Source organism: Anoplopoma fimbria, chromosome 1 (assembly GCF_027596085.1).
Source record: "Anoplopoma fimbria isolate UVic2021 breed Golden Eagle Sablefish chromosome 1, Afim_UVic_2022, whole genome shotgun sequence".
NCBI lineage: Eukaryota > Metazoa > Chordata > Actinopteri > Perciformes > Anoplopomatidae > Anoplopoma > Anoplopoma fimbria.
Window position 1 is genome coordinate 17,345,728 of NC_072449.1, and position 121,896 is coordinate 17,467,623.

The window sequence follows — 121,896 nt, forward strand, 5'->3', positions numbered from 1 at the left end:
TAGTTGCTTAAATCTAGAAGCACAGCGACATCACTATCACAATACCAGCCAAACAAAAAACAGCAAAGGATCTGACAGGTTCTAACCAAGTCAGACTTTTTGTCAGGCAAAACCGCACATGAGCGCACATACAATTTCTGCAACAATCCCTCCTTACACAAGAAACATATGTGCACAACTACAGCAAGTAGGGTAGGTTGCCACATTTCCGGGTGTCAGCAATTGGAACTGAGTATTTACCAATAACAACTACTAAAATTCCATCCTTTTGGAACATGGTGCATTAGTTTACGTGAGAATAATGAGTTTTGGAAGATAGAATGAGATCAAAAGCTTCTCTTTCAGTTCACCGCAGGTTAACTTTAAGATATCACAGTGTCGAGAAGATGATGACAAAACAACACAGCTTCATGAGGCTGCTGCATGATATAAACAATGAGAAAATCTGAGCGAAAGTACACCTAGACAAGGAAAATTATGAATTTTCAATCAGCCAAAAACAGCTCCAAAGAGATTGTAAGAAAAACAGATGTAAGTACTCACTAACCATTTACTGGAAAAGCACAGGCAATTAAGGAGACAATCAAGTTACTGTAGCAACAGATGGCCTACTCAGTGTCAAGTCATTGATTCTGAGAGACATCGTGACTCAGGTAAAGTTTCTTTAATCAATGCCACAGGGGGGGATTTAAGACCTGTGCAGCTCTTCAAAATTGATTTACTGGTTTTGTCTTCTTCTTCCTGTTTATTTATATGCGTGTGTTCTTTTTGTGCTTGTGTGTGTGTGTGTACTCGGATGATGTGCATAGGTACAAGACGGTGCTGGGTGAGAGCATACAGACTGACACCCTGTTTGCTAGCTGTTCCTTACGTGGCCTGGAAGAGGCGTTGTTCTGTCAGAGTGGACAGGAGGGGGCAGCACCAGCAGCACAAACAGGGACCAGCAGTATCTGCAATACTTCAGGTACCTGGGATGCTTACTGGGAACGCAATGAACCCTTGAGAGACGTGGATGAAGTGGCTATTCCTGTTCTGAGCGTGTGCGCTCAGGACGACCCAGTCCGCGGCGACGCCCAATCCACGGTGCCCTTGGAACTCTTTGAGACAAACCCACATTTTTTCCTCCTCCTAACTGACCGTGGAAGTCACTGTGGTTTCTCCACCCAGCCCAAGGAGAACGCTGCTGGTGCATTTGGTGCAGCGAGTCCTGCGGCTGCACCGAACAGTGGGATGGAGAGCCGTTGGACCAACTGGAGCCACAGAGCTCTGCTAGAATTCTTCAGGGCGACCACAGACTTCTTTGCTGCAGAAGAGAGGGCAAAGCAGCTCGCTGCCAGGAGGAGGGGGCTGGGTGGAGGAGCGGGAGGGAGGGCTTTCCGCCACCGCAGCGTCAGTACATGTAAACGAGTGCCAGCGTGTTCCCATAATATCCATGCCATTTACAACTGGCAGAGGTCCTATACACGATGAGTGAGCTTAATGGAAGTTAATGGACTTCACTGATGCCTTCTGATATGGTTTAGATTTGGGATGTGAAGGACTTGGGTCACTCTGCAACTAAGCGTTAAGATATCCCAAACTATAAAAGTGCCGATGTTGTGAAGTACTGAGGTCATGGAGTGTGTGTCCTTCTCACACACTTGATGTTAGCCGTAAAACACACAGACCACGACAGGCCACAAGCTACATGCAGTTGTTATGTTTAACTGCTGAACAGTTGTCACTAAACTGTTAAGACGTGCGGCTATATATTTTTCTACAGACTGATACAAATCTCTTCACTGCCAGCCTGGTATTCAGTCACACATACATTTATTGATTCATCAATTCATCCGCCTCACACTTTACACCGTTTACACAGGATTTTTGAAACCCTGACATTTACTGTAGTATCTTAAAGTTATTATTTGTAGCACTGAAAGGATATTAATTGGAGCGCAAAAGTGTTGAAAGTCTTGTGCATAGAGTAAAAAGGTGAAGGAAAAATCCTGTAAAAGTCTTAAATGAATTTGAACATGTCAGATGAGTTTAAAGAACTAATCCAGTGGTATGTTACACATTAAAAAGAGTTTACTGTTCATATTATTGAAATTTCTTTTCTGTATTGGGAAATGTCCTTTGATGCCCAGAATAGAGGAACTTATGTGTGACTGGCACCCAGTTAACTTTTAAGAGGAAAATCTTTGTCATGAGGTTGTGATATTTTCATGAGCCGAGTGGCTGGAAGCGCTTTGTGAGTTTTCCTGTCTCATCGCTCGGGTTTCCCCCGGTCTCTCAGAATCTGAAGAGTATGGAGCTGTGATGGTGGGTTGTTTCGCACGAAGATATAGCTTCTAAGACTTTGCAGCATAAGGATGTTTGGAACACTTCTCAAGTCCCTGTAAATGGTGCTATTTAGGTTCATTTTACTGCATTAAGCTAATAATTATACAAATTAAAAAAATGCAAAGTATTAAATATTGCATTGAAAGTGTTTTGAGAAGAAACGCTTCAGATAGCAGCTCAGCAGTTAATAAGCAAGCCAAGATTCAGAGTAGTAGAAAGCATAAGGACATAAAATTACCAAGTACTGTTTGTCAACTGACTTTTGTCTTCTGTTGTGTTTTAAACATGCATTATGCCAGTTAAAATATAATAAATGAACCAAAATGACAAACTTGGGACTTACAGTTTGCAATATGCCCTGAAAAATAGCATTTATCTTTCCCCTGCAGGTAAGTCAATTTATAATTAACACCAGCATGATGCATAATATATCCTGTTATCCATTTCCCATTATTTTGGCTCGATAGTGTAGTTGGGATCTGGGGTCTTGTCAAAACTCCACTGAGTAAATGCTAACAGACACTCCCAATTATAGCACAGTCCCCTCAGCCATTCACATATAGGGTGTGTGTGTGTGTGTGTGTGTGTCCCCTCACTGAGCCTTATCCACTCAGACAGCTGGAACACAGCAGTGTACACACAGAAACACACACAAAATGTGTGCCGACACATTGTCAACACGCATCCTCACTATCTCTCACACACACACACACACACACACACACACACACACACACACACACACACACACACACACACACACACACACACACACACAAAAACACCCACAGACATTAAAACACACAGACATGCAAACAAGCTGTCGCTTACATGCATGATATTCTTATACAGGCTCATTATCTACAGGGAGATTCACAGCCCACAACTCATGGTAATGACACTGTTTGTAACTGGAAACAATCAAGTCATTATCAGTATTGCAGGGTACTTTTCCTGTCCACATTTTCAGTCTTGGGGTGAAACAGACATCTTGTTGTTCTTAAATGAATTATCAGGTTTTCTCTTTAAAGAGGCAAAATGGGAATCAAAGGCCTTTCATTGCATGCATCCAGTTATGGAGTTTGACCTGATGTAATGGAGCAGAAACAGGACTAAACAAGTCTGAAAAAAGGTTTAAATGTTGCATAGATGCACACATGAGTGTATGTGTGTGTAACAAAATATACTATAGGCAGACTAGAAAAGATGTACAAAAGATGGATGGAAATCTGTTTTATTATTATTTAACTGATCATGCACATTTTACAGTTTACAGATTACAGCAGTATATTAGTGTGCTTTATAATGCATTTCATAATCAAATATTGATAGATAGGCATAAATAGTGTGCTGTTGACAAGTGGTGTTTGTGCTTGTCATTGAGGATAGATCTTATCACTGGTGTCATACTGTGTCTGTTAATATCAGACAAACCAACATGTTTATCCAACATTTATCACAGTACTAGTTGGTGCATTTTGTACAAAAGTATCTTCATGATTTAATGAAATAAACCAATCTCTTGGTCATTCATGGAGTTTTAGCATGGGTTTGAGACTAGATGTTGGAACATTATTCAACTCTTATTTTGAAATTACCAGAACAAGCAGTTCACTTCAAGGACCTTTAAGAAAGGCAAGTCTGCGTTTTTTTATTACTGGAAAAGAATCTGGCCAGCACATGCTGAAAAAGAGCTTACGTGACAGAAGGGGTACCATGCAAAAACGTGCTTATTCAACCTGTCCTATCTTATTGTTGACATTAAAACTCATTATTTATGACCAGAAGTAGACACGATTTCTGTTGCAATAAACGCTGGCTTTCATTGGCCTCTAGCAAATCAAGCCATTACGATTGAATTGCCCTTTCCCACTTTGCTTATTCAATTCAGACCCAATAGTCTGCCTCAGTGATCAGAGACTGATTTAATTAAAATGATTGATATTTAATTAAGAAAGAGCTTGACATTCCAATTACTTTGATTACACTAAACCACAGGTTCTCTAAAATAAAGCTTATGCTCTGTTTGGCATGTACTGAAGTGGGACCAACTAGAAGAAAACAGGTTTGTATCATCTCATGAATGCACAATGGCTGCATTATAACACAACAAATGATTTGCATTCAGTTGTGAGTTCAGCAACGTTCAGATTTAGATTTGGAAACTTATTCAGTAAACTGCCGGACAGAGAGAATACAACATTAAATACTTCACGTGTGTGTTAAAGCAAGACTATCATTTTTTTAAAGAAAACATAATCCATTGTGCATCTTACAAATGAAAAGCTGAGTTCATAAGCAATTTTATTGACTACTTGTCAGTTCAGTACACTTAGGGGTTTTGCCGAAACAACCATATTGGTATGGCATGCTCAGGTGTCCTAAAACTTGCATTCTCTCTCCTGTCCAGCAGGAGGCGACTCCTCGTGTTGCAGAAAGAAGTACTTGCGTTACCGCTACACATCACATGTACACATTAAGCATTTAGTCTTATCCCAGAATTGCCATATATTGCCACGATCAAGCAAAAGGCTTGTTTTGAAAGAAAAAGTTTGATATTTTGGGAAATACGTTTAATGGATTTTTGGGTGAAAGTTAGATTAGGTGTTAAAATGTCAATTTGTGGTTCTATTATGTGTGACTGCGTTTTTTTAGCTGGGTCCACTAACAGTATCCATGATGATATAGGCTTTATGCTAAGCTAAGCTAACCGTCTCCTGGCTCCTAGAACTGCATACAAGAACCACATCCTCAGAAGTGTCTGGATTCCTTTGTTTCCTCCACAACTTAAAAAGATCGGATAGCTGGTGTGGTTAAAGCTTTTACCTGTCTGTTACAAAGAAAATAGCAGGAATGCCTGAGATTATGTAACGTCACTTTAGAGACATTTTAGCTCAGAGCATTACGTTATCAGAGATTCTCTAGAGCCAAAAAAACTAAATGTGATCAGAGAGAAGCAAACAAGCAGCAGGCCAGCAGAAATACAAAACCGAGGTTTGGGTCACTGACACTCTAATTGTACTTGGTCTGGATAGTGATCAACCAAGTGAGAATGTGTTGGATCAACAAGTGTTTTGGTATTTCTCTAGGTAAGCATCTAAAAGAGTTATACTGTATACAAGCATTGATTACAGTAAATGACTTCTTGTCTTCCTTGGTGTTTACATATGTGCACAACTTAAATAAAACACCGGAGATAGTGTTGTGGACAGACAAGATAGAGATAAACCCTCCCCCTCTTTCTTACTGAAGCTTTTACTGTATTTCCTTAAGTGTGCTATATCACTCTTCTCTGTTTATTGTATCTCAGGTTCCCATGTTAGTGTGCTAAGACATTTGATAAACTGTGGTACATATATGTTCAAATTGCTGGATTTACTTTGTGGCATGTTGGCTCAATAGTTCAGCACCAATACTTGACGATGCTCATTGACAATTTAAAAAAGGGAGTTGGCATTGACCATTAACACAGGAAAAAATGGAATAAATGGAACTCAAATAGTGCAGCATTTTACTTTTAAACCATCACCAGCTTCTCAATTCAGGGGATATTTACTCTTCAACTACATACAGTAAGAAGCCGTTGGCATTAAACAATCTGTTATGAAATATAAGCTGTGAATTATATACAATACACCTGCAGCTTAATGCAGTGTTTGCTATAGCACAACACCATCATGTTATATTAAATTAGGTTGCACAGCCTGAGACTGCTATCCCCGGCCTGAAAAAACCCAATAAGCTGCTCAGAACTCCAGTTATATCAGAAAACTCTCAGCTTTAATAGCTCTTATTATAGGAGGAAAAGTGTATGCTATTTCTATTTTATGTAACATTATATAAATAATATCTCTTCCTGTTGGGATTTATATTTGGGTTTTGGTCAGGCATTAATCATTAGTCTTTGGTATCTTTAATTTTTTTCATTTAGTTCTCTTAAAAGAGTAGATAAGTCCAGCTAAGGAAAAAGAACAACCAACACAATTGGAAATGTCCCACAGAAAATTACTTTGACCAGAGCTCCATCTTGTGGACATTGTGGGGGAAAGTTCCAATAGCAGGTTTGTGTGTTCAATTCACATTAAATCGTAATCCTTATTTAAAAAATGCATAATGAGATTTCCTTTGTGACCAAAATAACTATTTTTTTTATTTTTTGTCCAAATTGGGATTTAATTTGATATATTGTTTCAGAATTTAAGTGTAGTTTATGTACAGTATTACAAGGAGTATACTATTGTGGCATGACAGGGTCCAACAGAAGCTACAGTAATATTATTTTTAAAACAGGGTATTCATTATTTGTTTATTTAGCCATTTTCATGACAGAGAATGTTAATGTAGAAAAAGTTTAAACAGTGTGAGGACATAAAACCACTGCAGTGTTCTGATCACATCATTATTCAGTGCAGCTTAACGTCCACAACACTTCAAACACTCTCTGCATCCCTGTGACCTGTTTCCACAATGATGTCTTTATCAAGATCACTCGACCTACTTGCCCATCCAAACTATCCAACCATGTCATTTGAGGTTGCCATGGAGACCACCTGTTCTGCTGGTAGCCAGCAGATGGCGACATCAACAAAGTCTCTGCCTTTAAATGTTCAGACTTCTCCAGGTGCTGACTCTGCTCAGACGGACACAATGACGCAGCTATCTCTGCTTTTGGCTCGGAAACTGTCTGTATATTTAGCACCTTGTTTAAAATTAGAGCTCAGCACATGGGGAATATATTAAGCTGGCAGTTTAAATAGATATCTGCAGAGTCACACAAATTGGACTGAGCACACATGCTGTGTGTCCATAAATACTGTGTGCATGTAGTGGAATATAAAAGCATTTGACCTAGTTTTGAATTTGTTGCATTTTCAATATTTATCTTCATTTGTGCTTTTGATCATCTGACATCTGAAATTCTGCATTCATGAAATGTGTGACAAAGGTTACTTCATGACACATGATCCATACTGAAGACATGTGAACAAACTGAGCATTCATGAAGCACTGATAAGTTATAACTACTTGCATTGATACAAGCCACTTAACTAAATTGATTGCAGATAGATACAGTTTATTTGCCTACTGTTACATGACTCCATTGTCATTCTTTCCACTCTACAGATGGGTAAGGAGCAAACTTGCCAAAGCTAAAAAAAAACGACAATACTTAGAACAAATAAGACAGCGAACAGAAGAACCTGTTACTAAGGAGTTCTTCAATCTGAGCTCTAAAACTTTACACATTGTGGTCTTCCTCATCCTCTTTTTGCGAGTTGTTAACAAACTTTCTGTTTTCTTCTATGTTCAGTATTTCTTCTATTATAATTTTCAGAACCGTTAAGGACATGTGTTAGCATTAACAACTCACGTGAACAGTGTACCTTGGTGCTCATTGGCATGTTTCTGCACCATGTGGATGAAGTCTAAAGCCTCTGTGTGGGTGTTCACCTTGGATTGCAGCCAGTCTGATAGTGGCATTGTATCCTGCTTAACGTTTATTTAAATCTTGCAACTCATTAGCAATAAAATGTATTTAAATAAACTTAAATACAAGCTTGTGTTAAATAGTGTTTGTGCAGTTAATGATTACAGAAATGAATGTCAACAAATTATTTATCTGAAAGACAATAAAGACTATTTGACATAGATTACTCATCTTGGGTATGCTTTTGGTCCATAAATCAAGAGATCATTTATGGCCTGATCACTGACAATGAGCCACATGTGGCATGTGCATGTAAAAAAGGAAAACCAAGATTTGGTCAATAAGAATCTAAAAAGCTCCATAAAACAAAAACGCAAATAATGCGTTTCCATGATTTAGTAATTGTGGGAGGAATAATGTCTGATAAACAGCAACATAATCAAGTATACGTTTTTCAAACTCTGCAATAATGCCGCAAAATAAGTAACTAATATGAGTGTAACCTACTCTGAGACGTAACTGTGGCTAATTAAAGAAGTGTACAGCACTTTGATTGTTAAATCAAAGTACAATGTAGATGTTGAACAAGTGCATTCAAAAATGAGTGTCTGTGCTGTGTGTGCCACACTTCAAAAGGGGAAGGTTGGTAGGCTTTCAGTTTTAGTAGATTTAGTAGATTAAATGTTAGTGTAAATCTGATTTGATCATCTGGTTAATTCCATGGTTAACAGAAAGTGTGAGGAAACATTTTCTCCAGCAATAAACACAAAGCAAATGTCAAAGTTGTCAAATGACCTATAGATTAAAGATTTTTATTTACATTGTAATAATTAGAATGGCTCTAATCACTTGTTAAGTGTTACATTTCATAGTTACAATAAAAAATACTCTTACTCTTAGAAGGTTTTTCCCCATTTATAAATACACATATTCTAACAATGCCAAACATTTATTTAAGCATCTGCAAAAGTGAAAAAAAGAAAATAAAGTTCAGCCAACATGCTGAAAACTGTTTTCAGTAATCCTGACTGCCATTCCACAATTCACACCACAAGTGACGTACAAGTATCTTGGACTCAGGCTGAAAGTATTTGTGGCTAGCCTGCAGCAAATTCCTTAACTGTCACATTACATGGGTTTTACAGGGTGTGGCCATTCTCTGCTGGCAAGGAGCAATTTAGTTTAGCGTATCCACCAGCTAATATGTGCTAGTTTCATTCTTGTTGGGCCTGAAAGGGACAAGAGAGACACTAGCGAGGAAAACAAGGGTGAGAAAGGGTTATGACAAAGACAGTCATACTGTCATCACTGTGCGAGTGTGTGCATCTTGTTCTGCACATGTTGCATGTGTATGCATGTTCTTTTCTCTGTACGATGAGGTTGCTGGTGGGTAACCACCTCTCCTTCAGGCTAAATTAGAGACGGTTAGCACTAGAAGAGCTAATTCAACATGACAGTTAGCCTGGTCTGTCTCTGTACACAATCCAACTAAAATCAAAGAATCCCTCATGACAAGAGCATAGGCAAAGAGCCACCGGCAAGCTGGGTCAATCATTTTTTATTATGAATTACATTACATTACATTACAGTCATTTAGCAGACGCTTTTATTTTATATGAATCAGCTTGAACAAGACAAGGAAATAAAACAAAGTGGCTTTTGTGACATATTTGATTACTGAAATATATGCCATATGCAGTCACTGAAACTGTGGCCAGTTCCTATAGCTTTTCATCTTAGTATACTCAAAGGAACTAAACTAAGCAGAATTGAGCCATATTATAACTGTGTACCTGTGGCCCAGTTGAAGGTGAGCACCACTCCAATTCGACCAGAGTTTAAACGCCTCTGATTTTCTTTCATTTGTATGATCACCCTTATTCTCTCTGCCTGCAATGCGATCTTGTTTTTGCTCTTTCTCCGTCTCTCTCCCTGTGCAACCCATGGAGTCTTGTGCAAGGCAGCGTGCTGTATGACAGAGCAGCAGTAGATGAGGGCCAGAGAGCAGCAGGTGGGCTACCGGGGCGCAGCAGTGCTCATCTTCCCCCCCCTCATCTGCAGCACAACAGTCCTGTGCAGTATGACCCATACAGTACTTTAATCTCCAGAGGACTCAGTCTCTCTTTCTTTCTCTGTCTCCCTCATTTTGTGTCTCCTAGATACAGACAGACAGAAAAACACACATGTCTGACAGTGCAGCAGGGAGGGCAGGGCCTTTGTCCCGGGCAGCCAGTTTATTCTTGTTCTGCTGTGTTTTATAGTACAGGCTTACATAAGCAAACAGCCACTGAGCAGCTGCTTTCAAAATGGACTCCAGGATGCGCTCTTTTCAACATGCACAAGCAACTACATACTTAATGGCACACATATACTGCATCTATCGCAGGTTGTTCATATACTGTACGAACAAAGACTAAAGTTCTTAGACTTTTTCTTGCATTTAACGCTGTCATATCAATGTGCGTGATAGGAAGGCGTCACCAGAGGATGTTTCCTTGCCCTTGATGCCTGTCTGGGCTAGACGTCTCTGACGAGGGCCCCAGATGGGGACCGAAGGGGAGGTGGGAAGGAGAGACAGAGACGGGGAGTGAGGGAGAAATGGAGAGGAAAATGTAGGAGTAGACGTGGGAAATTGAAGTGGAAAGAGAGTAGAAGCAAGGTGGGGAGTTAAAAGTAGAAATGGAGGCACGGGGAAGGAATGAGATGAAAAAGGAGTAGAGAAAAGCACATGGAAGAAAGACAGTAGGAAATAAAAGGATGGATTGAAAGAGAGTAAGTATAAGGGTGTGTGTGTGTGTGTGTGTGTGTGTGTGTGTGTGTGTGTGTGTGTGTGTGTGTGTGTGTGTGTGTGTGTGTGTGTGTGCGCACGTGCTGAGCAAGCCTTCCTGGAAAAATACCAGCTTCCTTAACTGATGTCTGTATCACAGTCCATGTGGATGTTCTGCTGCACACCCACCCACCACCACCACCACCACACCCTTGTGGTGGCACCCGGCCCTTCTCTTCTGCTCCGGGTCTTTCATTCCTCTCATTCCTCTTCTCCCTCCAGGTCCCTTCGTTTCTTTCAAGCTACAGACGTTAGTTTAAGAAACTAGCATGGCTTCAAGATGTCACTCTGCTTAATTTGCATTTATTGGCTCTGATTGTGAACTATTAGTGTACTTGGGAATTGAGCAGTCTGTACCTGAGACGTACAGAAAGTTCAATTTGATCACTTTTGAGAGCTTTAAATATATTAATGTTTATGTCCACAGAGACAAAACAGGACTACTTGAGCTGATAAAACAGAGATGTTTGAACTTTAATTAAAGCTATAAATGAAACAAAAAACGTATAGAATAGAAGGTTTGAAATTAAACAAAAAACAACCCAGAGTTGGATTTCCTTCATTAAGCTTCAGCAAATGCTTCTATAACCTTTTAAAACTTTACATTCAACCTTAACTTGGACAGTAAGAAGATCTGATTAAATTCAAACACTGCATTTGAGAAGTAAAAAACACTATTTTCTGTTTAGTGAGAGAGAGACACAAGTCATAGACTGATATTGAGGTTTGTAGAAAACAAGAATAAAAGAGATGGTTTTGTGCACTGATTGGAACCGGTTGTTCAAGCTAGTGAATAACTTCTATTTATAGAAGCAGGAAGCTAACTTCTGATGAGTCACTGCTACTTCCTATAAAAACTAACTGCAGGCCCAGTGCAATTCCCAGTCTAATTACCCACATACTGTACGAAAGCACAAGACTGAGAGACAAAATAAATAAACAATATCAAAATCAGAATTAGACTTACGGGAGGCCTTTGTATGTCGAGTTATGGAGAACAGCTTTGAGTGTTAGGTTGCCTCAGTATGCCCGAGTCTCTAAATGTATAGAGTATTTAAAGTTTTAGAATATCATTGGGTGCACACTAACATGATACACGGGAATTGAGTGGAAGCGTCAACTGAAAACATTAAGTTGGTTACATAAAGCTGAACAAGACCTGATGAGATCTGTGTTGATGAGAGCATACAGCTATTTCCTGAAGGCAGTATGAACTAGTGAAAACCAAATTGTACTAGTATATCAAACACGCAGAAGTACCATTACAAAGGAATCGTTTGTTCATTTGTGGTATAGCACTAGGAATAATAAGTCAGTCCACTGGTTTGTTTAGTACCACTCTTCTCGGAATGAGCGAGGCTGAGGGAAAGACATTTCTCAGCACGGAGACCACTCGACCCTCAGCTGCTGAGGGTAAACTGATCAGTCAGGAATATTCACACGATTCAGAGGCACTCGTGTGGAGGAAGTTTTAGCGAAACAAACACTTAAATAGGACACCTGTGGGGACTTAATCAGCTTACTCTAATGCAGAGTCAGACAGGTTAATGTGGCAGGAAACCAGAACGGGCTTCACCTCACTCGAGCTCAGTCTCCTACTGTAATACTGTCTGATGGCTCACTGTAAGAACTGACTTTTACAGATACAATGCAGAGTGCAACCTGCTGCATCTATTGTATGTCGACGGGATCTATTTTCTCTACTGAAGCCATAACAAGCTTATGTTGTGTATGAAAACACTATAGTGACACTTCAAACAAAACCTCAGAAAACTGGACAAACAGCCAAGTAAACTATCACATTCGTTGTTGCATTATATTCATTATGGTAACTACTTGAAAACTTTAATCAATTACTAATGAAAAAATAATCCAGTCCAGTTGATGGCTGCGTAATCGAATGAGGCGTAACCTTGCATCCCTTTACGTGATTTTGATATTCTTACAAAACTTATCCCTCTCCAAATCATCAAAATGTTTTGAACCCATGTTTTCTTGAGAGATGAAAAAGCCTCATTACCCAGGCTCTGAATCTTCATGGAATAATACAGAGACTCCTCATGACCTATCCCATAGCTCATTAGTACTTAATCTAATAACTCTGCAGCTTTATGAGCTGGTGTACTACATCCAAAGATCCCTGATAGCAAATGGCGAAGTTGCAGATATTTTTGAACAATGGAGACCAGGGAATTCCAAATTGTTGTACAAAGTCCTCAAAAGATTGTAATATTACATTGTGATATATATCCCCCAATGTAACAATGTCCCTTTCCAGCCAATCCTTCCAACAAAAAGATGAGTAAAAAAACTTTCGAGTTACCAGGCGCATTTCTCCCGTTTCTGGAGAGGCTAGTACCGCAATCATGTCATGTCATTCAAAACGTTAAGTATGAAACAGCCAAGTCGGGGGAAAAATTATTGGGGATTCATGACTACTATAATGTCTCCCACTTGGTGAAAACAACAATGGAAGTGTCAACAATACTGGATCAAAATAGCCGCCACAATCACTGGCAGCGGTGTTGGTTTTATTAAAGAAAACTAAATTAAACTTGACTAAATATGTTCGTCAATAACCTTTTTTCAGTGACTAAGATGAAGACAAGAGGCTACTGAGGTCATTTAACTCTAACTGGGACTATATCAACATGCAATATGGTTTATGAAAAAATATGTAGTTAAAAAAAATCCACAAAATATTATATATTTTTTTCAATTAAGCAATTTTTTCTCCTATGGGAAGCGTGCCGTATCAGGGGGCTGCAGCAAACAATAAATCAGGAGGCCTTACTTAAGTTAAAGTTTGCAGTGACAACAACAGGGTTTGAGAGAAAGAAAATATAATTTGAATTGACTAAACTATAATAAAAATATCTTTGACAGAGATAATAATAAAGTATCCAGACTTTTAATTAACAAATACTTACCTAAAAATGTCACGCTAGTTACATCTTAATGAAACATTAACTAACACTAACTCAGTCGATTCCTTAATTTAGGAGTTTTACAAAGTTCATCCCTGCTTCACTGATCCATTACACACACAAATCTGCTAATTTAGGCTATTTGAAAATGGTGTGATAAGGCTAACAGGTGGTGAACCTCCCACATAAACACATCCAAGTCAGAACAACAGGAGGTTTTTCTGTTCTTCACATCTAGCTGACATTTTGTGAATGCAGCATAACCACCTCCCCACACCTCCCACTCCTGACTAGCTAATGCTACTGCAGCAGTCTGTCCTCTGAATGCACAGACAAGAAATTGATATCCACCCTCCATTAAACACCCGGTAAACAGAAAACAAGTTGACCCTTAAATTGTCGAAATAACGGAGCATTGCTGGAACTGTAATGTAAGTACGAAATTTCTAATTGTAATCTCTATTAATGGCCATAGTACTCATTAATGAAAAAAAGATGCTAAGAAGTAATGCGTACATGTACAACACTGATTATTAGCTAGCAGTTAGAGGAAAAACACACAAATGTTCCTGCCAAAGCATCAAGCCATAACACTGTATCTGTCTGGTATACCATAAAAAGGCAAACATTTTCCATGACCACCCCTGTTATGTAATTTGTCCGAGTAAAAGCTACTGCTCCGCCACCAGCTATTCCCTGCTTGTGTCATTCACTCTGTCTGGGTGCATGTCTGGGCACGTCGCAGAAAGGCCTGACCCACCCAAGTCTGGATACGACTGTCTAGATGACTGCTTTCCTGACGGGAGTGAAGGGGTAGAGAGGGGCTTGGGCTGCAGGAGGGACATGGTGGAAAGAGGAGACGGAGGGAGGCAGGGATCTCGAGAGGAAGGGAAAATGTGGGTCAATACAGTCAAAGCCCTGTCACATGTTCCAGTCAGCTGGAATCTGGCCTCCAGTCCAAACCAGAATGTTATGTAAGAGGTTATTGATCTGTGAGAGTGCATGTTGGAAAACGGAGAGCCGGTCGGGGCTGAGGCATCTTGCTGGTGTGTCCTACTGCAATACTGTCACATGGTGTCACGGCATGGAAAGCAGACATGTCAGAGTATCGCTGGAGGTACCTACTGACCCGCACAAACTGACCCAATGAGTATGAGAATTTTAGGTGAAACGAAAGATTTAGAAGATATTAATATCTATCCTGCTGGTGTGAAAAAGAAAAGCCCTGGCTTGAGAGCGGCCTGTCGGTTCTGATAGCCATAGCTTGTCACTAACACGTATACTCTCAAAGTCTCCCTATCGCGTTGATGTCATCCCTTTCACGGGCAACTGTCCTGCCAGCCCGTCTCATTCTATTAGCTTCAACAGTCACATCGTTTTTTGTTTTTTTACTTTTTAGTAAGAGAGAGGTGCATTTATTTTACTATCATCATTAGTTGTTCCAAGCATCCGACATAAAGGGTGTTTGGAATGAATGGAGGTTGGATCAGACAGTCTCAGGATAATGTGTTCCTTTTCCACCAGCAAGGCTAATCATATCGGTAAGTAGGCCTTGGCCCTGCATGTGGCAACCAAGATAAACCTTATGGAAATGCTGTTCTCCGGGAATTCTGGCATGAGTGCACATTGCCATGGCCTCCTTACATGCAGAGGGATCAGAGTTCCCAGTCTGCTGTGGGGAATTGAGGGTAATTAGTATAGGAGAATGTATAACAGGCAAAAGTAACTCTTTAAACAGAAAAATAATCTGCAAAAGCAACAGTTCAGAGGTTAATGCCAGCTGTGACTATGCATGAAAACACCCCTCTCTTTGTAGTTCAGTTACATGAACGAGCTTGGTTGACATCACAGCCGCAACGAGCTTATGAAACAGCTGGATGTGGATCACATGAATCAATGAGGAAACACCCTTTTCTGGCTCGAGCTATGAAGAAAGTAGGTGACTTCATAAAGGGTTCAGGGTTCAAGTGAGAACATTTCCTGGAACAAACAAACTCAACGTGGAGAGGTGACGGAGACCAAGGGCAGTGGTTACAGTTCACTGACTGCAGAAGAGTACAACAAGCACAGAAAGGAGAGCACGAGGAGGACAGCACTTTGGACCAATGTCTAATCTACTGGGAACAGAATTGTTCCTTTGTATGCAGTTGCCATAGTGTTACGCAAACGGTCTATACATTCACCTTGTAGAACGAATAGAAATATATAGTGGCATATAAATATTTAGTCACTGACATGTTTCAGCAGAACTACATCTTAAACTCACCTTTGCCCTAAATTCTCACTTGTTGCGAATTTGTATAGCTGACAATTATGAACAGAATGTGCTGAACCCTTGTAAAGTGTGTTCCACAAAGTTACACATTTATGGCTTGTGTGCTTGATTGAGAACAGCTTGGATGTTTTGTTATTTTTATTGTTAGCATGAATAAGAAATTAAAATTCCATTAAGGCAATTGGGTCTAACACTGGCATTTATTTACATGATATCATTCTGTTTTGTGTCAGTTATCAGGATACCGCAATTGTGTCATCTGGTTGACAAAAAGTCAAAGAATTAACTACATTTAAATTCGATAAGGGTGTCTCTAAAATCTGTTTATAATCTTTTTGCGAATTTCAAGTGACGTTTGCAACAAAAGGAGGCTATAAAGTTATAGTTTAACATTTCGGGAAATATGCACATTTCTTACCATACCCTTATACTGTATATGTATTTTCAATGTTAAGCTACAGCCAGAAGCCTGTTAGCTTAGCTTAGCATAAAGACAGTAAACAGCTACACTAACCGTTTCCCGGCTTCATATCGAACAGATAGATAGCAGTAGTATTAATATTTTCATCTAACCCTCTGCAAGAGAGAGAAAGTTTATTTCTGATCTTTTTAGGACATGAAGGTGTGAACTACGTCTTTAAGAGGCCCCTTCTCCTCTTGCAGTGTTAGCTGGGCTGCTGGAGATGGCTGCCGTAGCTGAATTACTGCTAGCCACAGTATATATATATACATATATATATAGCCCAGTCTTGTCATAGAAGCGTGCTGTGCTATGCTGACTGTTGCAGGCCTGACCACAACAATACTCAGGAGTATACTTCTCCTGTGGCCTAATGGAAGTTTCCACTGCTGCTCACAGACCCGACTTCTTTACAATACTGCTCAGTGTTACAGTAAAGAGAGGAAGAAGGAGCGGCGCCTGGCCAGATCATAATGTGGGTCATCCAATCTATAACAGAGCTGAAAGGGCCAACTCATTATCATCAGCAAATCTGTGTACCAGTGTGAGGATGACTCTGCCAGTCATACTGTTAGAAACAGATCATAATAAGGGGAGGGTGGAATAGATTCTTAATTTGAGAGATGATTAACATCGGCTGAGACAACACTTATTAAATCATTATAGTTGAGAGAATTTAGATGTTACTGGAGGTGAATCCTCCTATAACAAACATACCTATATTCCATGACCAACACCTAGATTCACAGTGTCCTTGAGTGAAACAAGCTGGGTGTTTCCTTCTAATGGACTTTGCACAGCATTTACAGACAACTCTGCAGAACAACCTGGTCCACATACTTTTGTGATCTGCACAAGAGGGAGGGAGTGAACACTTGGCCTGATTTTTAAAGTGCATTTTTCAGCTTCCTTCGGAGGGTTGCGAGCCGGTACGCTGGCCCTTTAAATCGCTGCAAAGTGTCATCTCACACGCACCCAACTTTGCTGAGTCATTGGGTTCAGACTGCTTTTGTAACCTCCACCCAGCAGGGCTTCTCATTGGCTTCGGTCTCCACACAGCACTCCACGTGGTTGGCTGCCAGCACTACTAATCAGTTTCTTTTCACCAGAGGCATTTCTTAAAGTGACAGAGGTGCTCCCCTTTCTCCCTTGTGACTGATGTCTAACTGACAGTCCGAGAGGACCAGACCCAAGAAGCCTGTAGAGGTTTAATTGTGGGGAAGACAGAGGCTGAATGGGAGACAACTGTAAAGAAAAGAATAAACAGGATGGGTGTTGGGGCTCTGGGTCAGATGGACACTTAAGGTGGTAAAATTAGAGAGTGAGGAAGAGTCAGCATTCTTGAGTAAAGACAGTGATAGAAGTATAGGTGTATGTGAGATCTCTGACATCTAACAGGCTATGAAGGAGGAGCACAGTGCAAAGTGCACCGTGTACACAGTGTACTACTAATCGAAGGGTCCCAAATTAACACAGTATAAATACAAACAGAGCCGCTAGCTGACTCTCAGTCTTGTTTCCATACACTGCCGAAGAATTCCAACAGCTCACATACACGTTCAATAATTAAAATAAACAATTAAATGAATTAGCCAAATAGACCATGATACAGTTACCTGCTGGTCTCAGTTTACTTCACTTACAAAAAATACAAATGCTACCTTAGTTCTTTACTAAAACCTCTTTATGATTGAGCTGCACTTTTTATGGACCATATTACCTTGATCCTGAATGGCCAGGATGGTTTGGGTAATATCCTCTGCAGTCTTGAACCCTCTGACTTATAGCTTCAGGCCCTCAATTTCATCTGGGTGAGTCGGTCTCGCTCACTCGGAGCACAAAGCCCCCCACCTGTTGTAGTGTGTGACTGTGCAATGTGTTCTCTCTGTTTGGCTGTGGAGAGCCATTACCTGCCTTGAACTGTTTCCAGATTGCTCCTTGCAAGGCAGAGGTTGTATGTCAGCCTATTCTGCAATTGAGGAAGGGGCAGAAAGTAGGAGAGAAAGAAGTGGAGCATGTATTGAAGTGAGCCATTTATATAGATGGAAAATGTTTGGCTCTAACTAACAAGTTGTGCTGGTGCACTTAAATCACAGCATTGTTCTGGATCTGTGCTTTGTGGTAATGAGAGACACAGGAAGTGGCAGCATTATGTTTCCACTGAGAGACTCAAACACGTCATAACTGAGGAAAGCGTGACACATCTTTTCTAAAGGAAGAATGCTGCTCTCTCCATTGCTGCAATATGATAACGCTGATTCACTCAGGCTAATTTTGAAAGATACCAGTGGAGTTATGCTACCTTGAGGATTAATAGTCTTACATTCATCAGAAGCTCTAAAGATGCCGTTCAAACAGCTTATCCACGCACCACAGTATTGATGATCTTTTACTAATTCAAACATTATTAACACACTCTTGATGCGGTCTGCATTTCAAATACTGATGTAGAGATGATGATACACACAAGTTAGCGAATGTGTTAGGGGTTTTAGTTACCAAGAGATAGAGAGAGGCCCACAGAGTAAATTAAGTGTTAAGTATGCAATATCAATAACAATGCAATGTAGTCTTTAATTAAGTTTTGACTGATGTTGCAGCTCAAATAATAAATCGTACATTTGTGCACTGTCATACTGATTCCTTAATCAATGAATGATCCCACGGGCTGTGAAAGGTGAGACACCACAGTTGAAGAAAAGTGAAATGTCTTATCCAAGTACAAAAAGATTTTAGATGTTGAAATGGATATTTGAGGCCAAAGTCATCAAGCTCAACAATTACAATGTGCTTCCGAAACACCAACATTCAGTAGATTCATGTGGCAACACCATCTTAAATGTCCTATCCAAAGAATCAAACCACCTTTCAATATAATGCTATCCAAAACAACAACAGTTCAAACTAAGGTCACCAATATTCATACTCATAAGTGAGTTCAGAAAAGACAGCAGTCTTCTTGGAAAGTGATCATTTAAAAAGCAAATTAAAGAAAAGTAGTCAAAGCATTTACTTTCACCAAACATTGACTTAGAACATCACTGAAATTATAACAGCCTCTATTAATGACGTGTAATTACTTAACTAAGTAATTACACGTCAGTATGATGCTTGTGTTCCATTTGTGTTGTCCCACCTTAGAATTTAAAGCAATCAAAGTCCTTACTGGTTTGTTTCCATTTATCCTGCTCAAATTACTTTTCATCTGGGGCCAGAGAGATATTTTGTGGTTAGTCCTTTGCAGGAAATATAATCTGATCATTTCCAGTGGTGCACACCGACCTGATGGGCAGGGTGCACTAAGAATCCACGGTGTGGATTAGACCCATGCAATAATACTGAGGCGAGGAAGGATTGGTTTCTTGAGCGATGTGTGCCTGTGGCGCATTCCTGCCCAGCTTTGTGAATGCATCAACATAAATTGAGGCGAGGAATAAAAGCTGTGTCACTGTGCTGAGGTAGCATTGTGTTACTGCCTGTTTAAAGTGTAACAACAAATGGGTTGACAGGTTGTTGCCTCTGATCTGCGTAACTTCTCTGCTCTGTACCTCAGCCAAAACATTGTCTGATATGGTGCTGTATAAATTGCATTGTTTCGATTCTCTTCTGAAGTGAATATATACATTTATAGTTAGTTCCTGGACATGTGCATGCTCATACAAGTAAACATGCACACATTACCCATGTGCTCATGCTGTATGAGGACATGTATATAGATCCATCTAATGATCCTCAAGCTTGAAATCCATGCTAATATGCGACAGTATGCGTGTGACATGCATATCCACTACATTAAAAAGCCATGAGAAAATTCCCTCAAGATCTGGTTCTTCTCATGCAGGCACTGCAGGGGCTTGAAAAGAGTTCAGGTGTCTTCAATTATGCAGCACTGGGCACTGCTGGTCAGAATCAAAGACTCCATACTCTTTGCTGTTCATGTCTGCATGTCACATTCAGTCCCCAAACTCTGTAGCTACTACATCCAGTCAGTCGCATGGCCAATCTTCTCAACAAAGCTCTCATCATGTAAATTACATCATGTGCATTTCATTTGAACTTGAATCCTCAAGAGAGAGTTACTTCCACAGCTGGCACACAAATGTTTCTCTTTTTTTCACAGATTTGCAAGGGAAAATGTAGCACATTCCACTCTATTTTCAAAATGTGGAAATGTAGTGGCTTCAACAAGCAAGCCTCCCATTTAGGTTTCCATCCACAAGAAGTGGAATCACTTATTTGTTAGTAGAAGCCAATCCTTACTCCACTCCAAACCACAGGAAAGCTTTGTTTGCTTAAAAAAGGAGCAAAGTGCGCTGAAAAAAAACCGCTAAGAAGTTTTGATTGTTTGGGTAATAATATAGTAGTCCATTTATAGAGCACTTTTTTTAAGCAGAAAGTGCTTTCCAGTGTTATAAAAATGAAAGACAATGATAGGATAAGCAGCAGCTTATATGCAGCATTAAAGGAATTAGGTTTTAAGATTAGAATTAAAAGCTGAGACAGTGTTAGCCGACCAGATTGTAAATGGAGAGCTGTTTCAGAGGAGAGGAGCCAGTGTTGCAAGGGCTCGAACAGTTAGTTTTTTACCTTGGAACAGTTAAAACACCCAAACTGGAAGACCTGAGGGCCTCTAAAGACAATTACGTTTGTTTATATACTGCAGCACCAGGACAAGGCTTTTTATGTGAACTTGACTCATAACTATTGGAAAATGGACAAATCAGGCATTTGCTTAAACAAAATAGAATTGTGGGACTTTTTCCTTTTCTGTATTTAGTGTCTAACGATAGATAGTGCCACATATTGTACATATAGTAAATCCCTCTGAAGCTAATTTTTTAATTTTGGGCTATACAAATAACATGTGACATATCATTTGGTGGATCACACAAGCTGAATTTAACAGTTATTAGCAGTGTTGACAGGTGACCTCATTATAATTTTTATAGTTAAGACATTTTGTTATACCAACTATTTATAATTCAATCAATACCAATACAGTATATTCCATTTCATCTGTAGCCTGCTAGTGTAGAAAAGTTCCCAACACTTCACACATAACACTTCCCAACACCTAATAGGTCAGAGGATAAAACGCCTCCCATGGGCGGATGTAATCCCATTGGTCACTATTTCTAGCGCCCGCCTTATTCCTAACATAGGAATAAAGCGGCGCTGTCATTGGTCGATGCACCTGATCGTCATCGTGCGTACACAGTGGGCGTCAGCGCTGGGTTTTCCGGTCCGCACCTGATTGGCCGATTGTAGATGGAGACGTCACTGCTCTACCAGCTGATCGGAGTGAGAAGCCGGTTTGAAGAGAGGAGTTGGACCGGAGAGAGAGACCGGGGAGGGAGACCCGAGGAGCAGCGAGCAGCACGGGGTGGGACCGGCTAACCGGATACTCAGATTGGACCGTTTTACATTTCTTTTTTTTAAAAAAAAAAGGGGTTTTAAAAAGGTTAACACAGGAGTGCACGAGACACTCACATCAGACAGCCTGTGTAGGGGGAACTTGCGGGCTTCGCATCTCGTCGAAACCACTGGAACTGTCAGAAAAAAAAATTGATTGAGAGTTAAGGTGTGGCTGAGGGTTTTCTTTAAGGCGTCTGCACTGAGAAATGTAACAAACCCGACTGTTTCTCTACTCGAGAGTCCAGTCAGGGCTGCTGCTCCTCTATCTACCAAAGGCTTTATAGATTCTGTTCAGTCATTTTCATTCTAGGATAGATATTACATAACAAATGTAATGCCATCTTGATGTGCGCACCTTTTGGCTCACATCTCTCGCAGTAACCTAGATGAATTGGACTATTACGCAGTTAAGAAAGTAAGTCGAGTATTTAGTTGTGGTTTTTTTTGTTTTTTTTTACTGCTTGGCAGGTCGATTTGGTTGCATGAGTGAAATGTAACGGACGTGGCAACTTTACAGCAGGCAGCCCTGCTGAATGCCACAGGCAAACTGGGCGTGGGGGAAACGGTCCGATCACAGCCGAACACTCCGATAAATCTCATCCAAGCGCCGCACAAATTGCGCATATTTGACATAGTATAACCGCAATGACAAGTGCAACGGTGGAGCCGCTGGATTTACCTAAACCAAAGTAAGTGCGACTGTCATATTCATTTTGCAAACTTTTTTTTTTTTTTTTTAGCGGAGGTGACATTTAAAAGGGGCCACAAGGGAGGGCGTGCTACGGTGTTATAGCAAAGACAATTGAACATGTTTTTTTATTATCATTCTATTATTATAGATAGTGGCAATCTAAACAGAAGAATGATTTGGCAGTAAAGGGTTGTGGGTCGGTCTGTCGAGGCCTATTTCAAATATGGTTTTTTTTCTGTACGTGTCCATGATACAGCGCATTTACATTGTTATAATAGGCTGAGGCGGGTGTGTCTTTACCGGGGCACACGGTTGTAGCGTTGAATGAATGTGAATCCAGCAGGGGAAGGAGTTGGGTCTATATTCCTACAGTAGTCTGCTCTACTTGTCAAAGAATACCGAGCAGTCATTTCTTCACTCTTGCGATGCGTTTACGCCACAATAACTCAAAAGTCATAATTGAGTGCACGGGCAGCCTGACCCCCGCATAGTCTAATTAAGATAAGCTTTAAGTCGAGAGGAAAGCAGATAGAGTGAATTCCTCAAGGCCCCACCCTTTGTAGCGCAACATGGATGTGGAGAGTTGCACCCACCACCTCCTCCTCCTCCTCCTCCTCCTCCTCCTCCTCTTCCCCTCCTCGTCATTCATTTCCCCTTTCAAGCTTGTCTTATGCTGTTTTTCTTTCCCCCCCCCCACACACACATCCCAGTCTCTCCCGGGTGCCTACAGAAGATCTTCATGTCTTTTCATCAACTTTACATCATGGCATCAGGATCTACCTCCAGGAATCTACAGAGGTGTTAATTGTTGGAGGTAAGGCGTGGTTGTGTTTGAGTCAACCTGTGGAATGCTTACAGCGCTTTTGTAACTGTACAAAGCAAAAAAAAAAGGTAGAACTATTTGTCCACTTTGCCAATGACAACCAAGAAGTGTATTCTTGTGACATATTGTAGTTTTTTTTTATACCTCAATGCCTTTTTCATTTTGCCTGTTTTGTTTTTCATTTTGTCTTTTTTTTGTTTTACTGGCACCCTGTTTATTTTGCTGTGGTTATCAACCTGTTGCAAGTTTATACTGTCGATGCACTCCGTCCCCCATTTTGTTTTACTTCTACTGACAGGGATTATGTAATTTTATAGTCAGTGTTCAAGGCCCTCGAACATTTGCTTACGCAATCTCAGTTTAAGGATTTCAAAGTTGAGGAAGACAATGGGTTAAAATATTGAAATAAAATATAAGCTCAGGTTTCAAAGCTCAAATTCTCTGGTGGAAAACTGCATTGAGTCTGGTAATGATTCAGTAAAGGTCTGGCTGCTCAGCTGCTACTCCCCGTCTTCCATTTCTGTTAAGCAACCAGTGGCCTTTTCCACTTGCATCCCATCTACGTCAGCCAAATGACAGCTCAGACCGTGTTGTCTCTGATCTTTGGTGACAAGAGATCAGAGATGGACAACCTGACCTTGGGTAAATCAGGGTCATTTCTGTTGGCCGATGACTTGCCTTTTTTTCCCCCTAGGTTGTAGTTATGTAGTTGAAGTCAAATGCAAAAGTATTGTCATTTTGTCCCTTCTTTCCTCCTCCCATTCTACATGATGAATCAAAGAAAAATGCACTTTTTTAGACCAGAGATGCTCTGGAAATGCTTGTTAGTTGTACAGGACTCACTTCCGCATCCCCCACTGCCTTCCCTTTTTCCCCCCAAGAGTGCCCGGCCTGCTTTAATTATCCCCCTCTTTGGGTATGAACAGTGAATTATACATGATGCTGCAGGCCGGTCAGAGTACGGACCACGGGACACATCTGGATTATCAGGATGCCACCATATGAATGCCCAGGCCCTGGGCTGTATTTAAGAGAATTAACCTTGGGGGGGTTATAATGTCTGAGTCCCAGCACATGTCTCAACCATACAGGAAGCACTGAGTTGGGACTGGTTTCACATTTAAGAGTGTGAAAATATATTTACAACGTGGTTACAATTACGCATCATGAGTGTTAAAATACTGGAATACAAATAGGATATGAAACTGCTGTTGTAGTTAGAAGAGTCCAAGTGAACTAGTTGAAATACAGTCCACGTTAGAAGTTCACGTCAACGTCACGTAAAAAAAAAAAAAAGGAACTGAATCTGCAGCCTCAGTAACTGCATTCTTGCAATTCAGGGTTAATTACTGTTAATTTGTGAAGAATTGAATGACTTTATAAAGTCAGTTGCTGTTCAGGTGACACCATTATTCACCATTACAGATATCCTGCTGCTAGGGACTGTACAGCATAGTGTACCGCTCTGTACCGTTACGGAGATGCTCTCTCTCTCTCTCTCTCTCTCTCTCTCTCTCTTTCTCCCCTTTTCCATCTTGTTGGAGTGTTTGCTTTGTCTGGGCTCTGCTTGTTTAGCCACAATGAATTAACTTATGTATGTGAGGATGTATGTGTGTGGTAATGGTAAGCCAGCGCAGCCGTTATCTCTACATGGCTAGATGTGACTAATACGGCCGTCCAGCAGTGATTTCCATTTTGCCACTCCCCAGGCTCAGACACAGAAAGGCCATGTAAGAGGGGAGAAATATTGGTATCTGACTCTTGTGCCAACAGTTTTGTGTCCTCTTCCCTATAAGCTAAAGTCAAATGTCAAGTTATCCTGAAAGTCGCTAGCTTGAGTGCACTCGAATGCAAAATGTTTAATTTTGAGTATCTTTCATATTTTATGCAAATGTATGTATATGTGTGGGTCGGCAAATTTGGAAGGGTTTAGTCAGACAAAAACAGGCCTTTGACTTAACTTTCCAAGAAACGCAGAGAGAGACCTGGAACACATTTACTCCGCCAGAGTTACTGACATTGATCAGAACCATACCATGTAAAGATGTCATTTGATGAGTCACTCCTCCTCTGCTAACTTTAGCTTACGGATGACCAATCCATCAAATGACTTGGTGCAAGTGAGCTGGACTGAACATTGATCATTATTGATGGACAATCAAAGAGGGGAGGATCTGCGGTGAAAATGCGGTATATAGCTGCAGTGAGGTTGCACGTTTTCATGGCCACGCCCAGACAGCCTTAGGGAGCTAACTTAGCTAAGGCAAATCTTTCTCCACCGCTTGGGATGAATGTAGAATGGTTGGTTGGATATCTAAATGTTGCTTCTAACATCCGTACACAGTTGAAAGAGGTTAACGACTATATAAATTGTAAGTGGGTTAAAAGGGTGTGTGTCTGCGTCTGGTTAGGACAGATGAAGCTCCGTGGCAGGTGTTGCCGTGCCATTTGAAGGTGCGTGTATGGTATCGTCTGATGGAGAGACAGATGTATTCTCTGTGCTTGCATGTGCACACATGCACAGGACAATGATGTATGGCTGTGTGCAGCATGGCAAAGTCTGAGATATATATATATATATATATATATACGTTATATATATATGCGGATGCGGCGCTGACAATATTGCAACTGTGTCGCAGATTATATTGTAACTGCCTCAAATGGAGAGAGATGCCACCACTCCTCAAAAGGACTGTGTGGGATTTACCAGCCCCATACTCATATGTACAACACATGTTGCACTATGTGTGCCTGCCCACTCGAAAAGTTCTCTCCACCAACAAAAACGTAAAATTGCATACACACACACACATAGAGCCAGAGGTAGTAGCCGAAGGGAACAGATATACAGTGAGAAAGGAAGGTAAATGAAACACCATGGTAGGCTCAAGTTTGATCTATAGTTCTTAGCTTTAGTTCTGTCTTCACACAGACTAGACTTAAGCAGTGTTAAGATTATTTTAGGCTGAAGCAATGCTGTAGCACGCTCAGCTTTGGGGCTGGTCTCTGCAGGGCCAGTGGTGGAGCAGTGGGCCTCTCGGCAGACCGGCTGGAATGTGGACCATATGTAGCAGGCATCCCAGGAATGTAACTCAGCCTTGCTGAACTGACCAACCTAAAGACTCTGAGGGGAGCCGAGCAGGATGAGAAGGAGAGGAAGGGTTAAAGTGAAGGGAGAGCAAGGAGGATGATATTAAAAAGGGAGGAAATGGATCACATGCAGGAAAATGAAAGCTCAGAAGGGGGTGGAGACGGGGAGTGAAGTGATAGAAAGGGACAATGCATGGGCTATAAGGAGAGAAAGTATTAAAGACAGGAAGATATGTGTATACTCCAAAGACTCTAAGACAAATCACTCTTGTGGTTTCCGTTTACTAGACCAAGTCGTCTTCATCAGGATAACGCAGACATAAAGATCTGAGGTGAGTAGAATACTGGGTCTTTAGTGTGAACTACTCTGGTGTTATCAGTATACTTAAAACTACACTTGTGTAGCGCCATCTTGTACTGTTGTTATACTTGCCATGATCTCTTTCTGTGTGTGGTATACTGATGAAAAATGAGCTTCAGTTGATTGATTAAAATGAATATGCAACAATTCTGACCAGTTTTGGGGGAGTTTAAGTTACTTATATGAGCAAAAAAGTCATATTTTCTGGCAATAGGCTTTTTTCTGATTTTTATATCATTTTGAATTTAATGTTTTAGACGGTTAGTATTGAAAAATTAGACAATTAAAACTTGTGATAGGTATTTCTTACTTTTATTTCAAAGTTTGTAGAATTAAAAATAATTGACAGATAAATCAGAAAACAGCTGATGCAATTGTTAAGAGTTTATGCCCTTTCAATAATCTAGGTGTGCCTCATTTACTCTGACTAAAGAAAGAAACAAAGGAGGATAAAAAATATTAACTTTGGTATCCTAACCCATTTATTCAGTAATAAAGCTGCTGGGTACTAACGTTATGTCGTATCTAATGCAATCCAGGATATTCAATAGGGGGTGGCTTCTGTGGATGAAATGTGGTCACAGTGTTCTTCCAGCTCACTAACTTCGGGGTGAATGTCTCTGTCTCGTCTCTGTTAGCTTAGCACACTGTGCTCTCAGGCCATCTGGGTACAGCTGGGGCCAGAGCGGCAGGAAACACACTCACTCACAGATACACACACTTATACAAACATTTCATTTCAGTCCAACATACCCCGGCCATGTCCCCTATACACACACACACACGCACACACACACACACACACACACACACACACACACGCACACCCTGTTCAGTGGAGTGTGATTAGCCTGTGGTTGAAAGGCAGTTGACCTCCACCTGTCACGGCTTTTCCTTGGCCAACCAAACTGTCATCAGCTTATCATTTCATCTAGTGTCGGCACAAATGACGAAAAGTTCCTAAACCTCTTCAATCTAATTAGAAATTTAGCTCATAAAACTAGGACCCAATAAACCAAACTAGGATCCCTATGTCGTCACATTAGCATGGTAAGCCTTTATGCTATCTCAACCTGACCGCCAGATGGTTTGTTAGAAGCCGTCATAGGAAACTGTTTGGAAAAGGGCAGGCACTCAAACTCTTGCCGAAGCCAGTCGGAAGAAGAGCGACAATGTATTATCCAATCGAAGAAAGCCTTCAGTGCGGTTCTTTGCTCTCATTTCAGTGAAGAAATACTCTTAAGTTTTGATATAACTGATGCTATTGCTGCATCTACACTTACCTCTTTAGGAGCCGCCATTGTTGCTTAGAACTAACTAACTAACCTTACGTTTAGTCTCACTGGACGCTGATTGGTCCATGCTCTGGCTCACCGGACACAAACGCATAAATTAAATCATGACATGATGGATATTCCTGTGATGTGTGATCCGGCGATTCTCACATCATTTCGAAACATTGCGAGAATCCAGCTGCTGTGCATAGTAAGCGTGCACCGAATCGTGAACGATGTTCGGAATGATTACACAAACAACTTTAGCCCTAACTGGGACACCATTATGTTTCATGTGGTAATAAAATCACAAGTGACTGGGAAAAAGCAATATTTCTATCTCTAAATCGGACTACGCAACTTAACACTTTGGCAAGTAGTCAACCAGTGGTTTTCATTATTAAATATAAACTTTAGTGAAGAAAATGACTGGTCATCAAATGAGATGGAGGATGGGTGGGATGAAGAGATGATACAGAGGAGGTTCTCGGGATTCGTACCATGCATTGGAAGCTGCCACTTCGTATTCATTTGCCCTGCAGGCAATTCCTGTCTCTCTGCACACTAACTAAACTGCTAGTTAGAGGAGGAGCATGACAAAGGACATATCATACAGAAATAGAGAGAGAGGGAGGGAGGAAGGGAGGATGAATTTGCAGGGACTATAGGGGCATTTAGCCAGAGCAAAGGATGGACACAAACAGATACATAGAGAGAAACAATGTTCTCTTTGAGACACTTCTTCCCAGTGGTAGGAAGGGAGATGACGGCCGGAGGAAGCACACAAATCTTTTCTTTATGTTGGTCATCTATACCCAGTGTTCACACCCCTACTTCCATCCCTCCGTTTCTATAACTCACTGTCTCTGGAGCTGTTCCGTTTTATTTTCCATGGGATAATTTTTTCTCTCCCTCTCTCTATCTCTTCTCTCTCTCTCTCTCTCTCTCTCTCTCTCTCTGTGTGTGCGTGCATAGAACATTTGACACTTGGCGTCCTTCACAGGGAGCCTGCTTCGAACACGCACACACCCTCAGTTTGAGAGTCATGCTGCGTCATTGTCTCATCCATGCATGGTGGGAACGCCACAACTAGGTTTTCTGATTATCACTTCATGAAATCATTGGGGCAGATACCACCCGCCTCTATACCTACAAACACACACCATACTGTTCCCATGCATTCCTGGCTCCAGATGCTGGGTAAAAAAATCCTGTTGGATGCGATGCAAGGCTTTACTTGAAGGGACATTCCCGCTTTCTCTTTCCCACCTGCTGACTTCCTGTTCCAGTTCCTTAACTTCCTTAAGCAAATACCATCATGCACTAGCTGCAAAATCAAACACTTGGGGCAATTATGGCCAAGGCATAATTGTTGTCAGGGTTGTTGCATTTAAATGTGCATTTTAGAGCAAAAAAAGCTTTGTTTAGATTCTGTCTTTCTCTGCATTCCTCTCCTTCACCCCTAACCCTCCAGCTTCTCCCCCAAATCAAAAGAAAGCCTCTTATTACAGCACTAGCATTACTGTAGGTGTCCTAGCAGGTGAACAGCTGAACTAGAAAAAAACCTCCTTTGAGGAACACATTAGTATTTTATGGGGCTTTTGTTCTCGTTTAAAGAATGCCTTATTGAAGCTCCTGTCTTCTACCACTGTAAATTATTCTACCAATGCCAACTGTAACTGGTTTAGTTTTTAATCATTAATTCATATCCAGACAAACAGCAGCTGCAGGCACAAATAGAGATTATACAGTATAGATGCACAGGGCTCATGCACATCCATGTGCAGTAACAAACACACACTCCCTTATTTGTCAGCAGCGTCAAGTGGCATTTCATAATTCACATGACATGAGTCCGTGAGTGTTGTGAGAAAAACAGGGCGTGGACCTTTTTCACACACGTGGACACACACACACACACACACACACACACACACACACACACACCCTTTCAGCCCCCCCATCTCCCAGTGTATGCATACATTTGCTCGCACGCATACAGTAACTCATGCATGTGCTCACACGCTCCCAATGATCCGTTACAGTTACTTCCAGCTCGCCTCCCCAATCTCACTCATTTTGAGAAGCAGGCAGTGTGCTAGCGTTAGCATGCATCTCTAGCAGCATTGCCCTTCAGCAATGTTTGCTCATGTGTTTGTGTGTATGTATAGGTCTCCTGAAATTCACACCCTTCCTTCCCATTCAAGGCTGTAGGAGGAAATATATTGATCCACTCTTGACTTGAAAGCAATTTGTCCTGGCCTGGGTGAAGGGTTATGGGGGTTGGGTGTGCACATATGATCTATTGCCGAACGGTTGAGATTGGGAAAATAGCACACTGTACTATTTGTGTAAAAGTGCACATACTGACGTGCACGACCGGGATGCAAATGTATACCATTTAAATAATCATATTTGTTTCCAATAGTTGAAATAAACATAATTCAAACATTTAATGTGGCCATTAAGAACAGAATCTTTGTTACTGACACAGGATAAAATATGGACGAAGAGAAACTAAAAGTTATCAGAAGCAGAGGACTTCAGATATTAATCAGAATCTTTGTTACAATGGACGGACAAAATCAGAGTTAATGTATTATTATTTTTCTGTTATAATAGCAATCAGCTTGATTGATATGCTGGTGTGAACTTATCACTCTGGGGTTTGCCTTAAAGTTGCTATAATAAAGCTAACATTAGCTGTTCTGCCAAGCTTGAGGCTTTCAAGGGAAAAAATAGTTTGGATTGTTGCAATACCAAAAAAGATGAGGGCAGGGTGATGCTGATTATTAAACAAATATTGTTGATGCCTCTCTTGAGGAGAGATACGATGCTTCTCAGAATCTGTTGCAAAGCTCTCCCCCTCATAGCATCACAAGCACATATTTAAGATTATCCTGCCCATATAAAAAATACCGTATGGTGTACTCAACTGTGGTATAAACAATTAGCTTACTTTAAAACCATCCCACTAGAATTGTACAAATCTCACAATACAGACTGGATGCATTTTTCAGGGAAGTTTGGATAAGAAATGGAATTCCTAGACTGATTCAAGGGGCTTCCCATTCTTTTGTGTTTGCCAAGTCATTCCCTGCATGGCCCATTGGGACATAAAGTTGATCCATTCTCCATCCTCTGTGGGGTTTTTTTAAATCATACTTAGACATCAGTTAAATATACTGACAGAGATCATTACAGCTCAAGCTAAACTGACAGCCGTCCCACCAAATGATTTAGGTTGCACTGGAAACAAATGAGGGTGTTTCCCTTCCCCCAGAGGGAGCGTTCTCTGTGTGAAGTCAAATCACTCTCTTCATGAGGGTTTGTTGGTACTTGGCTGTTTTGCAAAGTGTCAGCAGCTTGTAGTTTTTTTTTTATTTTATTTTTTTTAAGTCTCGCAGTGACTTTGCATTTTAGAGCACTTTGGTTGCAGTTTTACTTTTGTCAAACCTCACTTCTGTTTTGACGTTTGCCGTCATACAAACCTCAAGCTAACCACCACCTCTTCAGTTTCACCACTAAACACACCTATTGACCTAGTTTTTATCAAATTACAAGTGTGTGCCCAAGAGCTTTGTCTTTGCATTCGGAGCTTAAGAAATATTTAGTCCATCTTTCATAAGCAGTCACTGTCCTGCCTCAGGAAAAGCTCAAAACACCTGAAATATAAACCCGGTTGTTTCTCTGTGCATGTTTAATTAAGAACAATGACTCAATCCCGGGGCCTTGCTCTCCTCCATTTAAGTTATCGCTTTCACACTGCCAACTGTGCTTGAATCACTCATACACAAGTACACAGTGTACTTCTTGTGTGTTTGCGTATTTGTGCGTACACACACCATGAGGAGCCATTTTCAGCCTGTTGCTTAGACTGGCTGTAATTGTCCTGGGAATCATCAGCTCTGTGTAATAAATCTCTCCTCTGGAACACGGTGTTCTCCACTCTGGGATGGCCTCTGTGTGCGTGTCGTGTGCATGCTTAACATATCGTGAGCAGAGAAAGAACATAGTTAAGGAATAATAGGGGTTGAAAATTACATTAATCCTCTTGTGCCTGTCACAACAAGCACGAGAGGTTCCTTTTTTATGCTATTTAAAGGAACAATCAAAGCATGAGATTGGTGTATAATGAGGATGTGAATTTATTTCATAAAGTTCCTTTTTTTGTTTTGAACCTTTTGGTGCCAATTCTGGTCTTTCCTTTAATTTGCCCTTTAGCCTTGCATGTCCAGACGGTATAGAGACAGATTTTCTGACTTATTTTAAACACAGAAGCATTTAATGTTCCAGAGAAAGCTACGGTGGCAGCATGTGAAAATGATTTCAGATTGCATCAGGCTAACTATGTTATACAATTAACACGTTATATACAAAAGTAGGGATATGTTGATAACTAGGGAATGACAAAAGGTGTCAAAATGTTCTTTTTCCATCCTACTGCAGAGGAAAAGTGCAGTGTGTTTTGTGTGTGTGTGTGTGTGTGTGTGTGTGTGTGTGTGTGTGTGTGTGTGTGTGTGTTCAGTTGAAAGTACTGCCCTGTAGAAGGTTACCTTTCTAGCTTATGCTACAACTTAACTTCCTCGGTGTACAACAGATATTTATGCTATTTTGGGGTTAGCAAGCAATTCGATTAGAACTATTTATGCTTCTGTCGCTGCAAATCTTGTTTTGGAGCTGAACGGACAAGTTGCCAGATTGTTATATTTGGCCACAGAGAGGCTTGCTGTTTCATAATTTTGCCACATTGGGGTTATGACATGGTCAACATTTTGTTTTATTGTCCCAGTGCTGATCTCTGACCTGGTTAGTGTTGGCTTTTCTCTTTCTCTCATCTTTTTCTGTCTCATCTTATTCTTTTTTATCGGTTTACTTCTCTCTCTCTCTCTCCCTCTCTCTCTCTCCCTCTCTTGCTTGCCATAAAACTTCAACTTTCAGTTTAAATACAATCTGTTGAGCATGTGAAGAAACCTATCTCCTCATCGCTAACAAAGGCCAACAGATATCAGGTGCCTCTTTACAAATTTACTGAGTGAGTACAAAAGAAGAAACCTTTGCCCTGGATCTCATCTCCAATATTACACACCCACAATGGATCCCTCTGGATTCAGGACAAGATCAGAGCCCACTGCCCATTCAGAACTTTTGTGGAAGAGAACCATTTGGTCACATCGAGCAAATATGTGTGTGTGTGTGTGTGTGTGTGTGTGTGTGTGTGTGTGTGTGTGTGTGTGTGTGTGTGTGTGTGTGTGTGTGTGTGTGTGTGTGTGTGTGTGTGTGTGTGTCTGCAGACCAGAGCTTTCCACTGTTGCTCGGAGCAGCGTGGGGTTCACTGAGTTTCCAGGGGTTGCTGGGTTCGCGGTGCTGCTGAGAGCTAGTTTGCCCAAACTCCTGTCCTTGAACTGTGTTAGAATATGCTGCTAGGGAAAGGCTTTTCAGACTGACTGACTGCAATAGTTGAAGTCAGGCCAGCTGAATGGAAGCCAGGCGAGACAAATCCTAGGCTACTTGCAAGTATTACACAGTGGCCAGAGGAAAGGGGATGTTAAAGTGGAACATCACACAAAGGGTTTTCTTGTCACTTTTAATTTCGAACACTCGATTAGGCCATGGTTAAACTTTCAAAACTATTTCATAGCAGAGAAGATGATGGCCCAAAATGGCCCTGTGTAGTTTCTCTTAAGGGCTTCATCCTTCGACAGAAATGTCTTAAACTGACATTCATCTGGATGGAAAATTCATGGGGTTTTCTCAAAGTGAATTAACAAAATACTTGACATGTTGGTGAAGCGGTCACACACCCAAAGGACTGGAAGTGTCTGAACAACAAGTAAAAAAATTCCTTCACTCAGCCCAGAATGCCTGCTGTAAACTGAACTGCCCCACAGGACAAGAGCTGTTTTCTATCAGAAGTTCCAGGCTGTAACCAGAGGCCAAGCTATCTAGCTAGCAAAATACTTCTGTATTCAATTATAGCTAAAGCAGAGAGAATGCTAAAACAGTAGGCTGGCATGTCTGATGCAGGCTTGCTCCATGCCGCTACACACAAGCAGCTTGTTTGATTAGGCATGCATGCACATTTAAACACGCCGTAAACTGCAGTATTCACAACTAAGGACAAAAGAATGTTATAAAAGTTTTCCTCTCTGGTATTTTTGTCCCTTCCTCCTCACCTCTCTCCCACAACAAGTTCCCTTTAAAGCCAGGAAGACGGTGTGTGTGTGTGTGTGTGTGTGTGTGTGTGTGTGTGTGTGTGTGTGTGTGTGTGTGTGTGTGTGTGTGTGTGTGTGTGTGTGTGTGTGTGTGTGTGTGTGTGTGTGTGTGTGTGTGCCAGTGTGCCAAGCATCAACCATCATGGCCAATAGCTGAAGCCAATGTGGAAGCGCCTTAAGATGGAGTACAAGTAATGGTTGCTAGATGCTGTCTCCACAAAAATCTCCATCTGCATTGAATTCAATTGAAAAGGTCCCAAATTATTTTCTCTGGAAATATAAAGTCATTTTTATTTTTTTTTGTCAGAAGAAGTTAGAAGTTATGCCTTCAACAGCTCACTAATTGGTTCCTTGGTGGAGATTTCAAGAATTAGCGCTTCATTAAGGAGCCATTACAAATTTATCAGGAGTTTGTTTAGGTGTGTTTATTATTAATTGACAGGTGTCTCATCCTATTAGCTTCAGTTACAGTCCCAGATGCCAGCAAACAGCAAATTGAAATTGAAGCCTTAAAAATGTTACTTTTGGTATTGTTCCTCAGGTGTTGGGTGCATAAGTGGATGTCGGGTATATGGTGCTCGTTGGCAGACCTACAGCAGTTCTTCACTGGCAAGCTTTATGTCCTCATCTACCAGCTAAAGCTGCCAGCTGAAGAACTGTTGTGGTCGGCCCTTTCCTGCATTGAAGACCCGTCAATCCCCTAGAGTGACATGAGGAAAGTGACCCAATCAAATCCAGCCTCTTACAGTCATGTAACTGCATGGAAACCCAGTTACTTATGCGGCACGTTCATGTGTTGAGATTCATACCATGACACCTGCCGTATCATGTAACAACAGCATTGCATCATGGGACAGTAGGCTCTTCTCTGTCATTTTGGGTTAGATTTCATGATAGCTGTGCAGTTTGGTGTTTCTTTCTAATGATACGTTATGATAATGCTGTTGTACAGTGTTGGCACGATTGTACGTTTCCCCTGGCTTGCATCATCCCTCAAAAAACACAAACATTTTAGCTGAGCATCAGCTGTCACATTCAGCATTTTTTTTCCTCGTTTCAGATTTGTAATACAACTCCTCGTTGAAATTTAAAAGGAAATGCAAACATCTGAAAGGGATTTAAATTTATCTTGAAGATAACTTCTTCAGTATTGAAATACAAACCTCCAAGTTAAGAAGCTGTCCACAAATGCTGGTAGCTCAATAGATCAGTAATCACAATCGAAGCTAACAAAGGTAATAAAGCTGTAAAACATTGTCTATATTAACACTGTATTAAAATTCCTTATTGATAGGGGGTGACAATGGATATTAGTCATGCCCTTTATTTGTTTGCTTTATGAATAATGAGAAGGAAAAAAAATATATCACTTCACTAAGAAATGAATAAACAGACAGCTGAAATCTTCTATAATCAACATGCCTGTGCTATTATTATTAAAATTATTATATTATGTTCATCGCTTTTAATATTGTTTTCATTACTCCTTTTTTATTCTTATTATAGCTGTTGTGGTTAGAATTTTTGTTGTTGCCGTCTCTCCCTGTATGTCTTTCTCTTTGTCAACCCAACCTCTGGAGGCAGATGGCTGCCCACTCAGCTCCTGGTTCTTCCAAAGGTTTGTACCCCTTAAAAGGGAGGTTTCTTTCTTTCCACTGCCGCCCCAGTGCTTACTCATTGGAGAATGTTGCACAGTCCAGACCTGCTCTACATAAAAAGCGTATCCAGATTACTTCAGTTATGATTTTACGCTGTATAAGTGAATTGAGTAACAACCCTGAGTGTCATGCAGAGCAGCGTGCATATAAACTGACAGACAGACATCTTGCCTTTGACCCTCGGCAGTCGTAAAGCGAACTTCAAAAGAGAGGGCAATGCCCAGAGCAGGATATGAGAGCGAACGTGTCCCTGTAAAAGCTACCAGCCAGAGACGAACAGAGGAAAGGAATGTTTCGAGGCCTTAACAAAACCAGATGCCCCAGCTTACTCTCCCTCGCACACATGCTCTCTGTTGCCTTCACTTACTCCTCAAGCTCTTACTCAACACTGCACGTGTAAGCAAGAACTGTGCGGACTCCCTCCTCATCCTGCCTGAAGTACATCGTCTTCTTTATCGACTACCTTAACGTGGTCTGGCTCCTTACTCTCTGTCTGTGTCCCAATCTCCTTATCTTCTTGTCTTCTCTTTTTTTTCCCTCTCTATCTTTATGCTTGGCAGACCTCCCCCCCCCACACACACACACATACAATCCTCCTTCACTCCAGTGACACACACATCCTGTACATCCTCTTCAGGAAGCACTGCCAGTACCTGCATTAATGCGCCACCAGTGCACCAGGGTCACGCCTTGACCTTGCGTAAGTTAGTTTTAGGCCAGTGATTCGCCTTCCTGATCCGCTCCCAGGGAATCTGCCTGTGAGTGCATTAAGAGATTGTGAAAGGACGGAATGCACCTGCAGTTAAAAGAATCCATCTGACCCTACAGGATGGGACCATTTAGCTCTCCGGTAGTACATATTTGAAGTCACGTGTGTGTGTGTGTGCGTACGTGCGCGTGTGTGTGTGCATCCACCCCTCTCTTCCTCCCTCTCTCCCACCCAGATGTGCCAGTAGACCTGGGTGAACTGTACCTGTGCCAGCTGCTGTGCCAGCTGTGAAGTGTGAGCAAACAGCACAGCAGCGTAGAAAGAGATGAACAGACAGCTGCTGCAAACGGGGAGACGGAGGAGCATCATCAAAGGAGCACCGAGTCAACCTTCACGCCATCAATCATAATATATTTATTATTTGGCTTAGTTATTTTACAGCATAGAATTTATCATTAAGTAAACAGCATTAAAATTAAATTTAAGGCGGTATTATTTGTACTATGCAGCAGTCACATTAAATGTCTTATAAGTACAAGAATTGTATGTTTTGTCCTCATCAATTTTAAGCTTTTGTGACTTCTCACATTAACTTTTGATCAATAAAACAACTCATTGTGAGCCATTAACACATCATTAGGGTCCTCGATCACTCTACAAAAACTCTACATTAATGTGAGAGAAGACATGAGACAAAATGTTTACGTTATCTTACATTATTACAGTTTGCCAACATTACAGTTTTTCATTTTTTGATATAGCCATAACATTTTTCTCAACCGTAATTGTAACTGTTTCACAAGTCTATTTCATGTCTGCAAAAGGAAGTAACTCATCCAAAACATATAATGCGTGCCCAGTTATTATGTCAATAAATTGGCCAATGCCACAAAAATGAAAAGTTGTTTTTGTCATCATGTGATTCATACTGGCTACAATGTTAAGATGTTTTTGCATCATTGTGTAATTGTCAATAATGTACAATACTGTAGTACAGAACATATATGAAAGTAATTGTTCAGAGATTTGAACTCTTGGTTTTTGCCAAAGCGAATGAGATAATTGTAATTTGAATATTATACTCCTCTTGCATTGGACTATGGGAGCTGAACTACAGCACATAACAGCTCCAGGCTAATGGACTTAGCTAGCACACTTCCTGTTGGAGCCATACATTGTACAGCCTAAGGGAACATAAAGAATAATCTTCTTAAGATATGAGCCTCTCTGTAAGCAGTAATTGCAAGCCCTTACTCAAGCAATTTACTGTATGTGAAGATGAAATACTGACAGGTACTTTTCCATAACGTGATATTGTATTGAATTTAGCTGCTCAGTGATGATGTCATGATCATTTTGGTCAAGCTGAATTTATTTCAAAACCTGCACAGATACCATACAAACACAGTGTTCTGATCGATTTCAATAGCAGGTTAATATTAACGATGGCTCGTTTAGGTGACACAGAAAGCTATATCACTGAGGTATTCATATTGAGACTTCCATGGAATGAAGCCCTAATTATTGTCATTGATTACAGCTGTGCTTTTCATGCTATGACATGTTAAAAAAAATGTCACACATGCAGTCTTTTGATCAACATCAGGCTGAGGGTTGGTTAGTGCACCAACAGCTCAGCAGGCTATAATCTGTTTTAGCTGTTGAGGTTCTGCTTGAGCTCAGTGAGTGATAAATAAGAACTTTTTTCGCATCAGTAAAGACAAAAGTAAATAATTCTAAAAATAAGTAGCCTACTGAAAGACAATCAATCTTTATTTCTTCAATAGATTGTTGTTCATTTTAGATGTTTATGACAGCATTATAGCCAAAGCAACTCCAAAGCCAAAGTGGGAATTCCACATATATTTCAGTGTTACTGAAGTCAGTTTGGTCTTTATTTCTAAAAACATAAACTTTAAATGTCAGAAGGGCCATCAGAAGCCAAAAGTCTGAGCTTTGCATGAATGCATAAGATTGACCGGGACAGTTTCCCATCCAGGGATAGGGTTACCAGTGCCCTTTGGAATATGTAATACCAGTCACATCTTTGAACAACATGTATAGTCATCAGGCCATTGACTTTGACCCCTAGCTGTTGGTAGATTAACATCATCTGTTCAATTTCCTCCGACCCTCACGGAGAAAGTCACAGAGGCTTCCTGCAGTCCTTTCAAGAAGATAAATCTATCTGCTCTGTCTGTCTGCTGTAGAGATATTCTCCATCAGGACATCTTCATGAGATGGGATCTATGTTCCTTATCACTTCCTGTCTCATAGTGGTGCTTTCAATTTAATGGCTAATGGAGTGATAGGAAGTCAGAGAACAAAGCGCTAATGGACAAGTTACACATATCCTAGATTTTTTAAATAAGTCACAAGGGTGGGTGTGCAGCGATGGATACATTGTATATGAGTAGTGGGTAGTTTGTATTCTCTGGTGTATTGCCTGTTGCACAGCCCTATTTCACCTCTTAAGTCAAAGCAGGAAGAAGCTCCATGGCCAGGTCTGAAGAGGTTTACAACCTCTCCTAAATTCTTCCCTGTGGGTGAAATCGTGTGAAAGCTGCTTAGGCAGATTATCCCTGCCTTGACGGCAGCTGGCAGCGAGATCTTTGGGAGTGCACCTGACTCAATACTGGTGACGCAACAGCAGCCTTCTTCACTGCGTGCTCCCACAATCCTCCATGACCTTTAGCCCTGGAGGGAAAAGTGCATCTTGTGGCCTAAAGCGGGCAGGAAGTAAACCAGCAGATCACACACACACACACACACACACACACACACACACACACACACACACACACACACACACACACACACACACACACACACACACACACACACACACACACACACACACACACACACACACACACACACACACACGGTCTGATTACAAACGAAATTTAGCAAGATAATCAATTAATTTGTTGAGGAATGTGTTTTAGATTGCGTAATCCATGTTAAACTTTACATTTTAATGAACCCATGTTTTTAATATTTAGAAATTTTGTATTATTAAATAACACAATTGGACCAATTAATAGTTTTCGTATTTAGTTCTGGCTTATTGACAACATTCTAATACATGAATTTGTCAGGGATAAGATTATGTTTTGCTGGACTGCTTTCCACCACCACCCTTGTGTAAAATCCAATAATCCAATCTATACATTTTTTCTTTTAAAGCCTAAACAATGCCCAAAAAGTAAACTATAATATAAAAGATAACAGGTGTGACAAACTTTACAACGAAGGTGAATTCTATAAAGGGAATAGACTGTCCAGCTCCAGCTGTCTGCCAGCTTCCAGGTATAAGCATATTATCAATGTTGACCCAACTGTACTGTATTTTGTCCATAATGTAGTATGTTATAAGATATGAAAAATCTTTATTTATCTATGACAGCTGCTTTAGGCCATTTTAAATCTGGGGAAGTTAATTTTGTCCATGTGTGCTCAAATTTGTCAGGCTGTCAAGCTGGTAATTTAAACTTAAATTAGGTCCAGGTACAAGTAGAAGAACTGTCTCCTGAGTTTATTCTAATGAGATCCCAGGTGCACCGTCACATCATGAAAACACAATGCTCCAATAAAATCCATATCCTATCATACTCAGATAATGAGGCAAGTTTTATTACAAATGAATAATTCACACAGGGGCCTTAGCTAGGTGGAACCCAAGAAGAAAATATCAGCAGCAGATAGTTGGCTGAATGGTGGAATATTTTTGTTTTCAGCTGATACATGTAAACTATGGTGCTTGGAGCTTCTGGAATACTGTCCATTCTTGAAAAACTACAATTTCAGGGGCCATTACACAACCACAAAGCTAAATATATGAAACGTCACTGTCTAGACGACAGCTGTGGTCTTTGATTTGAAAATAAAGGAAAGAAATGTAGTAAAAATAGAGAAATGCAAAGATGAATCACTGTCTCATTATTGCCAGGCAAGAGAAGTACACAATAGAAGATACATAACTGGCATATAAGTCGTAAGTCAACTTGTATGTAGCATGTAAGTCGCTTTGGATAAAAGCGTCTGCTAAATGAGTGTAATGTAATGTAATGTAATGTAATAATGCATATATTTATGGAGTCCAGGTTCCAACTGCTAAACTTTTTGCAGACTTTTAATGCATGAATTTTGTCATTTTTAGGACCTTTTAATATGTTAAGGACAAAAGTATGCCAGGGTCCAAAAGTACAAGTGACACAGGCGTCCAAAGAAATTTGCAAATCCATAATGGTAATCATTTTAAAACTATTATAATGGATCAGTTCACTATTTATATACACAAATACAGCAGAAAGGTGTATGAAATGGGCTGTAATACAGCCTATTTATGTGTGCAAGTTATTTTAATTGAAAGTATATGTATGCACTTATACATCACAGAAAATGTGAGTAATTCATAAGAATGACGTTATATTCTACAGGCAAAAATGAAATGGTTTGTGAAAGCCCCACATTAGTGCTTTTTCAGTTTGTCTCCATGTGATGTAAGAATCCAGATGCAAAAAGTGCAAATACTTTAAAAATAACCACACTGATTTAATATGATTAATCACTTTATGAATGATGTCAGCAACTCACTCGTGAGAGTTGAAGAGTAATTGTAGAAATGTCACCAGCTGAAATGTGGTGAGTTCTGGCTTTTCTCATCCTGTCTTTCTTCGTGGTTGTACAGTATTATTTTAAATGTAGGGAATCAATCAACGTGGTCTTCTGTTTTGTCTCATTCAGCTGATTTATGGTGGACTACACGGCTTTGATATATTAACAATGAATAAAGCAATATATTGAAACGGTCAATAACTGTCCGAGCTTTTTGTCATATTTAACTGTGCAATAGATATGATCATAAATCATATGAGGACCTAGAGCACATTACTGGGAACCATTTCAGCAAAAAATGCTGAGCCTTCACATCAACTAAAGGCAAAGTAATGATTTTTCATCAATGTTTTGAATGTGGAAACAAGTGAAAATCCAATCAAAGGCGAGAAAAAAAAGTTACATTGAGCAGAGTTTGGATTTGCACCAAAGACCTCATACTTAAACCTGCATATCTAATATAGGAGTTGTCTTATTCTATATCAAAGATGAAAATGTAATTCATTATGCCACAAAAATGTTTAAAATCAGAGTAGTCAGGGATTGAGAGCTTTTACAAAGTAGCCTACACCCACCACTGACTACGCTGCTTAAACCAGAACACATCCCATCTCCAAAGGGCCGCTCTACCCGTGGTGTGTTCTACACATTGCAGCTGATACTTGGCCGGCACCGAGCTCCTAAAATAGACGGCAGTTCTAGATAGGTGGGCTGGGAGGGCGAAAGAGAGAGAAAGTGAAAGAAAGTGTGAGAGTGGATAGATAGTAACAAAAGGAAAGAGGACTGGTATTGTGTGTCTGCAATCTGCTGCATTCACTCCTAATTCACATGCAGTGGAAATGAGGCACGTGTGTGTCCGTGTGTGTGTTTGTGTGGTGACGTCAGTAAAAGGTGCTCTTGACAGTCTGGTGTTCTTCCGTCAAGGCTTATTATGTAATTCATTGGAAAGCCTGACAAGTAGTGGCCAGACAATCTTGTTAATTGGCTGTGACGGGAACTAACACAGACTGGAACATTTAGAGATCACAGAATTTTACAATATAAGGCAGTTAAAACACAACCACTGAAATAAGTTCACCTTGAGTCCAGGTAATAAAGCAGAGCACAGAGGCCCATACATGTCTATATGTTTTAGTGGGCTGTAGAGAGTGGAGGCTTACCCAACAGAGTTATAAATAACTGGACGGCAGGCACATTAAGACGGTTTTGTCTGGGTGGAGGGCGCTCAGAGTTCAATGTAACCTGACAACTTAATCCCGTGTAAGAGAGAGAGAAGCAGGGCCGTCTAGGATTTCCAAGCTACTGTTACTTATTAGCACTTAGGGAGGAACGGCATACAGCAAACATAGGTTCTTGTTTGGATACAGTGCAGCCTATTACATATAAGTGCATACCAAACAAACACACATTGTTCTGCTATACTTTTCCACTCACCCAAATACAATGTTTTTTTTTCACTTTTACAAAACTTCACACAGTCTCATTGGGGAAAGCTGAGCAAAACTGTGAGGAACGGATCGTCACTAAAATGAGAATAGCTGGTCCATCTTAAAAGGTCAGTCCACCTAAAGTGAGCGTAGGCCAAATCTGTCAGTACCTTTGGGGCTAACCCCCTTCAGTCAATGGCAAGCAAGACAAAGGAATTTGGGTCTTGAGGAGTTGTAGCATTTATTCACGACAAATAGTCTAAACTGTACACACACTTCACTGCAAAGTCCAAAGCTAAAACGTTACAGTGTTATTCTTTAAAGGGGTTCGCTACATGTATAAGACATTTAAGTAAAAAGATCTTTAAAAAAAGAACACAAAAAAATCCACAATGGTTAGGCCCGGCAGCTTGGAGAACAAGATACATTTCCCTGCAGGACAATAAAGTGTATCTTATCTTCTCAATACACTGACGGCAACCTTGACAACAACAATGAGTCTCCGTTAGCCTCCAGTCTGAAGTCAAGGAGAACACTCATTCTTTATAAATCCTGCTGGCAATTGCTGCAAGCTCAATAAACAGATATTTTTTGACCAAAATTTCTCCCATTTTTCCAGGAAATTTAAATTGTCCAAGAAGTGTGGACCTGCAGTCATTTTTTAATAGAAATCCTGCACAAACAGCACAACAGAAAACAATGTGGACTAAACAATCTAACTCGACCAACACCAAAACTCTATTTTACCTCTGTTTTGCACATCTTTAGATACCATTTCACATTCCAAAACAATGAATATTTGATATAAAAATTCAAATTCACTATAAATATCTACATCTAATAAAAAAACAATGTTCCATGAACTCCTAATAGGGACACTGATTGCCTATTTTCATTCCTTGATGACTTCTATAAAAGACCAGGTGAGGAAAGTGGGCAAGTGAGCTGTAATCCAGAACACTTTGTAATTATTTTGGACAATGTAGTGTTTGGTTTCATCTCTTGGTTCAGTACCAGAGTGGTTTACAGCCCATCCCGGGATTGGTGTCACTTTTCCTCCCGCCTTACTCTTTAATCCTCAACAGCATAGAGGATTTTTTTCTTTATCGAGGTGGAAGGTTTTGGACCACTGGCCGCATGATCAAATGAATGCTTGATGTCTGAAACTATTCGCAGGAGATTTACAGGGATGGATCAGGCATGCAAAAAGATTATGAGATATTATGTGTTGTGGATGACAAGTTATGGCCAAATACAGAAGGCAGGGTTGAATAGAACTGTTGTAATTCTATATCATATCTGCTAAATGACTGTAATGTAATGTAATGTAATGAATATGCATAATTATGCATTATTTTGTATTGCATTACTGGAATTACTTCGGTTTTATTTTTTGCACTCAAGTTACTCTTTGAAATAACGGCAACAAAATAAAGTGTGTTGACATTTCTGATTCATTTCTGTGAAACATACAGGAAGGAAGAGCAATCCATGCAATAACAGTAGGAACATTAATAAGGCCTTCTTCTTGGTCAATGGAATCTTGTTGTATGCTAAATGAAAAAACAAATACAAAAATATTCAAAAAAAATAAAGTGAAACTAACTTAAATGCTACCACATTATGAAATTTAAAAAATGGTTCAACATTTTTGGGACATATATTATTAATTTACTTGCAAAGAGTAAGATGAGAAGTTTGATACCATAAGACATGAGAGTGGTATCAAACAACCAATCCAACCAACAGGATTGTATAGATATTACAATATTTTTTGTCACGTTTTGCCAAAATGGACAATAGGCCGCCTCCAAGCTTCCTCTAATTTTACTCAAGCGAAAAAGTGGAAGCTGAACCCATCCTCCGGTGTCATCCTTTGGAGGCATGCCCATGGCCAGAGGCAGCTTTTGTGTGTTTTAAGCGAGTGGGTTCAGCAACCAAGAAAAGCTGTAACCAGTATTTTCTTTTCTTACAAGAAAATTAAAAGAGAAATTAAGTAGGAAGGATGGATGGAAAAAAGGAAGGAACAATGGACATACAATGCTTTTTCTTTGACAAGATGGATTTTCGTCCGATATGTTATCCCGCAATTCTCACATGATCTTGCTAGAAGTCAAGCGTCAAGCTCGACCCCCTTTCTGGGGGATAGATAACCTAAGATCATATAGATATCATTGTAATTTGATATGTATTTGGCTAGCAATTTTGGCAAGTGTGACGGTGACCCAACAAGTCTATTGACCTGTGTCAGTTGCTTATCCGGACATCTAAACATATTTGATTGTAACACCAGGTATCGCTAGGCTAATAGTACTAATAGCCAACTGTCTAGGCTGAGATTTAGTTGGTACAGTCTGATGTAGCTATGTGTATGAATAAACTGCAAAAGCCTCCCACTCAAGCAACGTTAGCTATCCATCCGTAACTGTCATCAGCATGATGAAGCGATTTGCCACGCTAAAAGTCACTATTCACCTATCTTATGTGCCTCAAATCTTTGTTAGCTACACAACAGCTTTTCTGCATTTTCCTGTTTCTCTCCTACTGTGACAGCGTGATTGCTTCCCCCAAAAAGGGGCCACGGCCTTGGCACTTTATGATGTGATGCCGGTCTGGTCTATATAAGTGTGTCTGCTCGCCACATGCAGCACCCATGTGAGGGCAGTCTGACCTTTGAGTTTAGCTTTATGCGACCATCTAACTAGCATGGAAAAAGTGTGTGTGTGTGTGTGTGTGTGTGTGTGTGTGTGTGTGTGTGTGTGTGTGTGTGTGTGTGTGTGTGTGTGTGTGTGTGTGTGTGTGTGTGTGTGTGTGTGTGTGTGTGTGTGTGTGTGTGTGTGTATCTGGGAGTGTCCGTCTCTGTGTGCATCTCACACATGCTTGAGGAAATTGTCAATAGTTGCTCATGAAAACCAGGACCAGCTCAGCCCCCGTCCTGCCCTCTGAGAGCACATGGTCCACATTAAAGCCATCTCGCCCAAGGGCGTGCTGGCCATCAGGTTCTTCAGTCAAACGTCTGGCTGTTTTAGGTTCGTCCTTAGGTTAGAAAAACGACATTGCATTTGAAATACGGCTTCTGACTGGATAATGTTTCCCGGGAGTGTTAGCAGAGACTTCCAAGTTCACTGGGTTTGTGTTCAGTCATGCAGAGTGTAACAGTGGACTGTGATACTGTAAGGCTTGGATTGATGCATTATTCACATAACTTGGTTGAGCTCCAGAGCTCCGCAGCAATACAGCCTTCTTTTTAAAGCTGTATGGAGCACCTCAAGGTGGTGAGTTAAAATCAAACTAAATAGTGCAGGAGTGAATCTACAGGTTGCACATTTCAGAATAAATAAGATGTCCTGTGTCCTTTTTTGGTACGCAGCTCATTGTTGAGCCAAGTTGCTGGTGTGCTACGAGGGGGGGGAATTGGCCGGTATAAGGTCTAATATCACACTTTTCTGTTGCATCTTTCTGTAGCTTTATCCATCTGCTTCAAAACAGGTACCGGGCCAGGTTAAGTGTATTCAGGTCAGACAGGATGACCGCTGAACAGCACACGTTTAATCTGTCGGCTGGACCAGGTCAAGGGATTAGACCAGCTTGTTGGGGGAAATACTCAGGTCGATCCTGTCACTCTCTGTTGGCTGCACTTCAATCATATTCAATATCCGACTTCCCCCTCTCATGTCCCAACTGCAGGCCTGGCAGAAAAGGTCAATAGAGCGCAGTCACAAAGCCTGATCACAGCGCAGAACACAATGAGTAATGACGGTAGCACAGGCAGGATTTTATAATAGGGTGACTTCATGGTATTAAGGACTGGTAAAACCAGAACGGATCGGATGATACTGTAAGAGACAATGGAACCATAAGACAGAGCAACTCAATTAACGTAATCAAGCTGGCCAACAACACTTGGTTGAAAAACAACTGCAACACACGTCATGCAACTATTCTTTATTTCATATGTGATGTACCTGTGACACACCTGCTATTATTGGGTAAATGAAATATTAACTGTTAAGTCAAGGGTAAACTCATAAGAGAGATCATTGATGCTATAAATATATTAGTCACTAGCTGATAAGAAATGGCCATCAAAAGCTCATATTTTGTGCCTTCTGAGAAAAGAAAAAAAATCTGATATCTGTCATATCTGATATGTTCCTGGTGTTCTTTACTACAAAGAATTAAGTTGGTTTCAAGTTTTATTGCCTTTAATGTTTCTGGCTTTGCATGATGCTAAATTAAAAACAGCCAAAGAAATGACTGTGTGTTGACGTATTGCTGGGGCAACGCCGTAAAGGTTGGAATTCAGGTTTTCCCATCAATTATACTCAATTGACTTCACACAATGCAGTATGGGCCCTACTTAAAGTTTTGACCTTTTAATTCTCCATTTATTTTGCATCAGTATGAATTTATCTCATGAAAATGTCCTGAGTTTCTCTGTCTGTCTGCAGGCTTATTTTGCATTGTGTTTGTCGTGCAGGTGGCAGACAGAGAGATCTGGATGTCTTAGTAGATGTCTTAATCGTGTCATGAGCTCTAAATGGTGGAATTAGGCCTATCTGTGTACAGGGCTGTCAGGTCTTGTCTTTGTCAGTGTCTCATCAAAACTATACTGCAATTACCACCGAAACCACTGATACCAGTGACACCTTACAGGCACCAGGATTAGACAAGTTCCAGCAACAGATATGCATTCTCTAACTTAAAAATCTTGAACGATAAATCAAGAGGAAGCTAAACGATGCTTAAATAGGATTCTGGCAGTGGATTTTAATAGGCCCTGTTGATGAGTAGTGGTGCAGATTATTTAAAGTGGCCCTATTATGCTTTTCCACTTTTTCCCCTCTTCTTTTGTGTGTTATATATATTTCTAAAAGGTCCGTAGAGTGTAAAACCTGAAGTCCACGCCTAAAAAGGAGTTACCCTCCCCCTCAGAAACACTGCTACTGAGCTGCCTGAAACGACTCGATTGAATTCTCTCCTTCACTTCCGTAACTTTATGAGGTCACAATGTTACGGAAGACACGTAAAACTCTCCGGTTAGTTTGGCCCGCCCTCAAACAACAAAAGAGAGAGACACACTCACATCTACCATGGTGTAGTGGTTATGAAAACAGTCTTTCACCAAGGAGGCCTGTTTAAGTACTTTTGCTGCACTTGCACAAAGATATTTCTTATAAAAGATACTTACTTCTTACTACTTCTACAGTGATCTAAAATATGTTATTAATTACCATGTATTTACGTATAAATGTGTATTGGATTCCTTATGTATCGGTGCCCAGTTCAATCCAAACATAGTCTCTTAAAGTCGAATGGTAAACTGGGTTACCCAGCTCCTGTGGCTGTGTCAGCGACCATGCCGTGTGAGTGTGTGTGTGTATATTCACTTTATTCTATCTATACCCTTCTTGTTGCACGTCACAGACCTGGTGGCTCAGAAATCACCTTTACTTTTTTATTGTATAAGAAACATGGAGACGGTATGTACTGTATATGTGTGTGTGTGTGTGTGTGTGTGTGTGTGTGTGTGTGTGTGTGTGTGTGTGTGTGTGTGTGTGTGTGTGTGTGTGTCTTGTGCATTTGCCCTTTGTCCTGGCTGCTATGTGTTCTGGTATGTAGCTAAAGGTCGGGGCCAGGCGGAGAGCAGGACGACAGGGGCCCCGTCAGGGGGAGCTGTGGCCGGGCCAGCAGCTCTGACGAGAGTGGGGATTAGGACGGAGCCATGGATATCAGAGTGAAACAATGCAGATCCTTGTGCACAGGCTAAAAGATTACAGGCTATAAAGCGCAGGAGGAAATAATCAGTTAGTGCACTATGTATATTTCATAACCCTCTACCGAGACCGCATTAAGTTGAACGTGTGTGTAATTTAAGAGCAGCAACTGATGCACGCCTCGGGAATCCGAGCTATGACATTCCAGAAACTTCTCGCCCGTCATTAACTCACTGTATGACTTCACAAGACTCAAGTGCAAGCTGTTCCTGAGAATGCTGCAAGTCGAGATGACTACAGCACACACACACACGCACACACATTATGAGCCATCCAGCAGTCCGCCTGTTGGCCATAACAGGTACTGCAGGGTCAAAAGTCTTCTGCCTCGTGGTTTAGAGAACAACGACTCTGACCTATGACCTTTTCTGCTTAGGCTTATGTCAGCAGTCTGTTTTACACACATCAGGGCTGTGTTCTGCTGAATTAATAGACTGGATTCAAACAAGGAAGAGGGAATTAATTAGTTATCACATGGCCTAGATTGTGTCAAGCTAAATATGGAAACACTAACAGTATTCGAGGGTGAAAAACTTTTTTTTTTAGGTTTGTTCTGAGAATAATCTAGCCATAGAACAAATTATCATTGTCTTGTTGACTCACTGCAGAACTTTGCAAGACGTGTTTGGTTGGCTGCCATTTGTTATGCAATCTTTCAGATCTGTGACCTTGTTCTGCAAAGCCTACAAGGATATTAGACTTAGAAATGTGTGCCACTGGAACATACAAGGGTTAGAAACTTCATCATGAAAAACCTGCATGATCTGGTGATGATAAATTGAAGGACGGGAATATATAACCATAACTTTGTAGATACATTGTTTGGGAGCTCAGGCGAGCGGGTGATTGTTCAAATTCCACAGACATCTGTAACATATGAATGAAAGTTGTGTGCACAGCTTTACTCCATTTTGGTCCCTTTGATAAATAAGGCAGACACACAGTTTAAAAAGTGGAATAGGAGATCCAAATATGAAATACCGTGAGCCTGGAGGATTTGACTGGCTTGATAGAACTGCTGCCATCTTGCTTATCCTTTTTAAATCTTCGGAGGAAATATGAGACGGGAAATCTTCAACATTTCACTTCCTAATCTGGTGGAGTAGAAGAGTGAAAAGGCGTAACTTTTATTGTTCTCATTAATCAGAGGCTTCCATATTTATTTAGTGACTGCAGAACCAATGTTACATGAAAAAGCAAGAGTTTGAAATTGGAAGAAAAAGATACAAACATAATAACTAAAATATTAACACATCTGTTCTCCACATATTTACATTGCAATGGTGAAGGTTACACAAAATTGTATGTGCAATTTCTATCAGAGGTTAAAAACATTTGATGAGGGATGAATTTGGGCTTCATTGACTTTAAATAAAGAGCTGCATTATGTTGCGTCGCTGTCATTTAGTCCATACTCTGCTTCTTCTCCTGTTCATTACCGAATGGTATTCAGTGTTGCATCCATGACATACTGTACATCAACATGCAAATACTGCTGGATTAATTCCAGTAACACAAAGATTTATGGGCATCTGCATGCTCAAATGACGGCTGAGTTGAGGACAGTTTCTTCACTGTTCCTGATAGTTAATTTATTACGAAGCAGAAGACCAATGTCCAGTCCAGCATACAGTGTGTGTCAATTCAAGAAAGGTTACATATAAATATTAACCCAAGGAGAAAACTGTGAATCATCTATTATACAGACCCCTTACAATTACATCTGTCTCCAAGTATGTCATCCATGGCCTTGCTAGACCAAAAGGATGAAAGCAATCATTGTTCCAGTCCAAATCCCAACCGTCCCTGATCTAAAAAGGTTCAAACTGATTAAATGAAAGAAGAATAAAAGATTTTCAAGCAGGACATGTCATAATTAGTGTAAAGAGCGTTGAAAAGGATCTGTAGGTTGGAAGCTGTTTGCCTATCAAAGCCACAGCACAGAATGTCTCCACTGATGATGTTAGGATTTCTGATACATGTTACTGATGTGTGAGTGTATGACGGTGTGTGTGTGATCCATATTTCCAGCCGAGGGTAGAGCCGCAAGGCAGCACAGTGTGCAAACGCCTGTGCTTCTCAGAGAGCACTCCTCTCAGTCATTGTGTGTGTGCAGGAACAGGGCGTAGCTGAGAGAGTGATATTTGTGCATTTGTCTTTAGCTCAGAATCTAGGTGTGCATAGTCGATTAACCCAGTTGTGTGTCTAATCTTTTGTATACGTGCGTGTGTGTGTGTGTGTGTGTGTGTGTGTGTGTGTGTGTGTGTGTGTGTGTGTGTGTGTGTGTGTGTGTGTGTGTGTGTGTTTGTGTGTGTCTCCATGGAAGTGGGCAGGGAGGCTGTGATTCACTATGCAACGACACACATAGAAACACAAACACAGTGGAGATGGTGCCTTGGCTTTAAACTGTGTATGTGTGCGTCAGTGCAGCAGTGTTGAAGTTTTCACATCCTTTACTTTAAATACAAGTATAAACAGTACAAATTTTGCTCACAAAATTTTACTAACAGCTGTTCAATTTAACTTGTATGTTAAAGAGGTGGAGACAGATCCAAGGAATATTATCATCTGAATCTGCAGTCTTCGGTGCATTTTAGCATCTTTCAGCTCATTGTTTTGGTTTTACGGCTCACAGCTTCACTGTTTTGGTTCACTCTCACCTGCTCAGCGCCAAACAACAGACCGACACAGCTAGCGACTGTAGGACATAGTTGTGCATCTAGAAGTTAAAGAGTTAGATGTGTTCTGATGTGTTAATATGTAAATGTTATAAAATGTTCTCTAACTTCATTAGATAATTATAATTAGTCAGTTTTATTTCAGTTTCATGCAATACATTTGGCCCATGCCACATGGGATTACATTTTTAATCAAATATAAAAAATGTATGTGAAGTATTGTGAATGTTGTTTTGAAGCTTGTCACACTGCCTTCATTTGACAAAAACACATTTAATGCAATTTTAAATTGGATTACATATATTGACAATTTAACAAGTATGCAGTATTTTCATGTTGTTGAAGGTCTAGGTGGTGCTTATTATTGCATCATTTTAGGTTTTACAAATGTAATCAGCAAAATACATAGTCACTACATCTGCCGAATAAATCTAGTGGCGTCGGTCTCCCAACATTGCACTGTGACCCCCACACTGCTCTTATTGCATGTTCCTCTTCATTTTAGATCTGCTCGGTCAGCTCTACATGTCAGTCTGACAGGGAGAGAAAGATGGGTTCTCTCTGCCTCATTCCCTCAGCAGAAGCACAAAAGGGTTACACATTCATAAACATTATGCTATGTGCGTATATGTGGTGCGTCATGGAAGGAGCCCTCCCCCTGTGGGTTATGTATATGAATGAATGAATGGCTTCTACACAGGGAATGGCTCCTCCCCAGGAAATCCACCACTGTACTTTCCCGAAATAGAGTATGACTTGCTTAAAGTGGAACTAATGCATCAGAGACGGGTTTCCAGCAGGGCTGAGTGTGATGGAGACCGGGGTGTACCTTCTGCTGGAAGGACTGCATGTAGCTGGACCTGGTTTTAAAGACATTTGTGCATGCGGTTCAGCAAACTGGCACACTAAATTCCCTACGCTACAATGTACATGCAGTAAATCCACATGCAAGTATACACACAGTCAAACAAATGAAGCTAGACACGCATAGCCAGAGCAGTAGAGAGAGACGTAGGCGGTGTGACGCAAGCATTATGAGTCACTCTGACACAAAGCCTGAGTTACACACACACACCATTGTCATGGTATTACCTCTCCAACAACAGGTAGAATTTATTGACGCCCTCCCTCCATTCACTCCTATGAAAACCGACTATAGTGAGGACACAGACAACTTTATATCACCAAACCAAAACCTTATTCAGTAAAATCCTCTCATGTTATTTTCTTTCAGGTCTAAATTACAGACAGTCTATTATTTATTTTAAACTCACAGATATGATAATTATATAAAAAGGCTGTAACTATAGCAACACAAACCTGTCATCCAAGCTCCTCACCATATGCCCACTGTTTCCACAGTGAAGGATAGAGGAGCAAAATCCAGACAGGAGAAACTATTTTACCTGTTTTTTATGTTATTTAAGTATATATAATCATAAATATTATAATGATGTTGCTGCCAGCACCCTCTACCACCTCTGACGAGTCAAAATGTGTTGTGACTATTATAGATGAATTATTAAGTCATATGAAGTATATTTGTGTAGCCCAGTATTCCATATAAAGGGGCTTCACACAACACTTCAGAATCAGGCCCAAAAGAAGAGGACCAACTGCTGCTGCACTACCGCTCTCATCCACAAGAGGGCGCAGAATCTCCTCATTTCCTGTGCAGGAGAGCTGCCAAGTACATACCGAACTGTTGCCCAATCCTGTTTGTCATATCAATGAAAAAAAAAGGCAAACTTGATATATTTCAGCACTTTCCAACAAAGACTTATGTGAATAGAGATAAGACTGCAACCTTGCCTGATAATACATGCTGAAATACATATTCCTCCGTGTTGTTCCACGGAGGAAACACAAAGCTGTTAAGTTATACAATTGTGAGTGCTGCCAAGGTGCAGTTATGGGGTTTTCTATTTGCGCAATTAGTACGGAATAAGGCATTAACACTGGGTAATGTTTTAGAATAATTGCCACCTCAAACTGCTTGCAGACTTTGTTAGCAAACGCAACAGGAGCCTTGGAACACACACACACACACACACACACACACACACACACACACACACACACACACACACACACACACACACACACACACACACACACACACACACACACACACACACACCAGATGGGAGACAGATGTTTAACAGACAAGGTCAAGGAGTCCATGCAGTAATTGTCTGCTCCACCATTTCCCAGTATTCTCGGCATTGTTCAGATCCCCACATCCATATAAATCCAGGAAATTTCCTCTGGAATGGAAACCATGTCCTTCTCTCACAGACCTGTTTGTGTTTCTTTTCTTTGTCTCAAACACTTTTATTCTGATCGCGTGGTACATTCAACAGGGTTGGGACTCATCACTCACACATACATACATTGACATGCACACCAAAGAAAACAAAGAAAAAAACTAATTTAATCTTTCCAAAACATTTATCCACTTCAGACTCTCTGTTTCTCATCCTTTCAGGATGCTTCTGGGGTCCTACAGAGAAAGTGCTGATGATGACCAATAGCCAAACCAGCCGAGAGATTATGAAACATAAGGAGAGGAGGAGAAGACTCCAATCTCATTATCCCTACCTAAACTAATCCACCAGGAACAACACCTCCAAGTAATCCATACCCATGTAGTACCTCACTCACACAAAGATATTTATAAATACATGCATGGTTGTTTAATGTGATCCATATTAATAAACCAAAAAGAGATGGCGGATATGAAGGAGACAATGTTGCTCGGCTTGGAGGGAATCAAAAAAACCATCCTGCATGGAGGCACCGGAGACATCCCAAAACTCATCACTGGGGCAAAGGTATTTATTTACATTTTCTGATAAATCAATGTCTTTACGTTAACTTTTTGGAACGCAAATCAACATAGTTCTCATTAGTTATAGACTAAGTGGTGTGAATACAAAGCTATTTCACTACACAGCCCATTGACTGTGCAGTAAAGGAATCCAACTGAACCACATTTCAGGAGAAATAGCAGCAATTTATGGTCTTTTGGAAAAATGACTCAATGATTGAAAATGTGTCTCACAAAGCTAGCTTCAAATGTTCTTAATCTAATTAGAGGTACTAATATAAGTTATCATATGCACTAATTATGCACAGCATCTTGAGCATAAATATGTCATCATATAGACTTGATTTTTAAAACATAACAGATGTGCTTTTTCCTTCTGATACATGATTTAATAATGGATCAATTCATCTGTGATCGGTGTGTCTCCTCTTAATAAGAACTGGATTTAAAGGAGAAATAAGGAACAGTAAAGTGATAGGCCTGATCTGTAAAGGGTCGAAGATAAATGGCTTCATTACTTGAGATTTAAGGATTTTGTTTTACTGACTTGTGCCAATTTTAAGCCCCTGCAACTGTAATGAATGGGATGGGTGACGGGAGGCACATTCATGAAGTTGCAATTCCCCCTGGTGGCCAGTAGAGATTGATAGGAGGCATATATCACTCAGTGACCCTTTAATGAGAAGAACATTTTCAAAACCTAATCAAAACACTTCAAACCATTTGCATCAGGTTTGACAAAATGAATCTATCACAATGAGTCCATCACATATTATGTATGTTTGCAATTCTTTTTCAAGAGGGTAAGCTTCTTCTCCTTTGGGAGGTTGACCTTTTTGATTGATGAAACCATACTTGAATTAGAGAAATCTGCTTCTTCATATTTCTTGGATGTTATACGAGTGCGAGTCTTGCCATTTCCCTGTTCTGACACTCATGGTGGACTATATGTTGTTAAATGGTGTTATAGTTTCCTTCTTTGCTTTCCAACAGTGGAAGTTTGATGTCGAATGAGTCACTAAAGGCATTTGACTCATCGGAGGTTCATAAAATCATTTAACTTTCCTTTACGCAACCAGGAAACCTTGGTCTGCCTTTCCTTCCTCCTGTCCATCTTCCCTGTAGGATAACTGTGTGAAGCTTGCAAAATTGCAGTTTTGTTGAGACTCGGTTGTGTTTGTCCCCAATTTCAACAGAACAAGATATATTTATAGTATTTATGATCACCTTTATTTCAGGCACTATTTGGTATTACTGATAAACATTTTAGCTGCTTTGTGTTACCCGAAATAGTCACAATTTATTTTAAAGCTGACATAAGTCTTTTCAATTCACTAATTTGTTATTTTCCTCACTTTCTGTCCACACTGTATAGTTTTAACAAGCAAGCTTTGTTTGTTTGTTTCTCTCTGTGGTTCTCCTACTCTACTGTTCTTTTTACTCCAGGTGACGTTCCACTTCCGCACCCAGCTGTGTGACGACGAACGCACAGTGATCGACGACAGCAAAGTGGTGGGGACGCCCATGGAGATAGTGATCGGTAACATGTTTAAACTGGACATCTGGGAGTCCTTGTTGTCTTCCATGAGGATTGGTGAGGTGGCTGAATTCTGGTGCGACATCATTGTGAGTGATCAAAGACATAAATGTCAGCCTTTTCCTGTTTTAAATTGTCTGAGTGTTGCCTTGTTTTACTTATTGAGCACAGTGCATCATTGTCTGTTAGTGCAAATCCCTTCTGAGAAGTTAGACTGTTCACTTTATACAGATTGACATCACAAGTGCCCCCCTAAACATAAAGCACAAGCATACGGTAGAGTATATTGCACCCCCTTGATTACTCTCATGTTAGTGTTATAGAGAATGAACACAGATGAGTGGAGACAATAAATGTAAATGTAAAGAACAGAGTGGGGAGCTGCTTTCAAAACTGGATCAACAGGCATTCATGTATTAAGAAATCTGCCTCAGGAATTTGAGATTAATTTTAAGTTTGGATTAACTTTAAGTGATTAACTTTAAGTTTAGTTTCACTTTACTATAATGAATGTGGTTCCGTGGGACCTCTTCCTTGTTGTGAAATGTTGTCCCATAGACTATACAGATATGTAATATATAAATATATAAGCCCCTATACCAGAGACCGGTGTTATTAAGCAAACATACTTCCTCTGAATGTGTTGCTGAAAGTGTATCTTATTCAATCTATCATTTGTTCTTTCTGGTGTGTCGGTGCTTTTGTGTGTTTGTGCGCGTACGAGTCGCTCGCTGTCAGAGACAGATGGGTTAAGGAATACTGTCATTAATCTGCACCAGCCTCACTTTTTTCCTAATCGGCTCGGATTCCTGCTGAATCAGCACTACTGACTGGCCTCTACTCTGATTAGGTTTGATGGGGCTTAGAGCATGTATTCACTCCTCTATAAACAACATGGCTGCATCACACACACACACACACCACTGGATATGTTGAGTAATGCCACTCCCATCCAGTGGAGGGCAAACTTGCCACGGTAGACTGAGGGGATGGAGTGGAGATGATGTGACCAACTAATTTTAATTATATTAACAAATCGATCTTTAATCAGTTTAATGCAAGATGTATGATCATTCTTGTATAGGGTAAGTGCTATAGGATAAGTATGATCTATATCACCATGTTACTATTGACCAAGGAAGTGCATAAGACAGAATTTGAAAGTGGCTAAAATATCTTAAGTGACCTTTGGTCTAATTCAGATTTGTATTTTGACTGTTGCGATCCTCTCTCTTCTCCAGCACACTGGCGTCTATCCACTTGTGGCCAAGAGTATGAGGCGCATTGCGGAGGGCAAAGACCCGGTGGACTGGCACATCCATACATGTGGTATGGCCAACATGTTCGCCTACCACAGCCTCGGCTACGACGACCTGGATGAGCTGATGAAGGAACCAAAACCCCTCTACTTTGTTATGGAGCTGATCAGGGTGAGACAGAACAGAGTCGGCCACACGGATTAGTGTGGATCAGTGTCAAAGTACAGCTTTACAAGAGAGGACTCTTTTTAACAGTGTGTGTGTGTGTGTGTGTGTGTGTGTGTGTGTGTGTGTGTGTGTGTGTGTGTGTGTGTGTGTGTGTGTGTGTGTGTGTGTGTGTGTGTGTGTGTGTTTGGTAGGTGCAGCAGCCTAGTGAGTACAACAGGGAGACGTGGGCTATGAGCGATGAGGAGAGGCTGAAGGTGGTCCCTGTGCTGCACGGCCAGGGGAACAAGCTCTACAAACAAGGACAATACGAGGAGGCCACACAAAAGTACAAGGAGGCCATCATCTGCATAAAGAATGTTCAGACGAAGGTACATGAAATAATTGGTTTCTGATATCTTATTTGCTTTTATAAAACAGTATGTGTAGACATGGATCTAAACTGCTTTCCTCTTCAGGAAAAAGCATGGGAGGTCCCGTGGCTGAAGCTGGAGAAGATGGCCAACACCTTAACGCTCAACTACTGCCAGTGTCTCCTCCGCATGGAGGAATATTACGAGGCCATCGAGCACACCAGCGACATCGTCAACCAGCACCCAGGTTTGGCACCAACAGAGTCTGGTGTGATGTGTGTGAGTCAGGGGGTAACCTCCTGTTCTGAAAAGTCAAGTCAAGTTCAAGATATGCTTAAACTTGCATTCTTTATAACAGCCAGCAGGGGGTGACTCCTCTGGCTTCAAAAAGAAGTCCGGTTATATAGAAGGCAATGAGAAAATGACCTTCCTTATCACTTGATTTATTACCTCAGTAAACTTTGGAAACAGGTGTTTATGGTTTAAATCACTAGTTTTAATACTGCATGATGTTCAGTTATTAAATAATGGTTTCATTCAGAGTAAAATAAACCATAAAGCAGGATAGGGTTCAGGGCGTGGTTACCTTGTGATTGACAGGTTGCTACCACTGCATTTTCAGCCTGGACGTTTTCAGGCTAATGAAAGTTAATTGTAACATCTTGGTGGCCTAAAAATGTCAGAATGGTTTGGCTGCTGCCTGTGGCACCTGACACTGACCGTATTCTGTCACCTTAAAACAATGGGTGACGTCATGGTGACTACTTCCACTTCCTATATACAGATAATGTGCTTCTACCATGGTGGAGTGAGGGGTTCTTAAAGTAAAAAAAAAAAAAAAAAAAAAAGGTTTTTACCAAGTAAAATATCCCATTCCAGCTGGTTTTGTATTGTGTGAGTGAAATACTGCCATATTTGTAAGCCGTACAGCCTCACAGTTTATATAGCCTTTAACAAGCAGAGTATGTTTTCACTCTGCATTTTCTTTTTTAAATGATAGCTGTAAATGTATGTTTCATGTGTTTATGAAAGATTAACACAATTAAAAAGGTCTGGTGCCTGTATGGTTGTTTCTATGGGTGTTTCTCAATGTCAAGGGAGGATTCTTGACTTCGAGAAATATCCTTTTTGTGTATGTGTTAAAAGAAGCACACGTTAATCAAACAAAGTTGTAAAATACATAGAATTATCACATTTTTCAAATACTCCACATCAGCTAGGAGCATCTAGCACACATTATTTTCTTGTTGACAAAAGCTGCTGCCAACATTGCTTGTATTTGGCCTCCAGGTGATTTTAAGGCCTACTTCCTGCGAGGAAAGGCCCACGCAGAAGTGTGGAACGAGGCGGAGGCTCGGCAGGACTTCAGCAGAGTGCTGGACCTGGACCCCGGCATGAAAAAGTCCGTCAAGAGGGAGCTGGCTGTGCTGAACATGCGCATGGAGGAGAAGAACCAGGAGGACCGGAACAAGTACAAAGGCATGTTTTGATCGGAGACTGAAGCGGAGTTTTTAGAACCAGAGAAGTGATGAGCTAAAGAAGAGTAACGTTGGTAGATCACAAATCTCCACATTAAATTTTGCCTTTAACTCACTCCCTGCATTGACTTTCACAAGGACTAAAATACACTCTCAGGAGTATTAAAGACAGTATTCAATAAAATGATCCAGGTTTATTAAATTGAGGAGTTATAAGCCCCTCCCTTTCTGCTTGTCTTTTTCTATTTTTAATGAGTGACAAAGCCTATTAAATTAAGGACTTTTTACTCTCATAATCTAATTTAAGGTACAGTTTTCACATACAAGGTATTTGCTTTGGTGCAACAAGAAATTTGTAAAAATACAATCTAGGGGATGTTTGAAGATTCAAAGTATTGAGAATCAAAAGAATATGAGATGTACAGAGAGACCAGTCCAAAAAAGATGTATGTCAATGTATCGCATATAGACAGTTCTAAATGTAACGCTTGTAAGACACTTCCAGTATTCATGCTAAGCTACTTAGTTACATATACATACAGAAAATATGAGTATATGTTTTCTTATCTTACTCTCTGGAAGAAAGCGCATAAGCGTACTTCCCAAAATGTTGAACTATTCCTTTGCTATTGTTCTGAAATGGAATATTAGTTTTTTCAAGCCAAATGTCACACTATGTCATTATATTCCCCAAACATTATCAAAGAGTTTAGGTGGCTATGTTATTTCTTAATTGTTATATATAGTCAGGAGTAATAAATAAAAAATAAAATTAAAGCAAAGTTACTTCTCTGCGTCTTGTAAGAACATTGGCCTTCCACAAGGTGGCGCTCCTACCACAATCATTCCTCTGTTTCAACCTGAACCCCCTTGGAGAAATAATCCTGAGCCCAGCATTCTCATTTTCATGAGGCGTCTAGGGGCTTGTAAAAATAAATGATCTGGCTCAAATCTGCTGCTTGTCTCCTCCCAATCTTTTCCTTTGCACATCTTAAAAAGAACAAGCGGAATGAAACAGAGGGTGTTTCATGCAAAAAGGAAGCGTTACAACTAATACATCTGGGAAATGCAAAAAAAACCACATTTGAATGCACTTGTGTCTGTGTATTTAGATGAAATATTAGATCAATAGCATGACATCACACTGAGAGCTCAGATTCATTCAGGGAATCCCCACTCATCACTATCTGCACTGTCACACCCCCACCCACACACTCATCACTACCACAGGTCACGGTGCAGTGTAGCAGTCACTCAGGGAAATGAGGCTGACGCTAATGCACCAGTCTAACGAAGAGGAAAATCAATAGGAGCAAATCAAAGAAGAACGGATTAAACATTCAGGCTAAAGCATCCAGCCCTTTACAACCACCATTACTAATGCAGTTCCTGCTGAGGTGACTAAACAGGGAGACTAAAACTGTGGTTTGATACAGCACTCATTAGAAACCATATGATATGTATCTCTTCTCAGATCCAGTATTACATTTTCTGCATCTTCACACTTGAATACCATCAGTGCTATTTAGAAAATGGACTTAGGAAGACTAGATTTGTGATGCAGGGCTGTGTGGATGGAAACCCTGCCCCGGACTAAAACACGGAGCTATAGTAAATTCTGCATAGCAGCACAATCTGCCGCTGGCTTTCCTCCATAAACCACTGGTGCTGATGTTGAGAAGAGGGAAAGAAAGGGAGGAGGAGGAGGGGGGGAGGAGGGTTCTCCTCAACAGACTGCCCTGCTCCAACATGAGATGCGTCAAGACTGCAGGAAAAGGACAATTTCATACAGGAAGTACCGTGATTGTGTAATCAAAATAAAATACATTTTTCAAAGGAAGGTAATAAAGAAAATGTTTTTAGTTTGGTTTCTTGTTTTGGTCTTCACACTGGTCATTTTGTTTTAATTTATAAGGGATGTTGCAATACAATTACTTTATGTATTGTGAATGTTTTCTCTCTTTCATTCTAATACATTGCATTCATTTGGGGAATGCTTTTGTTTGGAGACCTCTTTCTCATTCACATAGCTTACATCATTAGTTATTTGGCATGAAGGCAGAACGAGCAGGATTTTTGAACCAGCACCCTTTTGAGCAGAAGCCACACAGGCTATAAAGGCTACAGCTATAGTAAGTATATATATATATATATATATATATATATATATATATATATATATATATATATATATATATATAGTAGGGCAACAATACTTTTTAAACACAGAATATCTTGTCAAGATACATAATTAGCCCTGAAAAGTGTATTTTTCCCCCAAAAGACCGTGGAACTCTGTATTGAGGTATAAATGACACATTCTTCTATAGAGCTGGGCAGAGCCCCCATGTCTCAACAAACAATATAGTCCTTCTCTAAAAACTACACTCTGCATCCTGCACACAAAACTCAGATTTAAACAGAAGTGACTGACAATAAATAAAATAGATCTATGGACACCACGGCGGATGCAACAAACATTAAGCCACATAAAGAAAATGACCAGCCACTTCATAAAAAAAAAACAAACAGCAAAATAAAGGTCACCAAAGCAATGCAGAGATGTATAAACATAATATATGTTAGTTCAGCAGCAGCAGCAACAACAAACACATATTAGGACACAAACAGGCATGTGCACAGTTTTTGCAAGTGTAGAGCACACGCGAATAAGTTGATCATATTTATTACGGAAGATGCAACCTTTTTATACCAATATCGAAAATGACGTAATATGTTCTTAAATTGTAGTTTGCATATTTGCAGTGGTCTCAAACTGTACAATATATAAAGGTGTTATGTGGATTCACTACTTTCACTTTTACTCAAAGAGGCTGGGGCTTTTATTTTGTATTCCGTCACCGGAAGTGTTCTGTTGTAAAACGTGTGACTTGACACTGGTCCCAAGTTGAGTACAGTCTCTGTGCTGCTGCGTCGTTGAGACAGTGAAAAGGAGGAGAAAGTGGCTGATTGGAAAGAGACGCTTCATCTTCATCCTTCTGAGAAGAAGAGAAAAAGAAAAAAAGGAAGAGAAGTGTTTTTGGGCTACTTTTAAATGAAAAGACAGACTTAAAGGAAAGTGGTTTGACTGGATCACAGCGGGCGACAGGAGCTCATCTTACTGAATTGTTTCCTTCCTTGGATGTATCAGGTTTTTTCTGATCTGAGCCCCTTTGGAGATGAGCCACACGTTGGATGTGTAGGAAGGTGACGGGAAGTGATCCAAGAGGAAGATGATTTGTGCAGGGATCATGCTTTCATCTCCTCTCTGATTTCATTCTCTTCTTTTAGGGGGCTGATCTGTTTTTAAAGCACCTTTTAAAACCATCATACAGTTTCATCCACCCACCACACCTTGGCTGGTTGATCAAGATATTCAATAAAATATAAAAGATCCATTTTTAAAAAAAAAAAAAGCTTACATTCAGCTGTGTTATGGGATGTCGGTGCCTCCTGGCTTGTAATTAATTTTAAACATTTTTTTTTTTTTAGGATATTTCTTTTCTAATATAAAATCAAATTGAAACCTGAGCATGGCCATCAACACGGACACCGACTTCCTAAAGTCCAACTTAAGTGAGGGTGGAGGAGGAGGCACGCAGCCCGCGGACCCCCACGAGACGGAGAAACTCCTGGCGCTGACCACGGAGCCCGGGGGGAACGGGATGAAGATGTCCACCTCCTTCACGGTCAACGTGGACGGCGACAAGAGCCAGGAGGCCGACCTGAACGGCCACGGCGTCGCCGTGAGATCGGGCTCCGCCGGGCAGCTGGGCGCCGCCGCCCCTCTCTCCCCGTCCAAGGCCAGCCTGAGCCGCTCCTCCACCGGGAACGCCACCGTCCAGGAGACCCCGAAGCCCAAGGATTACCTCATCCTTGTCATCATGTCCTGCTTCTGCCCCGTCTGGCCCGTCAGCATTGTGGCACTGGTGTACTCCATCATGGTGAGCATCGTTTTACTGTTTCTGTAGATAAATAAAACAAACAAAACAAGAAAAGAAAAGCTGAAATAGGGGGAAATTGCAAAAAAAAAAAGTGGATGAATATATGTTTTGTCAATATGATGTGGAGACACCACCTGCTGATGATCTGTGAACAGCATCTCAGTTGAAGAAATCAAAGATGTTATGTATTTCGTAGTTTTTGATTTCAAACCTCTATTTGAAAATGTGTTTGATATCAAAATAATCTGGTTCAGAAATGTCAAGCTTGTATAATTGACACATAGGGTGAGATGCCTCCAACATCTGTTGTGTTTTTATTATTTTTCTACAGTTAACATGCAGCTACATCATTTTGATGTTTGTAGAAAGTGAGAGTGATTTTTTAGGAGAAAGTGGATTATCTGTATGAGAGGATGGTCATCAAACGTCTTGAAAGAGGAATATTCATCCTTAATAGATAATCATTAGATTACTAAGAAATATATAAATGTTCTCAATTGGATTGATCAATTATTTATGATTATTTCTGATAAATATTTTTAAAAAAAAGAATGACAAGGGTGACCCAGGATGACACCTTAAATTGACTTAGTTTGTTTGGACAACAGTCTGAACTTCAATTAACATAAAATCAAACTAAATTAATCCTCAAAACTACACATTTAAAAAGCCAGAACTTATATTTGGTGTTGCTAAATCACAACCAATGACTAATCAATTGTGAAAATAGTCGCTGTTTGATTTTCTTTATTCGACTCAATGGTTGGACTTTTTGATGTCTATCTAAAAAAAAAATTTACGATTCAGCGCAATGACGTTTCTGAATATCCTAAAATTCCTCACATTGCATTGAGTTAAAATTGTTGGCTCTGTGGTCCCTGATAAACTCTGAATATCAGGGCTCAATGAAATACACACAACGACACACCCACCCACACACACGCCTACATGTGAAGCTCCTTGCATCGCCAGCTTTCAGTGCTAAGGCTTCAGCTACTGGTTGTTCTTGTTTAGAGGCGCTGACGCTTGATTAATGCTCTCACTGAAAGTTTCAGGATGCATGAAATGCTGATTCAAGATGCAGCTACGACACTGAAGCCACGCTAGGCAGCCACAGATGCTTGATATGCTGCTACTGTTTAGTGCTCTCCGATCAATATATTCTGGCGACACAATCCTCAGTTGGTCATCAACAAACTCTCTTTTCCAACCCAACTATGGACTTTATGTGGCCTCTTTGCATTCACATCGCAGCACATCTTACTGAGTCCACAAGATCTATGTCGAGGCTGCTCTGCGATAAAACTGAAAGCTGACACTTTTCTTGTTGTCACCCTCTGCAGTGGTGAGAGGTCTGCAGTAAAAATGGTGGACTTGTTATTGAAGGCTGTGGGAGCTTGTGGCTCGTTTCAACCAGCCAGTGAAACATCTAGAGAAATGTGCCAGATATCGAAGCGAGACACTGCTGAGCTTGTGCTTGACTTTTAGGTGTAAAAATGCAAACATAGTGTGAAGGTCAAATAGAGTGTGATAAGCAGAGATTCCTGTCAGTTGTGTGTTGTTATTCAGAAAAACTACAGATACGTTGCAGCATTGAAGGCTGTACTTCATTGATAGCGACCCTCGCTTCACTTTGGTACACATACACAATTCATAAAAACTCAACTTATCGATGATCTAAAAACCCTTATGCACATGAGGTAGAGCGCTTGTGTAACCACAAGGTTGGTGGTTCGAACCCCTCTACCGGCAACATGCCGAGGTGTCCTTGAGCAAACACCTAACCCCAAGTTGCTCCCCGGGCGCTTCATTGCAGCCCACTGCTCCTCCGGGATGGGTTAAATGCAGAGAAAAACCCATTTGGGATAAAAAGATTGATTATTATTATTATTATAATTTCAGTCTGTACACCAAATGTCCATATTACTTGTGCAAGTTAATACAATAAAACATCCTGTTGAAGAAGCTCCTCTGGAAGCTGTAGAATGCCTGTGATGACCGTTATGATTAAATTGTCCCAGCAGTTAGCGGTGTGCTTTTACTGTCAGTATGTTCCTCCTCCAAACCTTCTGATCTTGACACTCCTCCATCATAGTAGACTCAGGTGTTAAAAGTTGATCTTGTAAATTCACAAAGTCAATATATGAATTTAAAAAAAAGTCAAGTTTTGATGGAATAAGAACTTCCCAATATTTGCCCAATATTTATTTTAATTAAGTTATTACAAACACTTGTTTTGTGGTAATGCACTACTGGGTACTTGACTGTATGAGTTGCTGCGTACACATTACGCAACCTGAAAGCATCTCAGGGATCGTTACACATTCACATAATGTGTCACAGCAGGAATTTCTCCAAGACTGGCAGGTCAGTAATCCAGCACCTTTCTACTTGTAATCGCCTTAATCTTCAGTAAAAAGGTCTTCAGTTGACTGACACTGCTGGGACAAAATCCAGGCATCTGCATGCAAATCTAGTGAGGTATTGAAACTGTACATCAGGCTCAAATCCTCAATCCCACAAAACCCCTCTGTCTTTTGTTACTGATGAGACCCTCCAATTATATGTGTGTGTGCAGTCTATGTGGCCCAGTTTATTTAAAATATGTGAAAACAAGCATTGCGTATTATATATTTTAAAGATAGGAATTATCCCATGAATTATATGCATGGCCCTCCTTTTTCTTTATAGAACAAATGTTTCAAAGGGGATCATCAAGATCCATAACAACCAAAACAAAAACAGGAAAAGTGTCTTGACCTCTCCTTGTGCCACAAACTGTAACTTTATAACCTCTGCAGTGGTGGAAAGAAACTAAGTACATTTCTTCATTGAGTACAAATTTAAGGTACTTGTACTTGTACTTTAGCATTTGAATAGCATGCAACTCTCTGCTTCTAGTCCATTACATTTCAGAGGAAACTAGCCTATAGTAGTTCTGACTAAATAAAAAAAAATTCACAACTTTAGTTACTTTGGATTCTGGGTAATTGTGTAGTCATTTTCACTATTCTTTATAATTTTTTGACTAAACAATCATTTGACAATATAATAAAATATAATATAATCATACTCTAAGGATATAATATAGATAACAGTCAAAGGGAATATTCTGTCTGCATTGAGTACTTTTAATATTTTTCCTGGTTATACCAACATACTTTTACTTTTTAGTAGGTCTAAGTAACAATTTTCAATGGCAGACTTGCAACAGAGTATTTTAACAGTGTGGTATTGTTACTTGTGCTTAAGTAAAGGATTTGAATACTTCCTCCACCTCTGTGCGTTTGACCCATGGAAACAACAGCAGAGATGGCCGTCTACCATAACTGCGCAGTGCAGATAAAGAAGGCTGTTGACACACTTTTGCATTAAGTATCTGGCAGTATTTTTACCAGTAGTCTTTTAGTGGCATCAGTAGCAACACTGTTGTGTCAGATTTTAACTCCTGTTGGCTGATGGCAGCTTAGTTGCTATTGGCACAACCATTTGGGTTTGTCTGCGCACTTTACTTCTGACAATGTACAGCAGCCAGCACTCAGATCTACAGAGAAACAAGGCAAAGGCAATGCAGTACCCCATTAGTTCTGTAATATCACTCCTGTGGGGCACTACACACCAAAGGGAATATCAGGCACTATCCACGAGACGCTCTGTACTTCCCTGAGCCATCATCATGAACCATCTGACATTCACAAGTCAGCCGCACGCTAATGGCTCGGAGAGTGTGTGTGAGAGAGAGAGAGAGAGAGAGGCATTGACAGAGGGCAAAAGAAAGAAAAGTGAAGGAGGGAGAAACTAGAGATGGCCTCTAATTCAATAGAAGGCGAGAGAAGTCTATTTAGTTTCCCTGCAGAGGGCAGATTGCAGCAGTTAGCCAAGCTCTGTGGAAGCCATCAACATGCTCTCTCTTTCCTGAGGGTATGGAAAGGGGATACGGGCCTCGCAAAGAAGATAAAAACATTATTCGCTACAAGGGCAGATGGGTGTAAGAGAGACAGAAAATGGCTATAAAGTAGTTCCTATCACTGGATTAGAAAGGAATTGAATCAGATATCACAGTGATGTGTCAGATAAGTGCAAGTGAGTCCGAGCAGAAAAGCAGAGGTTTACAACACTGAACAAATGAATCAAAAGTAATGTGGTTGATACCGCACAATGCAGCTGTAGATAGCATGCGCGCGGAGTGCTGATATTATCCCCGCTCATGTGAAATGGATACTAATGGAAAGTTAAGTAGAAAAAAATAAACTGCTCAACTACTGTAAAAAAAATTATCATTGCGACGAAGTCGGAGGAAACTCCCCAGACTGCAGGAAATTGTAAACTGAAAAAAAGAAAAACAATTATTTAACTAATTTAAGCTCTGAAAAAAAACACTGTACTCTAACCTGCTCAGCACCAAACAGCATACAGACAAATATAGCAACTGGCTGCTAAAGACTCAAATACTTCCATCAGGAGCTGGTTAAAACCAAAACAGAACTAAGAGGAGCGGGGATATTGGATTTAAATGTATCAAGTGGACACAAACAGGGGTTAAAATCAATGCTAACTTTGCTACGTGTGTGCAGGAATGTAAAAAGGCAGTTGTTTGCTAACGCAGAGCAACTTTATATGTTGATAATGTGTCAGTGTTGTGTTTCAGCCTGTCTACTGTCCCCAAGTGGCCAAAAATCCCATATGACCCTTTTATGGTGTTATAGATATCATTTTATAATAAATTACAAATGCGGACATTACAAAGACTGCATTTCAGAATTCCACTGCCGGTTTTAACCACCTTTATGAGGCATCACTTTAGGAAAGGCACAGCAAGCAAACAATGAAACTTTAACAGTGAGAACCGATGTACAGACACGAAACATAAAACAACAAAACAATATCCGTCTTTTAATCTTGTAAATGGCCAAAATGAACCATAATTAAAATACAATCTGTTAAGGCCTCACTTGGCCTTGTAAAAGTAGTCAGCATCTTTTTGCACCGGCAGATGGTGCATTACTAACAAAAGGACTGCCAAAGCGTTCATCCATCATCATCCACCACCACTTCCAGCAGCAGGACAAACCTAAAAGCCAACTTCCAGCTGGCTGCCGCCACAGATCTCTGACAGATGCCCTGGTGGAGAAGGCTTGTGGCTGGCAAACACGAAAGATGTGCAGTCAATTATGTGGATTGGAGAGGCAGGGGTAATAGGTTTTCACTGCTTAGACGGGCCTATCCCAGTAATGGGAAGGCCCCAACTGCAGGAGCGTTATTGCACGCTCGGCAGATTTTCCTGTGAAATATGGACTCGCAATGCTGCACTGGATGGATGACTATGAATGTGTGTGTGTGTGTGTGTGAGTGCGTAGGTAAATTAATTCTTATTAGCAATCTAATACTGCAGATATAGCAGAAGCACTTTCTACTGTTGTTGCTAATTATATGAAGCCTATCAGAGTCCTGCAGAGGGAAAACCAGACACTTCTCATATTATTATAGAAAATAGATTTATTACTTGCCATGTTGAATCTGTGCAGGCAATGATATCATCATTCCACAGTGTATGAAATATAATATAATATAGGGCAGACACAAAATCCTGATAACAATATTATCGCAATATCTTTAGAAAATTAAAGAAATAATAAAATTATGTTTTTCGTCAAATTAATCTTAAACAGTTTATACTTTTCTTTTCTGGCATTTGAATTATACTCAAAATCCAAGTGCAGGGATGGGGAAAGAGAGTCCGTTACCATAACTATACTAAAGCATGGTTTAAGAGGCGTTGGATTAAAACCAAGATATCATCATACCTGTTTTTTTATACCCAAAGTTGATAGCAGCCACCAAAAATCAGATAGGTCTTACAAGAACAAATTTAGTTTATTACTAAATACCTGCAAAACTAATGAAATCCCCTTGAGCTTCAGCTGTGTACAATGCTAATTAACATCTGTTGAAATACTAAACCAAGATGGTGAACATGTAAACTTTTATACCTGCTTTTCATCACATCGAAGTAGTGAGGAACTATACAATAATTTAAAGTTGTACCTGGACTATTGCTGTCTGGTAATCATTTTAAACCCTATGATGGATGGGGACAAACCATCTGCTGATTGTTGAAGAGTGCTTCCTTTTCCTGTCTCAACCTGATACCTATTTAGTTACAGATAGGTTTGCCCCTTTATGGACAGGACAGCCAGCACTTTGTAGATGTACTGAATAATGATAATCTAATTTTCGTTTTGACAAACAGATCACTATAGCAGCATGCTCTGTTTACCTTGATAACAGTGTGCTGCGCTATGAACCGAATTGTGTAGGATTATCTAAATAAACGTTGGTTCACTTATCACTGCCGTGCTAAATCGAATAAGGCATACAACATTATGGCCTTGTGCTTTTATGGTGCTAACACTTAGCTTAGTTAGCTCTTTTTGAACTGTGTTTCCAGTTCACAAGCTAACCACGATATGAAACAATTAAAATTCATGAGCTGCACCAGCAGCAGCTAGAATGCATTATACAGGTCCGAGTGCCATCACGGGTCTGACAGACTAAATCATCTGACCGCATTGAGTGGTTTGCAATTTTAATGGAGATTTGAGTGTAAGAAGACTGAGTCTAAAAGCACTGTGTAGCGGCCCCTAGAGGCTGCGATGCTCCTCACACCCAACCAGACCAAAGTGGTTTAAACCAACAGCCTTGTTCTCATCTTAAATATTACTACAGTTAATAAATTATAAATGGCCTTCAAACAAGACTTTTGACAAACTTTTATAAAATAAAATGTTCTAAGTTAAAAAAGTCAAATGTATATTAAATGGGGAAGCACTTTAATTAGAGCCACATAAAAGGAAAAGTATAAAGAAAATGAAAGAAAATGAAAATAAATTGAACACAAAACAACAAAAAATCAGCATTTGTTCATACATTTTTAATTGTAAGTTATGGGCATAAATGCAAATAATCCATTTTAATTTGATCAACATTGCCAGTATAACAGACACACCAGCTCCTGGTTGTACGTTGCCCCTCTCCACCAGGCTGATGCTGGCACTCAATTATTAATGACAACAGAGAAGCTGAGCACTTACTGACTTATTAGCCTCCACCTTCCTCTGCTGTTCACACGAACTACAGAGAAAGAGAGTAGCGTGTGTGTGTGTGTGTATGTGTGTGTGTGTGTTTGTGTGTGGCAGGTGTGTACACTGGTAGCACAATAAACACTGGACAAGACACTTTGAGGGTAGAATTTCCCATTCAGAAAACAAAGGTGACAAGGCTTACTCTCTCTTTAAATCAATATATACATACATTAGCTGAGTGAAGGGTACCTCCCACTAACACACACACACGCACGCACGCACGCACGCACCACACAACACACACGCACACACACACACACACACACACACACACACACACACACACACACACACACACACACACACACACACACACACACACACACACACACACACACACACACACACACACACACACAAGAATGCTTACATAGAAGCCTGCCCTTTTTTTCCTTTCCTTTTCCTTTTATATGATGGTTGGAAAATAGTGTCATTGTTTTGAACTTTTCTCTCTAAGCAGGCCACATTGTTTCTACTGAAAGGGGCTTCCATTGATTTAAGGTGCTGATGTTGCTTTTCTCTGTGATGTGAGTCCGGATCAATACAGGCTCTACTGAGACTGTGTATGCACCATAGCTTCACATTGCAGTCCTGGAAGTAACTGGATCCCTCCAATAAAAAAAATTGTCAATTAAATGGTTTATCACTGTCTTTGTAATGCATTGTTATGCATTGTTTACTTAAATTGAATTAATTGAAAAACAAACCCTTTAACATCTGACATTCAAGGGTAATCTCACTCTCAAACCAGCAGTTAAGATAATATCTTAGGTATGCTTTAGGTAATTCTGTTTTCACAAACATATTGGTGTACTTTAAAAGCAGTTCCCTGGTCAGCAGCACCTGATTAAGTGGAACACCCCAGTGTCCACACCGCCTGCACCAAGTGCGCTGTGGGATGTGACAACACCCAAGACAGCCTGGAGACAGAGAGGCTCATGGGAGTGAGGGGATAAGGTAACTAGGAGGAGATAAGGGAGGGCTTTCTCTCTTTCATTCTTTCTCTCTCGCTCTCTCTCTCTCTCTCTGCAGTATAATGTTAACTTATTCTGTAGACACACAACATGTTGTGATTGTGATTCATTTCACCGCACTTGGCAATGGCAATCATTAAGTTAAATTTGTGTTTTTATCATAACGAACTAATCAATTTCAGGATTTTTTTTCACTGATATAAGGTATCACCGCGCCTTCCCTCCATGTAACGTCCTTTCTAATTACTCCGCTCTCTCTGATTAGTGTTTGGTATGATTTTACGTTTAAGGGTTTTAAATTAAAGTCACATCGATGAGAGTAAATGGAGGCGATAAATCATTGGACAGCAAAACTGTTATACTGCTGAACTGGCTTTAATAGGTCGTTGTTTGTCCTTAAAATGGATAGTGGTAGTAATTATCACTATCCATTTAACACCACATTATCTTTATGGAGGAGAGCTACCTACAGAAATAAAGTGGTGAAATTGAATATAGATGAGAGAAGTGAAAGGTCCATTTCCTGCTGGGCTGCGCACCACCTCTGGTTAAAAAAAGACACCTTCAGCACCAAGGACAGCTCCTACAGTTTCCATCAGACTTTAAAGGGAAAAAGATGGTGTCAAAACAAGTTGCATGGGAGGTTTGAATTTAAAACACAGGCTTTGCTCAATATGATCTCTTCCCCTTCTGTCTTTGCTGTTGTTTAACAACCAGCATGAGTGACACTTTGTTAATACTGTTGTCTGACCTCCGAACAATCTCAGCATGGAGCCAAAAAGTAGTTAAAATCACCCCACAGGGAAGCTGACGGAGGCCGACTAACGCAAGTTGGTGTGATGGACACCGCCCAAATAGCTCTGGGTTGAAATCTAGTGAATGGACAGCCCACTACATAACTTGATTTCACAGTGTTGTTCATGAAAGCATTCCTGGACAGTTTTAACCTGCTGCCATGGGACGTTATCTTATTGAAAGTTTGTTGACAGATGCCTCTGCTGGCATAAAGGGATGGCCTTTATACAGTTCTCCTGTAGCATTCAAATGCTCATCATGAAGGGGCTCAGTGAGTGCCATGCAAACGTAATCAACACCATCACACCACCACCAGACTGCAGTGTTGTCACTCTGCATGATGGATGCATTTAGTCACACAACCAGAGGGAGACAGCAGGACGTGGAATTCATCAAACCAGGCAATGTTCTTTCATCTCTCCAGGGTCCAATGCTGTTGTTCCTTTCCCTCAGCAGAACCTGTAATCCGTTCTCTTTTTGGCCATCAGCTGTCATACCACATTTGTGTTAAGGTGGAACAGGTTATTCATTCTTATTCTTACACTAATATGTGTTTTCAGCACCGATAATGCATTGATGATGCTCCACACGCTTCCTGTTGGTCTATTGTAATCTCTAAGCTGACACCTAGTATCATATTTAATCACTTGTTCTTTCTTTCAGTTATATCACATGTCATTCTCATTTTACTTCAAATAAAACAGGGAGCATTCAACAAATTTCATTAAATGGCCAAAACCAACAATATTCTAGTCTGTATACTACTTTAGTAGTGGTGAAAGAAATACTGCCAGTAACATATATAAAAGGATTAAAGATAGTTTTTTAAATATTTAAAAGACAACAAATAATTCACATTTCATAACTTGAACCTTTTGTTTGACGGCAAATTCAATGCAATATGTACAGATTTATTGTCCACTTGTGTATGTGCCATGAACAGTAATATGTGTTTAACAGTATCACAAATTAACAAAATAAAAAGTAGCCCAAATCTAACCAATTTGATAAGAAGATGGTGTGACAGTTGTGTTGTTTAGGGGCTCTCACAAATGAAAGCAATGCACAAAGTATTGAGGATTCCCATCCATCATGCCTTACACACACACACATAAATTATCCTGTCTCTATAGCTGCAACATACATAAAGCAATATACATACAACATCAAGTTGATCTACAACCCCTTCACACCGCTGCGCTCACCTCCCCCGTTCAAATGGCTCTGCAAGTCACTTCTTTCCATCAATCCCAATCTGACAATCTGACAAAAGACAAATTAATCAATTATTGTTGCCATTCTACTTCGAGGGTCTCTACAGCATCCAGTAAACAATTCAACATTACTTAACTGTGTATGTGTCATTTATCCTTTGAAATAACTTCTCCGTTAATTAATGGAAACCACCTGATAAATATTTTAAAGTTTAACTCTCAGAGAGCTGCTGGTACTGAGGTGAGATCTTTTTATGAGGATGTTTGTGGGACTCAAAACTGTAAGACCCTTTGGTTTGTGGTGGTACTTTTATCTTGTGCTGATAGGGTTAATATGGTGACTGCTGACTCTGCTGAATTTTTTTTCTGAATGCTTCTCTCTCACATTTCACTGTTTGTTACAGAAATACAAAAGTTATCTTTGCTGCTGGTTGCTTTTATCAATAAATTGAAGCGACTGGAGAGTTGTACTTATAAAAAGTCACTGTGGATAAGTGACTTTGCAATTTTATTGTTTTGATTTTTTACACAGAAAAGCATCTTTAACTTAAATATATAATGGATTCTCATAGGCATGTATATGGAGTCCATTTTTTGCAACATTTTACAGTTATTGAAGGTCGGAGAGATAATGTCCCAGGTTTGAGACCTTATTTTGATTGGGCTTGGTCCACCTAGACTATGCTAATATAATTGAACGTCCTCACAGAAGGCTGCACTCCTGGTTCTCCTGGTTAATTCCCTATGAACTACAGTTTTATAGAAATAAATATTTGATAAACAAATTATAATAATTGTCTTCAGAAATATCCTGTTTCTGTTTGACATAGACAACAGTGTAGTTTTGTTAGGTTTGTATTCTATTGTACATTCTTGATATAAGATGTATTTAATCGTATGCATCCTTGAATATATATTGCCCCCAGTTAGGTTCACTATCCTCCATTTGTTTAATTTCTTTGCAAAGGTATTATCTGGCCTGAAGAATACTTTCTTTCCACTGTGTTATATCAACAACTTTCCATGAGGCAAGGGGAATAAGGAGGTTGAAGGTTTCTTCATACCTCTATCATGCCAATTGAATATACACATTAAATAAAGTAACTTCTTTGTAAGCAATCACCTTCCTATCTTTAATTTGAGCAGTTAGTTGAAAAAGTGCCTTATTAGGGAATTATATGACCGTTCCTCTCTGTTGCTTATTTGTGAGATGAATAAAATGTATTCATGGACCCCTTTTTTATTTGGTGTTGTTTATAATTCTTATGTAAAATCTTATATGTCTTTGCCTCGCCTAACATTATCATTCAAACGTTCCTCTTGGTAATACCCTGTGCTTTTGTGTGTCTCCAGTCCAGAAACAGTCTCCAGGTTGGGGATATCGATGGGGCCAGGAGGCTGGGTCGACTGGCTCGTCTGCTCAGTATCGTCTCCATCGTCCTGGGCGTAGTCATCATCGTAGTCTACGTCTCAGTTTCAGGTACAGAAACAACAACGAGAAGGACACATTTCAAAATGCAATGATAGCTCGTTTTAATGTTTGTGAGAATGATAAAACCTACTGCAATACAACTACAGGGTGATACATGACACTACCGCACAAGCATGAGATGTGTTTTTTTTACGTCTCAAAAATTTCCAAGCCTTGTGTGTGTGTATGTGTGTGTGTGCAGATTGATTTAGTACTGCAGTGGCCGTAGTGGGCTGACTGCGCAGCAAGGGCGACTAACCTACTGCTCAAAGCCTTCGACACTTGAGCTGTCACATTATTTAATTTGATGGTGAGTTTAAGCTGACTTTGTGTCTGACCTGACTTTCTCTGACGATGTCATGCTTGTCTTCTTCTTTCTTTTGCAGTAAGCAATTGACACGGAGGACCTGAGTGGAAAAAATAAACCATGAAAGCCAAACCACCGGATGCTACAAAGGGGGATAAAGCCTATAAAAAAGAAAAAAAAGAAATACAATTCCCAACTTTATGTCATATTGTAATTACATCATGACTGACCTCAGAAAGCAAAAAAAAATAGGCAGCAAGTAAACAAATAAAAACATTCAGAGAATAAAATCAGAGATGCATGTATTAGAATCCAGTAACATTTGCTTGACAAAAATAATTAAAACCTGATGTAAAATTGTTCGGGTTAAAACAGAGGAAAAAGAAAATGCAGATTTGTATGTGGCCAGGAGGACTTATGAATGTTTCTTTTTGGAATAACGGACTTCTCAAAACGAAGAGGACGATCTACAAATGAGGAGAGAATGAACGATGTATGTTTATATGTGTGGGCTCCTTCGAAAAACAGAATCTGAGTTTGGCCTTCAAACTTTGGACAGCTGCGTATAATCCTCATATATTCTTTACTGAAACCTCTTGCATTCAAAGCATATACAGCTACAAATATATTTGAAATATGGATAAATGAATACGTATATATAGATGTACATTTTATAAAATGTTTGTATGCCAAGTGGTGCTGGGTTTGTTAAGACTGTCAAGATGGCTGCTTTGTCAACACTTGGATTTATCAGTAGAAATTCAAGGGTTTGTGAAAAGGGGCAGGGAACACATTTTTTTAATTTTTGTTATTTAACTAAAAACAAATTGAGACCAACTGCATGCCTGAATGTAGATAACCAACATTCTGCCTTCGTTCTGACTGTTATTAGTTGTCTCTTTTCTTATAAAGGAGTCAGAGAGGCTAACATGTTTGCACATGGAAGAGTGATTATTATTGAATACTTTATTGTGGACATTATGTGAGTCCAGCCACTGTAGAATGTGAGAGGGCTGGGATCTAACCCCCTTTATATCTCCAAAATCTCTTGAACATTGCCTTGCTCTGGCAGAGAGTGAAACGCATGCCAAACCTCCCAGATTCCTTTTCCTTTCACATCCTCCAGTTCGTTACCACAAAACCTGATTTAGTGGCTGCTAACCTTCATCTTGTTCCCCTAAACTCTAATTAAAAAATTACCTTGTACTATCTTTCTACACCGTAGCTCCCCATTTTTCCATTACCATTCTTACATTGTTATACATTGACTGTTAAATGACATTGTTTCACTTCTGCTCCTTGTATTAGTATGAAATGTATTTATATGGGAAAATATATATGCAATATGTACGCATGCTATGGGCCAAACAGGCTTACCCACATTTATTTTTTGTAAATGAACAGGCCTGAGTTTGATTGAGTAACAAAAATAGCATTTAAAGAACATTTCTCTGAAATCTAAGCACGACAGATTGTCTGTATTCGTCACTTTATCGGAGAGAAGTCACTGTATTAAGTCCCTTGTGGCTAAACAGGACTGTTGTATTGACACATTACAGGCTTATGAAACAAACACAGGTAACATCACCATGTAGCAATATTTAAATCTGCCTTTTTTTCTTTCGGCATTAATGCTACATTTTTTTATCTTGTGCTATTTAAATCAGGAATAATTTGGACCTCATTTTAAAGTGATAAAACATGCATTTGTTTAAGGGCTCATACAAGTGAAACTAGAGGAACACCAGCTTATTTTTACTGATGAGGGATGAAATGTATCCAGCTGAGGATATTCTACCATGCCCTGAACTGAACATCATCAATGTAAGGCTGAACAACTGCAATCTTTAAAGTGTTAACACTATGATGCACAATGTTTTGTGTGAAATGCGCTTTTATCAACCCCATTCAAATTCATAGTTGTACATAAATATCATATTCTTTATCCAAAACATCTGAACGCAGCAAAATCCAAAGATTCCCCATTTACCGCTCTTCTGTTACTATCTAACATACAAACTTCCCATCGCTGAAAGTGGTTAGGAAACAACTTTCTAACTGTTTAGCCTATAAGCTTTGTTCTGTCAGTAAAACAGTTCAAACCTTCATTTCATTCCAATATATATAACGCTTTCTTTTCTGATATACTGTATGTGCCAGTTTTCATCTCTGTGGTGTACATTGTGCATGTCCAGAATAAATGTTACCATGCATGGTCCAAGTTTCTTGCCTTTTGCTCATACTGTTTACGAGTTAACTGAAGAAGAATTGACTGCCATGCAGCGGCTTTGTTAAGCTGTATTTAGGTGTATTTGTGCTTTGAAATGAATGCTAACATCAGCATGCTAACACGGTCACAATGACAATGCCAACATGTTGACGTTCAGCAGGTACAATGTTTACCATGTTCACCACCTTACTTTAGCTAATCAGCATTGTATCATTGACAACTACTCAATACAAAGTGCAACTGAGGCTGACAGGGAGTGTATTCAATCATAAACCAAAGTATTCTTGGACCGACCGACTTTGCCACCCGTGGGTAAGAAGGAGTGCCTGAAAGTGGCCGTACATTTTGAACTCTTGTTAAAAGAAAAACACTGATGAAGTAGAGAAAAGAGGTAGAAACATCAAAATCATGGAAGCAATATTTCTTTGACTTACCTCACATTAAGGGCGGGGGGAAACAATTCAATTTGATTGAGACTCAATCAGAGAGATTGATTCAACTCTGTAGTCTGCAATGCTGCTATATTGGATTGCACTAGGCCTGTATTACACAGCTGTTGCGTTTGATATATCTAAACCCTGTATATACTGCAGGTCCTGATACACAACTGTGCCTCAGTGCACACAAAAACATTTATCATGGCTGCAGCAACGCTGGGTTATAAATGGCTCTAGAATACATACAAACCCACAATCCTGAAACAAACAGAAGCAATCTCCATTCTTTCTTCTTCCATTGAATGTAGAGGCTTTTTCTCGGTTTCAGATACATGAAGTGTGCTTTAAATAGTCGTCTAGTTTTCACAATAACACAGAAGACCAGACTTCTGTCTTCCATTTCAGCAGTTGTTATTAAGACTTTGTGCTTGTCAGAAGTTACTGTAGCGCGACCCTTCCAAGCAAGAGGATCTGGCGCTTAGTTCTGCTTGGGTGGCGCTCAGTTTGAGTGGCTGAAATATTCAGGAGCTCAACGCATCAGCACCTCTGCAGTCTTACTGACAGCGTGTTCACATGTCTGGACCAAATTTAGACTTCAGCGCAGGGGTCTCCCCTCCTAAAAGGAAGTGAGACATTCAGGGGAAGATGGTAATGCTTGTCTGGCTACTGCGGTATGTACTTTTTTTGTGAGGGTAGCATCAAACACAGGGGGGGAAAAAAACAAATTTATCCTCTTCAGTCCATTGAAGTGAGCCTAATGCCGTGAGACAAAAACACAATGATGTTTCTCACACAGCCGCCTTGCTTTTAAATTACTACACCCCCATCAAACAAAGAAAGACTTTAATCAAGGGAGTCAAATCCAGCCTTCAACAGCCCCTTCTCTGATGAATGCTTCAATCACTTTGTGTTTCAGGTGGAGTGAATTCAAAAAGAGGTTCAAGGGCTCTGTCAGGCGCACTATACGTGCAGAGTGGTTATCTCCTTCAGCAGCCAATCGCTAAAGCAGTAAGTTTGAATTAGTCTTCTATAGGATCCTAGATTTAGTAGTGCACTAAACAATTGACGTGAACTGGCTGGTTTAGTGCCCTTTGATGAGACTTCTACATGAATCTAGTAACTCTGTTTTGACTGCCATTATGTGACCTCAACAACTTTTTGAAGAATTACTTAAAAAAGGTGCTAAATCCCAAATTCAGAGCACGTCTTTGGCCTAAACACATTTTTCAACATGGCTACGGCTGAGCTGGTGGCCCAAAGACAACAGCACAGGCAAAAGGCTGACGGAGCAAACAGTTTAAACCTTAAGGGGGGACCAGAGGGTCTGCACTCGACGTATTAGCTTTAATTGCTGTATTGGTGCAGGGTAGAGCGGCCCAGGACCAAATGAATACACTATATCTTTACATAGCAAATGGTTGTTTGCTGCCGTATTAATGCTCTTAATAAGTTACAGAGAATCTTAAACAATTCATCACCAACGAAAATGTTTGCAGATACATTTTCTGTTCAGTTGTCACATTGATAAATGTGTTATGTTTAAGGTTTAAGCACTGACCATGAATCAGAGCGTCCATGGTTGGAGTCCAGAGAGGGTCCTCATGTCATTCTCAATCTCTCTAGAATATATTTTTATAATATATTTTTCACGAGTCCTGCTGTGGCATCAAAGTGCCTAAAACCTGCTCGAAAATGAGGCCCAATACACTTCTTAGTAGAGTTCACATTATATATATATATTTTGAAAAATAATGTGATAATGTGATAATGTTAAAATGTTCAGTATCTAGTAGTGTGACACGCTTTTTTGCACATACTGAAATGAATAATTTATTAATTCACATTTTACAGTCCACAATGAACCAACAATCTCACTTCATTAATTAAAAATGTCCATTAAATTAAAAATCCTTCCACCTGTGAAAAAGAATGATGCATCACAACTGCTCCATCAATTCACACATTTTCCTCAGTTTCTCTCCAAGTGAGATATCGATATTATTGATTAAAATCTAGTCTTATTTGTACTTTTGGTCTCCATTCACTTGTTGGCAGCCCGCCATCCGTCCCACTGCTAAATACAAGTTCAGTAGTTCATGTTGACCAAATGTGGTCCCGTCCAAGAACTGGACCAACTGAATGTCTTTCTGCTCAGGAACCTCCAGAGTCCTCCTATCACTTAGCTCAGTCTCCAGGGATTCCCACGTTATTAAGAGCAGATCATTCCTGCTCCTTCAAAGATTTCTCCAGGTCTGGCTTTCAGTGAAAAGCATAGAGCAGCAGGAGAATGGTGCAGACGCCGATCACTGAGCCGAGGATGAGGGAATCCCTTCTCTTCCGCAGGTTGATCCGCTGGATGAGATTGTTGATGGTTGGGAAACGGTCTAGGGGAATCAAAAGTTAAGGTAGACCAAAAATATTGAAATTCCTGAACAAAACAAGTTATTATTATTATTATTATTGATTAACAGGAGTGGATCAAATACTTTGTCTGTCGATGCCATGCAAAAAACATACACAAGTATGACATTTTGAAGATCGCAGGAACCCTCACAAATGTAAGGATTGCAATTGGGTTTCAAATGCAATAATTAATAATCAAGAGCGGAAATACTGTTAATTAGTATTAATTTGAATCAGTGTGAGTGTTGACTGAATTAACAATGTAACTGGTGAAACTCCCCCTGACAGAGGCAATACCTGGTGCATCCCTATAAATTGTCACAGATAATGTGGTCAAAGAAAAGCAATATGTGTGCATTGATTTCTGAATGACCAGTAGTGATTTCATACCAGGTCTCTTTCAGATTCCAATCTATCGTGTGCTTTATTCTATTTGGTTACACACCCACACACCAACACACACGCAGCATAAAGGATACTGGCCAGAGTGTTGACCCTGCTCTGTATGGATTTCAGGTAGCCCCGTTGGGAGGTCATGTTCTCCTTGGTTGCCATGGCAATACTAAAGAGACAAGAGAGAGACATTAAATGAGAAGTGACAATATGATGCATTTGGTTGTACTAATTAGTACTGTAAAGTGCCTTTGTACACGCCTTTGACAGCGGGTTATTTAAAATCGTCTTGATACTGGCCGTGGAAAATACAATCAAATACCCTTTCAATCAACGATATACGATGGCCAATCGGCACAAGCTTACGTCCTGTCATCTAAATTCAGTTCCTATAAACTGTTCAGTATCTTAAAGTAAATCTACATAGGTCAAGATTTCAAGTGTTTGGTTAGGAAAAGCAAACTAAATCCAATAAAAGACCGTTTCTTAGCATCAATTCTGTCATCCGAAAGTACATCAAACATTAAAGCCAATAATAGAAAATGGAGAGAACACATCTGTTGATTCTTATTTACACTTTTTTTTACGTGTTAAACCACTGTTAACAGCTACAACTCCAGCAAGACCACAACTGTAAATCAAATGAATCCAAATTAAGTATTCAATCAGATATTTTGCCTGGAGAAAAGGTAAACATGTTGTCACCTATTTGATTACTTTCTAATAAACAGTCACGCAGACTTAACATAATAGGATGTGAAACAACATGGGACTGTAACACAAAGTTTAATATCCTCCTGTGTAATGAATAAAAACGGGTATTTAAAGAATACACCACTAGGGCACGTCCGTTTCTTGTAGGCACGTCCATGCTACAAGAAAAGGAATTATTCTGGGGTGAAACACAAGTCATCCTATCACGTTCTCCTCCAGCTTTACGTGGCTGCTTTCAGTATGTGTGTGAGCTGCCTTGGCTTGTAGAAGGAAGGTATAGAGTTGCTGTGATATTGTAGCTCTCTTTCTCTCAAACGTGGGCATCAGCAACTCTCAGTACGGGAAAGTGCTGCTGGGCAGTAGGCTGCAAAGGTGTCAGGCCCCTTGTTTTCCCGCTGTGGCATCAGTTACACACAATAATCAATCAATCAGGCAGCTACTGAACCCACGTTTGAGCCCTTCACATACGAGGAAAAGAAATGAGCTCCCTAAAACCAAAATAATGACGTAAGTATAGTGTTAATATGCTCGTAAAACAGGTGGTACAACAATATTATGCAACTCTTGAACAGCAGGGTGACACCCAGTAAGCACTGGCCACAGGGGACCAACTCCTCCCATCGCGGAGTCACAGAGCCTCACAGGAGACGGTCATAACAAACTCAGTGAAATCACCACGGATGTTTACTCTTGGCTGGGAAAGCTGATGAGCTGCGCGCGCGTGTGGTGCGTGCGTGCGTGCGTGTGTGTGTGTGTGTGAGGTCACGACATCCCCCGACAGTCCGCAGTCTTGGCCTGGAGCAGTGTTTTGGGGATCATGTTCTCCTCAGTCAGGAAGAAACACTTTGCTGATTCTAGCAACCTCGACAAGTTCTTATATCAATGTTAACCAGCTCATGAGAATCTGGCCTGAAGGATGATTTATTTTCCAAACACTGTATGTGATCAGTCAGTGAAGGTTGTGATCCAATGGAGTGGTCTCAAGTTGGTTAGAACAACCCGTCAAGCCGAAGTCAATTATATTCATAGAAATCACAAATCAATAAATATACCTCGGTGGGTTAATGATCTGTATACATGCGCAACCTGCTATCCTAAGACAGAGGTCCATTCAGACAAGAAAAGCTCCACAAAAAATAACCTCTAACACAAAGAAAAAAAAAAAACACATGAAAGAATTCTGTATAAAAGCACAACTCAGCATTTGTTTTCAAGGTTGCAACGATATAGGTGGGTTTAAAAAAATAATTGTGGGCAGAAGCTCAGATGAGAGCCGTGGAAAACAATGTTATGGTTGGGAAAAATGGGCAATTACAGTAAGGAAAGAAAGTAAACAAAGGGGGGCCGATACAACACACAGCATCATACGACACTGCAGAGACGAAATCCACCAATCAGACGACTGTCATAGCCAGTACCCGGGTGAGCATAGTTTTACGTGATGCGGGGACTGTAAATGACGGCAATGGGGGGGAGAGGACCAAGAGAGGAGTAGAAAGCAGTCTGGAAGGAGGGAGGGTAAATCCTAAGCACCATATTTGTCATTTGTGCAGGTCTGCAGGGAGGGAAAGGAGCAGCGACCAGTGAGAGACGGATGGTAATTATAAATCAGTGAAGTGGGAGGAATTATTCTAGGCACGCCTCGGCCCTGTTCATGTCATGAAAAATGTGACCAGCAGTTGCTGCACTTCCAAGGCTTTGATGCTCATGAAACTCCCACAGCTGAATCATCAGTACCAACAATGAGCAACTACACTGCAAAGTCAATTGATTAAAGAAATCGAGGTCCAAGAAAAAATACACATAAAAGCTTTGGGGAGGAAGTCAGCCGTAACTCCTAAGGAGCACTATGGCAAGAAACATTTATTATTTGACCAAAAAAAATGCATTCAGCCATACATGATTCACTTTGGAATAATTCAGTGTCCATGGTCAGGTTTATGTCCTGGCTTCACCAATAAAACATTTTGAATTTGTTACAACTCTGGTTGGCAACTTTAGCTGTATAGTTAGTCTTTTCCATAACAATGGCTGAGCTTCATGGGAAACTTGAAGCTATATAACCATTGACCATATCATAAGACTTCATCATAATTAAATCATCCAGGAGTCACCTGTGTTTCTGGGTAAGGAACGTTAAGTTCATCATCAAAAATAAATATTATAATAAAATTGTACAGCTCTGTCAGCTCTTTTCTTTTTGATTTTCAGATAAAAAGGCTGATATGTCAAAAGGGTTCTGCTCACGTCTTTGTTTTTTGTCTTTTGTCGGGAGGCTGTATCCTACAGACTCAAAAAAATAAATAAAGAGTATCCTTTGATATACAGGTCCAACGGTTTATTCTAATTCCTTCTAAAATTTGGATAGGAAGACATTTTTATTTTTATTGGTAGAAATTATTAATTGCCTCACTCGGTTAGCATTTCTTCCATATGTTGGCTATTGAAGGATGAGGCACAACAAACAAGTCTACAGGTGTCCAGCCCAAGCTTACCAGGACCTGGTAGGCTTGACCTATCCAGACTATGTTAAGGTCCATTTTGGCTCACAAACTGATGATATTGAGTCACTTTCAGCAGGTAGATAAGACATGGAGAAGAGGGGGTGGGAGCTGTCACATTTGAAAATAAATGTCTTCCCATATGTGGAGGACATAAAGTAGGTCTTACCTTATTGTGTCATCCATCAGTCGGTCGGAACTACAGACAAAGAGAAGGAGAGGGGATCGGGAAGAAAAAGATAAAGACACTGATCAGTTATTGACATGAGGCAATCTAGCAAAACATAGAATGGTTATGAATAAATTAATTTCAATAAATACTAAATTCTGATTGTGTGACTTGGACAATAACAATGAACTGAATTAAATGTTTATGTTGTTTGGGACAGGATTCATTTTCTTCTCTCTGTAGCAATCTTGTCAACTCCCACATAGTGACTAACCGACCAGTCTGGCAGAACACAGTGTAATGTAATTAGAATCTTCCCACTGACATCAGTGTGGTCACGTCTCTTTGTGCACTCAACATTTGTGTCACATGTTTGCTTTTGTCCTTTCAGAGAATATTGGAAGGCACACACAAACCTTTTATGTTGTGTAAAACCGTTTTGTGTCTCAGGTTTCTCATAAACATTCATGCTCTTAGTGGTTTATTCCCTAATTTGAATCAATTTGGATATTGTTTCAGAGAACTAAGTGAAACCAAACAAACACAGCTGCAGGGATTGTATGTCATAGTTCAACATCCATTCAACCACTCCACATCCTCATTGTCCAGCTCCATATGTGGTTTCTGTTAAGCTCTTCTCTAAGCCTCCTTTTATTATCCAACCAAAGTTACAGGAAGAGAGGGAAGCACTCTTAAAGATTCCTACCTTTACCCACACCAAAGTCTTACCAAACCACAGTCATCTCAGACCAGGCACAATACCAGGAACCTGATCCTCAAGCAGCAAAATAGAATGAATTCCTCATTATTCTTTATCATTTACACCTATAAATTATTAATTCAGGGGAACCTGATCATCTCTAAAGAAAAGCAATTTTGTATTATTATTACAGAAGGAGCACTGCAAAGCTTATTCAGGTAGACCAAAGACGAAAGCATCATAACTGCAAAACCCAGCAAAAGCATTCAGGTGTTCTAACCAAATTCGATTGTGGAACATGGATGTGCAAACAGGACTGACTTCAACCAGTTAACGTTTAATTGTTGGGTTTAGTCGCTGTAATCCCAGGAGTGTTGCCTATAAGACTGGACACTGCACAGTCACAGTGTGGGCTGGAGAGCCTTTTGTTATTGGATCATAGCTCTGCACACAAGCAACAGTCTGCCATTTGGCACTAGTTTGATATATATCTTGGCTTTGTGACACTGAAATTGAATAATTTATAGGAATTGTCTCATTTGATGAAATGGGATGCAACTGGCACATAATTCAGAATGAAGGCTGACAGTTTGGCTCAAATGGATTGTGGGAGCAGGTGGGGGCAGCAAAGAATACAAAAGGGACTTGTAGTTGTGATGCAAAGAGCAGTGGAGTCTGTCATTTTAAAAATCTTTCCAACCCATAATGGTTATTTGATCATGAGGCACATAAAATAAAGCCATGGCCTCACAAAGGCTGTAGGTCTGAAATAGGAAAAAAAAAACGCCAACTTAAGAAGAATGTGGTTGGATGAAGGCCAGACAGCCACATGACACCTGTCTTCAATGATGGAAGAAAAAACATCATGGTGGACGGACAAACGACTGACAGAGATAAACAAACCTTTAACTGTCTGTTTGCCGACAGTTTTCCCCTCAACTATCATGACTTGAAGAGCAAAAGAGAGAGCGACTGTGAGCTGAGCTGAGCCTTGATTTATGAGGCTTTTCTATGCAACGATGAGATGGGGCAAAAGATTTATGCTTTAGTCCCCCCATCATCAAGCTGCAGCTGTAGTTGTTAGGTTGATTGTACCATCACATTCGTATATGTGGCCTTCTGGGATTTCAGTGCCAAGTGGGTTCCTTCCGTTTTCCCTGGACAGTGGCATATTGCTTAAGTCATTATATAGCTCATTAGCTTCAAACTAATTGCTTTTCCCAGACTGATGTATCCACCCACCCTTACCTCCATGTTCTCTTGCCATCTCATGCTATTCAAACACACAAACATAGAAACGTACAGACTGCTTACTGTTCACACGCATGCATCCATCCATCCACCAAAAATATATCTGCATTGCCTGTGTTATGCATAACTACAAAGATTAATAGATAATTAAAGTAATAACCAATTTGTTTTCTGTTGAGTCATCAATTATTTGACTATATATGTGATATTCTTAAGGGAATGCTTTGCAGCAACCTTATGAGAGTAATGCACTGTCGGGGTTGGCTTTTAAAGCAATGTGAGGCAACTAATACAATCAGCCAGGTAAACTGAAACATTAATTACTTTGCCTCGGAAACAGTCTAGCAAATCTTGGCGACTGATGCAGAAAGCAAACTGCATCAGCAAAGAGGTGGAGTGGCCACAAATCAAAGCTCAGAGCTAAATACTCAGCACAGCTTACACATTGTGGGATTCACAGAGATGATCCTTACAGTAACGCTGCCATTCACCAACTTTGGCCAATTAATATTGGACTTTTGTAAAATGAGAATGTCCAATAACTAGGGAAATGGGACTATTACTTTTTTCTTATTTGGACATACCAGTTTGAAAAACTCTGAAAATAGTTATATCACCTGTAGGCCTGTCAGGACAACTACTTTTGCTTGAAGATATGTTGTCACAGAAATAATTGCAACCAAAAATATTATCATAATTTTAGGACCATTTTATGCTCCTGATATAATGATAATACAACAGCATGATAATTTAGTAGTAAACCCTTTCAAGAGCAAGGAACTTCAAGAAATATTTAGATTATTTATTTATTTATTGAATTGTTTTACCTTAAATGGTCCTAATAGGCCTTTAAGCAAGAAAGAGAGACCAATTTGCCGCACTTCAAACCGAAAACATCGCTCTGTTTGACAGGATGTCCTTATCAGAGCGACCACTACCATTAGAGCACTTCCTACATGAACTTTTAATGGACCTTTCCTCCCTCCTTCTGGTTTATTCATGAACACTGACATTTATGGCAGAGAGAGATGGAAAAATAGATACAGAAGGATGGAGAACAGGACGAGGGATGCACCGATACCGGATCAGATATATATATATATATATATATATATATAATATATATATATACTCAAATAGCTGGGTCGGGTATCGGTGACAATAAAGCCGATCTATTCAATTCTATTATGTTTTTATATATACTGTATTCATTACGGTGACGGGATCTATTCAATTCTATTATGTTTTTATATATACTGTATTCATTACGGACGGGAATTTGAAATCCTGTCGAAGTTTTGACCCATTTGTTGCTGCATTAAAAAGGTTTACACTTGAATTGCAAATCCTGTTATATTTTATGATTTCTATTTATTATTATAAAGAAAATTTAGAATCAAAAAGGTTTCAGTAAATCTACATCTATGTATTTATTAAAGTTAAGCCAGACATTGCCTTACTTATATGACAATAAACTGGGAAACTTCTACACAGTGAGACAAACAGCTCTTTAATTTAACACTGATGTTGGATCGGTACTCGGTAACTGCCGATACCCAAAGCCCTGGTATCTGTATTGATATCAGGACTGAAAAAGTTGGATGGGTGAATCCCTAAACCAGAATTAACAGGCGAGAGAAATATCAACAACACTTGATTAACAGCATCAAGTTAAATTCATACCACAGGCTGCTGCTATCCACCTGGTATTATCTCATCACATTGTAGTTTTCGTGGTTGCCATGGTCACACTTTGAGCTGTGGCGGCGTGTTGAAAAAGTTGAACCATCATAAACTCTGAATACTGTGCCGAATAGCTGTGTGCGTCCGCCGCCCTGGCTGCCGCTGACAACCTTGGCGGCAGCTGCACGATGTCTGAAAGCACCTTTAGTGTCACTCTTATTTACCATCGTCTCCTGCAACAACAGCTTTTCAGACATAATGTATAGGGAGGTCTGACTGATGAAGAACTAAAGAGGAGGTTATCTTAAACATTTATCTGGGGATATCACTTATTAGATCCAGGCTGGCAAGCACTCCGTCCACCGCAGAAATTTGTAGATTAACTGGAAGAGACTTGTTTTCTTACTGTTTTTTCTTTGGAAAGTGATTAGTCTTAGCTGATCAGTTTGGCAATGCTGGTAGCATCACTTGCCAATATATAATAGACTCACACACACATACCCACACAATATACAATACCTCCTAGGCAGCCAATGCAAATTTATATTGATCATACGTTACATCATTCACCTCTTTGCCGCAGTTCACTTCACAGAATATTAACTGAATATTAAATAAATAAAACAATAAAGTATTTCTACATACAAACAGATGATATAAGTTATCATAAGAGACACAGTGTCAACACAAACAGGCTCAGGAAGCATGAGAGAGATAAAGAGCGTTTTAACTCAAATCTCTCGTCTAGTATCCGTGATCTGCCTTCAGTGAGACTTCAGACCATTTCTCTGGCCACTAACACATTTTAGTCCGTTTTCGCTTAAGACCCTCTTTCCTGTTTTATGGCTCTAATAGGATCAATCAAGCGTAACTCGATCCTCATCTCCAATCTCCTTCTTTCTCTCCCATCTTTGTCAATGGTCTGGGAAAGCCCTTTAATATGGGATGTGGTTGAATAAGATAATTGTATTAGCGTTTCCCTGATCAATTGTGCTGGATTGGCTCAGCGGCTTGGCTGCTGGGGATGCCAGTGGCTGCAGGAAGCTGAATACGGCTCAACACAATGTGTCACAAGCCAATCTGGTCCTCATTTCACTTCGCTATGATAGTTTCATCAGCAGTATTTAGTTTGGCTTTCTGCAGCCTATATTAATACATTTGAAAAGTGAGTGTCTTATCTTTATTAACTCTCTCAAGGTACACAGCAGACAGATTTTTTTTCAGGGTCATTCCCTCAGTGGCAGGACAGGAAGAATGACTCTCTCTCTCTCTCTGCTTCAGTACATGGATCCATTAAGGGATTCACTTGGGGCTTTCCTAGTACTGTCATAGTGAGTATAACAATGCCACTTGACACAATTTATGAGTGTGTATGTGAATCTTGAAAACCCTGTGGAGCTAAACTGATTGATTGCTACTGTAATTAAACTTCATTAATGAATACACTTAAGGAGTCTAGAGGTGGTAGCATTCTGCAAATACATCACTCTCTTGGAAACCTTTTTCCTCGCAGTCCTAAACCCACATGCAGGGTATCTGTCAATACAGAGCACTGATGTGACCAGTGGCCTCATTTTCTCAAATTTGTTGTAAAATGTGTAAACTGTGCTTAAAAATCACAAGTGTTTACAAAAAGAAATCTTAACTGCCATGTTATTGCAGGGTTATATTATCTATGCTATGTGGAAACAGGTAAAGCCTGTTTTGGAATGAAATAAAAGGTATTTTATGGGGGTGGGGAGGAGATATAAATGAGATATGATTCCTTTGAGAGGAAACACATATTAAGCCAAAGAGCCAATCAATCAGGCTGCTTTAAAGTAGCTTTGTTCAAACTATCAGATGGGATCCTCAAGCCTGGGCAATGTTAAAAGCTCTTCTGTGTATCATTACAGTGAGTGTGTGTGTGCGTGTGTGTGTGTGTGTGCCCTGCTGACATCCAATTTTACGTTCCACATAGGGTGCCTCTCACACTTCTTACACACAGGCACACGCGTACAGATTTCACAAACTTTGCCACGTCATGCAATTCTGCAGTGCTGGAGTCAGCCAAATCATAGTAGGACACTAATGAGGTTGCTGGCAGATCATAATGTACTGTTGTCAAATGTATGCCTAAACTTTTTCAGCTTTAAAAGATGCTAAGTTGTAGAAAATATGTTGGATTCGCTTATTCTGCATCGTGTGACAATAAAGTAAATCCCTTCTACAAATAAATCTAAACCTGACCCTTTTCTTCAACAGGACATTAAGTAAAACACAAAGTTTTCTGTCTCCACTAGCCAGGAAAGCACTCAAATTCTCTGTCCCGAATTATACAACGAACTCTAGTTTAATGAATGCAACATCGTGAAAAAGTGGCATCCTATCTGATGGAGAGTAAAGAGATAAAGTGCCAAGGGGTGACAGAGCTTAACAAAGCAAGCATCAGAAGCAGCAATGAGTTCCAGTGTTATTCCAGACAGCTGTGCTGCACTATAACGATGAGTTATCCAATCTTTGATTGCTGGGAAGCCGAGGCTATTGCTTCGCCAAGAACGGCTGTACAGCTCTGGAAAAATTGCAGCAATATTTTACTTTTTACTGCTGTGATTGATATACGAACACTTACTTATAAGTATCTTTAAAAACTCTGCTCTGAGTGTATTACAAAGTTGGGTTCTTGATTGCTTCAAATTTCTCAGATACAGCAAAGAAAGGTGAAGGGAACTTACTTTCTCAGATGCTCATGCTCCTTCAGAAACATCTCTGTTCTTCTGTTGTTGACCCCGGAGCCACTCTTGTAAGACCTGAAAAGGAATGCAGACAAAATGGTAAAAAAAAACAAAAAAACACTGTCGGTTTGAATAAGGTAACAAATTAAAAGAAAGTTATGCAACAATATTTGCTATTTGTGGTAGTGGGCCGTTACTTAAGCAAATTTCAATTGTTAAAGATATAAAGTAACTCAAACCCCAAATCAAATTTCGCTGAATATTTCATCAACGCTGTCTGCAACCCAGAGCACAAAGGAGAGACCGAACTACGGACACTCATGGTCAGCTGTATGATAAACTCAAACAGCATCAAGCAACTGCAGAACAGGCCAATGCTCTTCTAATACTGTGCATATATCACCAATTAAGATTTTAGATTTCATTAAGCATCTGAGTAAAATCACTGCAGTGAATATGACTTTATTTATGGTTTATTCCATAGGGACAGCTACAGCATACTATACACAGACAAACTGTCCACAGCTATCCGATGCGAGTATCAGAGCTCACTGGAGCAGATGAGTAGCCACGGTGACTGTCACACACCTTCTCCAGTCACCTGACTTGGCAAATCTTCACCACCTGCACTTAAGGATTGTGTAAATTAGCAAAGTCTGGAAATAAAGCCAGTGACAGCTCTCGTACGACCAATACATATCCTCATTATTAGTCCTGATCATAATGCCATAATAAAAACATAAGTAAATAAATTGTGTTTACCTATCAAACTTCCTTTTTTGTAAAAACGATAACCAGAGTGGTGGATACGATTGTTTTGGAAGCAATCAGTCCGATTGCTGTAAACAACAAAAAAACACGGTGAGACTTGTGATGTGTTACGTTGCACGATAGGTACTCTGGCGTAAATGGAAGAATTGGAAGTAAACGAGTGCTCTTCCTATCGGTAGTTGGCGTGATTTGATGTAAAGACCCACTGAGAAGCAGCACATTTCTATGCATAAACGTTCATAAATTGCTTTGCATTGACCATTTATGGTTGAATGTGCGCGTGTAGAGGACGGGGTGTGAGGCTGAACCAGCTGCACACTTTTAGAAAGGTTGATTTGGGATTTATAAAAAGGAAATAGCGCACTGGCAGCCGAACGCAAGGTTTTATGAATCTGAATTTTTTTTTGCATACATGCATTTTCTCCTTTGAACATACGCAAACATTTAGGGGTATATCCTACACACTGTTTTATTAATAAGACCTCTGCTCTGTGGAGTGTACAGCTTAAAGTGGCCCTATGGAAAGATACTCCAATATCCAGTGTGGTGCTTCCAAGCTCTTTCAGGGTTATCTCTGGACTCTGGCCTTTCTGATTAATGTCCTCCTTGCCTGCCGTGAGTATTGGTCCTATTGGCAGGTTTGTTACCGAGCCATCTTTTTTTTGTAATAATGGATTTAATGGTGCTTCTGGTGACACTTCTGCAAACAGGTGGACCTTATTTAACTAATGATGTGACTTCTGAAGGTAATTGGTAGCACCAGAACGTATTTCAGGGCTTCACAGAAAAAAAAGTGTTTTCACTTCAATTCACCAATTTTGATAGTTTTGTGTAGGTCCAATACATAAAATCCAAATTAAAAAAATAACATTTTAAATTCAGGTATTGCATCAAAATAGGAAAAATCTGTCAGTCTTTGTCTATACAAACTCTTTAAAGTCGACCATCCCACTGAACATTATGGACCTACTGGAAAATGGTGGTGTTCACCTTAATGGTGTGGTGGAGCCTTGCTGGTTCACACAAACTGCAAACAAATGCAGTCTAAAGCTCTTTATCTAACTAGCTCACTGGAGCTACTTGTTCTTTTACTATTCATTGCCATATTGAATCTGATCCATTGACATAGGCATATCCTTTGTTTCATTTTTCTTTTTTTTTTTACAAAAAGCAGTAGGCGCCAATACCACTGCATTTATTGCATTACAGTAAAAGCTCTCTTGTGGTTCACCAATGGAAAGCAGAAGCGGGAAATATTCGGTTTGCATTAGCTGTAACTTAACACAGCAAATTCTGCACCAGTAGAGCAGATTAGTAAACAGACTGTTAATGGTTGGTTGAAAGCAAGGACAGGGTGGAGGGAGTGGAACAAACCACTGTACATGACAAAGAAGCTTCTGCCATAAACAAAGCCGATCAACTGAATGGCCACGTATGTTGAGCGTATGAGTTTACTGCAACAACACAACTTGGAAGGGCAGAGATGGCCATCCTGTTCCTTTTGTTAATTCCCTGCTATGAAGAAGCAATTAAAATGCCCCCGCCAAAAAATAAAATCACAGCTCTGCATGCTACAACACTTAAAAATACTGTGGAGTGGTAAAAGGGCCAAAGCCAAGGAGCTGGCTGTCCTGACCTCCTCACATTGGCTATGTGAGAGACCGCTTATTCCATGCACATACTGATAGCATGATGAAGGAGTGTGCTCGATTACCAAGCTATCTGGCAGCAAAACAGTCAAAGTTAATGGATGGATTGTTATACCACTCACAGAGCAAACAAATCACGTCCATTCTCGTTTGCATCAGCCACTCAATGATAGCTGTAGTGTGAGCGGTTCAAGAACAAATGTGCCTACCTCATCCCCAGAGCGCCATCCAAAGCCGTTGAATGGAAATACTATATTCAGTGCACACACAGCACGCTCCATAATGGCTACCTTGACCACCCCGCCAGCAGAGCTGATGCCTTTGTGGGGCTAGAAATGCCCACACTGACAGCTAGCTTCATCACTCCAGCAAGTCTTTTTAAAGGGCACCGATGTAAATCAGGAAAGCTGTCATTGTTGTTGCTGACATTTAGAATCAAAGCAGACGAAGAGGGAGCAATAGGTCTGAGCTCAACTCTACTGTTATGAATGGTGCATCTGTTGTGTGTGTGTGTGTGTGTGTGTGTGTGTGTGTGTGTGTGTGTGTGTGTGTGTGTGTGTGTGTGAGAATATGTTTTGTTGACAGAGTCTGCAAGTATATAGAAAGATTCTGACACAGTATTCAACATGCCCTAGATCTCTACTGCCCTCTGCCTGACAAATGGTACAAAAGGCTCGGATGCAGCAGAAACGGCCATCACTGAATCAATGGCATGGACATTACCATCAAAACACCACTTAAACATCTTACAGTATACAGTTTGAGTTGTGTGACTACTAACACTTACACACAACATTGTGTTGTTATGATGACAGTTCTTAACTAGGCTGCTCTAGCCAAGAACAAAACTATGTCAGATTTCTCTTTTGTTTGATAAAATCACATCGTAATAAAATATTCTTGTAGTTTTTTGCAAAAGTGTCTTAGTGATATCAAGGTAGCTCTATATTTTATCAACAGATCAAGTCTTGATAAATAAAAGGCTATTCTTCCAGCTGTCCAGGGTAAACTGCTTATGCATATTCTCAAGTCCTAGCTTATCACTTTCCCATGCCCCACCTGCAGTTGTAATTCCCCTACCTGTAAGCGCAGACTGTTCTCTCATTAGCAGCCTCTGGGCACATTAGTCATCGTTAGCCTGAGCAATGGGTCAACAAGACTGGCTCATTTCTTTGCATTAGATTCATCAGCAGTGAGCCCATTAGTCAGGTCAGTGGCACGCCTTAGAAATGTGATTTAATGAGAAGATCGAGGGAACTGTTGCATGTAGTGCTGACCTCATGGGATGGATCTTACCGAGTAGATAAACAGTAAATGTAATTACTAATGTGCAGCGGGACTTCAAATTATAATTAGACAATAATGGCTTGGTGGTGCATTTATACAAGTAGTTTTAAAATAGGTCAACTTAAAGAATACAAGTACTTGTTGAAATAAGATAAGACAACAGAAACAATTATACTTTGTTCATTTACGTAAAAAGAAAGAAATCTAATTGAGGGAAAAAGTGATCTGTTCCTCCGCAACTCTGACAACATTAACACCATGATATCAATGGACCCTTTCTCACTATTATAATCAAACAAACAATAGCAGCATTAAGTAGTAAGCCAAACACTTCTGCATTATCTATAGAAAACATGAAGGCGGCCTCTTCAACTGTTGATGGCCTGTTATATATCCCCAAATCCAATGTATGCAAGTTAGTCTATGATTAGACTGGTATAACCTTTGCCAGTAAAAAAAAACAATGGGAAGAAAATAAATTAGTTACTAATATAAGAACTGACAATTGGTTCTGCGTGAGAAAGATATATGATATAAAGTGACTGTGAGGCCTACGGGACCTGGATGACTGTATAAGGCATTGGCAGACTATCTGCATACTACAGTAGATGGACTGAGAGGAATCAATGGGAATCCTGCAGTGCTCATCGTGTGCTCACTGCTGCGTCTCACAGATCAATAAGCCATTACAAAAAAAACAAAAAACCCACAAGAGTCAAGGTTTGTGGGAGCCTCCGTCTCATTTCAATACAATCACTCACAACTGAGCCAATCTGAGCAGAGGACACACTTTCTCAATACAAGGCCAAAGAGGCCATGAATCTTCTTAGGTTTTAATGGGCAACATTTTTCAAGAGCATGCCAAGTGGAAGTCAAGGTTCAACTATCCCTCTAAGGAATAAGGTTACAACATAAAAACACTGGGAATAATGCTTGGCAGTTTTTATTCCTCCACAGCCATTAAGATCAAACACAAGCAATGCATCACATGACAATATTATTTGTTTCATATGCAATATGACCAGATTCATGTGAGCGAAATAATCTGTGTGTGAGCGAAATAATCTGTGTGTTAGCTCCGACCCCCCCCTCATTTACTGTACCTTCAGCAGTCAATACAGTTAACGAGTTATCAATAGTTATCTGCATTGAAATTGGTTTTACAGCGCGAATAAACTACAGAGTCCATATTCCCATAACTTTGGACACATGCTGGTAAATTTTTTGCATGTTCAAATTTATCAAAGGTGGTGTGACTGGGTACTCACTCAATGTCTTTCCTGACAGAACCCAGAAGGTCTTCCTTTTCCCGGATGGCCACGAAGTTGCCTTTGGTTTTGTGGAATTCATGCGTGTAATCCTGTTTAGAAAAACAAATCAAAGTGAAAATGAGGAAGGGGTGGAGGAGGAACAAACACTGAACACCAAGAACACTAAATGAAAACACTGAGAAACTGAGTGTTGTACATAAAATAAAACATGTAAAGTAGAGTATATACAGTACATAAAATAGATGAGCAAGAACAAAAGAAAAAATAAAAATCTAAGATTGAGAGGGCAAACCTGTAGGATGTCTCTGTGTCTCTGAAGCGTGTGCATGAGTGCGGCATTGAGAGAAGCTGTGCCCGGGGTGTTGGTGTACTCTGCCATCTTGTCATTCACTGCAGTCAGCTGACAGAGAGATGGAAAAGTAAAGGATTGACAGATGGACCGGGAAGACATCAGGAAAACCAGGAGTTCCTTAGCTAAGGTAAAGGCTCACACAGAATCCCAATACAACATGGGGGACATAAACACGGTGACACACAAACAACATGTGTCAATTCAGGGATGATAACTTTATTTCAATATCTTTCATAATTTTCCAAATAGCCAAATGATACAAGACATAAGTGGGATAACTACATTGTACTTTTTTGAAATTACAATTACACAATATTATTATCAAAATGTAGCCATTGTTTTTTTACTAATATCTCTTGTAAATGTGTCTAACTATGAAGCTTAGCTGAATTGAGTTAAATACAATAAAGCACTTTTGGGTCCAATGCAAAACAAAGGGAAGAAGCAGAGCATGTAGTCTGCTCTTTCTTTTACGAAAGACAAGACCCTTGGCATAAATCCAGTGCTGTTCTTATGTCCTTTTGTTGGCCTTTCACGGGCCACTGGCCCATGAGAATTTACTTACTTTGGCGAGCAGCTGTTCGATCTCCACTGACATGGTGTCAAACATCCTGTCTTGGGTAGAGTTGTTTAGCAGTGGGGTAGTGTCTGACCTTGAGGAGGAAACCAAAGTGGAGAACTATTAGAAAGATGACTCAAAGTTTTTTTGTGTTGCTTTTTTTTGTTGTTTTATGTTGCAAAAGATTTTTGCAACATAAACATATCTAATATTTAGATATGCGACTTCACATATCTAAATATGACAAGACAAAATGTTAACTTTAGCACCAAAACTTGGAATTTAAGGAATAATGCTTGTGTGGTGAATCTTGTGCACTTTTGTTCAAACTTTGTTAAATGACATGAATTTGTGTCCAGTTGAAAATACACGTTGAATTTTAAATTACTCACTATTAACTCTAATAAGTAATGATCATGGAAATAATTGACCAACACAATCCACGTAGGCAATAACTTAGACATTCCTCAATAGACACAGATCTTAAGTGTGATTGATATTTTCTTAGATTATATTACATAGGTAGTTATGGATTTCTTAGCTGGTGATGGTTTAGTGAATGTCCTATGTATGGATGGATCAGCAGAATTGTACACTGACTGGTACGTGGGGCATCAAATCAGCCCCATTTGGCAACAAAAACCCTTTATATAGACTGTTTGTAGCCAGATTATTTTCAAGACTCAAAATTTAAGGTGTGCTGGATCTCAAATTTTCATCCCTTCAGAACGCAAGTAATGTCTAATTACTAAGAGAAACAAAAAGGAGAACTGGAAGTTTTACAATAATAAAATATCTGTAGAGAAGTTCTCCTTTACTTGCCTCCCTTCAACTAAAAATAGCTAGTGAACAACCCCCTTGGAGTTGGTATGGATTCAATGCATTGTTCATAGACACTTCCTTCCAGCAGCCAACCCTTTCCTGACATGGCAAGCCTCCACCCAAATATCCAGGGCCTCCGACAGCCACAACTACTAGGCCCGTTTTTGATAGTTTTAGAAATTCTCACTAAATCAAGGATATGTCCTACTATAGATTATCCCCCTCTTATTGGTTAAGTATTAAGCATTGATCCCTTCAACAACGCAAATGAGAAGGACTTAGAATTACTTAGAAATAAAACTAACTAAGTATTTTGATTATCAATTTATCAGACAGTTAATTAGTTGATTAACTTTGTATTTAAAAATGCCCCAAAAAATTGTGGGGAAAAAAATCCATCATTCTTTCCACAAACCGAAAGTGATATCTTAAAATAATTAGTTTTATCCAACTATGTATATACAATCCAACGATATTCAATTACCATCATATATGACAAAGAAAAGCAGCAAACCATTCAATTTGAAAGGCTAGAATCAGAAACGTTTGGGCATTTATACTTGAAAAATGACTGAAATGATGATTTGATTATTAAAACAGTTGCAGGTTCATTCTCAGTTGCCAACGTCACAATCAGGTCAAAATGTGTTCTTCTTGATCTACCTGTTTGTAGTAAACATCAGTTTGACTTGCTGCGTGTGTTTGGAGTAGCTAGTTACCTGTGTAATAACCAGATAAGCTACCTTTGCCTAAACGCTTGTTAGCGTCCCATCACCTGTATGAATGAGAACAATGCACGTGTGCTTCATGTGGCTGTTTGACTCTGCAGGTGAGGCGGATCTTACGTGTCTCCTCGACGTCCGTCCCTGGAGCTGCTGGAGCTGCTGTAGCTGGTGCACAGTTTACTGAAGGAGACCAGCTTCAGGTCGAGTTCATTCTCCAGCTGTCTGGCCTGCTTTCGCAGATCTGGAACAGACACACACACACACACACACACACACACACACACACACACACACACACAGAGAGAGAGAGAGAAACAAAATTAAAAATGATTTTAGTTTACTGCTGAAATGCAAAAGCAATGGCAGGTTTATGACAGCAGCACTTTTACACTGTGCAATACAATAGTTATAATAGTTTATGTCTGTATATATAAAGTTCAGTTACTGTGGATTCTTTACTGTTTTTTTATTGCTCATTTGCTTATTTATAATACTTATTTTTCATCTTGTTTTTTTACTATGTCTCTTGTTTGCACTATCCTCTATGCTGCTGTAATCCTGTAAATGTATACTAATAAAGGATGATCTTATCTTATCTTTTCCACTAGGACGTCAGTGACATGAACGCAGTAGCTAACTGTCATCGACCAAAGGGGAAAATAAAGAAACAAATGACCATCTAATGGGAGTGACAGCTGACACAACGGACTCTACATGTGTGTAGTTTATGAACCACTCATAGATAGAAGGTGAATAAGGTGGATTTACATGGCGATGTGCTAGCTAGCATGCTAGGAGCTCGTCGTTGCAGGGACACGTATGTGTTCATATCACGGGTACGAGCCCAACGCGCAGACAGGGGCCCTGGCAGGTTCATTGTTGGAGTGATGCATACCGTACTAGCTCTTGCTTTACGTTGTGTTTTCTCTTAAATCGAGTCAAATATTCGCTCCCTTACCTTCCCAGTAGTTGCTGCCTCCTATTCCTGCCATCTTTGTTGTCCAGTGACGTCACCGAGTTCCGGTCCGGGTGTTGTCACGTGTCAGAACCAGACGTTCTTCTCACAGGGAAAAAAAAAACACAATGCGAGGGTTTTTAACGCCCTCAGCTGAGCTTCTCAGGCAAACACACTACCCAAGATCCACCGGGCTCCTCACAGAGCGGCCAGCCGATATTGTGTAAACAGCGCCACCTAGAGGCCATTTTGGGATTATAAAATAAGATTCAATAAAATTGTGTTTGACTTTGAAGAAGCAGAGAAAGATATTGATATATCGTGCAGATAGATACTATGTTGTAGATCATATGTACAGTACCAGTCAAAAGTTTGGACACACCTTCTCATTCAACTACTTTGAAGAACCTAAAATATAAAACATATTCTGGTTTGTTGAGCATTTGTTTGTTTACCACTTAATTCCATATGTGTTCCTTCATAGTTTGGATGTCTTCAATATTAATCTACAATGTAGAAAAAAATAAAAATAAAGAAAAACCATTGAATGAGAAGGTGTGTCCAAACTTTTGACTGGTACTGTATACTGTATTATACATACTATAATGTATGTTACTTTGGTGTTTTTGTTCTGTCAAACCACTGCGAGAAAGGTTTAAGTAGTTACTATTGCATCATATAGCAGATTTTCAAAAGACCAAACAGTTGTTTACATTTGTTAATACACGTGGCACACACATGTCCTTTTTGGTCCAGTGAACAACATCAATATTTTATTGATTAATGTTGACAAATAACAGGATGTTAAAATGGTTCAACAGCTGGCAAACTTTTGTTTTACTTTACTTACACCATTTTTAAGCCTTCAAACTCAACCAGTTACCAGGTTATGTCAGATAAGTCCCTTAGGGTTCAGGGTTTAAGGCCTTAGGGGAGACATTGGGATCGAGGCCAACCCTGACTGCGATTAAATGACGACCTGATTGACCCTCTGAGCCACAGTGTCTTCCAACTCCCCAATTATTAAAAATAGCACAATGCAAAAGAAAAGCAAGAGAGGTTGTGAGGCGTTTCAATTAATTGTTTTTTTTGGAGTTTTTGTGCATTGTTAGCATGTCATGATCATACAGAGGTTTTTATTAAATGTTTGGTGTATATTCATGGTTGACATGAATTGCATTTATTTTTCCATTCTCATTTGTCAAACATTATTTACAGTTGATTCCAGTTTATATAAAATCTTCACACCAACACTGTGACCCTGACACACACTCGACTTTCAAAATTCATACACACATTCACAAACAAAGTTTAAGAAATAAAAATAATGTACATAATGTTGTCTTTCTATGCAGATATCAGATTTTTTACTTTAATTATGTCAGCTGCATTTGATAAAAAGAGAAGGAAAGAATCTACTCTCAAAGAAATTGGAAATCAAGGCAAATTCTTCAGTGAACAAGTGTCCATTATTTCAAAATGGTGATGAGAAACATGCATGGCATTCCCAAAAGCCACCTTATTTAATGATCCAGTGCATCAGTTTAAATTAGTTAGAGAAGATTACAGATATTTCTGATGTAGAGAAAACCACAAGTTGGGTTTGATGGTTCAATTCAAATTTCCTAGAAGATGCTTAACGTTAAATTCTGTGCCATGTTGGAAAGGATTACAAACACAGGTCTCGCTTGTCCATTTACCCCACTCAAATGTTGTCATCCAATGACTTATGAGCTTCTTTAACATAAGAGAAATAGCAAATGACTGCATTATTTCGCACCAGACTATGATGTTCTTTGAAGCCACTTTTTAGCTTCATTTTCAGTATCCATGACAACTGGCTGAAGGGGTATAACTAACAGTGCAGTAGCTGTGCTGAGTAGCTTTAAAAGCCTCAACTCAAAGGTCAATTTGCTATCTTTTTTTTTGCAGGTTTCAACCTTCAAAGTCAAATGGATTATGATCCATCATTTTCTTTGCACTGGACCTTTAAATCGTGTAGCTGGGTGGCTCTGACATTGATTTGTAGACAGTGATCAATAATGGACCGACAACCTAAGAGACTTTTTCACTCCAAAGTATTGTTTAGTGTGGAAATAAACACCAACACATTGAAAAGAAAACAGAATTGATATTCCTTTTATGAAACACGGTGAGAATGCACATCCTTGATAAAAACAGGGCACACACTCAACTATCCATGAAGACAGTTTGAAATTAACCTACAATAAAAAACAAAAACGTGGGAAAACAACAAATACATTCGTTTTTATGATTACATATTTATAAACTCAAAGGTTTTTGATGTGAGACAATCCTTGCTTTCCATTTTAGTGCAAGTGACCTCAATGCATACATCAGAGCACCCTGCACTTACTGGGAAGGGTTTCATTCAAGCATTTCATTGGTAACAGATTCCCCCTGACGCTCTAAAGCTTTTGAGAAGCTCACTCCCATGACGACGATTCTGGCCACAACATTGACTCACTGGGAAAATAAAAAATAAACTACTGAACCAAGACCAGACAGCCTTGAGTCAACTGTGCAGAAACAGTGCAACACTGGATTCAGCAGTACTTTAAATCATAATTTCTCTCTTTTCCTAAAACCTGAGTAAAGGAGGGATCAAATATCATCTACTCACTATGTTGCTGCTTTGCATCACATATATCAGCCCCAGTGGACTGTAAACTTTAAAGAAGCCAAGGCACAGTGTTGGATTCATTCTACCAAAGGCTCGGACACTTCAGTGTAGCAATGCTATCTTGGATAAAATAAATGTATAAATTCTCAGCTCAAAGCTGCATTGAAATGAATGCATGATTTCAGTGAGGAGATTGTGGATCAAGCACTTCTGTTCAGACTTAATTATTCATCCTCTTAAGAAAAAAAAAAAAAAGAGTCAATTCTGATTTATCAGCTGGAACCCCTCAGCCAGGCAGGACAGGTGGTGATCTATAAGAGCACTCTTTCGTGGCTCAGAAATTAAAAAAAGCTGTGGAAAACTTTTTAGGATGGATGAGGGCCACAGTGGACCAAACGTTTATTTCTCTCCCTCTTTTATCACTTTCTCTTTGTCCATTTCTCCTGATCTAGTCAGGTAGAGATGGAGCAAGCCCTTCAGTTCAAACGCCAGCAGGATGCTCTTAAAGTAATAATTTAGAAGCACTTAAAACTGAGTGACTGGGAGTAAGTCCTTGTCGTTATAACAGAACAAAGAGTCTTTATCACTCTTGTATTTCCGTCATAAAGGAGACAGAGATGCTGTCTAGAGTTCAAACTGTTCCTTGTTGGATAAATTTAAGGGGGAGATCAAATAAAAAAACTGAGCCAACAGCCACATTGGTGCAATGGTCCTCAGATTTTGTTGGCGTACAGTGTGTCCTCGTCGCTTTCACTGTCGTCCTGAAACTCATTGGCAAGCAGCGACTTCTTGGAGCCCATGGAGGTGAGTCGGATCTCATCGTCATATTCGTCTCGGTGCTGTCGCAGGCGGTGGAAGCCATCTTTTTGACGGTTAGATTTGGCTGCACACACACACCAGATGATGCACGCCGTCACCACCAACGCCGTCATGGAGGCTGCTGCAAAGAAGAAAAAGAAACGCACAACTCAGCATGTCTGCTTACATGCATACACACAGATTCTAGCCAAGAGAAAATTTAGATACCATCACACAACACTTAAGTAATAAGATTTGTTTAGATGATTACACACATTAAACATTAAGACTGTACTATAAGTGTCTATGAAAAAGATCCTATAAGACAATGACTACAGTGTCAACGAAGACATTTCCGTGGTGAAAATTAGTGAAAAGTCTTGGTTCAAACTGCTCATAAAAACACTGAAAAGGAGAGAAATTGTGTGCGGCACCAGTATTTCAGAAAGGTAATCAATTATTGAGTGTGTGTCATCGGTGTCAAAGATCACAAGACTAACAAATAAGATGCAGTATAAACATTTAAGGCAGAGATTTGTTTAAATTTAAGACGTATCACTAGCAAGATTGGCGTAATAGGAGCCGGTAAGTGTTAAAAGTCTTTGCAACATTAAATGAAAACATGAACTGCAGATCAGAGTACCATTTTAGCGTGTCACAGCTAGAGTACAGAATTTCATCTGCTTTATTTTATGTGGACTGATCACATCATGCATATTTTCAACACTGGTTTCTAAACTCCTTTTGATAGATATGCTTACCTGCACTGGCGACCACAAACTCTCTGGGCAGGCCAAAGATGCTGTTGTCCATGTCAAACTCAATGATGATGGAGCTAGCAGCTTCATAGGAAGACACCACCACCTGCAACACAACACAAGTCCTTCAGTAAGCCTCTGAGCCTTCATGAATACTGTCACATTCGATCAATGCTGACATGTGGAGTTATAGAAAAACAGAAACATTCCCAACAGGAGGATTCTATGTGAAACATCAGAAATCATTTGTTTCTGTTCTTAGTTTAAGTGTGGTAGCTTCTATAAACTGCTTTGCTAACTCAAGTGTGGTTGTTAATTACCTAATTAGCAAGCCTCACTTGCAGGTGTGACTGCTTAGTATAATCTGGTGCAGGTTGTCTTGAGTGTCTAGAATAGGATTTGAGCGCTGGCTCATATAAATGCTAAATTACACAGCTATCTTCTGGGAGGTATATTACTAGAACCTCAGAATTCACTTTTTGTAACTTGCTTGACTTTTCTCCATAGTGTTAAGTGTCTTTCATTTATTCAGTGTCATTATTTAAGTGCCGTTAAAAATGGGGGAAACTAGACCCAAAGCTCAATGAACAAGGATTTCAAACCATGTGGTTTCAGACCTGATTCTGTAATGTGGCCTGAACACACAGACAAAGAGTTGTTGACAAAGAGTAAGTACATCTCTTTATCCTAATTTCTTTCCTTGTTTTTAATTATCAACATGGTTTGCTGGTAGTTTTTTGTCAGTATGACACAGAATAGCTGCTAGAGAAACTGAATACACTAAAACTAATGTCACTTTAATTTCCAGAGGAATGAAATGCGTCCCTATGGCCTAAGGAGGAGTATTCGATGTCCTAAGAAATATGGGGAGACTATTAAAGAAAGGAAATACATGTTGGCCCCAAGTCACGATTTGGACCTTTTGTGTGAGCAGAGTGAAGCGAAACCCCTGGATGACAGGTATATAAGGAATGCTGCCATTCTTCCAAATCTCAAACTGCCCCACAGCAAAGGAGCCCTCACTACTGAACAGAGGACCTCCGGCAGCTTGTTAACTAGCCAGCCAGGACCTCTGATGATTCACGGCTTCACAGTACCAGAGTACCAGCAGACGTATCATTCAGTGGTGGATCCCCTGCTGTTAACGCCCTGCGGGAAGCTTGCAGCCTACAGTCTGGAGCTGGGCAGAAACATTAAGGAACATCTGTTTGAAGAGCTGGCCTACCCGACGCTGCAAATTTCAGAGCAGCCAAATGGAAAAGTGGAGCTGATGGAGATATTTTGTGTGCTCCGCCCTACACCTTTCATAGATATAGACAGTTACGGGGAACCACAGTAATATTCTCACACTAACTTTCTATAATATGAGTGTACTATTTTTTTTATTATTTATGTCTCCATTTGTTAAAACAGTTTTCAGTTTCCTTGAAATGTAAGGTAGCAGCTGGATTTATATTTCAAATGTTTATTGAAAAAAATATGTAAAATATTTAAGATTGGCAAAAAAGCTCCTCCCTATCAACAGCTTTAAAAAAAACACAATAATGCAAGACCTACAAAGCCAAAATGAATGCTGCATTTTTAATTGGGGTTTGTATCTGCCAAAGTGTCCAAGTGCTCAGTAAATCAAATTATTTGTTTGTACTGTATGATCACCACCTGTTCAACGGGTCAAAAGTTGATGCAACCGAAGCACAACTTCTTTCTGCTTTCTAAGACTTAAGCATAAAAATCATGTTCAAAACCCGACTTTGTAAGCCTCTTCTTATACTACCATTATCATCCCCATTAAAGGCTTCTTATGTCACATCTTCAAAATTGTCATGTATAACAACGTAAATGTTTTTAAAGGCTCAATACATGTTTTTTTTAAACCCTTTTGTAGGCATTTCAAGTGATCATAATGAAAACTAATAATTAGATGCCATAACTTTGATTTACTTGTAAAGTGTTATCCGATCATGCCCATCTCCCTAAAGGCTGGTACATCCCTTGACATCGTAAAACATGGTATGCATAGAACTGTGTACCTCTTGACGTTGTTGTTGGTAACCATCAGCAACTGCTTCAATGTTGTGGTTGCCAGGAGCCAGCAGCGCATGAAAGTAGCCGCCCTCTGCAGTGAAGACTCTCACTCCCCCATTCAGTACAATGATCGCCCCAACAATAGGCTTTCCACTCTTGTCCCGCACTATGCCACGCACCCCTTTATGGACCTGGGTGATGTAGAAATGGAGGGTAAATTAAGACTATATCATGATGGGGAATCAAAAATCTTACATCCTAAATTTCAGAACAATATATATTATATATTTCTTTAAAACACCTTTTAAAGCTAAGGCACTCACTATTTCAAGTTTCCATGTTACTGCATTACTTTTTAAAAATATCTCTTTTAAATTCAGTTACAGAGGCGTACAAGTCATACAGTTGTTAAAAATATATAAGCTGCAATGAAAAACAAGTCCATTAAAAAACTCCATGTTGTGCTGATAAATTCTGGCATCATACCTCGACCAACATGCTTAGGAGAGCCTTCTTGTTCTCAGCCCAGAGTGTGGGCAGCTGCTCAGCAGGAGGAAACAAACAGCAGCCACTGTACACAGTGATCTCTGGACAGTGACCAAAGTCCATGCTGAAGTCCTGGGAGGACACAAATAGACAAGATGACAAATGAGACGGTACTGCGGCAGAAGGCCATTTTTGGCTTTGCTTTTGAATATTATGTAGTGGCAGCATGGACGCCAACCTTATTGCAGAAACTGAAATCAGAGACACTGTAGTGGAGAGACTTACCTTCATGCTCCCCATGTGACTTTGTCTCTCTGCTGCCCTCATAACTCCATCTGGGATGTTGCCCACTAAGTCACAGAGAAGTTCCATTAGTTATTAATAATGATTCAATAACAACACGTCAACAGGGCTTATTCTCGGTACTTAAATTACATACTCTGCCCGTTATTTGAACATCCTGTGTCCCCGAGGTGCATCTTAGGATGGTTGTTGGCATAAACACTTGCCAAGTACTTCAATGTGCCCTCATTTTCAACTGAAAAAAAAAAAAAGTACACAAAACCACAATTAAGGGATATTTAACAGCCATCACTGTTGAGATGGTGCATGATTTGTCCTACTCTTTGCAAATTGTTGCTACATATAAAAAGCTTGTCAAGTCAATCTGTAGGTTGTGAAGGTAACTACCAGACTGGACAGGCTTGTCGTAAGGGTAAGTAGCAACAAGGGAGCCTCCATCAAGGGCAACAGACAGAGAGTAGCCCTTGTCTAGAATCAAGTCCATCATGGCTCTGGTCTCTGGTTGGGCCTCCACCACACGCTGTGACGCATTTCCTAAAAAAGCAGGAAAATACATGGTGGACAGGAAATGTCAGAGCAAACTTAGCTTTTTGTGGCAAGTGTATGTGCATTCACCACAAATCTTTGACAATTTATTTTTGTCTCTCGATTCAATTACGCAACCACATAAATTCATACAACTGACCAAAGAAATCTGTGTCCAGATCTTTGCCATGAGAATTGGTCAAGCCCTGGGTAGAGGTGCACTGCTTCTCAACAGCCAGTTCTCGTCCATCTGGGTTGATGGACGGCACGATGACAATCCGAGTTTCATTGATCAGCTGTGGAAGGGAAACAGAGAATGAACAAATACAAACTGGCTGAATCTTATACTGTATTTACTGATGTAACAGGACAAACTGAACCCAATCCCTGATATGAAAAGAGCCTGTGAACAAAGAATTTTGTGTACTCCAATGAGAAAAAATGTCCTACTTTTAAATAATGTTAATTCAAGGCTATCAATACACTATATTTCCTGAGACACTCCAAATCTCACCCTGGTGATGACTGGGTTTTTGCCATAGTTGATACACAGGAGGGCAGCAAACTCCAGCAGCAGCTCTGTGCCAACAGGGGCATTGCCATGGATACCAGCTACAAGTCGGATCTTGGGCTTAGAAGGTTCAGCTTCCCCTGGACTGTTGGAGATTTCCAACGCCCAAATGGTTCGAAACTCTATACTTTGGCCTAAGCTGGACACACAAAAGAAGAAACCAAAAAACGAATCAGAATTATATGAAAAGTAACTAAAGTGATAAAAAAAAACAGCAGTTCTGTACAGTGTTGACATAGAGAAATGATGTCAAACATTTATGTATCCTCAAGTGGAAATGGCGCTGGCACGTTCAAATACCTGTGTAAAGATGTAATTTTGGGAAAGTTAAGTGTGAGGCCTCTCAAGAAGCCAGAGAGCTCTTTGTAGCGTCTGTAGCGGAAGCTGTTCTCCGTGGCAGTGCTCCGGACCAGCTGCTCCAAACCCTGGCCTAGAGAGAGGTCCTTGATTAAGCTCTGGAACGCCTTCTCAGATGGATTCTGTGTAGGTTCGGGGCCCATGGGAGACTGGCCATTAGGTTCTGAGTGGACACGTGTCAGTCTGAAATCCACCAACTCTACATGACCCTTAGAGACTGTGGCGTAGGTCCTTAAAGGATTATAACTGGAAAACAGAAAAAAGGTATTAGCACTGGAAATATGGGGAAATGAGAGCACAGAAATATGTCGAAATGTCATGGTAAATTCTGTCTTTGTTCTTCCTTCTGAAAACCAAACCTTACCCATGGGCATAGGCAGTGATAGAGTAAGTCCCAGGGACCAGCAGCCTCCAGTAGTCTCCAGTGCGAGCTGTGGTGATATTGTGGTCTACCTCCTCCACAGTGATGGTGGCATTGGGAATTCCAGTGCCATCCCTAATGTCAGAGACTGTGCCTTTGACTCCAGTGTGAACCTATAGCAACACATTACAGTATTAATATGAATATATGCCAAATTGAGTATATTAGGAGAAAGCTAGGGGGAATGTTAAGAGTTTATTACCTGGTGTATAAACTGAAGCAAGGACCGTCTGTTCTGTTCCCAGTATTTAGGGAGTTCTTTGCTCATGGGGTACTTCACACAGCCAAGCTCGATGGTCACCTCAAAACAGTTGGTGTTTAAGTAGTTCCAGTCCTGCATGCCACCTGGAGAAAAAATGCTCCTTTAAACTTCAACTAAACTTAAAAGCTTGAACTTAAAGCAGAATGACAAATTCAAATTCAACACACAGTGGTGTTAATCAAATATTGTGAACTGCTGACAGGCATAGTCAAAATGTGGCTGTTTTGAAATTGCAATATTGTGTCCAGTGTTGAAGAATCAATAACATTTGAGCCTAAAACTATGGTAGCTTAATTACGTTTTTTATTTTATTTTACTGAATACCCCTTTTGCAGACAAACCGACTGACTAAACTAGTAAATAAAACATATTAGAAGAGAAGTTTGAGTTGGCCAAAGAGGTATGGGCAAAATTTATATTCTACATATGAACATCTTTTCCAGATTATTTGACTTTACTAAAAATATAAAACATAAAAGAGTGATTTGGTGTATCTTCTGTGGAAAATAATTAATGTTGAGAGCCACAAAAGAGTTTTGGTAGATATGGACTTACCAGCAACATTGTACCAGTTGGCCCCATTGGTGATGCCATCCGCAAAATATTCATCAGGGTACAGGTTCTCACAAGGGTGTCCATTGTTCATCAAAAGATTCTCCTGCGCACGCATCACACACACAAGAGGAAACACAACAATGAGTACTGTTGTGTTCAGGTTTTCAAACCTCGTCTTTCCACAGATGTCACAAAAAGCCAGTGACCTTTCTCTGTCCAACTCCTAACTCAAACTAGTTTGTTTTCAATGATAACATGAAACCACATACACACATTATCCCAGCCCGAAACAGATCCAACAGCAAGAGTGTCCAGTTACCTGTGAGTAGGCTCTAGAAACCTGCTGAAAGACTTTATCATCAGGCGACTGGCTGTAGTGCGATAGCCCCTCTTTGTCATCATCATAGGGGTAGTTGACAACCAAGGAGCCTAATATTCCACAGCAAAAAGATAAGAGAAACCAGTAAAAAAACAAAACATTAGCTTTCCTGGTTAAAATATACATCACTATGCACAACATGTTTACCTTTCAGAATGTAGCCTAATATCTATAGTTAAAGTCTGGATTAAAACCAAAACTTAAAATAATAGCAGTAATCCTCTAGGTTTATTTAAGTAACTTCAAAATCCAATTAAGGGTGAAAAAACAAAAGAAACAAGCAAAACATGTAGATACATACACAATAATTTCAAAATATTAACAGGATAAACAGACCAGAGAGATCACTATCAAATAGCAGAACTGACACTGAAAGACTGCAATGGTTGTCACTAAAGCTCAAACTGAGACCGTACCTCCATGGAGGTTGGCTGACAGGGTGAAGGGGATGCTCTTCAGCCAGTTCATCACAGCTATGGTTTCTGGCTGTCTGGGCTCTCTGGTGGTAGAAAACTGGTCTGGGAAGTTGCGGTTCAGATCGATATTGTTGCTGTTGTTGCGCCCTTTGTAACCCTTTACATCACCTATGAGGAAAAAATTACTATCGATGAGTCACCTACATGTATCCTTATCTGTAACCACAGCATGTTCCTGCTGCTGAGATGCACACAGCCTCAGCTCCACCTCCCCTATACTTCCTGTTACACATCAGCAGCAGCAGCAGCTATCAGCTAAAATACATTGGCAGACAGAGGAAGTGCTTGAAAAATGTTCACAGACGCAAGATGGTGCACCCAAAGCTATTGAAACCAGCAGATGAGGTGAAGTCTGCAGTATGTAAGGATATATAACATGCAAGAAAATACCATTTTGTAAAGGAAATTAAAAGAACAGCTTATATTAGAGAAAATAACACAAAAACAAAAGCTAAATGTACCTCCCATAAACCTATAAACATTTAATTAGCACAGGGCATATTGAATATTTATTTGTGATCACTCAAGATTTCCCCTGCACATGTGGTTTTGCAAGCCTTGTTTCATTTATAACTTGAAACTAAAAAAAAATGATATAAGTTAGCAACATATACTCAATGAATGTTAGTCAAGTGATCAAATTACTATTCAAACCTTTAAAGTCACATCTTTTCTCATGTTTCCAAAGCAATTTATCAAAGACCTGTGTGGCCTGTATACTCAGATAATGTTACAAGTCTTAATTTCATACAGTGCAGATAGTGTTACTTTATTGTTGCCTGTTAAATAACTTCTGAGTGTGTCCCTTACCTTCAGTGGCTACCTCGTATCCGTCCGGGTTCATTGAAGGCATAATGTGAATGCGGGTTTTGTTGACCAACTGAGTGACCTCTGGGTCAGTACCATAGTTACGGCACAGGTACTCAATGAGGTTGAGCATTAGCTCTCGGCTCACCACTTCATTACCGTGCATGTTGGCTACATACTTGAACTCTGGCTCACCTGACAAGAAAACAGAAAAGGAGGTCAGAGTGAAACTCTGTATTCATAGATTATTAAACATAATGTCAACGGTGCTGGAATGCACACATCACATTTTAAAAAGGTTCTTAATGACACATACAGTACCAGTCAAAAGTTTGGACACACCTTCTCATTCAACTACTTTGAAGAATCTAAAATATAAAACATATTCTGGTTTGTTGAGCATTTGTTTGTTTACCACATAATTCCATATGTGTTCCTTCATAGTTTGGATGTCTTCAATATTAATCTACAATGTAGAAAAAAATAAAAATAAAAATAAAGAAAAACCATTGAATGAGAAGGTGTGTCCAAACTTTTGACTGGTACTGTAAATAAAAAAGTAGTATCCCAACTCCTCTAATCAACCCATCTAAGACATACCATGCTCATGGACGGTGGGGTTGTCTGAGATAACCATCACATACAGCTCACGGCCTTCCACGGAGTGGCCAATGCTGTAAAGATGGGCAATAGACGGGAACTCGCTGCTGTACTTGCGCAAAAACAGCTCCATGTCTGCGTAGTTGTGGTGACGGAACACCTGAGGCTGGTTGGGCTGATGTTCAGGGGGAAGTATAGGGGGGCTTGTTGCTTCGGGAACCACCTGGGTCTGGGTGGAGTCAGAAGACTTGATGGTGGTGGTGGTGGTGGTGGTGGTGGTGGTGGTGGAGGTGGTGGGGAGGTTTGGATCATTGGTGGACGGCATGGCGTATGTAGTCTCAGTGATGCCACCTGGGCCCTCGTTGTCCACAGGCGACAAAGTAAAGTTAAGTTCCGTGGCTTTGCCCTCCACGACCTGAACGCTGTGGACTGTCATTGGTGTGAACCTGTGTACAGGAAATAAATACATGCTTGAGTACATCCAGTCCACCGTAAATTAACCAGGAAGTAACTAAATAAGATGACACTACAACAACAATGATCAACAGAGAAGTTTCCTTTTAAAAGCTCTACCAGGAAGTCATTCACCAATGAACCAACCACATGAATTTTTGTTCAGAAAGACAATATCTCTGAAACTCTAAAGAAGAATGTGAAGAAGAATGCTCTTGTGGGTAAATCTGGCTGGAAAATTGACACGGAGCTTTACTTTTTGATCGTCTCGAAGTGCCAGATTACTATTTTTTCATGCAACAGGCAACAAACAGCAATGAATGCACCACTCGCTGTGCTGTCATCAGTCATTGCAATGACATTTTTAAACATGACAATTATTTGCAATTAACCTCTATTTTTGAAGACCTGCTATGGGATGGATGTTCAATGATATTACTCACCCTGGGGCCACAGCTGTGATGTTGTATGTTCCTGGGAGTAGAAGGCGGTAGTAGTCCCCATAACTTCCTGTGGTCAGATTGTGGCGAATGCTTGACACGACAATGCTGACATTGGCAAGTGGAGCAGCATTGGTGGACTTTTTCACATAACCATGGACACCTATATGGACCTGGAAGACAGTGATATTGTAAATACCAAGGGTATCTGGCTAAACTGGAGAAATGGTACGGTAAAGGTATCAGGCAGGGTTGGATTATGGCATTGTCCACAAAAAAGCAGGTACCATAATTATGAATGCTGATGTATCATTAATCATTTTCTGAGTTAGAAGCTCTACCTTTTCTATGTAGGCTAGTAGGGACTCCCTGTTCAGATCCCATTCCTTACGAAGCTCAGATGGAGGAGGATATTTGCAGCAGCTCAACTCCATGGTGATTTCCAGACAGTTACCATGCAGGTAGTTGTAGTCCTGCATCCCACCTAGATAACAAGCCAAAAATGTAATTAACAAATCAGGCTAGAAATGGCGTAACATGTTTAATTATATAATAGAGAAGAATGTGTCTAAATCCATGAATTTAAAAGGTGTGTACAACATGCAAACGTAAAGTAAAATCTTAAACATGCCCTGCTTCGCTTGATTTGACCCCCCTACAAGGGCCAAATTATAAACAGAAAAGGACACTGTATAGAAAGCCATGAGCCCATCTTGATCTCTTTAATGCCACAGTTTACAAATAGTGTTTAATGTGGCCACAAGCCACGGCATCTGCGGTTAGGCAAACAGAGAGATGTAGAGGAAGGCACGCTGTTCCACTGGCCATCCCACTGGCCATCCCACTGGAGCCTCAGCAAGTAGCCAGAGACTCCCTGGCTGGAGGGTTGCCATGACTCCCTGCTGGGTGGCTGCAGGAATCCAGTCAATCACTGACCTTTTTCCACTTTGTAATAGGGCTCATAACACTAACAACTTACTTTAGCAAAGCAACCAGCCGCCCACCAGTCTCAGTTAGGAAGACATCAACCACACCACAACAGAAAAACAATAGCCTTTTAACTATCTGTGATGCACAACAAAGACAAGCACAGTATTTGACGAAACATCTAAAATCCACAACACAAAGACTTTACCATATTCTAACACCACAGTTTTATATTGAGTTCTATTGGTACTGCTTAAGTCAGCGCTTCTTGAAACCTTTTTCATTAAATCTCCATTCCTATTGTACTACATTATCAGTGAAAAACCATTGCCAGAAACTCGCCGATTTTAAACAATATGAACTTGGAGGTCCTGTAGTAAAGAAAATTACAATGCATCCCATACAACTGTGGAGAAAAGCTGCAGGCTGTAATGTGGTTTTCGACTTGGCTCTAAGAGAAGGCGTACCAAAATACACCACAAACACAAGTTCCTCAAAGTCATCCGGTCAAACAGCAGCTGTTCAGCACACTGAAACCTGGCGAGGGTGACTGGCTGCCAGCTCATTCCCTGGAAGCTGTAAAGGGCAACTTAAGAAGAAATCAAGAACTTGTAAAAGCTCATCCGACACGTTTGAGACGGTGTTTCCCGGTTGTCGGTTTTACATTCGTCTGACGGAACAGATTTTACAGCAGGGGCGTCCTAAACTGGTGGATACAAACAGTGCCACAGGAGAACAGTGACTGTGCCCTCTGAGCTTATTTTGAATGTTATAGTGTGTAGAGGTGTGTTGGGGTAATTCATTAGAGGTTTGACCTCCTGTGGTGGCAGCAGAGACAGCAGATTGCTTTGACAACCAAACAAAACTTGCCCTTTGAAAAACCTCACCTGTCAATGATGAGTAAATAACGCTAGATCTACATCCAGCTGTGACAATGTGTGGAAATCCACACTTGGCTGCACCATCATGACAAACAACACAAACCCCTTTGTCCGGTCATAAGACGTTAGGCGTCGTCCTGTGCCAAGTTACATTAAGTACTTTGTTCATACTGATCAGGTACCAATTACTTAAAGCAAACACCTCCCATATGCTAACATAGTAGGACAAACACACAGCCTTATATATCCTGTCTATGTACCGGATCCAGTGACACACCCTGAAATTGGAAGGAAACCACCGGCCAGACAAAGGAGCCAAAGTCAGAGCTGGTAGCTGAATGTTTAAAAAGCAGGATGGCTTTAAGGGTTCATTGATATGATTATTTTAGTCAAACATTACAGTAGTACTGTCATATGACTGTAAGCAGTTTACAGTGAAGCAGCATGACTTTACAGCTATCACAGGTCTGAACGTCTTCAGGCACTTCCAGGGCCTCAGATTATCACATCAACAGAGCTTTATTTCATTACAGTAAAATGGCAGTGAAATGTCTTTCAAAACATACTGGATTACAACCTACAGCTTTGAACAAATGAGCAAAAAACATTTAATGCTGCTTCAGGACTCTGGACTGGTGGACATTGTGCAAGTTAAAAAGCAAAGGAAAAGCTTACAACCAATATTTTACATTTTAAAGAACACCAGAGTCTCCTAGATATGGTATGAGGGTTACATGTACCACAATACAGCTCATGTAAAGAATACCCTCCGAGGCCAGAATGTGTCAAGAGATTATGAGTCAAGATAACATGTTATGCTGAATCATTATTTCAAGCCTCGACTGCCAAACAAAAAATCTCCTGTCCCCGACTCCTGGTCCTGGCTCTTTGCCTGGATCACTCATTATGTCACACAATGTCATGACCGTTCCCATCATCTGCCATTAGCCCAGTTTCAGCAGTGACATTTTGTCCAATGTAGACATGTCAGACAGATACAAGCACCTTCTATTCAAGTGTTTTACACTTTTGTCTGTCAATCTTCATCTTGATATGGTTGCTGCTAAGAGCTTTAATAACTGGCTCCTATTGCAAGCTGAGCCTGCTGAATACAGGCCACTTAAATTAAGAAAATAAGCAACAACAAAAGAGGTAATCTCAGCTAAAACTGCCGTTCAGTAATCACAGTGCTTTTCATTTTCTGATGACAATTAAAGCAAATATTTAACTAGATAAGTACTAGCAAACGTTTGCTGTTGTTTAAAAGTGTGTGCTCAAGTTTGGTAATGATTTACAGCTCCAGTTCCTGGTGGTAAACGGATAGTGCGACATATATTGACACATTATTAAGCTTAAAGTTATCTGCAACTGAATAAATATTTTTTTTTTTAAAGAATCTTGAAATTGTGTGTCAGTTTAACCACCTACATTACGACAGCTGGTAAAGGGGCTAAAACAAAAACTAAAAAGACTACTACTTCTGAAAACTGCCTGTAGGTTTCTCCCAAACAGTCTCAAAATGACTCATAAACCGACTTGAAATAATGTCCTGATGGAACTAGGGCAAAGGCATGCTAATCAATAGGAAATCACCAATTGGAAGACACACTGTCCTTAACTAAAAATAACTACAACAAAAGGACATCTCAACAGGAAAAACAGTGCGGTAACCTGAAGTTGCAAACACATCACCACCTGCCAACCCCCATGGACAAATCAAGCAAACAAAAGTAGAGAGTAAGCTGGTAAAACCTTATTTTAAACCGAAATGAACTGTAGAACGTCGGGAAACAACATAATCTGCATTAATTAAGCTATTAAAGACACTTAGAAGAGGACAGGGATACACATATATAGGCTTTAATATGCCCAGACTGAGCTGTCATGGCAAAACCCAAAACCAGGCGACACTATTCAATGCAGCAATGACTGAAGTATGAATAGGATTTTTGAGTTTATTAAATGGGGGAATAAAGCTACTGGCACTGCTTCTAAGAAACTTTGAAAAGCAAGTTGTTCAAGTTGATCTCTGAATCTAACTTTAAATAACTCTGCTCAAAAAATACAATATTTTTTACAAAACATTGTCATGAAAATAGCTTAAGCTATAATACAGTGGAATGATTGGATACAATTGTTCCTGAGTCTCCTCAAACATGTTGTTGCTTTACATACCACTTGTTTTACATACCCATATGAAAACTATCCAACAAGAATGAGAGACTTTATTCACTCTCGATGGGGAGATAACAGCAATACCGGTTAGACCGCCATAACAATAACAAGAGTTTTGCTTTCCTGCTGTTCACAACAAGTATAAAACTTGAAGCAAATGAGAGAACAATGACAGGAAAAAACATCTTCTACCACAAAAGCTCTTGAATCAAGAAAAAAACATTCCAATCCTACTTGGCCATTTCCATGGTAACATGCAACCTAGGTGTCTCACTTCTGTGGTTTACCTCTTTCAGCTCTAAACAAAAGGTGAGAATGGACACATACAGGATGTGACCCCAAAACTGGACTTTTAAACTGACTGCGGCTGGATATCCTCACCTTACAGACAGAATTTCTAAGTCGTGATGGCCCAAACATAATCAATTGGCCACAGTTTTCTGATTTCTGATCACCACAGAAACCAAGAGCTTGTGGTCCCTCACAAGATTTAACTACATTTATTTTTTCTGAATCACTAAACTAGGCATTAAAGACAGTGAAAAGTCCTCTTACCAGGAACGTCATACCACTGTGCCCCATTGGTGATGCCATCTTTAAAAGTTTCATCCAGGGCATCTGGACAGTTGGGCTCACCAGTCCTCATCCCAGGGTGGTTCTGGGAATACACCAGGGCCAAGTAGCGAAACAGGCTGTCGTCCTCTGCCGGGCTGTAGAGGCCCTGCCGCTGGTGGGTGGCAGAGTCATCAAAAGGGTAACTGGCAACCACAGTGCCGCCATGCAGGTTCCCTGACAGCACGAATCTGGAGAAATTAAGGAACATTTTAGAAGCAGCCTCAAGGTATTGGTTCAAGTCTGTGTTAAAACAATTACTTACATGCACATATGTGGCTTCTCCTCATAACTTTAAAAAGTTACAAGGAAAGAATTCTGTCGCTTGAAAATGCCTAGAGGAAAACTCTAGAGACTCTTCTCTGGGGCTGCAAAAGCAGCTTTAAATGGATGAATATTTGTGTACATGTAGGCTTAGAGTCTAGACTTCCAAGTGAACCTCAGTCTTAAACATCATGTTATTATGGCGTCACAGGGCAGCAGTTCTTTCTGACGTTATTCTGAGTCAAACCTGTTGCACACTGAGGTCCTGATTAAGAAGGGAACTGAGAGCGAAATGAGTTACTCATTTACAAAAAAAATTCTGCTCTTACAAATTGGGACTGCTGCACTTTTTATCCATTGATGTCTGTACTGGATAACTGATTGCATAGAGGGCAGAGAGGAAACAAGGAAAGACAGAGGGGGGGGTATGACATGTAAGGTCTCTGGCATTATTTATATGGTACTTGCCCACAACTTTCATCTTCCAGGACACCTCCCAATAATCTCTTATTGTCAGCTGGTCAATAAAATGTAAGAAAATGGTGAAAAATGTCCACCACAATTTCTTGATGCCCAGGCCAAGCCGATGTCGTGAAATTGCTGTATTTGACCAACCAGCAGTGCAGAGCCCAAAGATACTCAGTATCAAATAAGACAAGGAAACACCAACAACATCCATCACATTCAAGAAGCTGAAACCACTGCATCCTTTGCCGTTTTGCTTGAAACATGACTCAAACGATTATTCGATTATCCATCCATCCAGCCATCCATTTTCCGTAACCTGCTTATCCAGTTAAGGGTCGCAGGGTGCTGGAGCCGATCTCAGCTGTCACTGGGCGACTACTCTCAAGTGCACCTCAGTCTTACACACCGTGCCGTTACGGTGTCCCAGTCCAGTAGTGCATGACTTTATAGAGAGTCACACAACACCAGCTACCCCTGAGGCCTTAACAAATGAGACAAAGGACAGAGTTTCTCATTGTTTGTCATTCTCCAAACCCTCCACTGTGAGATAAACATTGAACAAAAAGTCTTTGAGATCAATGAAGTTTACTTAAGTCCATTCCAACCCGTGCTCTGGGCAACAACAACAACATGAACTGTGTGGATTGTGTGTGTGTGTGTGTGTGTGTGTGTGTGTGTGTGTGTGTGTGTGTGTTTCATAGAAGAGAAGGACTCACTTTTTCTCCTGGATCCATCTGATCACAGCCATTACCTCGGGGACACTCTCTTGGTTGATACTGGTCTCATCATACTGGTCAGGAAAGCTCCTGTTGAGGTCCATATTCTGGGCATTATTTCTCCCCCCGGATTGGCCAGCACAGTCGCCCTCTACTGACCTCTCAAAGCCGTCAGGGTTCATACTGGGCATGATGTAGACATCCGTGGTGTCCACCAGCTCAGTTATACGTGGGTCCTCTCCATACTTCACCAGCAGGTACTCTACAAGGTAAACCAACACCTGCCTGGACACGGTCTCGTCCCCGTGCATGTTCCCTATGTATTTAAACCTCGGTTTCCCCGGTGCGTCTCCGCGGGGGTCCTGGGTGATCCGCATCACCCACAGCTCCCTGCCCTCCCCGGACTGACCTATGCTCGACAGGTTAGCTATGTGAGGGTATGTCTGAGCCAAGGACTGTAAACGCACGGTCAGGTCGACGTAGTTGTAGTATTTGTTGTAAGTTTCTACCGTGTCCTCCGCTGGGGTGGTGACGCGACTGGCGACCCCGAGGGAGACGACAAGAGAGAGAAGAAAGGCGAAAAGTGACGCCCGGAGTTTCGGTGTCGTCTGCAGATGCTCTGAAATGTGCGCCATGTTGACGGATCTTCTAATTCTACACCATTCGGACTTTCAGGTCAAAGAAGAAAGAAAAAAAAACACACCAGGTCTGGAGAGTTTGGCTCCCCAGCGACAGGAGTATTTTTACTGTCAGATTCAGTCCGGCCTGGCTGTTTCCTTCTACTTCCGCTCATCGCAGAGGGGGCGGGGCGTCACTGTGACGTCACGTTTTAAGGTCGACCGGTGGAGTTACACTTTATTTCACCTTTTTGTCCCAAAATTCACAAATGTAACATATATACAGTACCAGTCAAAAGTTTGGACACACCTTCTCATTCAATGGTTTTCCTCAATGTTTTTCATGTGATTTGTATTGGTTACAGGTATAAATCATGTCCATACAAATCAATTACGTATTTATGAATTTGATTCAATTAGGGCATTCAAGAAATATCTTTTATAACTATGTGAGGCACAGAACTGAAAGTTTGGCCTTTGGATGAGCATTCTCTGTAAAAAGCCAAAAATGATCTAAGTAAAGAACGTTATGTAATCTTTCCGACTATCATAATTGTCGATGTTCACTGATTTTAAATACTGCATTAACTTTGACATGCAGACCCCCCAAAATGTTATCTAGGATAATTGAATATCCCCAGTTAGACATGTCAAGAACTAATCATCAATAACTTTTGACTGGTAGTTAGTAAATGTTGATGCAAAGGATGTTTTTAATAAGCATTGTATATATATATATATATATATATATATATATATATATATATATATATATATATATATATATATATATATATATATATATACAGTACCAGTCAAAAGTTTGGACAAACCTTCTCATTCAATGGTTTTTCTTTATTTTTATTTTTATTTTCTACATTGTAGATTAATATTGAAGACATCCAAACTATGTGGTAAACAAACAAATGCTCAACAAACCAGAATATGTTTTATATTTTAGATTCTTCAAAGTAGTTGAATGAGAAGGTGTGTCCCAACTTTTGACTGGTACTGTACATAAAATAAAATGTTGGTTGCAGTATATTTTCTGGTATAACTCCTGCTAATAAGTTGTAAATTTGTAACAATGAGGTGGCCACAGTTGCTGTATTTATGCATATGACTCAAAAGTCCTGAAAAGCTTCCTGTTTGCTTTAGTTATTTTTCCAAGGGCAACACATTTTCAAGCCAGTTTCTATTGCATTATTCATTGCACTGTAGGGATTGATAAAATCTCGGGCTTGATGATGAATGTGGAGCGTTTTCTTTATGCTTTAGAGACTCTATACTCAATGTGTTATACCTATCAATGGAGCAGAGAGATTGTAACTATTTATCTCAAGGGGATCCGGGTTTTGGCTCAATTTGAGGATTATTGACTTAATGTGTTCTAACCACTCCGACCCTAAAGCAAACATGAGAGATCTTAATGAAAATTAATTTCACTGAGTGATTTTCTTATCAATGTTGTTATGCTATTAACTGTTTTCAGTAGCTTATGCAATGCTTCTCATTGTGTATGGGCATAGCAACCACACTGCATCTAACTTGTTTGCATTTTGAAAATACTACTTTGGGCTGTTGATTTAAGCTTTAAAAGTATTTATCCTCGATTACAACAATATCAGACGATGATATTCTCTCACAAAAAACTCTTGATTAATGATTTACAGTAATTAAACAGTAGCCCTGACAACATGTTGGTGATGTGTATGTGTGCATTATTTTCATGTCTCCAACTGCATATTTTCGGTAAGACTTCCTATAATTATTATGCACAGGCAATACAAGGAATATCCTAATTTACACTGGCACAAGCTTCATGTGGATTTGCGAGCCCCTTTTTGTGTAAACGTGCTTCAGTATAGAACTTTTCAAAAGCTGAGAATGAAAATAAATCACAACTGAGCACCATTGAGGTTAGCAGCAGACTCTTGTTTTTATTTTATTTTGTGTTGCCCATTATCACTGGTAACACCATCTTTACCCACAAATATGAGGAGCAATGACTGAGTGACATCCCCACCCTGCCGCCATGCGCCCTTTAACTTCCTCCTCTTCTCTCCTCACTCAGGGGCTTCTCTTCAGTGACAATTTTTTCTTTTCTTAATTCTTTCCATCATTTCTCTTTATTTTCATTTGGCAACAAAACAAAAGTGCGGAAAACATCTTGATTGTGAAGCACCAGCAAAGTGTCAGCCTTAGTTCAGCAAGGTCTGACAGAGCTTGATAAAGCTTGGAATGACTGGGTCAAGGGGGAGGAGGAGGAAATGGTGAAGAGTGAGAGGTTGGGATGGGAGGCTGCAGGTCTCATTGCTGGATTCGACGCAGCGACTGCACCTGGAAGGACTGAGCATGGGAGCCCCACTCTCTGTAATGTTTGTACTCGCCGCCATGACGATCACACTCCATGATGTACTGGTAACCACGGTAACCGGGAAACTGGTAGCAAACCCAGCTGAAGGAGGAGAAAGGGGGAGGAGTGTGTGTGTGGGGGGGGGTTAGAGGAGGAAATGAAACCAGTGATTAATGATTGAAAATAACCGCACTTCAAAACTCTGTTAGAAGAAGGCAGCAGTTTATAACAGGGCTTCTTTTTGCCATTTAGAGCATGTCGCTCACTCCATTCAAAAAAAGTTAAAAATAAAATGTATAGAGCTTTACAGCATAAACCATACAGAAATAAGAGTCCCCTTGAAAATGAAATACATATCAAAAGGTTTATCCTTATATATTAAATTTATACCTAAATATGCATGCATTGTTGAGACAAATATGATCACAAAATGATCACAAAGAAACTGACAAATTAAGCTACAATGAATAATGAAAATCATAATTTGCACATGAGGGATGGGATCAGGTGGCGGTTGGGGTGTCTGCAGATTATTAGTGTATTATTATAACATATATTGTTCAATGTGAGTTTAAATGCAGCATGTTGGTTAAGGGCAGCATTTGCTAGTCAGAAGCCTGTGAAGAGCGATCCATCTGAGTGCGGAGGTTGAGACTTACGATCCGCTCTGAACTTGCATAGATCCAATCTCGTTGTTGCCCCATCCCATCGCCTGCAGAGAGGGGTAGTCGTCGCATATCTCCCACTGGCGTCCCATGAAGTTCTCCTTCTCGAACAACACCATCTTGGACTCCTTGTGGTTCTGTGTGCACATGATGCAAGAAAGGTTTTTTACTATATGGGCCTATTCATTTAATTTGTGTGGTAAGTCCATAATCTTATAGCGCATAAGATCATGCTGCACTTTAGTTTATTTTCAGGCTGTTAGGATCTGTGGGCTTGTCACACATGGAACCAAGTAAACCAATTTGATGAGTCAAATTTGAATCTTCTGGAGACAAATGAGACATCAAATAGAGGGAAAACAGAAGCCTTTGGAGTGTGACAGAAACTCACAGCAGAGCAGACGGGGCGGAAGGACATCATCCTCTCAATGTGGTAGGCGTTGCTGCCGCTCCACGACTCCCAGTGTGGATACTCTCCTCTCTCCAACACAAACTGCTGTCCACAGAAGCTGGAGTGCTCATATCCTGCCCAGCTGTCCCCAGACACACGTACACAACATGCACGACCATTAGGACACTTTGGTAAAACAGACTGATTTTATCAGATATTTCATCTGCTGAACATTTCAGTTATGCTGAATATAAATGTTATCTCTTTAACTGAAGGTAATTTCCTCTTTTGTGAAACATTCTGCAGAGCTCATAGTTGGACTTACGCTCCACACTCCACCTTCAGGGAGCGGATGTTGTCGACGCCACACTCCATGACATTCTGGCAGGCTGAGGTAAACTCCAGACGCTTCCCTTGGAAGTTCTCCTGGTCATAGACTGTGATCTGGAGAGGACACAAATGCATACATGTAGTATGCACATGCCACACGCACACACTGGTGTGTGTAGAGAAACACACACACATCATTGACATCATCAGGCCGGGCATGGATTTAAAAACGTGATCTGCTTTTGTTAAGCATCAATGGCACGACATCACACTCACCTTCCATGGTCCCAGTGGGTTGGGATTATTCAGAGCCATGCTACTGTGTCTCAATGCTGATTCACCTTCTGTGTAAGGAATAGGGAGAATCTGATCGGCAAATTAAGCAAAATATTACACAGTTCAAACATAACCTCCTCCACACTAACTAAAACGTGGTTGGAGTAAGTATATTTATATTCTTGTGTTCGCATGTTTCATACAGTAGAAAGAATCTTGACCTCTATGAGAGACCATATAGACTATTTCACTCATCTGTTTGGGTATGAAACCTTTCTTGAAGCTAGCTACATGCTCACACTTGATGATACAGTTGTCGT

The 121,896-nt window shown here is 40.2% G+C and overlaps 6 protein-coding genes across 6 annotated transcripts in view; 3 read left to right on the forward strand and 3 right to left on the reverse strand.

The window, feature by feature from the left end:
* Positions 1-2,846, forward strand: part of abhd15a (abhydrolase domain containing 15a) — an 11,606-nt gene extending 8,760 nt beyond the window's left edge. Inside the window, exon 3 of the mRNA XM_054600773.1 lies at positions 810-2,846. Within this exon, the coding sequence (XP_054456748.1) occupies positions 810-1,470 (661 nt within the window). The 3' untranslated portion in view covers positions 1,471-2,846. The remainder of the gene's footprint in view (positions 1-809) is intronic.
* A 50,866-nt stretch (positions 2,847-53,712) lies between these two features.
* On the forward strand, positions 53,713-58,617 carry aipl1 (aryl hydrocarbon receptor interacting protein-like 1). The gene is made up of 6 exons (XM_054603688.1): positions 53,713-53,817; positions 55,260-55,439; positions 56,592-56,780; positions 56,969-57,145; positions 57,233-57,374; positions 58,418-58,617. The coding sequence occupies exons 1-6, from the start codon at positions 53,713-53,715 to the stop codon at positions 58,615-58,617; spliced, it is 993 nt and encodes a 330-aa protein (XP_054459663.1).
* A 3,521-nt stretch (positions 58,618-62,138) lies between these two features.
* On the forward strand, positions 62,139-74,542 carry trarg1a (trafficking regulator of GLUT4 (SLC2A4) 1a). The gene is made up of 3 exons (XM_054605605.1): positions 62,139-62,549; positions 74,028-74,154; positions 74,532-74,542. The coding sequence occupies exons 1-3, from the start codon at positions 62,139-62,141 to the stop codon at positions 74,540-74,542; spliced, it is 549 nt and encodes a 182-aa protein (XP_054461580.1).
* A 4,395-nt stretch (positions 74,543-78,937) lies between these two features.
* gosr1 (golgi SNAP receptor complex member 1) lies at positions 78,938-98,158 on the reverse strand. Its single transcript, XM_054620814.1, has 9 exons — positions 98,042-98,158; positions 97,204-97,324; positions 95,543-95,630; positions 94,918-95,025; positions 94,623-94,714; positions 89,648-89,722; positions 83,300-83,329; positions 80,002-80,084; positions 78,938-79,503 (listed from the first exon to the last, which is right to left on the reverse strand). The coding sequence occupies exons 1-9, from the start codon at positions 98,073-98,075 to the stop codon at positions 79,379-79,381; spliced, it is 756 nt and encodes a 251-aa protein (XP_054476789.1). The 5' UTR covers positions 98,076-98,158; the 3' UTR covers positions 78,938-79,378.
* Positions 98,159-100,161: 2,003 nt separating this feature from the next.
* On the reverse strand, positions 100,162-117,731 carry cpda (carboxypeptidase D, a). Its single transcript, XM_054605062.1, has 21 exons — positions 116,942-117,731; positions 115,437-115,684; positions 111,240-111,382; positions 110,902-111,071; positions 110,006-110,451; positions 109,409-109,600; positions 108,539-108,706; positions 108,063-108,172; positions 107,744-107,846; positions 107,129-107,271; positions 106,870-107,039; positions 106,449-106,751; positions 106,092-106,287; positions 105,738-105,873; positions 105,440-105,586; positions 105,189-105,287; positions 105,035-105,099; positions 104,750-104,881; positions 104,269-104,454; positions 102,242-102,344; positions 100,162-101,622 (listed from the first exon to the last, which is right to left on the reverse strand). The coding sequence occupies exons 1-21, from the start codon at positions 117,574-117,576 to the stop codon at positions 101,396-101,398; spliced, it is 4,122 nt and encodes a 1,373-aa protein (XP_054461037.1). The 5' UTR covers positions 117,577-117,731; the 3' UTR covers positions 100,162-101,395.
* Positions 117,732-119,868: 2,137 nt separating this feature from the next.
* Positions 119,869-121,618, reverse strand: cryba1a (crystallin, beta A1a). Its single transcript, XM_054601334.1, has 5 exons — positions 121,577-121,618; positions 121,296-121,414; positions 120,971-121,112; positions 120,574-120,716; positions 119,869-120,016 (listed from the first exon to the last, which is right to left on the reverse strand). Exons 1-5 carry the CDS (start codon positions 121,613-121,615, stop codon positions 119,869-119,871), a joined length of 591 nt encoding a protein of 196 aa, XP_054457309.1. The 5' UTR covers positions 121,616-121,618.
* Positions 121,619-121,896: the final 278 nt, after the last annotated feature.

Bases quoted from the DNA above. Each gene is read 5' to 3' on its own strand.
- aipl1 (XM_054603688.1), top strand. From the start codon at position 53,713: ATGGCGGATATGAAGGAGACAATGTTGCTCGGCTTGGAGGGAATCAAA. The intron at 56,781-56,968 runs GTGAGACAGAAC...TGTGTTTGGTAG, and splicing joins TTGTTATGGAGCTGATCAGG to GTGCAGCAGCCTAGTGAGTA. The intron at 57,375-58,417 runs GTTTGGCACCAA...TTTGGCCTCCAG, and splicing joins CATCGTCAACCAGCACCCAG to GTGATTTTAAGGCCTACTTC.
- trarg1a (XM_054605605.1), top strand. From the start codon at position 62,139: ATGGCCATCAACACGGACACCGACTTCCTAAAGTCCAACTTAAGTGAG. The intron at 62,550-74,027 runs GTGAGCATCGTT...GTGTGTCTCCAG, and splicing joins CACTGGTGTACTCCATCATG to TCCAGAAACAGTCTCCAGGT.
- gosr1 (XM_054620814.1), bottom strand. From the start codon at position 98,075: ATGGCAGGAATAGGAGGCAGCAACTACTGGGAAG. The intron at 83,330-89,647 runs GTAAGTTCCCTT...CTTTGTCTGTAG, and splicing joins GAGCATGAGCATCTGAGAAA to TTCCGACCGACTGATGGATG. The intron at 80,085-83,299 runs GTAAGACCTACT...TTGTCTCTTTAG, and splicing joins CTGATGGATGACACAATAAG to TATTGCCATGGCAACCAAGG.
- cpda (XM_054605062.1), bottom strand. From the start codon at position 117,576: ATGGCGCACATTTCAGAGCATCTGCAGACGACACCGAAACTCCGGGCG. The intron at 111,072-111,239 runs GTAGAGCTTCTA...ACTGTCTTCCAG, and splicing joins TACTAGCCTACATAGAAAAG to GTCCATATAGGTGTCCATGG. The intron at 110,452-110,901 runs GTGAGTAATATC...TCCTGTACACAG, and splicing joins ATCACAGCTGTGGCCCCAGG to GTTCACACCAATGACAGTCC.
- cryba1a (XM_054601334.1), bottom strand. From the start codon at position 121,615: ATGGCTCTGAATAATCCCAACCCACTGGGACCATGGAAG. The intron at 121,113-121,295 runs GTAAGTCCAACT...GTCTGGGGACAG, and splicing joins CTGAAGGTGGAGTGTGGAGC to CTGGGCAGGATATGAGCACT. The intron at 120,017-120,573 runs GTAAGTCTCAAC...CTCCTCCTTCAG, and splicing joins ATGCAAGTTCAGAGCGGATC to CTGGGTTTGCTACCAGTTTC.